The following is a 116,220-nucleotide window of genomic DNA, read 5'->3' on the forward strand; positions in this document are numbered from 1 at the left end:
TGACCAACCAGGGACAATTAAAGAACTTTGAGACTAACCGATTTTCAGGATGTGGTTACACTTTCTAATATCTATACCTGCAACCATTGCTTCCTCTCATGATCACATTCATCAGTCATAACCACTGGGCTTGCTACAGCCAAGCTCTTTAGCTGGGATGAAACCAAAAAGCTGTGTAATCAATAGTTTTTCCTAAAATCATTCATGTTTTAAAGTATAAGATATCATATATGTTCTCAGATTTTAGTTCACACTTGTATGACTGTAGCATAACCTTATGGTATTAAGACCTAGTCAATAATTATCGTGATTGAATCTTTTCAGTAGGCAGTATTTGTACCATTGCAATTTGTTTAATGACTCCTTTGACTTTTTTAAGTTAACTTATTAAAATTCATGTTGAAGTTCTCTTCCTCTAGGAAGATAAATTGTATATGACAAAGTCACCAAGTAAACTCCCTAGGCATGCTTCAGACAGGAAAAAATATAAGGAGAAGATGCTGAGACTCAAGAAACTATTGTCTAGCTAATTCAGAACTGTTCACAAACAAGGGTCAAATTTTAATAATATTGACAATGTTAGGCTTTTGTTATCTGGTCATATACATAAAGAACTTGGAAGCCAACATTTCTTTTCTTCATAATGAGAAAAAATATAAGCAAACTAAGAATCAACAACTCCCCTTAGACACATCAGAAAATTGAGGTCACAGAGCAAATTGCAGACTCCAACACTGGAGAGCCACTTAGATGCAAAGAATCATGACTCATTGGAAGCAGGAGAACAACTAAGTTAGCAGACTGACATTATTCAATTTCAAGGCTTGCTAGAAAGCTGCAGCAGTAAAGGCAGTGTGGTATAGGTGAAAGCAAGACAAATCAATCAATGGAATGGAATAGGGAGCCTGGAAATAAACCCACAAAAGTAAAGTTAACTGATCTTTTACAGAAGAGCAATGGCTACCCAAAGGAGAAAGAATAGTCTTTTCAACAAACGGTGCTGGGGGAACTAGACATCCACACGCAAGAAGTGAATCTAGACTCAGACCTTACACATTTCACGAAAGTTAACTCAGAATGAAACATAGACGTAATGTAAAATGCAAAACTGTAAAATTCTACAAGATAATATAAGGGAAAATCTAGAGGACCTTGGGAATGCTGATGACTTTTTAGACAGAACACTAAATGCACAATATATGTAAGAAAAAAACTGTTAGACTTCATTAAAATGAAAAAATATCTGCTCTGTGAAAGACACTCTAAAGAGAATGAAAATACAAGCCACAGACTATGAGAAAATACTTGCAAACTTCTATCTAATGAATTATCAGTATCCAAAATATACAAATAACAAAGCTCCATAGTAATAAAACAAAAAATCAATATCAGCAAAAGATCTGAAGAGACACTTCACCAAAGAAGATATATAGATGACAAGTAAGCATATGAAACATTGCTCAACATTATTTGTCCTTCAGGGATAGCAAACCAAAAAAAAAACCAAACAAATAAGATGCCATTACACATCTATTAGAAAGGCCAAAATCTGAAACAGTGACAACACTAAAGTGAAGTAAGCCACTCTTAAAAGACTACTTACTTTATAAGTTCCACAATATAGCATTGTGGAAATAGTAAAACTATGGAGAAAATAAAAATAATGAAGTTTCCAGGAATTTAGAGGAAGAGACAAAATGAAGGATAAATAAAACCAGCACAGAGGACTTTTAGAATGATGAAACTATTCTGCAGGTAGACAGTAATGATGGATGCACGTCTTTTGTATTTTTCAATATTCATAGAGATGTACAACAAAGAGGAACCCTAATGTAAACCTTAGTTAATTACAATATGTCAATATTGGTTCCTCAGTTGTCACAAATGTCCCACAGTAAGAAATGATGCTGGCAAAAGTGAAAATAGTGGATGGGAGGTGGGAAGAGGATGTATGGGAACTCTGTGTACTTTATGTGCAATTTTCCTGTAAATCCTCAACTATTCTAAAAAGAAAAGCCTGTTAATATAAATGAAAAATGTACGGTACAATTTTTATTCCTTCTAACAGATTATTCCCGTTAATTGAAAAAAATTTTGAGCATGTGCTAAGAGTCAGATTTTGTAATGACACAGCTGTTAAAGGATCTGATACTCAGGTAGTCAAGACATTGGTGTTTCTGATAATTCTGATATCTGTGAAGGTGAACTGGAACAGGAAATGCTCTCATTCTCTGGTAACCACCTACATTTTAGTGAACTAGGTCAGCGGTTTCCTCAAAAGTACTCCACATGATCTCGTGTGATTAAGCCTGGCAACCTTGTTGATGCAAGAACAGCCTGGTAGTTGTAGAAATGAGCTTACTGGGAAAAACCCACAACTGGTCATTAATTTCTGCAGTGTATTCGGTGGAATTGAAGCTTTCAAATAGTCTTTGGCAGTAAGAGCCCATGGAAACTGCAGACCCAAACACAAAGGTATTGAGAAATTATGAATCTCATGTGGAGATTCAGCTAAGATGCTCCAAGTAAGAGTCCAAAGAGTTGTACCAATATTGGTGTATTTGGAATCAATGTTGAGAAACTTGGGATTTAAAAGGAAGAATACAATCATCCTGAATCCTTGTCTAAGACCTAGAACCATGAGAGTTACACAAATCCCCAAGACATGCAGGAAAACGATTGTTTCTAGAACCAAAAATAATGAAGAACACAAGGAAACCTACCACTGTGAAAAAGAACCAACAGACCTAACAAGTGGGAAAAAAAACAACACAAGAAGAAATAACAATAGTAGAGTAATTTGAGCATTACATGAAAATAATTTGGTATAGCGCATTCAAAGAAATTAAGAACGGAGAAACATTTATGAAAAGAGAAGAAAACTAAGCAAAAAAGAAATGGCAGATAGGAGAAAGAACTAGTTCAAAATATTAATTTATGAAAAATAAATTATTTGAGAAAAAAGAAAACCTCAATCAACGCGAGAAACAAGAGACAGGAAACAACAGATGTGAATTTTTATTTAAATTAGTGATTACTTTTAGAACCTACTTGGTTTATCTTTGTCTAACAAAGCCAATGATGACAATATATTCTGATGACTTCCAGGTAATACAGATTAATCAGTGTTATTTTCCCAGTAAAAATAATTTTGCCTCTAAAGGTTTTTGGTATTTGCATTCAATTGTTAAGCTTAATTACAAATATTTAGACCTCACACCTTATAACTGCTTTGAAGCTTCAGTTCCATGCCTTTTACCCATAGCTTCCAATTTTGGATCCTTCTTCCTGGCCCTTCTTCATGAGTCTCCCCTTGTGCTCCATAGTAGAAAGCCAAATCAGGCCAATTCACATTTACTCAGCACACTCAGGGATTCAGTCACCTCAGGCGTAAAATTTGTCTCTTTCAAGAACTTTCCTATCTGCAGAAATATGTGGGAAGGCAACTGCATGCTTCCTCACTCCTTCCTTTGCTGGCTTTCTTCTTCTGACCGGAAGATAATGGCTGTCTACAGACTCTGTTTCTTTTTCACAGGTCACTTTTGTGTTCCCCTCAGAACCAATGGAAACTTTCAAATGTTCTCACCTGGAATGAGATCAAATTACTGACTTTTCTTTGGGGACACACACAATGGTAGCCTGTGGGATTGAGTCTGCCAGGAGAAATTGTTAAATCTGTCCAATCACATCTGAGACAAGGTTTGAATGAACTATGTCCCATTATTAAAGATCTTTTGGTTGGAAATATTATAATTCAAACAATAATTCTCCATTTAATAGCCTCCTATGACCAGTTCTAAAGGCAGACAAAATTGAGTGATGATTCTCAGCTGACTATTGTAAGTTAAATATAGTTGCCCTGGCAGTTATAATTGATGTCATCAAGGACATACAAAGGACTCCAGGTGACTACCTTGCTGGCATTGACTTGGCTACAATGTTTTACTCGATACCTGTATCTGGTTTGCTGTTACGTATGACAACACTCATTCAATGTTCTCTCAGCCTCCTGTAGGCACCTCAGCAGCCTGCTGTCACACAACCTTTGCTCTAGGACTGAAACAGTTAAATAATACCTCATTTTCTTATTATGTAGACAATAATTTTTTGTGGGGACTTGCTTTAGAACAGGTTACCCAACATCTTAAGCCTCTAACAAGCTGTTTAAAAAACAGAGGCTGAGCCATTGCCCATCACAAGATTGAAGGACTTGCCAAATATGTCAGATTCCTTGGTTAATTTTATGTGGTCATCTGGATACAGGTTCGGCGAGCCAAGGAGTTGAAAGAAAGATTTTGTGGACTCTCAAGGTCTAGCAGTGGTGCTCTATTATTCAGAGAACAGCATGGAGTAGCATGAGGACAGGACCCATGGGCAGTAAAGAGCTGCAGCATGGGAACAGGACCCATGGACAGTGAAGAGGTGCAATGAGTTGAGGGTAGGGTTAAATTTATAAAGCATAGGTATGTGAGTTATTTCTTTACAAGACAAAGGAAAGATCATGAACAAAATCATTAAAATGGTATCAGTGCAGGCATAGTCTAGTTATTGGGTGGTCCTATAACTTTGGATAGGAATCAGGTCATATCAGGTCAGGATGTCCTATTCTTCCCAGAGAATGATATAAATTGGTATGTGGGGCAGGACACCTTGGATTTCTCTCCCTGGGGCAGACTTGACCCTCATCATAAAATGCCCCTGAACCATTTGGTCTGTAATCTTTTGGGGATGCGGACAATGGCCAATCTTCTGTAACTACTTCTGGCTGTACAAGGTCATAAAGTTGTCCATAATTGGGACTAAAGGGGAACAGGCAGGAAGTTCAGTGGACCAGAAGGCTGCACATGTGGAGTCCAAGACCGGCAAGGTATACAGATCCTCTGGAGATGAGAGAATCATTTGATGAGAAGTGGCCCAGGAGGTGAAACTTTATTGACATGTGTAAGACAAACAATGAAATAGATAACAAATTATAAGAAATACAAGCACTATGATTACCCAATCAATAAAGTTTCGATAGTCATCCAGAGACCTGGGCTTGACCAGGAGTCCAACCAATCATTTAGGAATGGGGTAGGGTCAGACATGGATTTAATTTGGTAACTCATATCACATAGGAAATTTGTTTAGGGCTTCCATGTGCCAGATGACACTTTTGATTCCTAATTGGAGAAGTAAAATTGAGGCAAGATGATCATACCAGTGGAAGACAGAATGGGTCCCGGGTAGTTTCAGTAAAACTTGGTCCAATTGTTTACATAAGTGCAGCAAGAATAGCAATTGATCATATAGACTCTTAAGTCTGCTTTGCTGTAATTTCTTATGAGGAATCTCAGATTGAACTTTAAAGACCTCTCAATGCCAGAAGAACCAAGCCAAAGACTTGCCATCAGATTTTGCCTGCAGTACCTACAGATTTGGGTGGACTCCTCTCTTCTCAAGATTCCCCCAAAATATTTTGAGGTTCCTCGCACCTGCCAGATAAGCGACTTCCTTACTTACCAGGTAAGATTGCTGGAATCTCTGTAAACAAGGTACCAGGCCAATATTTCCAAGTGGCTTTATTCAAGTCCTATCTTTGTTCCTGAAAAGCTGTTTTATCATATCTGAGCCTGCATGTTTCTCTCAAATATGATAATCCAGTCAAAGCCTTGGTAATATAACCAATGTGTCCTGTTAGAAGGAAAACAAATTCTTATTGAACTTATGCAAATAACTATATTGCCACAAAATAACCATACTCACTTAGAAAGAGTTTCCAAATTCTGGAGGGATTAGGTAGGGAGAAAAAGATAAATGTTTCGGTTCTGTTCATAAAGGTATAATTTCACTAAATTGCTGTAAGTCATAGATAGCATAAGAGAAAAGAGAAAAAGACTTCCTTGATATGAGAAAACAAAACAATACACCAAAAATCAGCAATATTTCAAACAAAAGTCATAAAAAATTATAATCATCCACATCAGTTGACACAGTTCTGTATAATTGATTCTTGAGCTTAATCTTCTGTTGGCAGATTTATGAGCTTATCTGTTTCTCTGTTAGAATTCTGTAATTTCTTACCCAGTTCAGATTTACAATCTGAAAGTTTATCAGAAACCTGTAGTTTAGAATCCTGTTAGAAATTTTTCATGAGTTTCTCTGAAGATGAAACATATTTGCAAAATCAAAAAGCATCAGAGTGAAACAGCAGCTATCTGCAAATGACAAGACTCCAAAGGGCAATTGACAAAGAAACTTGGCTACTTCTGTGACATACAACCTTCAAGATAATAGCAAAAATGATGGCTGATAACCAGGACAGATCAGAATTTTAGGAATGTTATATAATTTTTAAACATTTATATCAACAGCATTCACCCACGTAACACCACCTAAGAAAGTTTATCATCATTTATTTGACAATACTTCCCATGTAATTTAATAGACCAAATAAGCCTAATTAGTTTTGTATTTTCCACCTCATAGGAACAGAGAACAAATTTCTTTGAGAAGTCTCAGGAGCCCTCTGAAAATCCTCTGAGAAATTTTTCTTCCTTCTGCCAGGTTAAAAGAAAGCCTTCATTCTGGATTCAAATACTATTTTGAGGGAGAAGCTTGTCAAAACAGCAAAAGATTTTAAAACACTTCTTTAAAAAGGCGACAACTCTCACTGCGAAACAATACTCAAGTATATATTCAAAATGACAACAGAAACAGTCAAGAGCAGTGGAAACAGTCAAAAAATCTTAAGAGAGACCTCTTTCTTTCTGAACATAGGAAATTATTTTAGCAAGACGTAGATTTTCTGTCTTTTGGGTAGAGTTAGAGCAGGCCAAAAGTTCAAGAAAATTATCCTTTGAGAGAAAAATCAAATTTTAATTTCTGCACCAGCTTATTCTTTTTCATTAAAACTCATGTACTTAATTGGATTTACTTTAATCTTAGCCAACTTGACCAGGCATAAAACTCCTTTCAAAATTTTTCCTTCACAAACTTCTACAACTTTCTTTTTACATTCAGAATTTGTCCCATGCTTTCTTTCTTCCCTTCTAGTACTTTAGGATAAATTTATCTTTCTTAACCCAACAAACAAAAACACTTCCATTCTTTATACCCTCTTTACTGAAAACATACATTTTAACTTCCTTGTATATAGAGCTGTTTCCTTATTAATTTCCAGTAGCTTTCATTACATATACTGATTAGAATTCTTAACTCTTAACAGACCCTAGTAAACACTAAAAAGGTAAGCAATTACGAATTGTCTTTTATATCAGCATTCTAAACACCTTTCATAATTTCTAGAAACACACCATTTTACAGTAATGGGCCCAAACATCTTTAGCTTCTCTGCAATAATAAGCCCAAAGTAGGTAATTTAGATACATTTAGAAATAATGTTTCAGTGTTCTATCCTATCCAAAAATGACCCAGATACTCAACAGATTTTTTTATCATTTAACTTAACTTGGCAAAACTCAAGATTGTTACCAAAAAGAACTTGGAAGCTGTTTTTTCCCAAGTATACAGACCATGAAACAATTATTCTATGAAAAAACTCTTACCCATTTTCATCTATCTAAAGCATTTGTTTCCAACCATTATGTTCAGATTACCCACGAAAACTTCATGAGACCTATTAGACAAAATTAGCCATCATTTAAAGCTATTATTTTGCTGATGAATTTCTAACAAACAATGTGAGCTTATTTGACTAGTAAACCCAGGCTGCATGCCTGAATCATATCCAAATACCGACAGCTCTGACAACATGCCTATTTCAATCAAACCAACAAACTTAAACAAGGTTTCATTTACCAAAGGTTAATTCAGATCATGGTAACTTGAAAGACATTGGGTTAATTTCTACTTCATTTAGAATTTATGTAAGCACTTAATTTAAGCCAATTAAACAGAGCTCTTGACTTTGGCCATACCATCCAGAGGTAAAATACTACACACATAGAGCATACATATAGACACACATACACCGACTCTCCATAGCTATTGTTTTAAAATTACTGCCATGAATCAGGTACAGTAATACAAAGCTCACCAGTTATGAACACAAATTTTGTTTTGAACCTTTTACTAATATCTGTGGAGAAGATACTCAAGTTGCTAGATTTTTTGCCAAGGGCATGCTTATGGCCATTTTTTTTTTCATTTTTCTCTCTTTTTTCCCCTCAGTCTTAGGAATTAGCAATGGACTAGATAGTCCCCAGAGGACTTGCAAGCTCTTTGAGATGAGGGAAAGGGGTGGAACCTGAACCATCTCTAGAGCTGCTTTTCCAGGCTTACAAAGATTTTCCAAGGACAGTTGCTCTTGATTTCTCAGAAACCGGGTTCTAACTCAGATGACATCATAGGTTGATTCACCTGTCCAACTGCATCATAAAGGCACAGAGAAACTCCTTAAGTTTTCTCCCAGATGGAGTTTCCAGGTCATAACCCATCCAATTGAAAGCAATTCCAATTAGTTAAAATGCACCTAAGCAGTGAGTCTTTGGGGATGCTTGGGGTGTTCCCCATGCTGATAAAGCTGGTGTCCAACTGATAGCAAGCCAGAGAAAGGGTTTAGTGCCTGACTACAGGCATCAATATAGTTATAAGATCTAGTCAAGTCCCACTCAGCCTGGGCACTTAGTCCCTGAGTGAGCAAGGGAAGCAGGAAGCAAAGGCCTAGAGCTGGCTGGGGGCAGGGGCTCCCAGTGCCATGGTTGAGAGTGAAGTCCTTGGCAAAAGGTTTTCAAGCTTTCAATTTTACAGAAGGTCCAGGTTCTGCTCAGGTTCAGCCTGAACTTAACCTCGACTTGGTGACAACAAAGGCGGTGATGAACAAAGCAGACAAGAAAGGAAAAGAAAAGATCAGGTCTCACCCTCAGGGTCTCTTCCTGAGGGTTATCAAAATAAGGGTTACACCACAGTTCTTGTACCGGAGCACACAACTCCAGCAGGACAGTTCACAGAATAAATCACAGGTCTCCTATCCTCATAACTGACTCAGTAGGTGCGTAGGTGCCTAAAATATTCAATGTCAACCACCAAGAGAGGGCACCCCACTTAGGGTTGCCTGGGTGATCAGGCCCAGGACCCAAAGTGGGGGCTCCCAGGGGTGGAGCCATTGACTCTTTAAAGATATCTTTGTTTCCCAGTTGCAAAGCTCAAAAGGAGACCAAAATGGCCACTGTAACTCTAAGAGAGATGAAAGAAAAGGCTTCATTACCTTGAAAATCTCTCCTGAGCCTAGGACAGCTTCCTACCCATCATTCCACCTGTGGGGTTCCTCTAGCAAGGAGTGATGGGGGCATCCCCCTGCATTACATTCCTTGTATATCTTCCCTATTATGCCTGGTAGTAATAGGTGACTGATGAACGGTCCCAGAGATAAAAGAATAGAGAAAAACTGTGAAGAATTTTCCACTGGTCTGGGGGACATTCTACCCAATTGCATCCTGGAGCAATTCTCCCAAGAAGGGGTTCCCATACTCAACCAAAGGTTAGAGTTTGGTACTTTCCTTGAACCAGAATCCTGATTGGGACTTTCCTATGGTTCAGAATGTAGTCAGGATCCATACGGAGAGATCTCAATCCAACCTTAGGAAAAGAAACCTGCCATGGAGTCTTGGAGATTGGCGACCATCCCAATGACATAAGTGGTCAATTTCTGCACATGTAAAATTTATATATCAGAGATAGGATTAAGAAGGAGTGGATTAATTCATTCTTCATCACCCTCTGGCTTAAGGTACTGATTCTCTTTGGGCTGAATGCCGTGATTTGCCCCATAGAGTAACCATGGGCAGCAAACATGGATTCACACAGCTGTCTAGGAAGGTTTCTGATGGAGAAGTGAATTTAGATCCATCCTTGAAAAAGAGGAAGGCACAAGGAAGAAAAGGACACTTACTAGAACTTAAGCTCACAAGTGGATGAACCATGACTCCCTTCCGGGCCACCAGAAAAAATGATGAAGGCTCAGCGAGCCGAGGAGTCAAAAGAAAGATTTCTTGCATTCTCAAGGTCCGGCAGTAGTGCTCTTTTATTCAGAGAATAGCATGGAGTAGCATGGGGACAGGACCCATGGGCAGTAAGGAGCTGCAGAATGGGGACAGGATCCATGGGCAGTGAAGTATTGCAATGGTTTGAGGGAAGGGCTAAATTTATAAAGCATAGTTATGTGAGTTATTTCTTTACAAGACAAAGGAAATATCATGAAAAACATAGTTAAAATGGTATCAGTGCAGGTGGGGTCTTGTTATTGGGTGGTCCTATACCTTTGGATAGGAATCAGGTCAGTCAGGCCAGGACGTCCTACCCTTCCAAGGATATGATATAGATTGGTATGTAGGGCAGGGGACTTGATCCTCATCAATCTGACATTTGAACAATTCCTGAGACCACCAAGCAACTTTTGTTGCTTAGAACATCTTGACTATATAACATGTACAGCATCTCCTGGGCTGCTTCATTTTTGGATAAAACACATATCCTTCTTGTTGATTCTGCCACAAAAATTTCACAAATTACTAGAGTGTCCACTTCCTTCCTGTGGGGGGACTGAAACAGCAGGCTTTGTGATTGACACACATGCTGCCCAGCTGGACTCCTCCCTCATCCCAGGTTCTGAATGTTCAGTGAGGTCCTGTCTACCAAGCACTAGGCCTCCTGGAGTTTATGGACAAAGGATGGCAATAAGGGCCACCCAGGGATTTTCAGGCCAAATGGCTGTCACGAGGTGCACATGGGAGACACTTCAGAAAAACATATATTTAAGCCTACCTGACTATGTTGCAGACTGAGGTCCTAGGCCCTAGTTAGTGGCCTGAGGACTCAGATTCCTCCCTGCCACGTATAAGAGACATTCCGCATGGACAGCTGGGTCCAGACACAGAGCCTCCTGGGTTAAACGGAAATAACTCCTTCAGACAGGGCCACAGTCCAGGAGGAGGACTTTCGCATGCTCGGCCACCCACCCTGACCATGTGAGAGGTGGATGTTCCCCCTCTTTCTGCTCCCTTGGTGAAATGAGGAGCCCCTTGGGACAATGGGCGTGACACCCTTGAAACTGAGAACAAAGGAGGAAAAAGCTTCCCTTGAGCCAAAACTTTGAGAAAAACTTTGCTAATCGCAGCTGTTCATTCTCAGCATCATCAACTGTCATTTAAAAGTAATGAGGTCTTCCTGTTCCTCTTTAGTATATGAGTGAGCTGTTTTTCCCAGGAAGTCAATGTCTGCACATCAGGATTCAGGCTCTCAAGGCCAAACGCAGGCTGAAGATGAAAACCAACCCAAAAAGTGCAGGCAGTTAAGGGAAAAGAAATTCAGCAGAAAGCCCTGATGACCTAGGGGTTGCAGTTTGGCATGCTCCACAATGGTGGCCTGAGTTCAGCACCCAAGCTCAGAACCAGACCACTCGTCTGTCAGGAGCAATGCTGTGGCAGCAGCTCACATAGAAGAATCAGAGGAACGTACATCTGACAGCCATGCAGAATTATGTATGGGGGATGTGAGGGTAAAAAAGAGGAAAAACGGGAGAAGATTGCGACAGATGTTAGCTTCGCCTGGATCTTCCCCTGCAACTTGAATTCAGAAGACGGTCTCCTAAAGACAAAAAAGGAATGGATCCAAGGTTCTTTCCTTACTTGTTGGATTAGAAGATGGCGGCTACTTGATTCTATCAGATTTCACCTGTGGTTCTAGGCACTAACTGATTCACTTACAGGCCTCTTCTCCTGGGTTCTCCAAGGACTGAGATCCTGTATGAAGGGGATACTAAAATTTGGGCTGCCTCTTTTGCTAATTTTTGTCTGGAGCTCAGGAAATCTGTCTTTGTGAAAGGTACAGATTTTGAAGTTTTTCCTCCATGGATGGTAATTAAACTCACAGAAGTGGATTTGTTCTCCTGGGAAAGTTAATAGAATGAATAGGAAGAGGATAAGAAAGTCAGCATTTAAGGATCAGGGAAAGAGGCACTGAGTAGGAGATTGAAGAGGAGATGCCAGACAGAGAGAGAGAAAATGAGGACAGAGTGGTGTCATGAAAGCTGAAGAAGAGGGATGAAATGATTCTGTGAGCTGCAGGGTGGGTCCTGCAGAGGAACAATCCATCCAAATAGGGAAGACTTCTTGGGTTTAATGACATGGACTTCGCGGAAACCTTTCACGAGCAGTTACAGAGAAGTGAGAGAAGAAGTCAGAGAGAAAAGCAAAGGAGTGATAAGTGAGGCAATGGAGAAATCATAAATAAAAGAAAAAAAATTAAATAACACCCAATCCTGCTAATTTTCAAACAATGTGATATTGTAACAATGTATAGCTATTTTGCAATACAGTTTGAAAATTACAAAAGAAACTATTCAAATATTTTTAATCTGTGTCTTATTTATTTGTGTTCTGGAAACCTATTTGTAGAAAATATTTCAAAATAGGTTAGAGTATGTCACTCCCTTTTTCCCTCCCCCTCCTCCTTCTTTCTCTCTCTCTTTCAACTGATTTGTGAAAGAAGCTAAGCTATTTTTCCTTTAATTTTTCCCAAACAATTGATGTTACTCATTGATCCCTGTGATACAGTTTGACATGATACTCTGTCTTTGTTCCCCTGTAAATTAGAGGTTACAGCTAGGACCTGATCATATATACATGTCATTGCAAAATTCATGAATTATAACAAATATGATGTTTTCCTATGCAGTGTAGTAACTATTCTTATTGATTATCAAATTGCCACTATGTATTGTCTCTTCCATTGAACTCTGGGTCCTTTGGCATGACTCATCATCTTTCCTGTCTTCTTCAATTTCTAGAGTGCAAGATCTTCTAGGCTCAGTTTGAAGCTTTTTTGACCAGAAATGGAATCAGTCATTGTTCTATGGAATCTTGATTTCTTTCAGTAGGAAATGGCATTTAGAGGCCACAACCTGGGTGTGTGAGTCTTTAGTCATTTTAAACACTAATTAAAAAATAAAAATAAAATTATTTTATCATTTCTGAAAACCAACACCATTTGACGGTGTTTCAGAACTTGCATGGGAAAAAGTACCAACCTGAAAAATATAGAATATAAATTTCATTTTCGTCTCAGTAACTTACAGGTGGAATGTCACCCTTACCTCAACCAGAGCAAACTGCTGGAGTTCTGCAAGTCCAACGACATTGTTGTAGTTGCCTACAGTGTCCTGGGTCCCATAAGGACCCAAACTGGCAGTAAGAAAATCAGAGTGAATCTCTGTCAGCAACCCTATTGATGAAGAATACCTTTTGTTATGTTAAGTTTTAAATTTTATCAGGGAAATGTTCAAGCTTAAAAATGTGAGCAGAACACTATAATGATCAATGGATGAATGGATAAAGAAGATGTGGTATAAATACACAGTGGAGTACCATTCAGCCATAAAGAGATGAAATCTTGCCATCTGTGACATAGATGGGCCCTGAGGGTATTATGCTAAGCAAAATAAGTCAGATTAAGAAAGGTAACTACCGTACAATTTCATTCATAACTAAAGATAAAAATGATAACCACAACAGAAAAGAAACACATAGATATAGAGATTGTGGGTTCCCAGAGGGGAAAGGGAAGGGTACAAGCCAAAAGGGGTAAAACGGCACATGTAGATGGTGACAGGTGGTAATTAGTCTTTGGGTGGTGAACATGATGTAGTTTACACAGAAATGGAAATATAATGATGAATGTCTGAAACTTACCTAATGTTATAAACTGCTAGCTCAATAAAATAAGAACATGCCAGTGTTTGCATCATAGAGAATTCTCTACTTCTTTACCCTTAGTCTCTGTGTTTGATGAGCTTCCACACAGGGCAGACTTACCCATTCGACACATAAGGTACAATGACTAGGACTCATTATACTTTCAGAAGCCTGTAAAATGTTTCATCTAAATTCTTTTTAAAATCAGGAGAAACATGATTTTATTCATAATGACTGTGTAAGAATTTATCCATCCTGAGTTATATTCATTTTTATCCTACCACAAGAGTAAATTGTAATATTTACTGGAGGTGAGGGCCCAGGAAGTCAAATGTGCATAGCTTCTGTGAAAGTCATACACTGGCCCTGCTTCCACTTACTTTCCTAAGTATCCAGTGGCAATTCTTCTTAATGTTTTCCTGTCCCAAGATGCCATCCATTTCTTCCAAATTTATCTCTAGATTGTCCATTTTTCCCATCACAACTTCCATATCCTCAGCCTTGTGATCTCACCAAACAGAATTATAAAGGATCACTAACTTAATTGACACAAAAGTTACTGACTGATGTGTGCCCAGTGCCACACACCAAGATGAGATCCTCTGAATTTCCCAAGTCTTCCTCCAAGGTGTCCTTTGTCCATCAGGAGACTATCCCCTGGAAGCCTCCACCTCTTTTCACTTTGACTTCTACACTAACATACTATGCCAGTTGTTCAGTTCCTTCAGGAGCAACTCAGGATGAAGAAAGAGAAGACTCATTGAACTGAGAAGTTTAAAAGGGAGTTTAGAGATAAGGCAAATAAAATTTGAGGTATAGAATAAATGTTTAGTTCCAACAGAAAGATCTCAAAATTCTCCTTCTTGTTTGTAAAACTGTATAATCATTTTGAGAAAGAAGTTTTTTATTCTCTAAGGTTTTTAAGTGTAAATCTATGATCTCCTTCCTTAGGCTGTGAATGCCTAGTCTCCCTCATCTCTATGGCCCTGTGCCAACCTCAGAGCTCCTAGCTTACAGAACTGCTCAGAATGCACTTGAATGGAACTGAAATGAAAAAAGAGGAATTTAAAAAGGAAAAGAAGAAGATGAAGATAAAGGAAAACAAGAGTAAATGCTATTTATTGAATACCAAGTATTCTCAAAAGTTATAAAGTCGAATAACAGTGATCACGTTTTGTTTGTATGGTTATGTAGATATACATGTTGTCTCCTCAATACATTACAAGTTCCTTAATGGAGGGCCCTGGACTGTTGAGGGAGCTCTGTACAGGCTTGTTGAATGGATGCATTAAAAAGAGCCGCAAAATCCTTACTGTGATCATTCTCATTGGCTAGGAACAAAAGTTACACCTGGGGTGAAATGTTTACAACAATTTAACCATAGTTCTTACTTCTAAATAAACATAAATTGTAATCTAAATCAAACTACATGTCACTTTGGCTTTTATATTACATGGTAATGTTGGGGAATTGGGCATGCAGGTGGAATTTGCACACAGACAGGGAGCCTGCACTTATGTGTGTAGGAATAGAAAGAGGGATGAGATTTCAAAATTAATTTTCAGCCGTCCTGAAAACATGCTCAGAGAAACTGTCCCTTTGACAATGTGAAGGCACAAGTAATACGTTAATATGCCTCCCCTCCTTCTCTTTCAGCATAGCTGATCATCTTTATTATTCATATTCTGAAGAATATTGACCACAAGCTATCCACCATGAACTTTTCAGAATTTCCTGCTTCTAACAGTGTGGAGAGGAATTCTGTTCTTCATGGTAGTGATTCAAAGCAGAGAGTCTAATTCAGGCTGTTGGCCTTTCTTTTTTGCCTCTTCATTTTTTTTTTCATTTTGTGAAGTCATAAGAACTTCAAAATGAGGATGTTTGCTTTTCCTGGTTATTAAAATAATACATACAAAATACAGAAAACTTGAAAAATAAAAAGGAAAAGAAAGAGAATAAAAATAACTTGTAATTAGCTCATTTAAAAATTCTGGAGAGGAGTGATATCAGCATCAGAGTGAATTTTTCCCTGTGGCTCTTGTCTCTAAATACAACTAAATGGACATTCATTAGCCATAAAGGGACTCCCTACACAGCACAACAGGACGCTTGGCAGTTCCATGCAGAAACACATCAGAAGGTGGGTGGACAGGACCCCTGGAAAGCAGTGGAACTAGGTGAGCACACACCTCTCCCTCACTGGTGGCAGTGATGCTGGTCACACTTCCTCACACAGTGGCTGATGTGACTGTATGAAGAGGGAGGGCAGCCTGGCCAGTGTGTGAATGCTTTCAGAGTGGTAGCCTTGCCCACAGGAGTGCCCATCATGTGTGGCAGTTCCCTGATTAGAATGTCCCCCACTGAGTGGTGGCAGCTCAGCCCACAAGATTGAGCTCTATCCCTCCAGCACAGTACCTAAGCTGAATGACCCATGAGAGCAGTGCTGGCACTCACATGAAAGAAAGTAGCTCTCCTGCCTAGCAAAACATCTCAGCTGACCTGCTGCCTGCATGAGAGTGATTCACTGGAAAGCTGTGGTCAGCACACACAAACACAGAGAAGCTCTATGGGCTCAACTTTCAGCAGAAAGGGCAGGGCAAGAAAAAAGAAAAAAACCATGCTCCCTCCAGCTGCAGAAGGTGGAATCTGTGACCTGATATTATCACAAATGTTCCAGCAAAGGATCAATTCATCATACACCACAAAGATCTACAGTAACACTTGAGAGAAGAAGGAAAATGACAAGTCTCCAGACACCAATCCTCAAGTCACAGAAATTTACAATTTAAATGACAGAGAATTTAAAATAATTATCACAACAAAACTCAATGAGTTACAAGAAAACTCAGAAAGACAGTTCAATGCGCTCATGAATAAAACTAATGAGCAGAAGGAATACTTCACTGAATAAATTGAAACCCTTAAAAAAGTATTCATAAATTCTGGTTGTGAAGAACACAAATAAGGAAATAAAAAATAATTTAGAAAACATAAAAAATAGAGCTGCCCTTAAGGAGAAGAGAATAAGTGACCGATAAAATAGAAGTCTCTAAATGCTTCAGATGGAGGAAGAAAGAGAACTAAGATTTTAAGACAATGAAGACATTCTTTGATAAATATCAGACTCAGTTAGGAAAAGCAACATACTGACTATAGGTATTCCAGAGAAAAAAGAGCAGAGAGTGTGTTCAAAGAAATAATGGCTGAGAACTTCCCAAGACAGGGGAAGAAATTGGACTTACAAGTACATGAAGCCAATAGAACTCCTAATTATGTCAATGGAAAAAGACCATTTCCAAATCATAAAATATTAAAATTGGCAAAAGTTAATGACAAGGAAAAGATATTAAATGTGGGAAGGCAAAAGAAAATAATCTACAAAGGAACCCCTATCAGACTTTCAGTGGATTTCTTGGCGGAAACCTTAAAGGCTAGGAGACAAAGGAATGATATATTCCAAATACTGAAAGGCAAAAACTTTCACCCAAGAATACTCTATCCAGCAAGCTATCCCTCAGACAGGACAGAGAAATTAAAGCTTTCCCATATAAATAAACACTGAGGGAGTTCATCACCACCAGACTTGCTTACAAGAAATGGTGAAGGAAGCCCTACTCCTAAAACATGAAAGCAAAGGTTTACAAAGCTTTGAGCAAGAAGATAAAGAGGCAGACAAAATCAGAGCATTGCAGGTCTCTATCAGAACAGATTAACAAAGAGTTACTTACAACATAGAAGATAAAAGGAAGGAAAGCATCAAAAGTAACTGTAAATACTTCAACTTAGTCACAAACTCACAACACAAAACAGAAAAACTTGTCACAACGATAATTCAATAGAGGAAGAGGGAAGGGATGGAATCTACTTAGGCTAATGGAGGTAAGAGTCTATCAAAAAAGGGACTACCTCATACAAGAGATCTTTAATTCAAACTTCATGATAACCACTAAACAAAAATTCAGAGCAAATCCATAAATAGTAAATAAAGACAAAACTGGGAAAACTATCACAAAAAAAATCTAACTGAAATGGCAGTCAGATATGCCAGGGAAAAGAAACAATAGAAATGTAGAAAACCTGTAAAACAACAGACAGAATGGCAGTATTAAGCTCTCATATATCAATACTCACTCTAAAAGTAAATGGGTTGAATTCTCCAATCAAAAGACACAGAGTGGCTGGATGTATTAAAAAAGAAGACCCAACAATATGTTGCCTCCAGGAAACACATCTCAGCTCTAAAGACAAACATAGGCTCATAAGGAAAGGATGGAAGACAGCACTGCAAGCAAATGACAAGAAAAGAAAGCAGGTTTTGCACCTCACACAGAAGCACCAAAGTATACAAAGTCCCTTTAATAGACCTTAAAGGAGATATTAACAGCAACACAATAATAGTAGGGGACCTCAACATTCCACTTACTTTAATGCATGGATCATCCAGACAGAAATTCAATGAAGAAATAATGGATTTCAATGAAACACTCGATCATGTGGACTTAATAGATATATAGAGAGAATGTTCCATCCAAAAATGGCAGAATGTAATTTTTTCTCAAGTGCACATGGAACATTCTCAAAGATAGACCATATGTTTGGAAAAAAGGCAAGCTTCCATAATTTAAGAAGGTTGAAATAATATCAAGCATCTTTTCTGACCTCTCTGCTGTGAAACTAGAAATCAACTACAAGAAAAAAGATGGCAAAGTCGCAAATACGTGGAGACTAAACAACATGCTACTGAACAACCATTGGATCAACGAAGAAATCAAAGGAGAATTTTAAAAATACCTGAATACAAATGACAGCAAAAACACAATATACCAACTCACGGGATGCAGCAAAAGCAATTCTAGGTGGGAAATTTACAGTAATATAGCCTTGTCTCAACAAACAAGAAAATTCTCAAATAAGTAATCTTAAACTACACTTAACAGAACTAGAAATAGAAGAACAAATAAGGCCCAGAGTCAGCATTAGGAGGGAAATGATAAAAATTAGAGCAGAAATAAATGAAATAGAGACTGAAAAAAACAATAGAAAGGATCAGTGAAACCAAGAGCTCGTTCTTGGAGAAGATAAACAAAACTGACAACTCCTAACCCAGATTCACTAAGAAAAGAAGAGAAGCCTCAAATACATAAAATTTGAAGTGGAAAAGGAGAAATCAGAATGGATACCACGGAAATATAAAGGATTATAAGAGAATACTGTGAAAAATTGTATGGCCAAAAACTGGATAACCTAGAAGAAATGGATACATCCTTAGACTCATACCACGGCTATAAACCTTTATGATCTCAATAAAATAATTTAAACAAAAATAAACACACAGACACACACAACATACAAAAAAGATGAGTAATCACAATCCATTAAAAAGAGGAAAATAAACTCACAGAAACTGTTCCTAAACAAGCACAGGCTTTGGACTTAGTAGACAGTTTTAAAACAACTGTCATATGTATGATGAAATTGCTAAAAGAAAACATTGACAAAGAACTAAAGGAAATAAAGTAAATCATATAAGAATAAAACAATAATATCAAAAATATATAGAAATTATGGAGCCTAAGGAACAGAAAGAAAAAATTAAAAAGTAGTTAATTTCATAGTGAGCATGATGTAGTCTACACAGAAAATGATATATAAAAATGTACACCTGAAATTACACAATGTTGTAAACCAGTATGACCTCAATAAAATAATAAAAAAAAAAGAATGTTAAACTTTTGGTGCATTTTCCATAATACCTTTCCTGGGAAATGTAGGGTGTATGTTTATTTAAAAATTGAAATAATCTTCAACATACAGTTTGTATACTTACTTTTTGCTTAAAATAAGTATTCTCACAAGCTATCAAATATCATTAAAAATTCCAATATTATATTCTGCTTGTCATAAAGCAGTGAATGTGCTAATTTATTTAACCTCTTAATCATCTGCCTATGTATTGTCGTGTTGAAAAATTCTTCTATATTTTGAAATTGATTCATTCGGCAGCAAACTTTACTGAACATCCTTCGTGTGCCAGAGATTGTTTTACAATAAATAAAGGAGACAAGAATTAAATAAAGTGTCTTGAGTTTAAAGTCCAGTGGAGGAAGAAGAAGATGCAGGAGATGAGGAGTACTCAGCTGTTGTGAAAGGTAAGCTCCCGTCGGGAGATAATTCCACATAGTCTCTCATTTCTTTGTTTTTTCCTTTCAAAAACGTTATTATTTTCTTCAGGTCATAATGGTGTGTAAAACTGTGTAATTTCAGGTGTACGTTATTACTTAGTTTCTGTATAGACTATATTGTGCTCAAAACCAATAGTCTAATGAAAATATTTGCAAATCATGTATCTGACAAGTGTTTAATTTCCAAAATATGTAAAGAACTCTTACAACTGAACAACGAAAAACAAACCACTTGATCAAAAAATAGGTAGACGAAATGAACTCTTTTCCAAAGAAGGGATACACATGACCAACAGACACATGAAAAAATGTTCAAAATCACTAATTATCAGGGAAATGCAAATCAAAACGACAATGAGATATCACCTTACACTAGTCGGAATGGTTATAATTAACAAGACAAAAAAATGACAAAAGTGGGAGAGGTTGTGGAGAAAAAGGAACCCTCATACACTGCCATTGGGAAGGCCCACTGGTGCAGCCACTATGGAAAACAGTATGGCGATTCCTCAAGAAGTTAAAAATAGAGATAACATATGATCCAGGCTCACATTTCTGTACCATGAGAAGCAGAGGCACTGACTACCATGCAGTCCACACTATTTTTTCTAGAAGTTTGTCCAGCAAACATCCTTGGAATGTAGAGATAGTAGCTCCCTCTGAAGAAATGGAAGGCACAGATTTTATACTTTTTTTTCTTAGCATACGAATATTTTCCCAAGCTATCAAATATTATTAAAAATTCCCATGTTACATTTTGCTTGTTGTAAATCAGTGGATCTTATTAATTTATTTAATTTCTTAATCATCTGCTTCTGTTTTTGCATTTTGATTAGCTCCTGTATATTTGGCCATGCATTCACTAATTCAGCAAAAACTTTATTGTGCACGATTTTTATGCCTGACACTGTTTTATCAATAAAGAAATTAGACAAGAATTAAATTAAAATAAGAAGTGTTTTGAGTTTACAGGCTAGTGGAGGAGGAAGACCAAAAAGGAAATAAGGAGTACTGAGCTATTAGAAATGGGTAAATGCCCATTGGGAGATAATTCTGCAGTCTCACATTTCTGTATGCCTGATAAGCAGAGGCACTGTCTATCCTGCATTGCACACTACTTTTTCAAGAAGTATGTCCAGCAAACAGCCTTAGAATGCTCCCTCCATAGATATGGAAGACATGCCCACTTTCTGGCAATATAAAGAAAATATGTCCCTCCAGAGAAAGGGCAGGGATGCTCAGTGCCTGCTGTAGTCCATCCAAGTTCCCTGCACCCAGGTTTTCCTCCTCTAAGTCAACATGTAATTTTGGGCATCCTGTGGGCCCCTTCACTTCACACTGTAGAAACGTGGGGTCAAGGACCAAGCATAGCAAACCTTATTGTGGGAAATACTTTCACAACATATCCTTGTATGAAACCATCACATTGTAACTCTTAAAATTACACAATGTTTCATGCTAACTATATTTCAATAAAGCTGGAACAAATGCTGTCACTTTGGCTACAGATATTGTTGCGAGTCATAAACAGCCCTTTTTCTGTGACCCACAATTTTCCTGACTTCTACCAGCACTCATGAAACTGTGGCAAAGTAATTGGCTAGTTTGTAAGTCAGATTAAAATCTTAGATCCTTCATGATGATTGACATGGATATGGAGAAAAATTAAGCAGGCAGGAAAAGAAGTAGTCATTGGCAATAGGAGTGTTAGGTGCTATTTTAAATAGGATGGTTGAAAACACTTCACAGAGAAGGTGATATGAGACAAGAGAGTGAGTTTTGTGGATGTGTGGGAGAGTATTCCTGGACATGGAACAGAAAATTCTAAGGCCAAGAAGAAAGTGTGCTCCTATAATATCTAAGTGACAGAAAGTAGGCACATGCAGGTGACATTTCGAGAGCGAGGGAGGTCGTAGTAGAAGATAAGGTCATATCCACAATGAGGGACTATGTCATGCAGGCTTTTGACATGGCTTCAACTTTTGTCCAGGGAGAAATGGAGAATGATTGAAGAGTAACTACATGACCTGGCATGTTTTAAATGGAATCACTCTGGATGTTACATTGAGAAGATAAAAGGTAAAAGACTCCTCTGCTAGATTTCCCTACAAAAGTGAGCGATGATGTTGGATTGACCATGGTCTGAGCAGACAAGGTGGTCAGAAGTTGTTAGAATATGGATCTGTTTTAAAAGGAGATTCAAGAAGGCTTTATAACATATTGGATATATGGGCAAAGGAAAAAAAATGGAGTCAAAGTTGACACCAGATATTCTGAGATGAGGAATTGGAAGGAAGGAGTTGCCATGTGCTGAGATGGAGACGATGGGGAGGAGCAAATTTCTGTGGAAAGATGATGAGTTTGATTTTAGACATGTGCGTTTGAGATGCCTGTTAGGTATCACGATGAAGATGCTGTGTAGACAGAGGGGTAGACATGTCTAGAGGGAGAGGAGAGGTCCAGGCCAAAGATACATATTTGGGATTTGTCAGAATACACTTGTCATTTTAAAGGCACAGAGGTGGATGATCAGACAGATTAGATGGGCGAGTGTGGACAGAGAAGAGTCATAATGGGCCCCTTCAATAATAAACTGTTAAAAAAAAAGTAGAGGATCGAGCAAAGGAGGCTGAGAAGGAGGGCTGGAAGGATAAAAGGGAAAGTGGGAGATTGTCATTTTGTAAAGCAAATGTAGGAACCATTTGAAAGAAAAGAGTCAGATGCTACTACGAGGACAAGTAAACTGAAGACTGAAAAGTCACGATTAGATTGGAATCTAGTACTCAGAATGCAGTGTGACCAGAGCAAAGGTTAGAATAGACAATGGTTAGATAATGTCCCATTGCAGTGAGGATATTAAATTCCTTAGATAGAGAGAAATAGATAACTGTCCTTTTAAGGCTGATGTCTTCTGACCCTATTATCTTACCCACTTCTCAGTTCATACTCTTCAAGGTCATTGCTGTAATTCCTTTCCAGGATATCTTGACATGATCCTTGTTCACACAGACAACTCAAGCTTCTCAGTGTTTCAACATCCCTCAACTCTGGAGTGTTTCTACTTCAACCTATACTACCAAAAGTAATTACTCCATTTTGTTTACTCCTTAGAATCTCTTCATCTGTGAAATGTGGTTTAACACATTCCACTCCAATCAGCTCTCTTTCTCTGTGGTTTCTACTACACCTCAATCCATAAGTTTCTTGATTCATCCTGAATTGCAATCACTGAGTCTCTTTTTCCCCTTTTCATCCTTTCAGTTCCCATTGAAGTTTACATATTCAAATTAGGTTAGGTAATAAATTAAATTGAAATTAAATCAGACTCCACTCATTCTCTGAATTTCTTCTTTAAACAGATTTGTTGCTGGGTGAGGTCTCCTGGCTATTTCAGGTCTTAGTCTGTCATTGTACCAATCATACAGGGCAAATGTTTCTAGAAAGAAGAGAAGGCTCTGCTTTTATTAATGTGGAAGTTTTTGTTTGAATCTGATCCCCTATGTTTTAAAAGCTCATCAAGTGGTTCTAAGTGTGACCAAGATTTGAAACATCTAATCTAAAGTCCATCAGATTCTCACTATGATTTCAGTGGTCAAGGTATTTGCTTTCCAAGCACCCATTGTACTACAAATGGTTTGTTTAGGTCACTCTTGTTAACTCCATTGCCCTGGACATGTAATCACCTTGGGAAGAGGACTGTGTCCCATTCCTAGCCAGTGACACATGAGAGGAACTGTGCAGGGGGCTTCTAAGACAGTTTCCCTCACTTCTTAAAGCAAGCGGCCCCTCTCCTTTAAGTGGATATGCCCTATTGATATGTGTTGTGAAATTGCTGCCCTGTCTTCATGCAGCCCTAGGAGGATGCCAATACACAGAAGAAGGAAAAGCCAAGAGAACATCAGAGAAGATCTGGACCTCCCGTGATAGAACCATGGCTAGCCCTTCCTCTGGAATTCTTGTTATGGGGGTAACACATTTCTGTGGGGCTTAAGCCAATTAGAGGTAGGCTTTCTTGACGTGGTTGTATTCTATCTGAAAAGGCCATACAAGTTAACCACTAACTCTACACCTCCCTGCACTATGCATCTAGGCAGGAGTTTCACAATCTGTGGAAATTGCTGAGTCATCCCCTGAGAGCAGGAGCCGTGTGGATTCTAAAGGTTTCATGATAGTATTGGGAGATGTTATAATAAAAATGACACTGTAGAGGTAGTGATCCCCAAAAGAGCCTCAGGTTCTCCTTCACTCATCTTGAGGCCACATTCAAGAGACACTTTGTTCTTCAGACAGAACCTAATTCATAACACAATAGTGAGTGAAGTGTATTTTACTTCAAATTCATAGGGTGTGAATTTCATCAAACATCATAATTCAAACTCCATGAGTATCCTTTTAAACATCACTGTTTTTCCCCAACGTTCCTCCCAGGGCAATGACAGTGCCTCACATGCTATCATCTCCACCCTCCCTCCCTTCCATCCCTCCTCTCACACAGCCTCTATCATTGCCTGCCTTTTCCAAACCAATGCAGTCTTACATTTGGCCCGCAGAGCCCCTCAGCCCCACGTTCCACAGCTATAATCCTCTGTCAAGAGAAACGGCACTCCTTTTGTTTCCACAGAACACCACATGACCCCAGCCTCCCCCGAGAAAATTCATTAAACAAAATAGGTCATTTCCGAGGGACAAGGGCTGCTAGGAAATGATTTTATTTATTTTTTAAGCCATGTCAATATTTTCTCTTCTGAGAAAATATTTGCTGTTCTCTGTGCACTGAGAATTCTCTGGTAGGGAATGAGTGAGGAGAAAATAAAGCAATTATTGACTGGGAACATGACCATTCTTTATTTATAGTTCCAACCTGCTCTCAAGGGGCTTATGACTGATAAATCCTTAGTTCTCTTGACATACAGTTTTCTTGTTCACCCTGATTGTATAAACTGGGGAAAGTTTGAATCCCCAACAACTCCATTAACCCAGAATGGTCAAGCACGAGCCCTCATGGAGTAGCCAGTTTCTCCAGGGCACCTTGGGAAGCTAGGGGATTCTAACTGGTCATTGAATTAATAGCGGAATGTCTAGCCTGGGCCCTTTTATAAAAGATTCAGAGGTGGGCTGACTGTGGCTATTTTGTAAACTGGTATTTGAGAAGTCTTTTTTAAAGACTGAGTAATGTATGGTTTTTCTTTGGAAAAATCCAATAATGCCTACCAGGCATGTTTTATAATGCATTCCATGTTTTTCCTTTTTGAGCAATTTAACATCCCTGATGCAATGGACTATTTTCTGACCATTCCAGGTTCTAACCACTGTCTAGGTCACGCTGCATTCTGAGTATTAGTTTCTGAATAACCACAGAAGAAGCACTGATTGGGATGAGTCCAAAACTCTACCAATTCAGAACAAGATTTCATAGCACTGAGATGTAGGAGGGGGGTGGGTGTGATTGCTTAGTTGGTGTAAGCTGTCTGTCTCTGACCTTGGCGCTGACAATGAGAATGACAGAGAAGCTCACCAGTAGTCCCCCCAAAGCCACATCTGTTGTCTTTAAGAAGCTGTAGTTCAGGAAACGGAACTTATTTCTTCATCTTCATTAAAGCTGTAATCAGAAATTCTACCTATTCTATTCTATTAGAAATTATCACTAATATTTTTCTGCTCTAAGTCTTGCACGTAGTTAACTGACATTCATTATTTATAAGGCGGTCCTGAAATATCTTCTTGTCTATGTTTAATATTGGAAACTCACTTGTCAATATTGCAAGCTAGGAGGAATTCTGCTCTACCCACACTATAATTCCACATAAAATAAAGAGATTAGAAACTTTGATCTTTGTTTCTTTTCAGAAATTAACTAAAAGAACAATGACCATTGCTTCCCAAATCATGGAAAACTGACTATGACTCAGATCTGTGAAGGAGTAGAGAAAAGCAGAAATAATTTTAATATTAATCCAGACACATCCAATATATATATTTCAACACTATAATGAGTACAGTGTTCACCACACTAGGACCTCATGCCAACCAGTGCTTCCTTCCTACTTTTATTCAGAAACTCATACTCAGAATGCAATGTGACTGGAACAAAGGTTAGAAGAGGATTATGGTTAAACATTAGTTGATTGCATTGGAGGATACTGAACTCCTTAAAAAGGAGAAACAAGTAACCCCAAACTGCTGCTTGAATGTATAATAATTCCCCTTGAATGTGTCTGGATATTAAAATTTAACAACATTCTGAGAGAATTCATGCCATTTGAATGAGTAGCTTCAGTGGGACAGATGGCAGCTGAGTTGAAAAATCAGAAGGCTGACTAAGGAAGAAAATTCAGAAGGTGAAATTCAAATAACATCCAAAATCAGAGGGGCTCAAGGGAAGGTGAGGCTGTGGAATGGCAACTACCGTATTCTTCTTCTTTTTATTTAAGATTTTATTTTTTTCCTTTTTCTCCCCAAAGCCCCCCAGTACATAGTTGTGTATTTTTAGTTGTGAGTCCTTCTAGTTGTGGCATGTGGGATGCCGCCTCAGCATGGCCTGATTAGTGGTGCCATGTTGATGCCCAGGATTTGAACTGGCGAAACACTGGACTGCCGAAACGGAGCTTGCAAACTTAACCACTCAGCCACGGGGATGGCCTCCCTTTTTTATTTTGAGTGTTCAAATTTTTAATTGTTTCATAAATGTTATAATGTTTTTTGTTATATTTTATTTTATTATTTCAGAGATGATTTGAATCAGGGTTTTAAAATATGCATACATTGCATCTGGTTGAAATCCTCTTTTTTCCTTTTTTTTTATTGAGTTCATAATACTTTATATCACTGTGAATGCAATCCCAATTACAATCGCAACAAAAAGAATAAAATATCTGGGAATAAATTTAACCAAGGAGCTAAAGGACTTATACAATGAAAACTATAAGACATTATTGAAATAAATAGATGATGACATAAAGAAATAGAAAGAGATTCCATGCACATGGATCAGAAGAATAAATATAGTTAAAATGTCTATACTACCCAAAGCAGTCTACAGATTCAATGCAATCCCAACCAGAATCCTAATGACATCCCTCACAGAAATAGAACAGAGAATCTTAAAATTCATAAGGGGCAACCAAAGACCCCAAATAGCTAAAGTAAGCCTGAGAAAAAAGAACAAAGCTTGAGGTATCACAATCCCTGACTTCAAAATGTACTACAAAGCCATAGTAATCAAAACAGCATGGTACTGATACAAAAAAGGCACACAGATCAATGGAACAGAACTGAGAGCCCAGCAATAAAACTGCACATTCATGAACAGCTAATCTTCAACAAAGGTGCCAAGAACATACAATGCAGCAAAGATTATCTCTTCATGGGGCTGGCCCAGTGGTGCAGCGGTAAAGTTCGCACGGTCCGCTTCTCGGCTGCCCGGGGTTCGCTGGTTTGCATCCCAGGTGCAGACATGGCACTGCTTGGCACTCCATGCTGTGACAGGTGTCCCACATATAAAGTAGAGGAAGATGGGCACGGATGTTAGCTCAGGACCAGGCTTCCTCAGCAAAAAGAGGAGGACTAGCAGTAGTTAGCTCAGGGCTAATCTTCCTCTGGAAAAAAAAAAAAAAGAGATTATCTCTTCAACAAATTGTTTTGGAAAATGTGAACAACCACTTGCAAAAGAATGAAAATAGACCATTACCTCACACCATACACAAAAACAAACTCAAAATATATCAAAGACTTGAAGATAAGTCCTGAAACCATAAAGCTCCTGGAAGATAATACAGGTAATATACTCTTTGACTTCGAAATGCCATGTCTTCTCAGACAAGGGAAACAAAAGAAAAAATAAACAAGTGGGACTTCATCAGACTAAAGAGCTTCTGCAACACAAAGAAAACTAGGATCAAAACAAAAAGGCAACTCACCAATTTGGAGAAAATATTTGCAAATCATATATCCAACAGGGGGTTAATCTCCGTAATACATAAACTCACACAACTGAACAACAAAAAAACAAACAGCCTGATCAAAAAATGGGCAGTGGATATGAGTTGACATTTTTCCAACTACTACATTCTTGATCTCAGTGTCAACAATTTGTGATCTCTATTATTGAGACCATGGGGCAAGTCCTGAACATCCCCAATTTGAGCTAAGTACTGGGTTCACCAAAATCTAGACAACCTGCTCACTGAATGTGAATAATCCTTGGAATTTCTAACCTGGTGGCTTTCAGTAGGGTCATCATATGTGCTTACAGGAGATCTACTGTGAGAAGAGAGGGCCTACACCAGGCTGTTGGGGTATGTAAAGAATCCCTTAGATGTGTAAATCGCTTTGGTTAGTATTGCCATCTTAATATCAAGTCTTTCATTTATGAAAGTGATTTTCTTTCTGTATATCTGGTCTTCTTTAATTTCTTTAAACAACTTTTAGTATTTTTATTGTACATATCTTTTGCCCCATTAGTTGTTATTCCAAAGTATTTTATTCATTTTCATGCTGTTATAAAGGTAATTGTTTTTATAAATTGCATTTTCAGATTGCTCTTTGTTGGTGTATAGAAATGTAATTGATTTTTCTGCATTGCTTTTGTATTGTGCACCTTTGCTGAGATTATCTATTAGTTCCAACAGTTTCTCATTTGATCTTTAGGGTTTTCTACATATAAGATCATGCATCTTGGAACAGAGATGATTTTACATTTTAATTTCCATTTTGGATGCATATAATTTCTTTTTCTTGTCTTATTACTATAATAGGAACTTGCAACACTATGCAGACTATGAGTGGCAAAAGAGGCTAAATTTTTCATATTACTCATCTTAAGGGGAAATATTTTTTTCCCTGTGTGATGTTACTTGTGGCTTTTTCATGTGTGCTTCATTGAGGAAGATTCTCTTTCTAGTTTGTTGATTTTTTTTCTCATGAAACGGTATTGTTTTGTGAAATGCTTTTTCCACATCAACTGAGATGATCATGTCATTTTCTTAAATCCTATTAATGAGGTATATTGCATTTAACAATTTTTATATGTTAAACAATCGTTACATTCCAGGAATGAATCCCACTTGGTCATGGTGTAAAATTTTTAGTATGCTGCTGAGTTCAGTTTCTAATTTTTTTTTTTTTGAGAATTTTTAGTTCTCAAATCATAGGGAATATTTGTCTTTAGTTCATTTTCTCATAGTATCTTTGTTTGGCTTTGTATCAAGGTAATGCTGGCCTCATATAATGAACTAGAAAGTATTCCATGCTCTTCAATTTTTTGCAAGAGTTAAGAATGATTGTTGTTAATTCTACCTTAAATGCTTGGTGGAATTCATTAGCAAAGCAATCCATCCCTGGGCTTTTCTTTGTTGGGAGGTTTGTTATTACTGATTCAGTCTCCTTAATAGCTATAGGTCTACTCAGGTTTTCCATTCCTTCATGACTCAGTGTTTGTAAATTATGTGTTTCTAGGAATTTTCCATTTCATCAGAATTTCTCAATTTATTAGCATACAGTTGGTCATAGTACTCTTTTTTTCTATTTTCTTATTGATCTTCTGTCTAGTTGTATTTTCCATGATTGAAAGTGGGGTATTGAAGTTTCCAACTAATTTTATAGGGTGTCTATTTCTCCCTTCAATTCTGTCAATGTGGTTTTTACATATTTTGGAGCTCTGATGTTTGGTACATATGTGTTTATAATTCTTCTATATTCTTGGTGGATTGACACTTTTATCAATATATAATATCCATTTTTTTGTCTCATATCACAATTTTTATCTTAATTTTTTTTGTCTGTAACTGATATAGCCACACCAGCTCTCTTTTTTGTTACTATATGCATGGAATATGCTTTACCATTTTTCCCTTTCAAACTGTTTGTGTCCTTAAACCTGAAGTGAGTATCTTATAGAGAACATATACTTGATTCTGCTATTTTAAACACGCTCTGCCAATCTGTACCTTTTGATGGGTGGAGTTTATTTACATGTAAATTATTTACTAATAGGGAAACACTTCGATTTTATTTTTTTCCATGTGACTTAAGTTGCTTATTTCCTCCAGTAATACCTTCCTTTGGGTTTAGAGGGTTTTTGGTAGTGACATATTTTCATCCCTTCTCACGTTCAATTGAATATATTCTATTGTTACTTTCTTTCTGGTTACCATGGGGATTATGGATAATATTGTAAAGTTATAATAATCTATTTTTAATTGATACTCGTTGAACTGCAGTGCCATGGAAAACTCTGTTCCCATACAGCTCTTTCTCTTCTCCTAATTATGCTACTGATATCACCAATTTCATCTTTATGCATTGTGTACATATCAATGTAGATGCATAACTAGTTTTATGCATTCATCTTTTAAATTTTATAGAAATGAAAAAATAGTTACAATCCGAGATTATGAAAGTACATGACTTTATGTTTGCACATATATTTACCTATACTGGAGGCCTTTTTATCTTTATATGAATTTGATTTTCTTTTAATGTCCTTTTATTGAATCTTAATGACTCCCTTTACATTTCTTGTAAGGCGGTTCTAGTAGTAATGAGGTCTTTCAGCCTTTGTTCATTTGACATTGTCTTAATTACTCCCTTATTTATAACAGATATTTTTGCCTAATATGGAATTCTTGGTTTTCAGGGTTTTTTCTTTCTTTTAGAACTTGAAATATGTAATCTCAATACCTTATATCACCCAAGGTCTCTGATGAGAAATCTGTTGATAATCTTATCCAGGATCTCTTGTACCTGATGAGTCACGTTTCTTTTGCTCCTTCAAGAAAGTCCCTGGACTTTGTTTTCAACAGTTTGAATATCATGTATGTAGGTGTGGATATCTTTGAGTTATCCTACCTGTAATTCTTTGAATTTCTTGGATTTGTTGATGATAAGTGTTTTACATCCAGTTTCGGGAGTTTTTGTTCATTATTTCTTCTCCAGATAATCTCTCTGTCCCATCCTCTCTCTCTTCTCGCTCTGGCACTCTGATAATGTGTATATTAGTCCTCATGATGGTTATCTATAAGTCAGTTTAGGGTCAGTTCATGTTTCTTCATTTTGTTTTTTCTCTTCCTTGGGCTCCACAATTTCTATATCTATTTCATATTATCATTTTATTTGTATATGATTTATCTGAATTCCTTTAGTTTTACATCAATTTTTGCTTTAGCAATTTGAGCATACATAAGACAGTTGTATTAAAACTCTTTCTCTACTAAGTCCAATGCGTATGCTTGTTCAGGAACATTTTCTGCCAGTTTTTTTTCTTTTTAATCGATAATGGTTTTGGGTTTTTTGGTACGTTTATGTGTATGTTTAATGGGGCATTAGAAAAAACACTCACCTCTCCCAGTAATTGCAGATTTGTTCTGTGAACTGACAGTGTTTCACTTCTTAGCTTGGCATACTCCTAGTCTTGAGATCAGCCCAACATGAAATGTGAAAGTCTATTCTGTTCTTTTGGGATCATGTATCTTGCCTGGCCTGTGTGTGGATTTTTTAACTCCCCTGAATACATGGGTGATTTATGAACGTCTGAATATCCCAAAAATACATACTCCAGATCATCCTCAGTGCTTTATGTGGTCTATTCTATGTCTTCACTCTTAATCTCTTGCCTCTGGCAAGAAACTATAGATCTGTGAATCTACAGTCCCCCTGCAGCCAAATGAGCCATTCCAGCTACCTTTCAGCTCAATCTTAGAGTCCGGCAAAACAGAAAGCAGTCTTTCAGGCAGCCCCCAAATAGCTTAGAACATTGCAAATCAGATCTCTGATCACTCTGGTTTGAGGGAGGTAACTGGGCAGTGGGGTAATGGCTCTTACAGACCAATTCAGCGCTGTGCCAGGAAGGAGGAGGGGCAAGGGTGAGTCAAAACATGGTGAAATTTCCTATCACTTTTAATAATGGCTTTTTCCTGAGTGCTCATTTTATTCCTGTAGATCTTTGACAATTTTCCACAGCTCCTATAAGGTTATTTCAGCTAGTTTGTGGTTGTTTCCTTATGTTCCCATGGGAGAACTCAGAGTTTCTAGTCCACCATTTTGCTGACATCACCTTGTGTGTTCAATTTTCAATGACTTAATAATATTTCATAGTATCAATGCATCATGATTTCCCTAACTGTTCCCAAGTTGATTGTAATGTAAGTTGTTTATAGATTTTTCTTTCATGAATCCTGTTGAGCAAGGTAATAAATTATGTAAAATATTTCTCAGTTCTTCTGGTACTTACATCATGATAGTTTTCTAAAAGTGATATAACTGGGTGAAATTTATAAACACTCTGAAATCCTGTTTTCATACTGCAACTAATATCCAAAAATTGTTAATAATTAAGAATCCCCTTGCCAAAAGATCTTTCAAAATTACACCCTTGTTAGGACAGTATATTCTTTTTATAAAGCAAGGAAGAAAGAAACAAAAAGAATTCTGCTGATGGCAAAGGTAAAAAGGCAAATATTCTTTCAATTTGAAGTTTTAATTCTTTATTAAGGGTCAGAATTTTGAAAAATGCTGATTAATCATTCCTCTAAATTGGGTGTGTGTGTGTGTGTGTGTGTGTGTGTAAATGGAGTAAGATAGTTAATTGTCTCAAATAATTTCTGATCAAGAAGGGGCTTATTGGGGCTAGCCCTGTGGCTGAGTGGTTAAATTCATGTGATCCACTTTGGGGGGACAGGGTTTCACTGGTTTGGATCCTGGGCATGGATTTGGCACTGCACATCAAGCCATGCTGAGGCAGTGTCCCGCATAGCACAACCAGAAGGAGCTACAACTAGAATATACAACTATATGCTGAGGGCTTTGGGGAGAAGAAGAAAAAGAAGAAGAAGGAGGAGGAGGAGGGGGAGGAGCAGGAGAAAAAGGAAGATTGGTAACAGATATTAGTTCAGGTGCTAGTCTTTAAAAAGAAAAGATGGGCTTAATCATGGCAAATAGAAAGAGATTGACATCTGGAGGTTTCTAGTCTAAAATACAGTCAATATTATTGTTCAGCAAGTCTCTTGTAATAATTACAGTGTACGTGGATCCTGAATGAAAAATTTACTGTGTAAGAAATTAAAGATTTCTTTACTTCTATATAATAGTTCATTAAGTTTCCTCTTTGACAACAAACAAACACATTAACTGGCTCCAATTTTCTACTCATTCCATGGCTTAATCTTTTGTCCATGCTTCTCCCACAATCCTTTTGCTAATAGCTGGACTATGGACTTGGGTGTTACCTTCCTGTTATTCATATAACTTGTGAGGGCAGAAGAATAAAACAGTCTGTTTTGATAGAGGAACAACAGGCAATGGATCCCAAAGGTTGGCGTGTGGAGCTAAACGATGGTCACTTCATTCCTGTCCTAGGATTTGGCACCTTTGAAGGTGAAAAGGTAAGAATAGTGGTCATGTATTTAAGGATTCAAAAGAAAAAAGACCTATCATGAGTGGAAGCTGACTGGGGTTGTCAAGTCATGGAAATCCTGTGTGGCTTTACCAGGCTTATTTGGTTCTTCTAACCAGGCTGGAACCATCGTTTATACAAAGAGACTATGTAGCCAGGGTTCAATATGCATTGGAGTCTAATCATGTGGTCACCTACAGATTATTGTGGATTCTCCTCCAGGTCCTATCTATTTCCCAGCTTGGCAAGAGAGATGAAACTCAGAAGTCAAGAATACTGATTATCATGTGCATTGCTTTGAGTATGATTACATGGGAGTGGTTTCTCTGCATATTTCTGGAATTCAAAAAATCTTTCCCCCCAACAAGAAGACATGATCCAGAGAAAGATTTGTAGTTAGAGTTCCTGGAGATGAGGTGAATGACAAATGATGGGAGAGAGTTGCTGTTCTGCTCTGGGGTAGGCTGCTGAGTGCCAGGCAAAACATACTGTGCCTGTAGTTTCCTTCATACTCCTCCTTTTGCTTGGGAATTTATCCAGAATAGAAAATATGGTATCATTTGAAAGAATAATCTTCAGTCTTCCAGGAAAAGTTTCAAGATTTGGTCCCTTGTTACTGTACATTTGGTTGAAGCAAATAGGTTGAGTTGGACCTTAGAAATAAGAGTAAACAAGTGGACAAGTCACTAGACTGTAAACCAGAATGTTTCCATCCAATTCTGTCTTTAGACAAGCTGTATGACAAGGGACGAGTGCTTAAACTTTGAGTCTCACTTTCTCATCTATAAAACAGAAGGAAATATTCAAAGAGATGTTTTGGAAACAGATGACAGGGCTTGTTTACTTTGTAGTGAAAAGTGAGATGAAGGGGAGGCAAGGGTCAGGGGTACCACTAAAGCTTCAGCTTCCATAAACTTCTCAAGGCCTTTACATGTCAGGAAAGAGCATGAACAGCAGAGGGAAGTTAGACCATATACCTAGTTCCTAGCAACATCATTGAATAAAGAAAACTTCTGAAATACTTAAAAAGAAATGGAATACTATTCAGCCTTAAAATAGAAGGAAATTCTGCCATTTGCAAGCTCATGGATGAAGCTGAAGGACATTATGCTAACTGAAATAAGACCTACACAGAAAGAAAAATACTGCATGATGTCACTTGTATATATATGGAATCTAAAAATGGGAAACACATAGAAGCAGAGAGCAGAGGAGTGGTGACCAGGGGCTGGGGAAGGGGCAGTAGGAGAAATGGGGAGAGGTTGGTCATAGGATACAAATGTCAGTTATAAGATGAATCAGTTCTGGAGAACTAATGTATAACGTGGTGGCTATACTTAACGATAATGTATTATATTCTTGAGATTTGCTAAGAGAGGAGATCTTAAGTGTTCTCACTCCACATGTAAAGAAGTTATCTGTATGATGTGATGGGTATGTAATTTAGCTTAATCGTGGTAATCATTTAACAATGTATACATATATGAAAACATCAAATTGTGCAACTTAAATATGTACTTCTTAATACAATTATACTTATATACAATTTTTATTTAGCATGTTCTGTGTGACTACACTAGTATCCTTAGAAGCTATCATCTTGTTTCTTGAGACTTCATTCCATGTATCTTTTCCCTGTGTTGATTTTGCTTATAACCTCTTGAAATATAAATCATATCCATGACTACAACTATATGCTGAGTCCTTAGTCTTCTTTCTGCAAATCGCTGAACCAGGGGATGGTCTTAGGAACCTTGATTGCTAGTGATGAAGCAGTAAATGCCCAGGATTGAAGGGGTTTCCTGGGAAGTCCAGCTTTTATTACTTACAAGGAACGACCCAGGCAGATTGCATTGTGTTCCTCACCACACATGCAGAAGTGACCTAAGACGTGAGGTAAAGGACAAAGTTTGTTCCTTATCTCTCTCTCAATTGAATGAATATCCAACTACTACCTTTGTTTGCTCACCTAGGTTCCTAAAAGCAAACCTACGGAGGACATTAAATTAGGTATAGATGCTGGGTTCAGACATATCGATTGTGCGCATTCATACAGTAATGAAAAGGAGATTGGACTGGGTATCCGAAGCAAAATTGAAGATGGCACTGTGAAGAGAGAAGATTTATTCTGCAGTACAAAGGTGCTGTGTATGTGGTGTGTGTGCACAGGTGTGAACATGATTGTGTGGAGAAGATAATTATGTGACAGAATCAGTAGTTGTTTGGTGAATTGGGCTTATTGGCACAACCTCTTACACATATTCATGTATTAAATTTACTGTCAAAATAGATGATGGCAAGGGCTGGCCTAGTGGTGCAGCAGTTAAGTGCGCATGCTCCGCTTCAGCGGCCTGGGGTTCGAGGGTTCGGATCCCAGGTGCAGACCCAGCACCACTTGGCAAGCCATGCTGTGGCAGGTGTACCACATATAAAGTAGAGGAAGATGGGCACGGATGTTAGCTCAAGGCCAGTCTTCCTCAGCAAAAAGAGGAAGATTGGCAGCAGATGCTATCTCAGGGCTAATCTTCCTCAAAAAAAAAAAAAAAAGAAAGAAAAAGATGATGACTTTCTCCTCCTTGCTTTGTCCACATCTTTTGATTTTAAGGTAAAGTCAATTTACTTTTCTGAGGCTCAGGCCATATCAGTGTGATTTTGCATTGAATAAGGCAGAACTGTGATGAAATTATAGCCCTTCTTATTATCTGGGTGACTTACTAAAATTTCTTAGTATTCTGAACCTCAATTCTAAACTCCACCAGTAAGACAGGTAAATACAAGAGGCACTTTGTGTATTAAACAAGATATAGCTAAAGTGTCTCGAATTGTGTCCAGCCCCTATTAATGTTTTCAAAGCACTTTTTCCCTACAGTTATCGAAACAAAAGAGATACCGCTTATTCCCCACATGACTGGACATTTGGTAGAATTAGGCTATGTTTGTGAACTGCTTTGTAAACTCCATCAAGCGGAATTCAGATAATGGGCATGGTTATTATTTGGTAGCACATTTTGTCTCTTGGTTCATTTCACTCCATTGTTAGTAGATGTACTGATGATAAACCCAAACAAATAATGGAATTTCTGTGGGTAATTCAGATCAAAAAGGAACCCAAGAAGGAAAAAAAGCATTTTTCCTCTGTGGTCATCAGCTTCCAACCAGTAGAAAAATGTCTAATTATTATGTGAAACAAGAAAACAAAACTGACTGAAGTATTAATCAAACACAACTTCCATTCTTTTAACTTCTGCAGCTTTGGTCCACTTTCCTTCGACCAGAGTTGGTCCAACCAGCCTTGGAAAACTCTCTGAAAAATCTTCAACTGGACTATGTTGATCAGTATATTATTCATTATCCAGTGGCTCTGAAGGTTGGCAATTTGGGTGATCACACCTATTTTACTACTTGGGTCACAATGTGTATTTACTTGCATGGATGATTGAATTAAGATTTTACTTATAAGGATGTAGGCATTATTACACTAGAGAAGAATTTCCAGAACAGTCATTCCTCATTAGCTGTTTATGTCCTTTTTTTGAATCCTCAATTTCCTTACCATGCCTCCCAGAGAAAAGGGTTGAACAAGCTCAAGTCCTCTGCCTCAAAAACTTGAGGAAATAAAAATAGGCATCTTCAATATGCAGTCCTATTCATGACTCCTGAGCTTCTTGGGGATGTCACAAACACAGTTTCATGCAGCTGTGTTGAGCAGTGAAACTGCTGTATCCTTGGGCATAATGAGTTGATCTCCTCTTTTGCCATTTCAAGTGGGAAGCAGATATGATGGTGACACCTCTGGGTGGCTCTAAAACTAGCCGCCTTCATGGCATTTGTGACACCTTGACTACACCATTGGCTATCTTCGCAATGGAATTTTGTAGACTGCACTTAACCATTAATTAGTGTGTTATGTATAATTCTTCATTGTAAGTTATAGAGAGCTACTCAAGCTCTCCTATGCAGAAGTTTATTGGTCTATGTCAATGGGAAGTCCATGACATGGATAGATTTAAGAATTTGGAATAGTCTTCAGAAATATCTCCTCTCCCCTATCTCTTAACTTTGCATTGCTATTGGTTTGCTTTATTTTTGTTACAACATTTTCCACTGATGGCAAATATGGCCATGGGACATTGCAAGGCAAGTGTTCATTTATACTTGAGAGTGTCTCTGAATCTTTCAGCATCCATAATAATCCTTAAGAGAATTTTCAATCAATGTTTGGTTCATGTGCCTGCCCTTGGACCATTGAAAACTGGGAGGGTTAAGGAACTCTGATTGTCTAGTCTGGGCCAAGATTGCAATAGTTATTCTGGAAATAAGGCCATGTATCTTACTGTCATCCCAGTGCTATGGAAGCTTTATGTAAGAAGAAAGTATAGGGAGCAGTAACATAAGTCACAATGAGTCCACAAGAGGACCTTGGGAAGTAGTATTTATTAAAACATATAATAAATGTAAGAGATTGGAGGAAGCCTGCTTCCTAAAGACATTCCTTACAGCTCCATAAACAAATAACATCAGAAATATTAATATCTAGAATGTTACACACCCACCTCATGTAGGTTTAGTTTCTGGCTCTAGATGGACCTGACAGCCTAGCTAAGTGTGGGGAAATTATCTTATGACATCACTAACATAGCTACTTCTATTCCAGCCAGGGGAGGAACTTTTTCCAGAAGATGAACATGGAAAACTGATATTTGACACAGTGGATCTCTGTGCCACATGGGAGGTGAGTGCTTGAGGAGAGAGCACAGAGGAGAAAGACAGAAGGGAATCTAGTTAATTTCTTCCACTTGTGAGAATGGGCTATGCACTTTCAGATTTAGAAGTTAATTAAAATAATGGGTATGCTGTAGTAATGTGTAGGAAATAATTACTGAAATGTTTATAGAGAGGAACAGAGGAGGAGAATTTGGGACAATGAGGATAGGCATCTCTTTTCTTCAATGTGTAATACTCTTTCACATTTTTCTAAGTAGAAGACTGTAATTCTTACTCTTGCTGTCACTGCATTCTTTCCCTATTTAATTTACTAGATTTTCTCTTCTTGATAATCATGCCAATTGGGTTCATTGTGGTGTCTCGATAGTTGTTCCTTGTAACAGATTTTTTTTCTTCCATATTTTCTTGGTTTATAGCTATTTTAACAAATGATTCTTCATCATCGCTTCCTCCACAGGCCATGGAGAAGTGTAAGGATGCAGGATTGACCAAGTCCATTGGCGTGTCCAACTTTAATCGCAGGCAGCTGGAGATGATCCTGAACAAGCCAGGGCTCAAGTATAAGCCTGTCTGCAATCAGGTGAGCACCCTTGGTCTCATCTTCTTTCTGCACTTCACCTCCTTCTTCTTACACTATTGTCAGATGTCTATTCTCCCTACCTTTTTGGAAGAGAATATGGTAAAGAGCAGAGCCTCTGTCTAGATTGGCATGAATAGAACTCATAATTGTATCTCTGTTTTGTAAAGTCTTTGTGAACAAACTGGTGAGACTTTAGTTCTAAATTGCACATGAGAATTTAGGGAAGGTATAGGAGGTAATGGAGGGCTAAAATAGTTACCAGACCTTAGAGGGCAGGTGACGTTTCCCTCAGCTGTCAAGTAAAGCCAGAAATTGGATGGGTGAGTGATTTGGAGGGTATTAGGTACATCATGATGATCATGAAAACATGGAATGGGCAGTAAATAAGGAAAGAGAGAATATAAGATGAAGGCGATGCCAGGGATTTTTGTGCCATTTGAATACCTGGATTCTTCATCTTGGTATCTCTGTTTTCAGGGGTCTTCTAGTGGGATGCATGGATATAAGAAAAATTAGCTGTAGATTATGAAAGTCGTCTAGGCTAGAGGGATGGTTTATAGTGATACTAGTGTTGGACAAAATCAACATTCAGGAACATTTAGCGGGAACATAGAGCAGACCTTGTGATTTACTCAGTCTTTGTCTGGTTCTCATCATTGACTTATACCCTTAAATGAATTGTTTAGATACATTATTCTGTGTCTGGTTCTGTGCTTCTACTTTTTTTTTGTTCTATTATTTTTAATTATGAAAAGAATGCTTAGCAGATTGTTCATTTTAGACAGATAATTTTAGATTCCTCATATACCTGGTATCATGTCGTAGTTGTCCTGTTGTGCATGTCTCATTTCATTTGCCGTATGTCCCCAGGGTATAACTTGGAGTCAAGGAGTAAGAGTCTTTGATTGCAAAATCTGGCCTATAAAATTCAAGAAATTGACATAGTGTTATAACATTATTGATTTTCAATTATAAATGTTAAAATACTCATGTAATTCTAATATTAGTTTTACTCCCAATTAATATTATAAAAATTTTCAGATATTCAGAGAAGTGAAGAGTATGATACACAACATACAGCTTTTCCCTCCTATATCCAAAATTGTTCACATTTTGCCACATTGGCAAATATATGTATATATATGTGTATATATCTGCATACATATATGTAACATTTTGGCAACCTTCTTCAAAGTAAGCTATAGACATGATAATTCACCCCTACAGACCTCAGAAAGATTATCATCTAGTAGCCAATCCAAATGTGTCTTTCAATGTCATTTATTGATCTTCTTTTCTAATGAGGAGCCAATTGTGGTCCACATATTACTTTCAGTCATGTGTCACTCTCAATCTAAAATAGTCACTCAACCCTTTTTATACCGTGACATCCAGACAGGTTTCTGTGAAATGTTCTGGATTTATCTGATTGTTATCTGGAGATGTTAATTAACTTGTTTCTTTATCCCCAGTTTCTGTAAATCAGAAGTTATATCTGAATGCCTTATAACATTAAGGTTAAATATTTATGGCAAAAAAAAAAAAATCCTTTGCATGCTGTGTTCCTCACCTCACACTCCATTGGGAAACCCATCATGACAAGTTGTCCCACTAGGAGAGATCTTAGTTTTATTCTCTTGGTTAAGCTAGTGGTAGCCAGGTCTTTTCTTTGTAAATGTGTATTTTCCCCTTTGAATTTACCTAGTATTCTGGTGGGTGGTGATTGTCATCAGGGGAAGTCATATTGCCCCAAAGTTTTCACAGAATGGTTGAGTAGCCAGCAATGATTTTACCATCAAATAGTTATTTCATTGAGATTTATAAATAATCGTTTTAAATTTTTTCTCCTTTTTAGTTAATTAATTTTCATTTTTTTATTGAGTTCATAATAGTTTATATAAATGTGAGATTTCAGTTGCACATTATTTTTTGACTATCACCACATAAATTCTCCCCCTCACCTCCTGTGCCCACCCTCCATCCCTTCCCCTGGTAACCACTGAACTGTTTTCTTTGCCCATGTATTTGTTTATATTCCACATAGGAGTGAAATCATCTGGTGTTTGTCTTTCTTAGACTGGCTTATTTCACTTAGCATAATTCTCTCCAGGTCCTTCCATGTTATTGCAAATTGGATGAATTCGTCTTTTTTTCTGGCTGAGTAGTATTCCTTTGTATATACATACCACATCTTCTTTATCCAATCAGTCGATGGGCACTTGGATTGTTTCCATATCTTAGCTATTGTGAATAGTGCTGCAATGAACATACGGGTGCATATGTTACTTTGGACTGTTGATTTCAAATTGTTTAGGTAGCTACATAGTGGTGAGATAGCTGGGTCGTATGGTAGTTCTATTTTTAGCTTTTTGAGGACTCTCCATACTGTTTTCCATAGTGGTGGCACCAGTTTGCATTCCCACTAGTAGTGTATGAGGGTTACCTTTTCCCCACACCCTCTTCAACATTTGTTATTTTTAGTCTTAGTTATTATACTCATTTTAACAGGTGTAAGGTGGTATCTTAGTGTAGTTTTGATTCGCATTTCCCTGATGATTAGTGATGTTGAAGATCTTTTCATGTGTTTGTTGGCCATCTGTATATCTTCTTTGGAGAAATGTCTGTTCATATCCTCTACCCATTTTTTGATCGGGTTGTTTGTCTTTTAATTGCTCAGTTGTGTGAGTTCCTTATATATTATGGAGATTAAGCCCATGTCAGATATATGACTTGCAAATATTTTCTCCCAGTCAATGGGTTGTCTTTTTGTTTTGATTCTAGTTCGTTTGACTTCCAGAAGCTCTTTGGTCTGATGAGCTCCCACTTGTTTATTTTTTCTTTTGTTTCCCTTGTCTGAGAAGACATGGTATTTGAAAAGATCCTTTTTTGTTCAATGTCAAACAGTGTACTACTTACATTATCTACCAGGAGTTTTACAGTTTCAGGACGTATCTTCAAGTCTTTGATCCATTTTGAGTGTATTTTTTTGTATGGCATGAGGTAGTGGTCTACCTTCATTCTTTTGCATGTGGCTGTCCAGTTTTCCCAACACCATTTATTGAAGAGACTGTCTTTTCTCCATTGTATGTTCTTGGCACCTTTGTCAGAGATTAGCTGTCTGTAGATATGCTGTTTTATTTCTGAGCTCTCAGTTCTGTTCCATTGATTTGTGTGCCTGTTTGGGGACCAGTATCACACCATTTTGTCACTATGGCTTTGTAGTACATTTTGAAGTCAGGGGTTGTGATACCTCCAGCTTTGTTCATTTTTCTCAAGATTGCCTTAACAATCTGGGGTCTTTGATTGCCCCATACGAATTTTAGGATTCTTTGTTCTACTTCTGTGCAGAATATCATGGGGATACTGATTTGGATCGCATTAAATCTGTAGATTGCTTTGGGTAGTATGGACATTTTAACTATGTTTATTCTTCCAATCCATGAGCAAGGAATCCCTTTCCATCTCTTACAGTTATCATTGTATAAGTCCTTCACTTCCTTGGTTAAATTTATTCCTAGGTACTTGATTCTTTTAGTTTTGATTGCAAATGGAATTGTATTCTTGAGTTCTCTTTCTGTAAGTTTGTTATTGGAGTATAGAAAAGCAAGTGATTTTTGTAAGTTGATTCTGTACCTTGCAAGTTTACTGTAGTTGTTAATTATTACTATTAATTTACTGATTGGTTTTTTGGAGATTTCTAATATGTAAGATCATGTCGTCTGCAAACAGTGAGAGTTTCACTCCTTCACTCCCTATTTGGAATCCTTTTTTTGCTTTCTCTTGCCTAATTGCTCTGGCCAAAACTTCCAGTACTATGTTAAATAAGACTGATGATAGTGGGCATCCTTGTCTTGTTTCTGTTCTCAGGGGAATGGCTTTCAGTTTTTGCCCATTGAGTATGATAATGGCTCTGGGTTTGTCATATATGGCCATTATTATGTTGAGGTAATTTCCTTCTATCCCAACTTTTTAAGAGTTTGTTGTTTTTTTTTTTATTAATGTTATGATAGATTACAACCTTGTGAGATTTCAGTTGTACATTTTTGTTAGTCATGTTGTGGGTACACCACTTCCCCCTCTGTGCCCTCCCCCCACCCCCCCTTTTCCCTGGTAACCACCGATCAGATCTCCTTATCAATATACTAACTTCCACCTATGAGTGGAGTCATATAGAGTTCGTCTTTCTCTGACTGGCTTATTTCGCTTAACATAATACCCTCGAGGTCCATCCACGTTGTTGTGAATGGGCCAATTTTGTCTTTTTTTATGGCTGAGTAGTATTCCATTGTGTATATATACCACATCTTCTTTATCCAATCATCAGTTTCTGGGCATGTAGGCTGGTTCCACATCTTGGATATTGTAAATAATGCTGCGATGAACATAGGGGTGCAACGGACTCTTGAGATTTCTGATATCAGGTTCTTAGGATAGATACCCAGTAATGGGATGGCTGGGTCATAGGATATTTCTATTTTTAACTTTTTGAGAAATCTCCATACTGTTTTCCATAGTGGCTGTACCAGTTTGCATTCCCACCAACAGTGTATGAGGGTTCCTTTTTCTCCACAACCTCTCCAACATTTGTCACTCTTGGTTTTGGATGTTTTTGCCAATCTAACGGGTGTAAGGTGATATCTTAGTGTAGTTTTGATTTGCATTTCCCTGATGATTAGCGATGATGAACATCTTTTCATGTGTCTATTGGCCATATTCATATCTTCTTTTGAGAAATGTCTGTTCATGTCCTCTGCCCATTTTTTGATCGGGTTGTTTGTTTTTTTGTTGTTGAGCTGTGTGAGTTCTTTGTATATTATGGAGATTAACCCTTTGTCAGATAAGTGGCTTGTAAATATTTTTTCCCAATTAGTGAGCTGTTTTTTTGTTTCAATCCTGTTTTCCCTTGCCTTGAAGAAGCTCTTTAGTCTGATGAAGTCCCATTTGTTTATTCTTTCTATTGTTTCCCTCAACTGAGGAGTTATAGTGTCTGAAAAGATTCTTTTGAAACTGATGTCAAAGAGTGTACTGCCTATATTCTCTTCCAAAAGACTTATTGTCTCAGGCCTAATCTTTAGGTCTTTGATCCATTTTGAGTTTATTTTTGTGAATGGTGAAAAAGAATGGTCAATTTTCAATCTTTTGCATGTGGCTGTCCAGTTTTCCCAGCACCATTTGTTGAAGAGACTTTCTTTTCTCCATTGTAGGCCCTCTGCTCCTTTGTCGAAGATTAGCTGTCCATAGATGTGTGGTTTTATCTCTGGGCTTTCAATTCTGTTCCATTGATCTGTGGACCTGTTTTTGTACCAGTACCATGCTGTTTTGATCACTGTAGCTTTGTAGTATGTTTTGAAATCGGGGATTGTGATTCCGCTGGCTTTGTTTTTCTTGCTCAGGATTGCTTTAGCAATTCGCAGTCTTTTGTTGCCCCATATGAATTTTAGGATTGTTTGTTCAATTTCTGTGAAGAATGTTCTTGGGATTCTGATTGGGATGGCATTGAATCTGTATATTGCTTTAGGTAGTATGGACATTTTAACTATGTTTATTCTTCCAATCCATGTGCATGGTATGTCTTTCCATCTCTTTATGTCATCGTCAATTTCTTTCAAGAAAGTCTTGTAGTTTTCATTGTATAGATCCTTCACTTCCTTGGTTAAGTTTATCCCAAGGTATTTTATTCTTTTCATTGCAATTGTGAATGGGATTGAGTTCTTGATTTCTTTTTCTGTTAGTTCATTGTTAGTGTATAGAAATGCAACTGATTTATGCACGTTAATTTTATACCCTGCTACTTTGCTGTAGTTGTTGATTATTTCTAATAGTTTTTCTATGGATTCTTTGGGGTTTTCTAAATATAAGATCATGTCGTCTGCAAACAACAAGAGTTTTACTTCTTCGTTACCTATTTGGATTCCTTTTATTTCTTTTTCCTGCCGAATTGCTCTGGCCAGCACCTCCAGTACTATGTTGAATAGGAGTGGTGAAAGTGGGCACCCTTGTCTTGTTCCTGTCCTCAGAGGGATGGCTTTCAGCTTTTGTCCATTGAGTATGATGTTGGCTGTGGGTCTGTCATATATGGCCTTTATTATGTTGAGGTACTTTCCTTCTATACCCATTTTACTGAGGGTTTTTATCATAAATGGGTGTTGGATCTTGTCGAATGCTTTCTCTGCATCTATTGAGATGATCATGTGGTTTTTGTTTTTCATTTTGTTGATGTAGTGTATCACGTTGATTGACTTGCGGATGTTGAACCATCCCTGTGTCCCTGGTATAAATCCCACTTGATCATGGTGTATAATCTTTTTGATGTATTGCTGTATTCGGTTTGCCAAAATTTTGTTGAGGATTTTTGCATCTATGTTCATCAGTGATATCGGCCTGTAGTTCTCCTTCTTTGTGTTGTCCTTGTCAGGTTGGGGATCAGAGTGATGTTGGCTTCACAGAATGTGTTAGGGAGTTCTCCATCTTTCTCAATTTTCTGGAACAGTTTGAGGAGAATAGGTATTAAGTCTTCTTTGAATGTTTGGTAGAATTCTCCAGAGAAGCCGTCTGGTCCTGGACTCTTATTTTTGGGGAGGTTTTTGATTACCGTTTCTATTTCCTTACTTGTGATTGGCCTATTCAGATTCTCCATTTCTTCCTGATTCAGTTTGGGGAGATTGTAGGAGTCTAGGAATTTGTCCATTTCTTCCAGGTTGTTCAATTTGTTGGCATATAGTTTTTCATAGTATTCTCTTATGATCTTTTGTATTTCATTGGTATCTGTTGTGATTTCTCCTCTGTCATTCCTAATTTTATTAATTTGCGATTTCTCTCTTCTTTTCTTGGTGAGTCTGGCTAGGGGTTTGTCAATTTTGTTAATTCTTTCGAAGAACCAACTCTTTGTTTCATTGATCCTTTCTATTGTCTTTTTTGTTTCAATATCGTTTATTTCTGCTCTTATTTTTATTATTTCCTTCCTTCTACTGACTCTGGGCTTTGTTTGTTCTTCTTTTTCTAGTTCTGTTAGGTGTCGTTTGAGGTTGCTTATGTGAGCTTTTTCTTGTTTAGTGAGGTGAGCCTGTATTGCAATGAATTTCCCTCTTAGGACTGCTTTTGCTGCATCCCAAATGATTTGGTATGTCGTGTTCTCATTTTCATTAGTCTCCAGATAAAATTTGATTTCTTCTTTAATTTCTTCAATGATCCATTGTTTGTTGAGAAGCGTGTTGTTTTGTCTCCACATTTTTGCACCTTTCTCTGCTTTTTTCTTGTAGTTGATTTCTAGTTTAATAGCATTATGATCAGAAAAGATGCTTGATATTATTTCAACTCTCTTGTATTTATTGATGTTTGCTTTGGTTCCCAAAATATGGTCAATCCTTGAGAATGTTCCATGTGCACTTGAGAAGAATGTGTAACCTGCTGTTTTTGAATGAAGTGTTCTATATATATCTATTAAGTCCATCTGGTCTAATTTTTCATTTAATTCTATTATTTCCTTGTTGATTTTCTGTCTGGATGTTCTGTCCATTGGTGTTAATGGTGTGTTGAGGTCCCCTACTATTATTGTATTGTTGTTGATGTCTTCTTTTAGTTCTATTAAGAGTTGCTTTACAAATTTTGGTGCTCCTGTGTTGAGTGCGTATATATTTATAAGTGTTATGTCTTCTTGGTGGAGAGTCCCTTTTATCATTATATACTGTCCCTCTTTATCTTTCTTTATCAGTTTTGCTTTGAAATCTACCTTGTCTGATATTAGTATAGCGACACCTGCTTTCTTTTGTTCATTATTAGCTTGGAGTATTGTTCTCCATCCCTTCACTCTGAGTCTGTGTTTGTCTTTGGGGCTGAGGTGTGTTTCCTGGAGGCAGCATATTGTTGGATCTTGTTCTTTGATCCATCCTGCCACTCTGTGTCTTTTGATTGGGGAGTTCAATCCGTTTACATTTAGAGTGATTATTGAGACGTGGGGGCCTACCACTACCATTTTGTGTCTTGTTTTCCGGTTTTCTTCAGTTTCCTTTGTTTCTCGTCCCATGGTTTAATCTGTTCTGATGTAGAGCTGCTACTCTCTGTTGTCCTTCTACTTATCTCCTCAGCTCTTGGTTTTGTAGCCCCTTTCCTTTTTTGGATTTTTCAGGAATGAGGGTTTTCCTGAGGATTTCCTGAAGAGGAGGTTTTGTGGCAATGAACTCCCTTAATTTTTGTTTATCTGGGAAAGTTTTTATTTCTCCATCGTATTTGAAGGATATTTTCGCTGGGTAGTGAATTCTCGGCTGTAGGTTTTTGTCCTTCAGATTTTTGAATATATCATTCCACTCTCTTCTAGCCTGTAAAGTTTCTGCTGAGAAATCTGCTGATAGCCTGACGGGGGTTCCTTTGTAGGTTAGTTTCTTTTGCCTGGCTGTCCTTAGTATTTTCTCCTTGTCGATGACTTTTGCTAGCTTCACTACTATATGCCGTGGGTTTGGTCTTCTTGCATTGATAAAGTTTGGAGATCTATTGGCTTCTGTCACCTGAAGATCCATCTCTCTCACCAGGTTTGGGAAGTCCTCAGCCATTATTTCTTTGAATAGGCTTTCTGCCCCTTTCTCCTTCTCTTCTCCCTCTGGTATACCTATAATCCTTACGTTGCATCTCCTAATTGTGTCTGATAATTCTCAGAGAGTTTCTTCATTTCTTTTTAGTCTGGCTTCTCTCTCCTCCTCTGCCTGCAGCAATTCTATATTGCCATCTTCCAAATTGCTAATTCTTTCCTCCATATTATCGGCCCTACTGTTCAGAGCATCTAGATTTTTCTTAATCTCCTCTATTGTGTTCTTCATTTCCAATATTTCTGTTTGGTTCTTCTTTATTGTATCAAACTCTTTTGTGACATAGCTCCTGAACTCGTTGAGTTGTCGGTCAGAATTCTCTCTTAACTCATTGAGTATTTTAATGATGGCTGTTTTGAAGTCATCATCATTTAGATTATATATCTCATTTTCTTTGGGATTGTTTTCTGTGTATTTGTTACTTTCTTTCTGTTCTGGAGATTTAATGTATTTTTTCATATTGCTTGATGTTGTTGATTTGTGCCTCCGCATGGAGATAGAGTTTAGTTGCTCCTTTCACTTGTTTCAGCTGCTGCGGTGGGGGAGCAGCTGTTTATACTGCACCAACCAGGAACCCTGTCCGCAGTTGCTAACTGGGCCTGGGCCCCTCCTCGTAGTCACAGTGGTCCTTTGGATTCCCTCCTCTGCCGTGGGGGCCGTCACAGGGGAGCTTCAGGCTGCTGGTGCCTACTGTTGCAGCCCACCTAGATGTGCTCCCTCCTTGGGGTCTGCAACGGTGTTATGGGCTTTTCCAGTGGCCAGGGGTGGGATCACTTATATTTGTCACTCTGTTGCTGTCGGCACCCACAAAATCTCACTTGTCCTCTATGGGTCGCAGGAGAGCTATTGGCATCTTCTACAGTCTGTGGTTAGTTCACCTAGCTATGCTGCTTTTGCCCTGGGGTCTTCCAGCCTTGTGGCTGCCAGCTGGGTGCTTTCTACTGGTGCTGTGCAGAGGCTTTCCCTAAGGCTGCTGTGAGCCTGTAGGGTTTCCCCCTACGCTACGGAGCTGGGTCTCTGGAACTCCCCCCAGCCCCAGTCCTCTCCGAGATCCCCGGCAATCCCTAGTCCCACAGGGCGGGCAATGGCAGCCGGGGGTCACCCCGCCCTCTGGGATTCTCTCCAGGACTTTCCCGGAGCCGAGTGCTGGGTGTGGCCCCTCCGCCAATGGCAGACAGAGAGCTCTGTCTGCTGCCCGGGCAGAATTCTGTAACTTCCCCTCTGGGGCGCAGAGCGGGCCTCTGGAGCTTCCCCCAGCCCCAGTCCTCTCCAAGATCTCCGGCAATCCCTAGCCCCACGGGGCGGGCAATGGCAGCTGGAGGTCGTCCCATCCTCTAGGATTCTCTCCGGGACTTTCCTGGAGTTGAGTGCTGGACGTGGCCCCTCCGCTAATGGCAGACAGAGAGTTTTGTCTGCTGCCTGGGCAGAATTCTGTAACTTCCCCTCCGGGGCGTGGAGTTGGCCTTTGGAGCTTCACCCAGTCCCAGTCCGCTCGGAGATCTCCGGCAATCCCTAGCCCCACTGTGCTGGCAGTGGCAGCCGGGAGACCTCCGTACCCTCAGCGACTCTCTCTGGGACCCTCCAGGTGCCGCGAACATCAGGTGGGATCTCCCCGCCAATGGCGGGGAGAGACTCTCCCCCGCGGGCCCAGGTGTGCAACTCCAAAGTTTCCCTCTGCGTTTAGGAGTAATTGCGGGGGGGTTAGGTAGGGTTCTGGTCACCTGTTTCCACCGTCGCTCCTCTGTTGTGTGCTCGCTCCTGCCCTAGATGTGTGTAGATCCTCTGGGGGCGTCCATTGGAAGAAAGCCGCTTGTGGGTACTAGGCTGCTTGGTCGGGGTCAGAGAGTTTTCACCTATTTCCACATCCTCCCGGAGGAAAGTCCGTCCGCCTTCCGATGTATAGTCGTGTGGGTATCTCAGACGTCCTGAGATGCTGTCTGGATATCCTTTGTTAAGCGATAAGTGTCCAAATAATTGTAGACTCGAAGGGGGAGAGACAAAGAGGACTACTCACGGCACCATCTTGGGCATTAGTCCCCCAACTTTTTAAGAGTTTTTATCATAAACGGCTGTTCAATTTTGTCCAATGCTTTCTCTGCATCTATTGTGATTATTGTGTGGTTTTTATTCCTCAATTTGTTGATGTGGTGTATCACATTAACTGATTTGCAGATGTTGAACCATCCCTGGTATGAATCTCATGATGTATGATCCTTTTGATGTATTGCTGAATTTGGGTTGCCAAAATTTTGATGAGTATTTTTGCATCTATGTCCATCAGCTGTATTGGCCTGTAGTTTTCCCTTTTTATGCTTTCTTTCTCAGGCTGTGGTATCAGAGTGATGCTGGCCTCATAGAATGTGTTAGCAAGTATGCCATCTTCCCAAATTTTTTGGAATAGCTTGAGAAGGGTAGGTATTAAATGCTCTCTGAAAGTTTGGTAAAATTCCCCAGAGAAGCTGTCTGGTCCTGGGGTTTTCTTCTTTGGGATGCTTTTGATTACAATTTCGATCTCTTTCCTTGTGATTGGTTTATTCAGATTGTCTGTTTCTTCTTGACTCAACTTTGGGAGGTTGTAAGAGTCTAAGAATTTATCCATTTCCTCTACATTATCCATTTTGTTGGCATATATTTTTTCATAATATTCTCTTATTATCCATTGTATTTCTGTGGAGTCAGTTATTATTTCTCCTCTTTCATTTCTGATTTTGTTTATCTGATTCTCTCCTTTGTCTTTGTAAGTCTGGCTAAGGGTTTGTCAATTTTACTGATCTTCTCAAAGAACCAGCTCTTTGTTTCATTGATCCTTTCTACTGCCTTTTTTGTTTCAATAGCATTTATTTCTGCTCTGATTTTTATTATTTCTCTCCTTCTGCTGACTTTGGGCTTTGTTTCTTCTTCTTTTTCTAATTCAGTTAGGTGTAATTTGAGATGGCTTATTTGAAATTTTTCTTGTTTGTGAAGGTGTGCCTGTATTGCAATGAATTTGCTTCTTAATACAGCTTTTGCTGCATCCCATATGAGTTGGTATGGCATGTTATCATTTTCATTTGTCTCCAGATATTTTTTGATTTATCCTTTAGTTTCTTCAATCATTCATTGCTTGTTCCACAACATGTTGTTTAGTCTCCACATCTTTCTCCCTTTCTCAGCTTTTTTCTTGAAATTAATTTCTATCGTTATAGCATTATTATCAGAAAAGATACTTATTATTTCAATTGTCTTAAATTTATTGAGGCTTTCCTTGTCTACTAATACAAGGTCTATCCTTGAGAATGTTCTGTATGCACTTGAGAAGAATGTATATCCTGCTGTTTTTGAATGGAGGGTTCTATATATGTCTATTAAGTCCAACTGGTTTAGCTTTGCATTTAATTCCACTGTTTCCTTGTTGATTTCCTGTCTGTATGATCTATCCATTGATGTGAGTGGGCTGTTGTGGTCCCCTTCTATTATTGTTATTATGTTATTATTAATATCTTCTTTTCAGTTTGTTAGTAGTTGCTTTATGATCTTTGGTGTTCCTGTGTTGAGTACATAGATATTTGTAAGCATTATTTCTTCTTGATGGAGTCTCCCTTTGATCATCATATACTGCCCCTCTTTGTCTCTCTTTACCTGTCTTATCTTGAAGTCTACTTTGTCTGATATAAGTATTGCAAGACTTGATCTCTTTTGTTTGCCCTTAGCTTGGAGTATCATTTTCCACCCCTTCACTCTGAGCTTGTGTTTGTCATTGGAGCTGAGATGTGTTTCCTGGAGGCAGCAAATTGTTGGTTCTTGTTCTTTAATCCATCTTGCCACTCTGTGTCTTTTTATTGAAGATTCAATCCATTTACATTTAGGGTGATTATTGATGTATGAGAGCTTAATGTTGTCATTATATCACTCATTTTCCAGTTTTCCTGCATTTCCTTTGTTTCTTGTCCTGTGTGTTTTGGTCTACCCATTGAATTATGTAAGATGTGTTTCTTTTCTTTGTTCTTTCTTTATTTTTTGTGTTTCTGTTCTGCTTTTTTGTTTAGTGGTTACCCTGATGTTTGTATTCAGAATCTCACGTATAAGATAGTCCATTTTCTGATGGCCTCTTGTTTCTTTAGTCCAAACCGATTCAGTCCCTTTCTTCCTCCACTCCTAGGTTGTTTTTCTCATATCTTATTAAACTCGTGTTGTCAGTTTTTGATTAAAGTGACAAGACTGTCTTTGTTTTTGCTGTCTTCCTTCCCTTTAGCCTAATGTTACAGTTGAATATTTGCTCTCCTATTGTGATTCTGTCTACCTGTTTATCTTCTTACTCTGTGTTTTGTGACCCTTTTCTCCCTTTTATTCTTTTTGAGGTATGAGGGCATTCTTGAGGATTTCTTGTAGGAGAGGGGTCTCATGGCTATGAAGCGCCTTAGCTTTTGTTTGTCTGGGAAAGATTTAATTTTTCCTGCATATCTGAAGGATATTTTTGCTGGATAGAGTATTCTTGGGTGAAGATTCTTGTCTTTTAAAGTTTTTAATATGCTAGTCCATTCTCTCCTAACTTGCAAGGTTTCTGCAGAGAAATCTGCTGAAAGCCTGATGGGGTTCCTTTGTAAGCTATTTTCTTCTGCCTTGCTGCCCTGAGTATTCTTTCCTTGTCATTCATTTTTGCCAGTTTTATTACTATATGCCTTTCAATAGTTCTTTTTACATTGACATGTCTAGGAGATTTGGAAGCCTCTTCTACACATATTTCCCTCTCCTTCCCCAGATTTGGGAAGTTCTCCGCTATTATTTCTTTGAACACACTTTCAGCTCCATTCTCCTTCTCTTCACCTTCTTGAATACCTATAATTCTTATGTCCCATTCCTCATTGAGTCTGATATTTCTCAGATAGTTTCTTCATTTATTTTTAGTCTTCGTTCTCTCTCCTCCTCTGTCTGGAGCATTTCAACATGTCTATCTTCAATTATGATGAAACACTCCTCCATGATGTCCACTTGAGCATTCAGGGAATCCATATTTTGTTTTATCTCTTTCATTGTGTCTTTCATCTCTAAAAATTCTGATTGATTCTTCTTTATAGTTTCAATCTCTTTTGTGAAGTAGCTCCTGAATTCATTGAATAATTTCTCTACAGTCTCCTTTACTTTGTTGAGTTTTGTGAATGATAACTAATTTGAATTCATTGTCATTTAGCTTACGTATTTCTGTGTCCTCAGGATTGAGTTCTGAGTGCTTGTTTTCTTTCTGGGTCTGGAGATTTTGATGTAGTGTCTGATGTTGGAAGGTCAGGTCTTTCTCACTCTGGTATTATTCAGCTGCCATTACCACCAATCAGCACTGGGTGAGTGTTGACAGCTGCATATTCTGAGCCCTGTGACTTCAGCCAAGATCACAGACAGTGGAGCGGTGTGGTACAGGGTTGGGGGGAGGGACACTTTCTCCTGCATGCACTCCAAGATTTCTCAATCAGCTCTCACTATCTGGTCTCCTGGGGTCTAGGATTGAGGAGATCACACCCCACGATAACTTTCACTCCATTAAAGGGTTTCTTTCTAGGCTAAAAGGACCCTAGGGAGTCCTTGGTGATCCTGTGATGAGTGACCCCTCCCCCACTCTTTCCCTCAGGGATCCTCCCATGGATATTATCACAGTATTTAGGGGAGGGAGCAAAGTTCTCTCTTACCCATTCCAGCTCCTCCAAGGGGGGCTCCAGCTTCTATGTACTCTGTTGTGTGGCTGCCTGTCTCTCTGATGTTTTTGTGTTGTTTAGATATCTTATGTTGGAGTATGTATGCCCCTTTTTGTCGCATGTTGGAGGGGAGAGAGTCATGTGCAAGTTCACTCTGCCATGATGCTGACATCACTCTATAATCATATTAAATTTTATACACACTTTTATAAGTCTTTTTACATGAAATTTTAATGTAAACATAAAATTCACTCATGAAGTAAGGATAAAATATAATTATTCCTATAAGGCAAGAGAAAAGGTTAATTCCTTCCCATTGAATATCAATGTTCTGAGAGAGAAGTTATGCAATCCTCACCATCAGTGGCAACAAGGATTTTTGTTCTCTCTCTCTCATCACTATGGACTCATGGATTTTTATTTACTCTATGTGTTATAATTGCTCTTAGTCATTATTCCCTTTGCTGCTCAAATCTACTCAAATTTCACCAGTGGGATCCCCATCAAATTGTTGGACCTTTTTGTTTTCCTTTAGACATTCCTTCATGAGTCTTTGATTGATTTCTTGTTTTCTGGCACAATTTGATGTTCAAGGTTCAAACAAGTTATATTCCTGTTCCACATCTGGATTTAGCTATGGATCCTTGTAACATACAATGGTATTGTATAAACAAGATCTGATCCATAGATTTGCCTGTTCTCAGAAATATATTTCTTTTTCTTTTTTTACCCTTTTAGGAAATCCGTAAAATATTTTAGGGAACATATATATGATATTTACTTTTTAAAAAATAATTACTTGATGTTGATGTTTCTAGTATAAATTGAATATTAAACAGTTTTTTGTTCAGCCTTTTTTCCTTTTAAACTTTCTGTTTCATATTAATATTCCCGTATCATGCAGTGTGACATTTTTCTATCTTGGCATTCTACAGGTGGAATGTCATCCTTATCTCAACCAGAGGAAACTGTTGGATTTCTGCAAATCCAAAGATATTGTCCTAGTTGCCTATTGTGCTTTGGGAAGCCAACGTCCAAAACAATGGTAATGAAGGCAAAAGGGAGTATGCCTAAAACACACTTTTGATGAAATATTTTAAATCATACTATACTCAGTTTTCTGGAATTAACTCTCAACTGGCTTGGGGAGAGAGGGGAGGGACAGAAGAAATCCTTCCCCTTTGTCACCCCATGACCTAGTCAATGCTATTGCATTATATGTGTTGGTTGTAGATTAATCAATAACAAATGTCTGCATGAAAATCTATATATAATCCAAAAAATTGAGACAAAAGTCATAAGCTTAAGTCATGATGTAGATGTTTTTGAACTAATTAATGCATTTCTAGTAATAGACTCTCTGAGTTTACTTATGTCTAAAATCAGGATGGTAATATGTAACTCCTAGATTTATTATGATAGAACAAATTGTGATCAGAAACACTTTTGTAAACTTCTATGGAAATATTGCATACTATAAGTAATGATAAAATGAATAGTTCACCTTTTGTGACTACTCAACTTTTATCAATATCATACAAAATTTAAAATAAAGACTATCTCATTCATTTCCTTTCTCTTTCTCCTTTCATACTCTTATTCTTACTGTGAGGGCTATAATCAGAGAAGATAAACAGCCCCTGAGAAGTAAAAGGGAAAAAATCTATGATTTGAAAGCAATGGTCTGGACTCAAACATGCATCAAAATGACCTAGAGGGCTTCCTAAATAAAGAGTTTCTGAATCAGGTGGTCTTCAGTAAAGTCAGGGAATTTACCCTTCCCAACAAGTTACCAGATGATACTGTTGCTGCTTGTCCAGGGACCATCTGTTGAGAAGAACTGGTCTAGAGTGGACCACCTGGGTCTTTTTCAGAAGGCTCAGAACAAACTGAAAAATTCAGTTTAAGGTCTTCAGCATTTCTGCATTTTCTTCCAGGGTGGACCAGAGCAGCCCGGTTCTCTTGGAAGATCCCGTCCTTTGTGCCATGGCAAAAAAGTACGAACGATCTCCAGCACTGATTGCCCTTCGCTACCAGCTACAGCGTGGGGTTGTGGTTCTGGCCAAGTGTATCAATGAGAAGCAGATGAAAGAGAACATGCAGGTGATTGTTGAAGCTCTGGGCATGGGGCTCCTAAAGAGTATCCATCACATGAGTTCTTCTTTGTAAGGATCTTAAGACATCTTTGGGCCCTGATGAATTACCTATTATTTCCCATGCGTTTATTACTTATGTGTATTCTCACTGGTTTTCTCCTCTTTGCATGAGGCCAAGGCAGTGATTGTATACTTGCAAAGCCTTTTCATTCTAGGATAAGAATTGACTCACCCCTGCTTCTGGAAAATTTTCTTGTCCAGTGCAAGATACAGGCCAGGCCAGGTTCAAAGGGTAGAGAAACTTCCAAAAGTGACTGTGTCTTTTCATTCAAATTTTGGTCTCTAATATACCTGTAATTGATTGTTTAATACAATGACAAAATGAACCTAAATATGTATATGTTTAAAGGGAAATCCAAATGTCCATCATTTCCCACAGCTTTTCACTGTCGTCTCCGTCATGTGTCAAATGTCCCTCAGTTCATTTCTGGCCTCTCTCTTCTATTCAACTACTTACTTTTCTATACTGTCTATTTATAGTGGAAATGCTTTGCTTTCCAGAATGGTAAGTTTTTTCTTCATTTCTTTTTCTTCTTTAAGAACATCTTGTGTATTCTTCACTAGTTGTTCTTTTATGTAAAATATAGTATCATTTGTCAACTTTCACAAAAAATAATAGTGTAAGTCTTTGTTTCATATTGCATCAAAACTATAGCTTAATTTGGAGAAAACTGACTTCTTTACAATATTAAGACTTCCAATCAATGATTATGATATGTTTTTAAATGCTTTGATGTTATTTATATATTTTTAATAAATTTCAAAACTTCCTCCACAAGGTATTTACTTAATACTGCTATTGGATTTATTCATAGATGACTAGTAAATTAGATATGCTTTTGATAGCTTTTACTAACTTTTTACTTTACAGATATTCAAATGTTTGGAAAAGTTGAAAGACTATTGCAATAAGTGTGTAACTCGGATCAATTTTTATATTTTTGAAATTTTGCCTGCTACCTATCAACCTGTCTATTGATTTATCTACCCTCCAACTTCTCCATCTAATCACTCTCTTGGAATATTATTATGGATTGATGGATTTATTTGGTTCAACATATTAGCCATTACTCACCTTCATTTTGATGCTTAAAATGTCCCACATTTAGACAGTAACGTTCTCATCAGGCTGGGTACTGTGTCCTTTGAACATGACATTGTTAGTATTTGGACAATTATTGTTTTAAATTACCTTGAATAAAATTTATTGACTTTCTAACTGTTCATTGATGGGATATAGACATCCACTTGTATTAGTGAGAATTACTACATTATGTTTTGTATTTTTTAAATCTATTTCTAGAGTCTTCTGGATCTGCTAAGTACATGACCCTATCTCTTTGAATAATGTGGGCTTTGTTCCCTCACTTTTTTAAAGATCTCTTTTTTGTCTGTAGTCTTGTGCAGTTTCAATCTACCATATCTACTTATGGATTTTTATTTAATTTTTCTTGATACTTATTAATACTTGAGATTTTTCTTGATGTCTTTGAAAACTCTTGGAAATTCCTAAGATATTTTGAATATTGCCTCTGCATGATTCAGTCTGATGTGCCTAGATTTTCCAAATTGGCAATATGCAATCTGGAAATCAAAAAAAATCTTTCTACTTCTGTGGTAGGTTTTTGAATTCCAGTTGACTTCAGAGGACATGAAAGTCCTAGATGGCCTAAACCAAAATCTTCGATATGCTTCTATTAAAATGTAAGTAACTTTGGTAAATACGTTTGCTTCAGTTTATATTTTGATAATGAGAGTATGATCATTGTTAAAATTGATGTCAATACTAGGGATTCAGAGGCTAATTTGAGTCAGGGACGAGACAGGAACTTCCTGGAATCTCATGCCAGGCTCACTCCAGAGCTTTGTTCACTGACACAATGGCAGGACGAGTGGAGCAGGGTCGGCTTGGAATTATACACATGTGTCCTGCCCTCATCACTCCATGTAACTTTCCAAGACGCTTGATGTCATTGCTGAATCTGTATATTCCACATAGGATTCTCATTTCCACAACAATCCAGTGGACATAAACTGTGAATATCACCAGTGTAGCCTAATTGAATGTTTCCAAAACTATATTTATCTTCTTTTTCCTCCAACTTCTCAATTCTTTATCAGATTAAAGGATTCTCCATCAAGCTTGTGTTCATAGCAGAAATGCTCATTGCTCCCATAAGAATCTTCATGAGATTCTGCCAAGTTTATGTCCCTCATAAGTCTCCATATCTCTCCCTTCCTTTTCATTGTATGTTTGTTCAGGACCCAAATACTGCATTTCCCTCCACAAAGGCTGTCATTGTGGAGTCCACAGGAATTCTTGGTTAAGATTTTCTGAAATATGGAGATCTCGACACAGAGGACAAAGTTTTCAAGAAGAGAAATATAAACCAAAGGAAGAATGTGGAGGCAAATCACAATTTGTGGAGATAATTTATAGCCAACAAAAAATCTTTAATATTCCTTCATGGCCTACTGTTTTGTAATTTTAAGAAAAAAATTTTCATTATAAATGAGGGAAAGGGAGGAATGCACATTCCCTCTCCCTGTGAGAATTTTAACTCGTAATAGCAATAAATGTGATAATGTATGGAAAGCAATTAGCATAGTGGAAAATTGTGAATACTCAAAAGCTGGTAGATAATTTTTGTCCTTACCAATATACTTATTAATATAGAGACAAACGACGAACAAGGTATGTAAGTAATGATGAGAGAAAAAGAGAGTAGTAATGAATCAGCCATTCTTCAAATAAATTAGATGTTTTAATAAGAAGCCATTATTTTCTATCAATTTACATTTTGTGTTATTACTGAATAGAGATCATCCTACCTCACAGTAAGCTCCTTGGAGATGGAACCCAATGTTTACATGACATTCTTTCCATTTCTGGATCTAAGTGGATGTGTTGTATGTGGTGGAAAATTAGTAAATAATTAATAAATTTAAAAAATAGAAGTGAATGGACAGTTAATCTTCGACAAAGGAGCTGAGGGCCTACAATGGAGAAAAGAAAGTCTCTTCAACAAATGGTGCTGGGAAAACTGGACAGCCACATGTAAAAGAATGAAAATTGACCATTCTTTTTCACCATTCACAAAAATAAACTCAAAATGGATCAAAGACCTAAAGATTAGGCCTGAAACAATGAGTCTTCTAGAAGAGAATATAGGCAGTACACTCTTTGACATCAGTTTCAAAAGAATCTTTTTGGACACCATAACCCCTCAGATGAGGGAAACAATAGAAAGAATGAACAAATGGGACTTCATCAGACTAAAGAGCTTCTTCAAGACAAGGGAAAACAGGATTGAAACCAAAAAGAGCCCACTAATTGGGAAAAAAAATATTTAGAAGTTATTTATCCAACAAAGGGTTAATCTCCATAATATATAAAGAACTCACACAGCTCAACAACAAAAAAATCAAACAACTCAATCAAAAAATGGGCAGGGGACATGGACATTTCTCCAAAGAAGATATACAGATGGCCAATAGACACATGAAAAGATGCTCATCATCACTAATCATCAGGGAAATGCAAATCAAAACTACACTAAGATATCACTTTACACCTTTTAGAATGGCAAAAATATCCAAAACCAAGAGTGACAAATGTTGGAGAGGCTGTGGAGAAAAAGGAACCCTCATACACTATTGGTGGGAATGCAAACTGGTGCAGCCACTATGGAAAACAGTATGGAGATTTCTAAAAAAGTTAAAAATAGAAATACCTTATGACCCAGCCATCCCACTACTGGATATATATCCTAAGAACCTGAAATCAGTAATTCCAAAAGTCCCATGCACCCCTATGTTCATTGCAGCATTATTCACAATAGCCAAGACATGGAACCAACCTAAGTGCCCAGCAACTGATGATTGGATAAAGAAGATATGGTATATATATACAATGGAATACTACTCAGCCATAAAAAAGGACAAAGTCATCCCATTCACAACAACATGGATAGACCTTGAGGGTATTATGTTGAGTGAAATAAGCCAGACAGAGAAAGACGAACTCTGTATGACTCCACTCATAGGTGGTAGTTAACGTATAGACAAAGAGAACTGATCGGTGCTTACCAGGGGAAAGGGAGGGTTGGGGGAGGGCACTAAGGGTGAAGTGGTGTACCTACAACATGACTAATAATAATGTACAACTGTAATTTCACAAGGTTGTTAACTATCATAATCTTAATAAAAAAAAATCTCTGAAAAAAAAATCGAAGTGAAATTGCATTCAGTAAACTGTATCACCATAAAGTATTAGTGCTGAGCAAGTGGCTGGACATGTCTTTTTCTTCCACTGAAGATTTGAAATGAGAAAGGAGAGACTATCTTGTTGCTTTATTGACATATGTAGCTAAGGAGAGGAAAATATTTGATTATTTGACTTTGCGTATTCTGTGTACTAAGTACAGGGCAAGGAATATTATTTGAAACATTTAATTATTATTATTTAAATATTATTATAAAGTCATGTTTGTGAAAGAAAGAAAGGCAGACTCTACACCTGGTCAGGAAATAAAATGTTTGACTTTACCTCAATGACAGCTTCATAGAAATCACTTCTCTACCACCATTGGAACAGAGTCATTGACCCCATATATGCCTTGTTTTTCTCATTTTAGTTTTGCTGACCACCCTGAGTATCCATTTTCTGATGAATATTAATATGGAGGCCTTTGTCCTGACTTCTACCAGAAGCTCTGCATGTGGATATTGAGGTGGGAACTGTCTCGGATGTTGGTGATCACACACATCTGCATGGGTTCCATCCATGCTGCTTAGCAGCTCATACTCAGCTAGACTTAAGTGCTTAGGTCAGTAAGGAAAGGCACTCCATTTTTGTCACTTTCTGTAAAAATTAAAGATTTTTACCCCTAAATTGTTTTACCTACTCCTGTCTCTGTTGAATATTTTATTTCCTTCTGACTCTTAGAGCCAAAAACTGGTTTGCCTGGATCTTCTGGTGTAAGAAGTGGGAGGGGATACAATAAAGACAATTTTATAGATATTTCTGGAACAAGAGGGATGAGTTTTCAGTCTCTAGGGAAGTAGTAGTTAGCAGGTATTTATCAGTCAGTGTTCCTCTAGCCTTTGAGGAATGAGAGGACGTATTCCATGTGGTCTGTATGGTTAGGCATCTGTTGCAAGGATGATCAGCAATACGCAGGCTGTCTTTCAGCAGCGCGGGGGATAAATGCTCCAGAAAATCCCAGAATTAAGTATTCCTGGGGCAGAGTTGGCCCAGGATGTTGGAGGGGAACCAGCCTGGAAGGTCATTAGGACTCAGACGTACATAATTTTTAGGAGAAGAGATTCGAGCACATACCTTTTTGGGAAAATTTGGAAAATGCCTCTCTGCTACTTTTCTCCTGTACATGAAAAGGAATTTTCCACAGTATTCTGTGGAATGGCCAGACCTGAAAGTCAGGACTAGGCTGCCATGTGTGCCCAGGAAACAGTAATGAGCTTGCTGGGGTGTTCTCAGATTGTAGTTCACATTTGTATGACTACAGCATACCCTTATATTATTAAGACATAGTGCATAATTATCAGGATTGAATCTTCTAAGATTTAAATTTTTTATAAGGGATCCTTGACATTTTTTTCAGTTAATTTATTAAAATGCGTCTTAAAGAGTTGCTCCCCTGGGAGGATCAATGTAGATGGCAAAGGTAGCCAAGTAAACTCCCTAGGCCTGATTCAGGCAGGAAAAATGTAAGGAGAAGATGCTAAGGCCAAAGAAAATATATTGCCTAACTAATTCAGAACTGTTCAAAAAATAGGGCCAAACTTTAATAATATTGAAAAAGCTAGACTTCTGGGTTTTAGTCACATAGATAAAGACCTTGGAAATCAACACTTCCTTCCTCATAAGGCAAAAAACGACAAACTAAGAATCAACAACTCTCCTTAGATCTACCAGAAAATCGAAGTCACAAAGAAAATTGCAGACCCCAAAATTATACAGACAGTTGGATACAGAGAATCGTGGCTTAATGGAAGCTGGAGAACAAGAAAGTTAGTGGACTGACATTACTCAACTTCAAGGCTTACTGGAAACGTACAGCAATCAAGACAGTGTTGTATAGGTGAAAGTACAGACACATTGATCAATGGACTGAATAGGGAGCCCACATATAGACCCACTAAAATATAGTTAACTGATCTTTGATAGAAAAGAATGACAACTCAAAGGAGAAAGATTAGTCTTTTCAACAAATGGTGTTGGAACAACTAGACATCCACATACAAAAACTGAATCGAGACTCAGACCTTACACCTTTCACAAAACTTAAGTCAAAATGAATGATAGATCTAAATGTAGAACACAAAACTATAACACTCTACAAGATAATGTAGGGGGTAATCTAGAGTACCTTGGGAATGGTCTTGACTTTTTAGATACAACACGAAAAGTCCAATCCATGTGGGAAATAAATTGCCAGACTTCATTAAAATAACTTAACAATTCTGCTCTGTGAAAGACACCATAAAGAGAATTAAAAGACCATACACTGTCTATGAGAAAATACTTCCAAAACTCTAACTGATAAAGTATCAGTACCCAAAATATACAAAGAACACTTAAAATTCTGTAGTAATAAAACAAAAACTCAATTTATCAACGAGCAAAAGATCTGAACTGACAGTTCACCAAAGACAATACATAGATGACAAGTAAACATATGAAAAATTTCTCAACATCATATGTCGTTAGTGAATTGAAAATTTTTAAAAATGAGATACTGCTACACATCTGTGAGAATTGCCAAAATCCAAAACAGTGACAACACCAAATACCGGAAAGGATGTGAATCTACAGCACCAGTCTTTCCTTGCTGGTGGGAAAGCAAAATGGGACAGCCATTTTGGAAGATAGTTTGGCAGTTTCTTTCAATGTCAAACATACTTCTACCATATACTCCAGCAACTGTGCTCCTTGACATTTAACCAAAAGACTTACAATCTTGTGTCCACACAAAAAATTTTACACAGATGTTCATAGCAATTTTTAATAATTGTCAAATTTTGTATAGCAGTTCATTGGATATAGACACATAATTGTATCAATACAGTAGAATTTTATTCAGTGATAAGCATAAAGGAACTAACAAGACATGAAAAGACATGGAGGAAACTTAAATGTGTATTACTAAGAGAAATAAGCAAATCTTAAAAGGTTACATACCATAAGATTTCAACTGTATGCCATTTTGCAACTAGCAAAACTATAAAGACAATACAATGATCAAGGTTGCCAAGAGTTTAGAGGAAGAGGGAAAGGAAAGGATAGTTAAGAGGAGCATAGAGGTTTTTAAGATGATAAACCCATTCAGTATGTAGACACTAAGGGTAGATACATGTCAGTTTGCATTTTTCAGTATTCACAGAGCTGTACAAAACAGAGAAACCCTAATGTAAACCATAGACCTTAGCTAATAATACTGTGTAAGTCTTATCTCATTAGTTATCATAAATGTCCCACAGTAACACAAGATACTAATAATAGGGGAAATGGGGGCATGAGTGGGGAGGAGAACAGAGACTGAACGGCAGCTCTCTGGACTTTAAAAACATTTTTTCTGTAAATACAAGTGTATTCTAAAAAGTAAAGTCTATTAATAAAAATAAAAAATGTGTAGTCCAATTTTTATTGTAACAGTGTATTCCTGTTAATCGAAAAAGTTTTTGAGCACCTGCTAAGAGTCAGATTTTGAGACTGTCTTAAGACACAACTGTGAAAGGATCTGATATTCATGTAGTCAAGATGATGGTGTTTCTGATAATTCTGAGGTCTGTGAAGATGAACTGGAACAGGAGGTGAGGTCATTCTCTGGTAATCAGCGACGTCTTAGTGAACTAGGTTAGCAGCCTTAATCACATGAGATCGTATGGAGTCATTTCGTAGAAACTTGTTTCCAAAGGAGCACTTTCTTCATAAGGAAAGTGGAATCAGACCTCAAGGAACCATCCACCTCTGTGAGTTGACCTGGTTATCTCTGCAGACTTGTGGAAGCTCTCCTAGGCTAGACATTTTCTGCCTGCACAGCATTTATAGATGCCAAAATTCTTTCATAGCCTGCCCAGAATAATAAGGTGCAGTGGCACCAAGGTAAAGAGCAGCTATTCCCTCGTCCTATGGGAAGGTTCAGAGATGAAGCCTGAGATGGCATGGTCTGTGAATGGCCCCTATGTCCAGGGTAGACTTCAAGAACAGCCTTGCAGTTGTAGAACTGAGCCACCTAGGAAAAATCCCCAGCTGGTCATTAATTTCTGCACTGCATTCTGTGGAATTGAAGCTGTCAAAAATAGTCCTTGCCAGAAGAAGTCATGGCAATTGCAGGCCCAAACACAAAGGAATTGAGAAATCATGGAATCTCTTACAGAGATTCAGCCAAGATGCTCCAAGTAAAAGGCCAAAGAGTTATACAAATATTGGTCGGTTTCAAATCAATGTCAGGAAACTTGATTTTCAGAAGGAAGAGTGCAATCACCCTGAATCCTAACCCAAGACCTGGGACCACGAGAGTTACCACACAACTCCAGGACAAGCAGGAACAAGACTGCTTCTCAAATCAAGTGTAATGAATCAGAGAAGGAAATCTACAACCATGAAAAAGAACCAAGAGAACCAAAAAATAGGAAAAAAATCACACAAGAAGAAAAAACAAATGAGTAATTTAAGCATGACCATAAAATAATTTGCTTAGCACTCTCAAAGGAATTAAGCAGGGACAAGTATTTATGAAAAGCCAAGGAAACTAAGTAAATAAGAAAAGGCAGATGGGAGAAATAAGTAATTAAAATATTAGTTATAAAAAATGAATTATTTGAATAAAAAGAGGAAAGCCTCAATAGACACAACAGACAGGAGACTACACACAGCAGCTATGAATTTTTATTTAAGTTAGTCATTGTTTTTAGAACCTACTTGATTTCTCTTCATCTAGCAAAGCCATTGACAATGTTATCTTTTGATGACTTCCACGTACAACAGATTGCTCAGTGTTTTTTACCCAGTTAAAATTATTTTGACTATAAACATTTTTGATATTTGCATTCAGTTGTTAAGCCACATTTACAAGTATTTAGGCTGCACTCTTCATATAACTGCTTACAAACTTTAATTCCATGCCTTTTATTCATGGCTACCACTTTTGACTCCTTCTTCTTGGCTTTCTTTCATGAGCCTCCACTTCTGCTCCATAGTGGGAAGCTGAATCAGGCCAATTCAGATTTAACGAGGAAATTCAGTGATTCAGTCACTTCAGGCTTAGAATTTGTCTTCTTTCGAGAACTTTCAAATCAATAAAAATACGTGGGAAGGCAACTGCATGCTCCCTCACTCCTTCCTTTGCTGGCTGTCTTGTTCTAACCAGAAGATAATGGCAGTCCACAAGCTTTGTTTTCCTCTCACGGGTCACTTTTGTGTTCCCCTCAGAACTCATGGACACTTTCAGATGTTGTGTACTCACCTGTAATAAGATCGAATCTCTGGCATTGCCACTGGAACACACAAAATGGGGGACTTTGGAATTATGTCCACAAGGAAAATTCATTAATATTCTCCAGTGACATCTGAGAGAAGGTGAAGAGAAAAATACTCCTTTATTAAAGGTGACTTTGCTGGAAATCTTATAATTCAAACATTAATTCTCCATTTAATAACCTCCTGTGGCCATTTTTAAAGGCAGATACAATGGTTTGGTGACTCACAGCTGACTTTGTAACTTAAATGTGGCTGTCTTGCCAATTACTGTTGAAGTCATCAAGACATCCAAAGGACTCCAGGTGACCACCTTGCTGGCATCGATTTGACTACCATGTTTTCTCCATATCTGTATCTAGTTTGCCCTCATTTATGAAGGCATTCAATGGACATTTTCACATCCTGCTGTGGGTACTTCAGTAGCCTGTCATGTCACACAACCTCTGGCCCTAGGGCTGAAACAGTTAAATCACCACATTTGGTCATTATGTGATCCACATTATCTGGTCACATTATGTGACCACATTTGGTCATTTTTATGGGCCCTGCTTTAGAACAGGTGACCCAAGATCTTAAATCTCTCACAAGTCATTTGCAAAACAGAGGCTGTGCCATTGCCACTCACAAGATTCAAGGGTCTTGGTTAATGTAATGTGGTCCTCTGAAGGGTGAACAATTCCTGAGACCACCAAGCAAATTTTGTTGCTTAGGCCACCTTGAACATGAAAACAGTCACCTGTTTTGTTCAGATGACACTTCCTTGGCTTGTTTCCCTTCAGAGACAACACACATCCTTCTTGTCGATTTTACCACACTTATTTCTCAAATTACTGGGGAGACTGCATCGTTCCTGGGACAATAAGAGGACGCCTTTGTAATAACATATGAGCTGTATGCAGGCCTGGCTCTGGTCTCAGGTTGTGACTTTCCAGTGATGCCCTGGTTGCCATGTATTACCTGGAGTTTATAGACCAAGCTGGACCTTAAGGGGCGCCCATGGGTTTTGTGACTAAAGAGCTGCCACAAGGTGCCTTGTAGGAGACAGCTTAGAAAAACAGATACTTGAGCCTACTGGGCTCCTGAAGACTGAGGTCCTGAGCCCCATTCAATGGTCTGAGGACTCAGATTCCTCTCGTCCATTAGTAAGAGACACTTCACATAGGCCACTGCATCCAGACTAGGAGCCTCCTTGTTTAAATGACAACAGCTCTTTCAGGACAGTCCCAATCTCATGGAGGATGCCTACACTCACGCTCAGCTGCTCACCTGTGACCATGGGGAACATGGAGGCACCCCGTCTGCTAGCCCCCTTGTCAAAATGAGGAGCCCTTTTGGACAGTGGCAGTGACACCATAACATAGAATGGAGCTCACAGGCAAGTGGCATCATTCCACCTGCCTCTAGCACATTGCTGACCAGCATGGGACAGAGGGCTCTGCAGGATTGAAAGGTCTCCATTTGGCCCTCCTAAGATACCTCAAAGAGAAGCCTGAGTTTCCTGTTTTCATTTATTCATGGGAAGCTGCTAATGGTCTTGTGACATGGCCTGGAATGGAAAAAGCATAATTTGATTTTTTATTACAAGGACAATCACTTTCAGCAGCCCACATTTGGCAGGCATTTGTGTATTTTCTCCTCCCATTAGGGTTACCCATGTCTTGGCTCTCTCCCATGCCTGTACACAAGAGGCTTCATTTACTGTCATAGCACACAACCTATCAAAAACTCAAAGAGCTGCACTGGGTAGCCCCGAGTCTTAGGGTCACAAATAGGCCACCCCAACACATCTACTCTGCCCTAAAGCTGGTCATCTGGGTTCATAACAGGCCAACAAGTAGCCTGAGGGGTTGCTGTTGGCCGAGGCTAGTCCCTAGAGCAGGCTGCCTGCCCTGGCTGAACTGGATTAAGGGCCTGTATCAGCCTACCTGGACTAGGTCACAACAAGGGTCAACACCAATGTCTCAGTCTCCAAAGAGGTCTCTCCTCTCACCGAGGTGCACCCAGAGCCCACCAGGTGAGTATCTTTTCACCAAAGGACTGTCAGCCTTCTCTCTGGTGATTTTAGTTTGCTGAGAAAGATGACTTTATGCATGACCCCTTTAAGACCAAGGTCTTTATAGCTTTCCTCCGATAGCTTTTAAGGGGGTAAGCCTGCAGCAGTTATTAGCTATTGAAGCCAGCTAGTAAGACATTCGTCTCAGTTGTGGTGAGTCTGAAGGATGCTTATAGCAGTATTGGCCCCCACTCCAGACCTCACTCCTCCGGGGGGGGTGGGCTGCCTACCTCAGGGTGGCTCCCACCTGACTGGCTGAGAAACTCTGCTGCTCCTGAAGATGGCTTTTTTTCTTTGCAGAAGGAATTTATGCCTCTTCCACCCTAGTCAGGAATATCCCTTGTTGTGGGCGTTCTCTTCATTCAGTTTTCAGTTTTCTATCCAGGGTAATTTTTCCAAAAATAGTCATAACCTGGTTGTGTTCATGGGAGGAGATGAGTTCAGAGTGCCTATGCTGCCATCTTGAGATCTCTACCACGTCAATTTCTTAAAGTACTAGAGAGCCGGCTTTCTTCCAGTGGGCAAACAGCAATAGAGGGCCTTAGGATTAACACACAAGCTGTCTGGTAAGCCTGGTCGCTGGTCCCAGGTTCCAAATTTCCACTGAGGCCCTGGCTGCCACACACTATGCCTGTGGGATTATAGAGACCAGGCATGGCCCTAGGGCCACCCATGGGTTTTGGAATCAAACGGCAGTCACCTTGCACTTTGCAGGAGACAGCTTAGAAAAATAAATACTTGAGCCTCCTGGGCTGTCTTGAAGACTGAAGTCCTGGGCCCCAGCTAGTCACCTCAAGATTCAGATTCCTCTTTGCTATGCATAACAGACCTTTCATGTGGGCAGCTGTGCCCAGACACAGAGTCTCCATGGTTACATAGCAACAACTCCTTCAGAACAGGGCCAAACTCCAGGAAGATGACTTCCCCCATGCTCATCCTTCATCTGAGACCGTAAAGGAGAGGGAGATGGATCCTCTGCCTCCCACCTTGGCAAAATAAGGAGCTCCTTGGGACAATGGCGCAGACACCACTGAAACGAAGAACATAGAAGTTAAAATCTCCCCCAGAGTCAAAAATTTTAGATTAGCTTTACTAACTGCAGCTGTGCATGCCCAGTATAATAAATTGTTTAGAAATAACCAGGTCTTTCTGTTCCTCCTTAGCATATGAGTGAGCTGTCTTTCTTAGGAAATCACTGTCCAGATGACAAGATTCAGTCTCACAAGAGTAAATGCAGGCTGAAAATGAAAATTAACCAGAAAAGTGCAGAAAGTCACAGGAAAAGAAATTCAGTCTTCAAGGCCAAATGTAAGCTGGAGGGAAGGCGTTAACCAGCAAGGCGTCCTGCTCCCCCACCTCTATGTAAAGCCCCAAATAAACACCTTTACCTTTTTTCCCTTCAAAGAGGCAGTTTTGAGTTTTAACTCCCTTCTCATTTGCCTACCTTTTGATAATAAACCTCTTTCCTTACCATAAGCCTAGCATTGCAGGTATTGTCCCTCCTGTGTGATGGTTACACAGACCTGTGTTTTTCTTCAGTAACAATTTGGTGATCCAGTCTGGAGGCTGTTTGCCTGTGGCTCCCTGGCCCTGGTTAACTCTGATTTCCTGGGAAGAAGTCTCACAGCTGCCTAGGGGATTCACCTTCCAGATTATGCTGGATACTTTCCATCTGTCCTGACATCACGGGATCTAAGACTAATTTTCTTCTGGCAAGGAAACAAGCATTAGATTTTCTTTATTTGTTTCTTTGTTTTTGCTTGTGATCTGGAATGGGCATCCTGTTGTTGAGTGTCTTTGTTAAAACTGACTGGGTGTTATTTTTCCTTTCATTTGTTTCCCTCTGCTTCAGGAGTTTTGTTCCAAGTTGTTGGAGTTTTGTCAGAGGGGGGCTCCAATTTTGTTGAAAGGACTAGGTACCTTGCTCAGAGAGAAAACTCTGTGCCCCATTTGTTTTGATTGAGTCACGTCCTTAAGAATGACTGAGTCTTCCTTTTCTTTTCATTTGTTTGCCTCTGTTTCAGGGGTTTTGTCCCAGGTTACTGGAGTTTGTTGGGGGGACCTGATTTCTTGAAAGTACTAATTTGTAGCTCCATTTGTCCTGATACTTGTGTGGAAATGTGAACATGTATAATATGTGTGGGGTGATGACATGATAGGAAACTCAGATGCCATTCCCAGTGGTAGCTTTCTGGGTTATCCTATTACAAAATTGGAATGTTTTCAGTTAAAAACTTGTGAAAAAGGAAAAGACCATATGATCAATTTTAGGGTCCCAGTTTACTCTCGTGCTCTTACAGATCCTAATGAAAATATTAAGTTACCAAAAACTAAAAAGAAGCTGAGAAAAAAAAAAAGGGACTCTTCTAAACAATGTGAAAAATTTTAAAGGGGTTTTTAAGAAATAAGACAGTGGCATGAATATAATAAACACTGAAAGGAGGAAAAGCAAAGAGGAATCAGAAAGGGAAGAGTCACAGGACACATCCCAGTAGGAAAGAAATCTTTAGCTTGTTGTTAAAAAGAAAACTGCGATACATAAAACAGGTATTAATGAGGTAAAACAAAGGTTTTAATAAATGACTGCCCAAGGTTGGGAAGACTCATCAGAAACCTCACTGGTCTCCCAAAGATAAAGGACCTCAAAGAAGTCTATTCTATTCACCCCACTTTGAAAAAACTATTTTTAAAATACCAGAAAGCAGAAATCACAATAAGAAAGATGACCATCAGTTTCTTGGGGCAACAGCTAGGTTCCTCAGCTTGCTAAGATTATAAAGATCAACGTATTTGACCTAATATTATATGAAGGGGTCATGTCAACTTTGCCTGAACACTTTTGGTGAATGCATGTTATGTCTGGCTGAGAATGTTCCCCCAGACAGTATTGTGAAACTAAGACTCGTTAATGGAACCATAATGGAAACTATGATTAGAGGGATAAGAGTTGATAAAATCAAGATAAAATTTTGGAAGAAAAATTTAGTATATTTAAATGAACTTTGTGTGAAATGATGGCCATGCCTTTGCCTGATTGTGTTATAGATTATGTTGTAGGGATAAACATTTTTTCTCACTGTAGAACATTTCCTTTGTCTGATACTGTAACAGCATATAAATCCACTCTTCAGACAATGTTAGTTAAACATGCTAAAGGAGATCTCACATTAAAATGACCAAAATGGGGCAATTTCAGTGTGTTTGTATATGCAATTGGAATAAGCAGGCTAGAAATTAAACAACCAATGGGAAGCCTATTTTATTCTCTTGAGGCTTCCAAATGAAATCAGGAATACCTTACAACCTCTTTAAAAGAAAATACTTAAATAGAAAACACTCCAGATTGGAGGATGTCAGCTGCACCAGCTGCCTTAAAGCTAACAAAACACAGCCAAATCTGCTGCTCCTCTGTCCTCTCTCCCTGAGCTCCCCTACGTTAACACTCCCAAAATTCGTGACCTAAATGTAAGCAACTGAAAATAAGTAAACTTTGGAAATAATTTGCAATAATAACGTCCATTCTGGGGAAGCTTTGTTTCAGATGAGTCCACCTTATGGATCACCCTCAAAAGAGAGGATTCGAAACCTCTCAGACACAATGGATTGCAGTATTTGATTAATATGCAAAAGCTTTTAAAAGGCAAAATTATTTCAAAAACAGCTCTAAAAGGGATCCTTATAGCAAAAACAACAGAATCTTGAATAAAAATCTTTGGCCGTCTGAATAAGTCTATCTCCTAGAAAAACAGTTTGGAGCCAACTATTCTTGAGTTTTGTGTCTGAGATCTGGTTAAAATTTCAAAGATCTCTATTTGTGTCCATCTGTCTCTACATGTATTTGCCTGCCTCAGGTGGTATAATTTATAAAGGAACTCTACTTAATTGGCTCAAAGCAAGTGCTTATATAAATTAATTTTAGATGTAATAAAACCCAACCCAAATGTTTTTCAAGTTGACATGATATAAAATGATCTTTGGTAAATGGAAGCTTGTTTAAGATTTTTGGTTTGGTTATAATAATATGTTTTCATAGTTAGAAACTTTGGATATGATGCAGACATGTTATCTCTTTTACAAAACTTGTCAGTAAAAAGAATAACATAGCAGGGGTCAGCCCAATCGCCTAGTGGCTAAGTTCAGTGCCCTCCATTTCAATGGCCCAGGTTTGGTTCCCAGGTGTGGACCTACACCCCTTGTCAGTGGCCATGATGGGGTGGCAACCCAAATACCAAAAACTGGAAGATTGACACAGATGTTAGCTCAGGGAAAATCTCCCACAGCAAAAATAATACTAATAATAGAAATAATAATAATGCTTTTGAATAATAGCTGATTTTCTTTGATGTCTTATGAAATTTTTGTAGTAAATCTAAATATAATGGTTGGGAACAGTTAAACTAAATAGATGGGGAAATGATAAAAGCTTCTGGGAGAACTTTTTAGAAATAATTGTGTGTTACTGGCTGCGTACTTAAAACAACTTAAGATGATGGCTAATTGCTTCAATGTCACATGAAGTTTTTGTCAGTAATCAAAATGTAATTGTTGGAAACAAATAATTTAGATAGATAAAAATGGGCTAATTTTTTTAAGTATAACATTTATGTTTTATGGTATATTTGCTTAAAAATAGCTTCCAAAATTCTTTTGGTAAATTAAAACTTTAGAGTTTTGCTAAGCTAAATTAAATGATGACATTTCATTGAATATCTGGATCATTCTCCAAATAAGATATTAAATATTGATTACTGAGAATAGATTTCTCTATTTTGGCTTCTTTTTTCAGAGTAACTGAAAAATGCTTGGGTTTCTTGATAAAGGTTTTGTATATGCTGAGAAATTTTCTTTGAGAAAGCATGTATTTCAAGAAAGTCGGTATACATGGAAAGGAAAATGTATATTTTCAGTAAAGTAGATATAAAACAAAGAGATACTTTCATTGTTTTGTTAAGAAACATAAATTTTTCCTAAATTTCTAGGAAAGAAAGCATGTGATAAATTCTGAATATAAAAATTGACAGAAGGCTTGTGGAAGTAAAACCCTGAGGAGTTATAAGCATGATCAAGTTAGCTAAGATTTAAATGAATTTAATTAAGTAAGTTTCAATTTCAAAAGTAAGCTGGTGTAAAATTAGAATTTGTCTTTCTCTGTCTTGAAAGATTCATTTTCTTTAATTATTGGTGTGCTCTTGATAAGGAGGTTATAAAACGTTTTTATTTTTGAGTAAGTCTATGGAAAAGACAGAAATCTATCTTTAGTTAAAATAACTTCCTATGGTCAAAAAGACTGAGGTCACTCTACTAAGTTTTTTTTTACTATTTTCATTGTCACTTTGATTGAATGGATAACTAAGGATTGTCTCCTATTTGATCAAGTGTTTTGAAACTTTTTGATATTTTTGACAAACTTCCCGCAGAATTAGTCTTTCTTTTGACTTAAAAGGAACTTTGAGAATTATGAATTGGCCCTGGGACTTCTCAAATAATTTGTTCTGTCATTCTATGAAGAGAAAAATATTAAATTAATTAGGTTTATTTGGTATATTAAATTACATGGGAAGCATTGTCCAACAGATGATGATAAACCTTATGTTATATTGTGTGAGTAAATGTTATTAGTAATTTTTTTTTAGGAAGATTAGCACTGAGCTAACATCTGCTGCCAATCCTCCTCTTTTTTCTGAAGAAGACTGGCCCTGAGCTAACATCTGTGCCCATCTTCCTCTCCTTTATATGTGGGACGCCTGCCACAGCATGGCTTGACAAGTGCTGCCATGTCTGCACCCAGGATCCAAACTGGCGAACACTGGGCCACCAAAGAGGAACATAACTTAATCACTTTGCCACCCAGACAGCCCCTAATAAATGTTTTTTAAATTCTATAACATCCCAAAATTTCTAATCAGTCCAAGTTTTTACTCACAATTCTAATTATTTTCTCATTGTGCTGCATATCACAGAAATAGGCATGTATCTTTGCCAATTGCCATTTTTAAGTGTTTGTTATTTACAAACAGTTATTCACTTGGTGGTTTTGCAAACACATTTCATCTTCAGAGAGACTCGTGGAAATCACTGTAATACTTGTCTTTAAAATACAGGTTTCTGATAAACTTTCAGATTACAAAACTGAGTAAGGTAAGAAATTATAGAACTGTAATGGAGAAACTGATGGCTTTATAAAACTACTAACAAAATATGACACATTGATTACATAGGATTAATTAAATCGATGAGGTTGATTTTAATTTTTATTACATTTCATTTAAAATATTTCTGAATTTTTAATATTGTGTTTTTCCAGGTTTAAGGAAACTTTTTCTGTTTTATCTTAAGCTACTACAACTTATGGCAATTTGTAAGCAGAATTGAAGCATTTTTGTTCTTCTCCCTACTGCATCCCTCTATAATTTGGAAATTCTAGATGAGTGTTCTTATTACCATGGCAATATAGTTATTTGTGTGAGTTCAATAATAAACTTTTCAACTTATAGCAGGACACCATTGGAAACACTACTTGTATTGCCAAGGCTTTGACTGGGATGTCATATGAGAGAACCATACTTAGGTTAGGATATGACCATACGGCTTTAAGGAACAAGGATTGACTTTATGGAACAAATGAAACCACCTGAAAATATTGGCCTCATACCTTGCTTACAGAGTTCACAGCAACCAAATCGGGTGAATAAAGAAGATCATTTCGCTGGCAGGAGCAAGAGCCTCAGGATAAGGTGAAGACCTCGAAAAGAGAGGAATTCTCCCAAATCTGTAGGTATTGCAGACAGAGTCTGATGACAAGTCCTTGGCTTGTCTTCCCTGGCCTCCAGAAGCCTTTAAAGTTGAATCCGAGATTCCTTTAAAAAGTTCTAGCAATGCAGATTTAAAAGAACATGTAGGATCAATTGCTAATCTTGCTATAAATATGTAAATAATAGGGGCTGGCCCCGTGGCCGAGTGGTTAAGTTTGCGCACTCTGCTGCAGGCGGCCCAGTGTTTCGTTGGTTCGAATCCTGGGTGCGGACATGGCACTGCTCATCAAACCACGCTGAGGCAGAGTCCCGCATGCCACAACTAGAAGAACCCACAACGAAGAATACACAACTATGTACCGGGGGGCTTTGGGGAGAAAAAGGAAAAAATAAAATCTTTAAAAAAATAAATAAATAAATATGTAAATAATTGAGACAACTTTATTGAAACTAGACTTATTTGATAAACCAATGAGTCTTAATTTGGCTATTTTTGGCAAAAATGAGAGTAATTTTAGAGAGAAAAATTTTGTCTCAATAGAAAGTACAATTCACATTTGTTAATGTTGGATTCTGATTGCGTTAATTGTCTGTCAGGTTATGTTTTCTATCTAAACTAGAACAAATTCTGAATTCCTATAGTTTCCTCAAATAACCGGTCCAAATGTATGTTTTCAATTTTTTCCATTCTTTGCACTTGGAATCCTTGAGAACTGGGACAATTCTTTTCACTGAAGCCCTACAAACTGAAGCTGGACAGCTAGGTGTAAACTGAATAGACAGCACCATGATAGCCCACATTTGGACAAGCTTCATGCCTGTTGCTGTAAATTCTCCTGTTTAAATTCATAGTTTCATGCTTACTCAAAGTAGGCCTAACTTTGGGAGACCCTTCTTACGTTTTAAAGGTGATCAACAGAAGACCTGGAGTAAATTCTGAATGGACAAATAAAACCCTGATAGATTGGAAGTTACATTCAGAAGATGGTCTCCTAAAGATAAAGAATGAATCACTCCCAGGTTCTTACCTTAGTTGTTGGACTATTAGCAAGCTACTTGGCTCCATCTTATTTCACTTGAGGTTCACGGATGGCAGGGGAGCTGAATAATTAGAGGGCTGACTTCAGAAGAAAATTCAACAGGTGAAATTCAAATAACATGTCAAATCAGATAGGGAGCAGGGAAGGCCAGGCTGTGGAATACCAACCAGTATATCCTTGATCTCAGTGTCATCAATTTGTGGTCGCTAAAATTCAGATCATTAGGCAAATCCCAATTTGAGGTAGTCACTGGGGTCACCCCATTCTGGACAACCTCCTCAGGGATTGTGAATGATCCTTGGAACTTCTATCCTTGTGGCTCTCAGTAGGGTCACTACATGTGGGTGCAGGAGATCCACCGTGAGAAGAGAGGGGCTACACCTGGATGTTGGGATATATATATAACGAATCCACTGGATGTGTAAATCTCTTTGTTTAGTATTGTCAGCCTGATATTAAATCTTTCATTTATGCACGTGATTGTATTTTCATAAATTTTCATCCATAATTTAAGTTTGAAATTTTGATTACACGAGCCTTTTGCCTCCTTGGTTGAGTTATCCCTAAGTATCTTATTCCTTTTCATGCTGTAGTAAATGGAATTTTCTTTTTTAATTTCCCTCTAATATTGTTCATTGTTAGTGTATAGAAATGTCATTGAAGGGCTGGTCCAGTGGCCAAGTCGTTAAGTTCGTATGCTCCTCTTTGGTGTCCTGGGGTTTCGCTGGTTCATATCCTGGGAGTGAACATTGCACCGCTCGTCAGGCCATGTTGAGGTGGCATCTGAAATGCCACAACTAGAAAGACCCACAACTGAAATATACAACTATATACTGGAGGAATTTGGGAAGAAAAAGCAATAAAAAAAAAGGATTGGCAACAGTTGTTAGCTCAGGTGCCAATCTTTAAAAAAAAAAGTCCTGGCTCTTTCCCCACCCATGAATATCCTAAATAAATAAATAAATAAATAAATAAAAGAAATGTCATTGATTGTGTTGATTTTGTAATTTGCACCTTTGTTGAAATTCTTTGTTAGTTCCAAATTTTGTTGTTTGATCTTTAGGGTTTTCTATATATAAGATGATATCATTTTAGAACAGAGATAATTTTATTTCTTCCTTCCCATTTTAGGTGACATTATTTCTTGTTGTTGTCTTATTTCTATAACTACAACTTCTAATACAATGTTGATTTTGAGTGTCAAAAGCAGGCAAGTGTTTCCCATTATTAATATTAAGGGGAAATGTTTTCAGTCTTTCAACTTCAACTTACTGTTAGTTGTAGGTTTTATATATATGGGCATTGTTATGTTGAGGAAGAATTTTCTCTGTCTAGATGTTTTTGTGTTTTTGATCACAAAAGGGTGTTGAGTTTTGTCAACTGCTGTTTCCGCATAAACTGAGATAATCATGTGGTTTTGCCTTCATCCTGTTAAGATGGTGTATTACATATACTAATTTTTTCATGTTGAACAATCCTTGCATTTCAGGAGTGAATCCTACTGGGTCATGGTGTAAAATCTTAGCATGCTCTTGAATTCAGTTTTCTAGTTTTCTTTTTTTTTGAGAATTTCTGTTCTCAAACTATATGGAAGACCTGTCTTCAGTTGATTTCTCATAGCATCTTTGTCTGGCTTAGTACCAAGGTAATGTGAAACTCATGGAATGAGTTAGGAAGTGTTCTCTCCTCTTCGGTTTTTTGCAAGAGTCAAGGATGACTGTTGTTAATTCTGCCTTAAAGTCTTAGTAGAATTCGCTAGTGAAGTAATCTGATCCTGGGATTGTCTTTATTTTATTTTTTAATTACTGATTCAACGTCCTTAATAGTTATAGGTCTACTCAGTTTTCATATTCCTTCAGGATTCATTCTTTTATTTATGTGTTTCTTGGAATTTAGAATTTCTTCAGAATTTCTCAATTTGTTGGCATACAATTGTCCCAGTAGTCTCCTTTCTATTTCCTTATTGATCTTCTGTCTTTTTCTAATCCATGATTGAAAGCAGGGTATTCAAGTTCCAAACTAGTTTTGTGGTGTTGTCTATTTCTCCCATTTAATTCTGTCAAGGTGAATTTCAATATTGTGGAATTCTGATGTTTGGTACTTACATGTTTACAGTTATTCTATATTCTTGGTGGATTGACTCTTTTATCTAAATATAATACCCTTTTTTATTGCTTGTCACAGTTTTTGTCTTCATTTTTCTTATCTGTTACTGGGTCAGCACACAAGCTCTCTTTTGGTTACTATATATATAGAATATCTTTTAGCATCTTATGCTTTCAAACTATTTGTATCCTTAGATGCACAGCAAGACTCTCATAGACAGCATAGACTTGATCCTGTTTTTTTAATCCGTTCTACCAATCTGTATCTTTTGTTTGGTGGAGTTTATTCACATTTAAAGGAATTAGTAATCAGGAAATATATATGTATTTTTGTATACAACTTAGCACCTTTATTTACTCTATACTTCCTTCATTTGTGTTTAGATATTTTTTGGTAGACACATATATTGATGTCCTTTACATTCTCAATTGTGCATATGTTATTGTAATTTTTTATGGTGAAGATGGGGATTACAGATAATATTGTAAAGTTATAATAATCTATTTTTTTTTAAAGATTGGCACCTGAGCTACCAACTGTTGCCAATCTACTTCGCTTTTTTCTGCTTTTTCTCCCCAAATCCCCCCAGTGCATAGTTGTATATTTTAGTTATGGGTCTTTCTAGATGTGGCATGTGGGACAACACCTCAGAATGGCCTAATTAGCAGTGCCATGTCCGGGCCCAGGATACAAACTGGTGAAACCCTGGGCCGCTAAAGCAGAGCATGTGAACTTAATCACTCAGCCACAGGGCTGGTCCCTAATAATCTATTTTGAATTGATATCAATTTAACTGCAGTGCCATAAAAAAACTTTATTCCTATAAAGCTCTGTTCCCTTCTCCCTGTTAATGTTACTGATGTCACCAATTTCATCTTTATACATTGTGTACATATTAATATAGAGAAATTATTTTCGTGTATTCATCTTTTAAATATTATACAAATGAAGAAATAGAATTATAAACCAAAATTACAAAAGTACATGATTTTATATCTGCCCATATATTTACCTTTACTGGAGGTCTTTCTATGTCTTCAGATGGCTTTGAACTGTCTAGTGTCCTTTCATTTGAATCTGAAAGACTCCTTTTACATTTCCTGTATGGCAGTTCTAATGGTAATCAATTCTTTCAGCCTTTGTTTGTCTAAGACTATCTAATTACTCCCTCATTTTTGAAGGACATTTTTACCGGATATAGATTTCTTAATATACAGTTATTTTTTCTTTCAGCACTTTAGACATATCATCCCACTGGCTTATGTCCTCCGTGGTTTCTGATGAGAAAGGTGTTGATAGTTTTATCCAGGATCACTTGTACCTGATGGCTCATGTTTCCTTTGCTGCTTCAAGATAGTCTGCTGTCTTTGTTTTTCAACAGTTTGAATATAGTGCATGTTTGTGTTACATGAGGTAACTACTCCCATGTTTACTTCTTAGAATTGCTTCATGTCTGAAACCTTAACTTTAACACATCCCACTCCAGTCAATTCTCTTACTCTGCAGGTTCTAATACACCGCAATCCATCAGGTTCTTGATCCATCATGAATTGTAGTTATGGAGTCTGCTTTTCTCCATTTTCATCCTTTCAGCTCCCATAGAAGTTTACACATTCAAACTAGTTTAAATAATAAATTAAACTGAAATTAAATCAGACTCCACTCATTCTTTCCACATCTCTGCTTTAAACAGATTTGCTGCTAGGTGAGGCCTCGGCTTTTCTACCTCTTAGTGTGTCCTTGTACCAGTCATACAGAATAAATGTTTCTACAAGAAAGACAATGACTCTGCTTTTATTAATATGGACCCTTTTATCTGAAGCTAAGTCCCCACACCCACTGGAGATTCTTATGTGTTTGACTGTAGCAAATCAGAAGTATCTTTATGTTTTAATGGCTAACCAAGCAGTTCTAAGTCTGGTCAAGGTCTGAAATGTCTAATCTAAAGAACATCAGGATCTGCCTGTTATTGCAGTAGTCAATGTTTTTGCCTTCCCAACACCCACTGTACTCAAAATGGTTTGTTTAGGTAACTCATGTTAAATCCATTGCCCTTGACATGTGCACATGTAGTCACCTTGGGAAGAGGACTGTGACCCAATCCTGACCAATAGCAAATGACACGAACTGTGCTGGGGTGGGGTTGTAAGAGAGCTTACCTCACTTCTTAAAACAAGTGGCCCCTCTCCTTTGAATGGATATGTCCTGTTGAGATGTGATGACTGAAATTGCTACACCGTCTTCACTCAACCCAAGGATGATGCCAACGCACAGAATAAGGAAGAACCAAGACAATATCAGAGAAGATATCTACCTCCCCCACTGACCCAGACCTGGCCCTTCCTCTTGACTTCTTGTTATGGGTGTAACACATTCGTGGGGGAGCTTAAAGCAATTTTAGATACAGGTTTTTAACTTGGTTATATATTAACCATATCAGCCAAATAAGTTAATAATTTTCTCTTTATAACTCTGTGGACTAGGCCAGGAGTTTCTAGCCAGGAGTTTCACAATCTGTGGAAATTGCTGATTCATCCTCTGAGAGCAGGATCCCCACAGTTTTCTAAGGGTTTCACAATAGTACTGGTTGATTTTAAAATTAAAAAATGATGCAGTGGAAGGAGTGATTTCTAAAAGAGCCTCAGTTTTTCCTTCAATTGTCTTTAAGGCACATTGAGGACACATTTTGTTCTTCAGACAGAGCCCTCCTGACAACATACTGATTGAGGTGGATTTTATTTCAAATTCCATGAGTTATGAATTTCAACAAACACCATGCTTCAAACTTCATAAATATCTCCTTAGACATCTCTGTTTTTCCCCAAATTCCTCCATATCAACAGAACATCTTATCCTATCTCCACCCTCCCTCCTTCCATCCCTCCTCCCATCTCCTGCCTTTTCTGGATTTGGCTTATACAGTCCCTCAAGTCCCCACTCCACACCAATAACCCTAATTAATTTCATATTTTCTCTTTATAGAATGAAAGAACAAATTTCTTACAAGTTCTAGTGCAGACTGGAAATTCTCAAAGTTCCTTTTTAAGTCAAAAGAAATACTTTAATTTGGGGGTAAGTGTGTCAAAAATATCAAACGCTTTTAAAACACTTGGTCAAATAGGAAACAAGGCTTAATTATCCATTGAATCAAAGTAGGAACAGAAACAGCCAAATAAAAATCTTACTGGAGAGACCTCAGTCTTTTTGAACACAGGAAACTATTTTACTAAACACAGATTTTCTGTCTTTTAGATAGACTTTCTCAAAAAGAGGGGAAAAAAACTTTTATAACATCTTTATCAAGAGCAGACCAAAGGTTCAAGAAAATAATCTATTTAATTGAGAGAAAGGCAAATTCTAATTTTACATCAGATAACATTTGATATTGAAACATTTATTTAGCTAAATTCGCTTCAATATTATCCAACTAGATCATGCATAAAACTCCTCAGGGTTTTACTTCTACAAAACTTTTGTCATTTAATTTTTACATTAAGAATTTGTCTCATGCTTTCTTTCCTTTTTTATTTCCTAGTGCTTTAGGACAAATTTATATTTCTTAACAAAACAAACAAAATTAACTCTATTTTTTATACCTTCTTTATTTAAAACATGTATTTTGCTATCTTGTATACACACATTCTGGATGCAATTAAAAACTCTGCTTATATTACCAAGGCCTTGATTTGAATGTCATGTGAGAGAAACATGCATAGACTCAGATATTACCATACAGCTTTGTGGTACAACAATTTATGTTATGGAACAAGTAAAGGCACTTGGAAATAGTGGTCTGGTGCCTTGCTTATAGGATTCCCAGAAGCCTTACCAGGTGAATAAAGAAGGTCACTTTCAGGGCAGCTTCAAAAACCTCAGAGTATTTTGGGGACCTTGAAAAGAGAAGAATTGACCCAAATTGATAGTAGTTTCCAGCAGAGTCTGATGACAAGTCCTTGGCTTGGCTTTCCTGACCATGAGAGGCCTTTAAAGTTCAGTCTGAGATTCCTTATAAAAAGTTCCATCAAAGCAAATTTAAAAGAGCCTATATGATCAATTCTTATTCTTGTTGTGCTTATGTAAATAATTGGCCCAAGTTTATTGAAATTAGACATTTTGCAAACCCATTCCTCTTAATTTTGCTATTTCTGGAAAAAATGAGGGTGATTTTAGAGAGAAAAAATATGTTTCATTAGAAAGTATACTACACAGTTGTGGATGTTGGATGCAGGTTCTGTTAATTGTGTCTGAGTTTTTTGTTTTCTATATGTAAACTGGACTGGACACTGACATCTTCAGGCATCCTCAAATACCTGCTCCAACTTAATGTTTTCAATTTGTTCCATCCTTTTCATTTGGAATCATTGAGAACTGGGACCACCTTTTTCCCTGAAGGCTTGCAAAGTGAAGCTGGACAGCTTGCTGTAAACTGAAGACAGAACATCTTGACAGCCCATGTTTGGACACTCTTCATGCCTGTTTCTGTAAATGCTGCTTATTAAATACCTGGTTTCTTGCTTACACACTATAGGCCTAATTTTGGTAGACACTTCCTACATTCTAAAGATGTCCAAAAGACCTGGAGGGAATTCTGAATGGACAAATGAACCTCTATTAGACCACAAGTTGCTGTTCATAAGTCTCCTAAAGATAAGTAACAAGTGGCTCCTTGGTTCTTACCTTACTTGTTGGACTATTAGACAGCAGGCTACTTGGCTACGTCCTATTTCAGCTGAGGTTCTAGGTAATAACCTTGATTGGTTCACAGGCCTCTTGTCCTCGATTCCCCAAAGATTAAGGTCTATTATGGAGAAGATACTCAAATTTTGGCTGTGCATTTTGTTAATCTTTGTTGTCACCTGTATAATCATAATATGTGGGCATAAGTGTTGTTCCAAAGCCATCATCAGAGGAGTAAAATTTTAGTCATGCAAAGCATATCTCACTCTCCCAAACGGAACCCAAAAGTATTTAAAAATAAATGTGAAAGAATTTCATTACTCTTACCCTGATCTTCACCCTTTTAGAGCAGGAAGTAGTTAGCATGGTCTTCATCCAGATTCCCTGAAATTGACGAATGAGTATAAGACAGTGGGGATTTAAACTGAGAAGGAAGGAACTAAAATCTTCCCTAGAGTGAAACCTTTGAGATGAGCTTTGTTAACAGCGGCTGAGAATACTCAGTATAATCAACTGTTGTTTAGAACTAACCAGGTATTTCTGTCTCTCCTTAGTATACGATCCAGCTGTTTTTTCTCATGAATTCAAGCTGCAGACATCAAGATTCAGCCTCACAAGGCAAAACACACACTGAAGATGAAAACAAACCAGGAAAGTTCCAGATAGTCAAGAGAAGAGTAATTCCATTTTCAAGGTCAAATACAGGCTGGTGAGAAGGCATCGACCAGCAAGGACATATGCTCCTCCACCCCTTCTCAAAACTTCAGCACACACTCCCCCTCTCAAAACTCAAACCCCAGATAAAACCCCTGCTTTTTTCCCTTCAAGGAAGTGGTTTTGAGTTTTAACTTCCATGACCTCATCGGGTGTCCTTTCAATAGTACACCTGTTTCAATACCACAATCCTGGCATTCCAGTAATTGGACCTCCTGTGAATCAGGTAAAGGAAACTCTATGTTCAGTGAAACATTACATGGAATGGAGCTTACAGGCTACTGGTGGCATTCCACTGGCCTCAAGCACATCCCTGACCAGGATTGGACAGAGGGCGCTGCTCAGTTGGCAGGGTTGAAACCTCTCCACTTGGGCCTCCTAAAATGCCCTGAAGACAGACATACTTGAAGTTCATGTTTTTAGTTATTCATGGGCAACTGCTAATGCTCTTGCAACATGGCCTGGGAAATGTAAAAAGGATAATTTTTTAACACAAGGGAAACCTCTTTGAGCAGTCCACATTTGGCAGGCTATGGTGGATTTTCTCCTCTCATTTGGATTACCCGTGTCTTGATTGTCACCCTGTAGGACTGCTACAAGGATAGACCAAGATGAGAAAGAAAAAGGAGGCCTCATGCAGAAGTAAATCTGTTTAAAGGAGAAATGTAGGAAGAATGAGTGGAGTCTGATTTGACTTCAGTTCAGTTTCTTACTTAACCTAATCTGATACGTAAACTTCTATGGGAACTGAAAGGATGAAAAGGAGAAAAAAAAGACTTAGTGATTAAGACTGTCCATGAATCAATGACTTGTTGGATTGAGGTGTAGTAGAAGCTGCAGAGTAAGAGAAGTGATCAGAGTGGAATGTGTTAAAATTAAGATTTCAGAGATGAAGCAGTTCTAAGAAGTAAATGTGGTAGTAGTTACCTTGTGCAGTGTAGGTACAAGTAGAAACTCTCAGGCTGAGGACACCAAAACACTGAGAAGTTTGAGTTGCGTACATGAACAGGGATGATGTCAACGTAGCCTGGAAGGAATTATAAACTTTATAAATTTATAAACATTATACAGATAATGAAGGGAGTGTATGGAGAAGTGGGTTAGTAGAGTCACATTGATGTCAGCCATAGAAGAACAGTCACATGCTTCTCTCTTTACAGGTAATTTAATATGCCCAATGCAATGGGCTCTTGTATGAAGATTTCCTGTTCTAAGCTTTGCCCCAGATATATTACATTCTGAGTATTACATTCTGAATAACCATAGGAAGGAGGCACTTGTTGGGATGAGGTCCAAGTCTTACCAATTCAGAACACAACAAAGCACCTTATCTCTGGTGTTTAGGGGTTGGGTAGGGGGGCTTTGCTTAATTGGTTGAAGTTGTGTGTCTCCGACCTTGGAACTGGCAAGAATGGCAAACCAGCTTACCACTAGTCCCTGCAAAGCCATATCTTTTCTCTTTCACAGGTTGTAGTTCAAGGAACTGACCTTATTTCGTCATCTTCAACAAAGCTCTAATCAGAAATTCCACCTCTTCTATTCAATTAGAAATTATATCTAATACTATTCTACTCTAATTCTTGCATACAGTCAACTAATATTCATTATTTTTAAGGCAGTCCTAAAATATGCTCTTGTCTATATTTAATATTGGAAACACTTATCAATATTGCTAAGGAGGAACAAATCTGTTCTACCCACACTATAATTTCTCAAAAAATAAAGAGAACAGAAACTTTGATCTTTCCTTCTTTTCAGAAATTAAAAGAACAGCCACCAACTCTTCCAAACACATGGAAAATGCACCAAGATTTATGTCTGTGAAAGCATAGAGAATGATAGCAACAATTTTAATATTAATCCAGACATATTTAATATGTTTATCAAAATGATAATAAGTATAGTGTTCCTCATCCCAACCAGTGCTTCCTTCCTACGTGTATTCAGAAGCTAATGCTCAGAATGCAGTGTGACTGGAGCAAAGTTTTGAAAAGGGAATTGTTAGAAAAAACGCCATTGCATAGGGGGATGTTGAGTTATTTAAAACGGAGAAACAGGAAACCTAAAATTGCTACTAGCAACACTATAATTACCCTTGAGTTTGTCTGGAGATTCAGATTTAACAGCATTCTATAGGAAACCTGCCACTTGAATGAATGGCTTAAATGGGACCGATGGCAGGGGATGTGAATAATGAGGGGTGAATGATGGAGAAAATTCCGCAGGTGAAATTCAAATAACATCCACAACGAGAGGGTACAGGGAGGTCAGGCTGTGGAATATCCACCAGTATATTCTTGATCTCCATGTCCTCAATTGGTGGTCTATATAGTTGCGATCATTCTCATGATCCCAAATTTGAGGTAGTCACTGGGGCCACCCTATTCTGGACACCTCCTAACTGATTGTGGAAGATCCTTGGGACTTCTAACCTCATGGCTCTTTATAGGGTCATTACATGTAGTGCAGAAGATCAACTGTGAGAAGAAAGGAGCTATACCTCGCTGTTTGGATACATATAAAGAATCTTTTGAATGTATACATCACTTTGATTTGTGTTCCCATCCTAATATTGTCTTTCATTTATGAACATGATTTTATTTTCATATATTTGTCAATTTTTAATTCTCAAACAATATGGAATATTTGTCTTTAGTTGGTTTCTTATAGTATCTTTGTCTGTCTTTGTATCAAGGTCATGCTGGCCTCATAGAATGAATTAGGAAGTAGTCTTTGCTCTTCAGTTTTCTGCAGAAGTTAAGAACGGTTGTTCATTCTTCCCTAAATGCTTGGTGGAATTCACTACTGAAGCAATCTGGTCCTGGGCATTTATTTGTTGAGACATTTTGGTTACTGATTCAACCTCCTTAAAAGTTATAGTCTACTCATGTTTAATATTCCTTCATGATTCAGTCTTTGTAGGTTACGTGTGTCTAGGAATTTTCCATTTCACTAGGATTCCTCCTTTTTTCTGGTTCACAATTATTCTTAGTACTTTACTTTTCATTTCCTTATTGATTTTCTGTCTAGATGTTTTATCCATTATTGAAAGTGTGATAATAAAGGTTCCAACTAGTTTTGTGTTGGCATCTGTTTCTCCCTTCAATTCGGTCAATGTGGGTTTCATGTATTTTGGAGGTTAGATGTTTGGTACATTTACATTTATAATTGTTCTATATTCTTGGTGGACAGGCCCTTTTATCCATACATAATATCCTTTTTGTTTCTTGTCACCATTTGTCTTAATTTTTTTTTTTATCTGTTACTGGTATAGCCATGCCAGCTCTCTTTGGTTACCATAAATGTAGACTATGTTTCACCATCTTTCCCTTTAAAACTAGTTGTGTCCGTAGATCCAAAGTGAGTCAATTATAGAAACCATATACTTGATTCTGTTTTTTGAAATCCATTCTGCCATCTCTTCCTTTTGATTGGGGGAGTTTATTACATTAAAGGATTATTGATAGGGAAGACTTAGATTTTTATTTTTTTATATATGACTTAAGTCTCTTATTTCCTCCATTACTACCTTCCTTGGCATTTAGAGCATTTTTGTTTGGATGACATGTTTTGATGTCCTTCTTATTTTCAGTTGTGTATATTTTATTGGTATTTCCTTTGTTGTTACCATGGGGATTACAGATAACTTTGTAAAGCTATACCAATCTATTTTGAATTGAGGCCAAATTAACTGCAATGCCATACAAAATCTCTACTCCTAAAGCTCCATTTACCTCTCTCAATTTATGTTATTGATGTCTCTAATTTCATCTTCATACATTGTGTACATTTTAACATAGATGCATAATTAGTTTTATGCATTCGTCTTCTAAATCTTGTGGAAATGAAAAAGTAGAGGTACAAACCGAAAGTCCGAAAGTAGATGGTTTTATGTTTGCCCACATGTTTACCTTTGACTGAGGTATTTATATCTCCATACAGCTTTGAGATATTGTGTAGTTTCCTTTCATTTGAACATGAATGACTCCCTTTACATTTCTTGTCAGTTCCAAGGGTAATAAATTCTATCAGCTTTTGTTTATCTGAGATCGTCTTCATTAACCTCTCATTTTTTAAAGACGTTTATACCTGATATAGAATTGTTGGTTGACAGGTAGGTTATTTCTGTTATAGCACTTTTAATACATCATCTCACTAACTTATGTCCTTATGGTTTCTGATGAGAAATCTGTTGATAATGTTATCCAGGATCCCTTGTACTTACTGAGTCCTACTTCCTTTGCTGCTTCAAGATAGTCTCTTGTCTTTGTTTTTCAATGGTTTGAATATAACATTTGTGGGGGTGGATATCTTTGAGTTTATTCTACTGATAATTCTTTGAATTTCTTGGATTTGTTGATTACTCATGTCTTACATCCAGTTTAGGGAGTGTTTGTTCATTATTTCTTCAAATAATCTCCGTGCCATTCTCTCTCTCTTCTTTTGGGGCTCTGATAATGCATATATTAGTCCTCTAGATGGTGTCCTACAACTCCTTTAGGGTCTGTTCACATTTCCCTATTTTTTTCTTTCTGTTCCTTAGGCTCCATAATTTCCATATATTTTTTGATATTATCATTTTATTAATATATGCTTTACCTGATTTCCGTTGGTTTATTTTCAAATGTTTGCTTTAGCAATTTTGGCATGTATAAGACAGTTGTCTTCAAACACTTTTGTCTATTAAAGCCCAAGGCCTATGTTTTTTCAGGAACAGTTTCAGCAAATTTATTTTCCTTTGTGGTTGATAATGGTTTTGTTTTTTGTGTGTGTTTAATTGTGCATTTGAAAAAACTGCCACTACTCCTACTCCTCTCAGATTTTTTCTCTGTCCTGACAATCTTTCACTTATTAGCTTGGCATGCTTCTAGACTTGGGATAAACCAAACATGAAAGCTGAAGGTGTATTCACCACTTTCATGAGCATGCATCGTGCCTGGCCGGTATGTGGATTTTTTAATTCCTCTGAATACATGGCTGGTTTTTGAACGTACTAATATCCCAAGCTTCTCCTCAGAGCTTTATATGGTCTATTCTGCATCTTCAATCTTAATCTCTTGCCCGTGGCACCTATGTTCTTATAGTCTCCCTGCAGTTGTAATGAGCCCATCCAGCTGCTTTTCAGTTCAAGCTTAGAGCTAGGCAATACATACAGCAGTCTTTCAGACAGCCTCCACATAGCTTAGAACATTGCAAGTAAGATCTTTTATGATCACCCAATTTGAGAGAGGTAACTGGGAAAGGCAGGTCCCTCTTACAGATCAAACCTACAGTGTGCCAGGCAAGAGGAGGGCAAAGGTGAGTAAAAATATGATGAAATTTTCTACCACTTTGAATCTGTCTTTCTCCTAACTGAGTGTTCAGTTTGTTGCTGTAGACCTTTGTTTGACTGTTTTCATGAGCTCTTATAAGGTTATTTTGGCCGGTTTATGGTTGTTTCCTTCTGTTTCCACGGGAGAACTCAGAGCTTCCTAGTCCATCATTTGGCTGAAATCACTCTATTTGTTCAATTTTCAATGGCTTCATAAAGTTCCATTGTACCAATGCATCATAATTTCCCTAACTCTTCCAAAGTTTATTGTAATTTAAGTTGTTTAAATTTTTTTCTTTCGTGAATGTGATTAGATAATAAATTTTATAAAATATTCATCAGGTTTTTTTTGGCAGTGAATCATGATAGTTTCCTAAGTGTTATGTAACAGGATAAACGACGTAATAAACACCCTAAGATTCTGTTTTCTTGCTGCAAATCGTATCCAAAAACTCTGGTAATCATAATTCCATAATGTTTTTGGCACACTTTTCAGGATTGCATCCTTCTTAGGACTGGATATTCTTCTTATAAAGCAAATAAAAGAAAGAAATATTTTGATGAGAAAACAAAAAGGCAGTTTCTTTCAATTTAAATTTTTGATCCTTTCTCGAAGGTCATCTTTTTGAAAAATGCTCATTAATCATTCCTCTAAATTGTGTGTGTGTGTACGTGTGTTTGTGTGTGTGTATGGTGTAAAATACTTAATTGTTTCAAATGATGTATGATCAACAAGTGGCTTCATCATGGCCAAAACAAAAAACGGAGTGGTATCTGGGGATTTCTAGTCTAACACATGGTCAATAATTGTTCAGCAAATCACTTGTAATAATTTACTAATGTATATGGATCTTGATAAAAATATATACTTGTACTGAGTAAAAAATTAATGATTTCTTTATCACTATATAATAATTCATTAAGTTTACACTTTAATAAAAACCAGAGAAACAAGTTAACTGTTTTCACTTCTATTTCACTCCATGGACAACTGCTTTAACCTTGCTCCTCCTACCATACATTGACTAACAATTGGACTGTGGACTTGCGTGTTACCTTCCTGTTATACATATGATCTGCGAAGGCAGAAGAATAGAAGAGAGTCTGCTTAGACAGAGGAGCAACAGGCAATGGATCCCAAGGGTTGGTGTGAGAAACTAAATGATGGCCACGTGATTCCCGTACTGGGATTTGGCACCTATGCACCAGAAGAGGTAAAAATAGTTGTTTGGGGTTGAGGGTTCCAAACAAAATAGACTTGGCATAAGTGGAAGCCAACCTTGGTTGTCAAGTCATTGAGTTCTTGTGTGACTCCTGGAGGCTCACTTGGTTTTGTAACCAGGCTAGAACCATTCCTTATGAAAAGAGATAACATAGTCAGTGTTCGCTCTGCATCAGGGCCTGAACGTGTGGTCACCTACAGATTATTCTGGGTTTTCCTCCAGTTTCTATCTATCTCCCAGATTGGCAAAAGAGGTGAAACTCAGCAGTCAAGAACACTGACTGTTGGCTGCTTTGCTTTGAAGGTGATTGCAAGTGAGTGGTTTCTCTGTGTATTTCTGCAACTCAAGAAATCTTCCCTCCCACCAGGAATACATTATCCAGAGACATATTGTGATAAAAATTCCTGAAGAAGAGGTGAATGACAAATTATGTGGCAGAGTTGCTGTTCTGCTGTGGGGTAGCCTGCCAAGTGCTGAGCAACAAATAATCCACCTAGAGTTTCCCTCACACTTCTGCTACTTTTGGGAATTTATCACAAATGGAAAATATAATATCATTTGAGGGAATATGCTACAGTCTTCCAAGGCAAGGTTTCAATTCTTTGTTCTAGTTAACGTAATTTTGATTGAAGCAATAGTTAGAGTTGGGCCTTGTACATAAGGGGCACAAAGTAGACAAAACTCGAGACTGAAAGCCAGAAGCTTACCTTCCAATTTTGTCTTTAGACTATTTAGTTGTATGACAAGCGACTAGATCTTAAACTTTAAGTCTCAGTTTCTCATCTATAAAATGGAAGATAATATTCAAAGGAACATTTTGGAGACAGATTGCAGGACTTCTTTACTTTGTAGTACAAAGTGGAATGAAGGGGAGAGAAGGGTCAAGGCTATCCCAGAAGCTCCAGCTTCAGTAAACTTCTGAATGCCTGTGCACCTAAGGAAGGAGCATGACACGCAGAGGACAGTTAGACCAACTATCTAGTTTCTTGCAATGTCATTGAAAAGAGAAAGCTTCTGAAATACTTAAAGAGAAATGGAATATTTTTCAGCCTAAAAATGGGGATATGTTGGTCAAAGGGTACAAACTTTCAGTTATAAGACGAATAAATTCTGGGGAACTAATATACAGCATGGTGACTATAGTTAATAATAATATACTATATTCTTGAGATTTTCTAAGAGATGAGATCTTAAGTGTTCTCACCAGACACAAAAAAGTTAACTAGGAGGTGTGATGGATATGTTAATTAGCTTAATTGTGGTAATCATTTCACAATGTGTATGCGTATGAGAACATCACGATGTATACCTTTTTATTTTCATACAATTTTTATTTACCATGTTCTGTCTGACTATACTGATAGAGGACTCTTCGAATCTATCACATTGTTTCTTGAGACTTTGTTTCATATGCCTTTTCCTTTTGTTGACTGAGCTTAACAACCAAGCATAATTTAAATCATATCCATGACTGCAACTCTGTGCTGAGTCCTGTGAGTCCTTTCCATAAATCACTGAAACTGTGGGAGTTCATGGAAACCATCGGGCTAGTGACCAACCAGTGATTACCTTGGATTTTAGAAGTTCCTAAGATGCCCAACTTTTATTACTTACCGGGAAAGACCAAGGCAAACTGCAATGTGTTCATCACCACACGTGCAGAAGTAACCTAAGACACTAGGAAATGTTTACTCTTAGGAAGTCCAAACTTTATGCCTTAGCTTTCTCTCAATCATGTGGATATACAACTACTACCTTTGGTTGTTCCTCTAGGTTCCTAAGAGCAGAACTGTTGAGGTCACCAAACTAGCTATAGATGCTGGGTTCCGCCATATTGATTCTGCTTATTCATACAATAATGAAAAGGAGGTTGGACAGGCCATCCGAAGCAAAATTGAAGATGGCACTGTGAAGAGAGAAGACATATTCTACACTTCAAAGGTGCTGTGTTTGTGGTTTTTGTTGAATGCTCATGTGTGAAGGTGATTGTGTTGAGGTGACAAATATGTTACTGGACCAGTAGTTGTTTGGCGAATTGTGCCTATTCATACAACTTTTTTCGCATATATTCATGTGTTAGCTCTAATGTCGAAAAAAGATGATGGCTTTCTCATGATTGTTCTGTTCAAATTTTATGATTTTAAAGTCACTGTACTTTTCAGAGCCCTAGATCATATCATTGTGATTTAACATGGACTACTGAATGAGACAGAACAGTGATCAGCCTATGGCTTTCCTCATCATCTGATGACTTAATAAAATTTCTTAACATTCCGTATTATCAGTTCTCACCTTCATCTGTAAGAGAAAGCATTATAAGAGGAGCTCACTGTATTAAACAAGATATAGCTAAAGTAATTTGAACTGTATCCAGCCCCTATTAATATGTTCATAGCCCTTTTCCCCTACAGTTATCTAAACAAAATGGATACTAAGAATTTCCCATTGGATTGAATGTTTGATAGAATGAGGCAGTGTTTGTCAATGGCTTTGTAAACTCCATCAAACAGAATTCAGAAAATGGGCACGGTTATTATTTGATAACACTTCTTATCTGAGTCATTTCATTTTGTTGTCAGTGGGTGTGCTGATGATAAATGCAAACAAATAATAGAGTTTCTATGGGTAAGTAAGGTCAAAAGTGAACCCAAGGGGGCTGGCCCCGGGGTCAAGTGGTTAAGTTTGTGTGCTCCACTTCGGCGGCCCAGGGTTTCACCGGTTTGGATCTTGGGAGCAGACATGGAATGGCCATGCTGAGTCAGCGTCCTAGATAGCACAATCAGAGGCACTCACAACAAGAACACACAACTATGTAGCGGGGGGGCTTTGGGAAAGAAAAAGAAAAGAAGATTGGCAACAGTTGTTAGCTCAGGTGGCAATCTTTAAAAAAAAAAGTTAAAAAAATAAAACAGCATGCATTAATTAAAAAAAAATGAAAGGGAACCAAGAAAGAAAAAAGTATTTGTCCTCTGTTATCATCAGTTTCCAAAGTAGAAAAATGTCTAACTTTTAGGTGAAACAATAAAAACAAAACTGACTAAAATATTAACCCAACACAACTTCCATTCTTTAACCTCTGCAGCTTTGGCTGACTTTCCTTCAACCCGAGTTGGTCCGGCCAGCATTGGAAAAATCTCTGACAAATCTTCAACTGGACTATGTTGACCTCTATATCATTCATTTTCCAATAGCGCTGAAGGTGGGCAATTCGTGCAGTGACACCTATTCCACTTCTTCTGTCAGAATGTTGATCAGTTTGCATGGATGGTTAAGATATCTCTTGGAAGAATGCAGGAATTATTACACTAGAGAAGAATCCTCAAAATAATAATTCCTGGTTAGCATTTTACTGACCTTTTTTGAATCCCTAAATTCTTTTCCATGCCTCAAAGAGAAAACAGTTCAATAATCTCAAATTGTTTGTCTCAAAAACTTGAGGAAATAAAAATAGGCATGTTCAAATGCAGTCCTGATTAGAGTGGCGATGTCACAAACACAGTTTCATGCAGCTGTGATGAGCGATGAAACTATGTTACACTTGGGCATAATGAGTTGATCTCCTCTCTCACCATTTAAAGTTGAAAGCAAATTTGATGGTACTCCCTCTGGGTGAGTCTAAAACTAGCAGCCTTCATAGGGACTTGCAATACCTTACCTACACCATTGGCTATTTCCCCAGTGGAATTTTGGTAAATAGACTTCACTTAGCCATCAAGGACTACATTATGTAGAATTCTTGATGTTAAATTATAGAAAGATACTCAAGCTATCCTATGCAAAAGAATTTATTAGACTATGTAAATTGGATGTCAAAGCCATGGATAAATTTAAGGACTTGGAATAGCCTTCAGAAATATCTCCTCTTCTCTATCTCGTAACTTTGCCTTACTATTGGTTAGCTTTATTTATCTCAACATTTTCCACTGGTGACAAATATAGACTTGGGGCAATTCAAGCATGATGGTCATTAACACTTGAGAGCATCTGTGGATCCTCTGGCATCCATATTATTCCTGAAGAGAAACTTGAATGACTCTATTTGGTTCATGTGTCTTCCCTTAGACTATCAGATGTTCAGAAGGATAAGGAAAACTCATTATAGCCTGGATGAAGAGTGGGAGTTATTCCGGAAATGTCGTGTGTAACTTACTGTTATCCAAGTGCAAGGGAGGCCTTTTGCAAGATTAAAATATAGGGGACTGACAAAGGTAACATAAGTCCTTGTGAGTTCTCATTAGGGCCTATGAACATAGTATTTGTTCAAACACGTGACAGTGTAAGAGAATAGAGGAAGCCTGTCTCCTAAAGACATTCCTTACAACTCCATATGCAAGTCATTTTGCAAGTATTAGTATCTAGAATGTTGCACCACCTAACTGAAGGAGGTTTAGTGTCCTGGCCCTAGATGTACCTGGCAGTGTGCTAAATGTGAAAAAATTATTGTGTGATATCACTAAAATGACTGCTTCTATTCAGCCAGGGGAAGAACTTTTTCCAGAAGATGAACATGGAAAATTAATATTTGACACAGTGGATCTCTGTGCCACATGGGAGGTGAGTGCTTGGAGGAGGGAAAACGGAGGAGGAGGCCAGGAGAGGGGGAATCTGGTTCATTTCTTCCACTTATGAGAATTGGCTCTGCGTCTTCACATTCAGCCATTCATAAACTTTAAAAGAGCTGGTATGCTGTGGTAGTGTGCAGGAAATCATTACTGAAATGATTATAGTGAGGAGTAGGGCAGAATAATTTGGGTCAATGAGGATAAGCATCTCTTCAACATGTAATAGTCTGTCACATTTTTCCAAGAAGACAATAATTCTTATTCTTGCTGTCACTACCTTCCTCCTTATTTAGTTTACTATCTTGCCTTTTCTTGGTAATCATGCCTATTTGCTTCATTGTCATTTCTTGACAGTTGTTCCTTTTAACAAATTCTCCTTGCATTTATTCTTGATCTATAGCTCTTTGAACAAATGACCCGTCACCATCTCTTCTTCCCCAGGCCATGGAGAAGTGTAAGGATGCAGGATTGGCCAAGTCCATTGGGGTGTCCAACTTTAACCGTAGGCAGCTGGAGATGATCCTGAACAAGCCAGGGCTCAAGTACAAGCCTGTCTGCAACCAGGTGAGTACACTTGGCCTCCTCACCTTTCTGTTCTTCATCTCCTTCTTGCACTATTGCCAGATGTCTATTTGGCTTCCCCTGCTATTATTCATCTTATCCCTACTGAACAGAAGATTCTAGAGAGTAGTAGAGTTTCTATCTACTAGGGTGTGAATAGAACCCATAACTGTATCTCTGTTTTCTAAAGTCTTAGTGAAAAAAGTGACCAGACCTTAATGATAAATTGCGCATACAAATTTACAGAAGGTAAAGGAGGTGACAGATGGCTGGAATATCTACCAGACCTCACATGGAAGGTGACATTTCCCTGGGCTGTAAGGGATGTCCAGAGATGGGATTGGTGAAAGTGATTTGGAGAGAACTGTTTACAGGAAGGAAGGCCATGCAAACATGGAATGGACAGTAAGTAAGGAAAGAGTGAAAATAAGATGAGGTAGGTGTTAGGGGTTTTTGTGGGATTTCAAGGCCTGAATGCGTCCTCTTGGAGTCTTTTAATAGGAAGCATGGATACAAAAAAAATTAACTGGAGAGTATGAAAGTCATCCAGGCTAGAGGGATGAAGTTACTGGTTTACTGGATGCTAATGGTGGACAAAATCAACACTCAGGAACATTTAGAAGGAACATAGAGCCAACTCATTGATTTACTCATTCTTAGTTTGGTTCTCCTCAACAATTTCTACCCTCAAATTAACTGTTTAGACACAGTGTTCTGTGTCTGACTCTGTGCTCTTACTTTGTTTAAATCTGTTCCTATTTTATTGTGGAAAGAACTCTTAACATGAGATCCACCTACTTAACAAATCTTTATGTATACAATGCAATAAAAGTTAGTTAACTGTTGGGACAATGTTGTACAGCAGATCTCGAGAACTTAGTCGTCTTGCATAGAGACTTCATGCCCACAGTTAGCAACTCCCGATTTCTCCCTCCTCCCAGGTCATGGCAACCACCATTCTGATCTCTGACTCTAAAAGTTTGACTATTTTAGATTCCTCATGTAACTGGTATCATGTAGTACTTTTACATCTATGAGTGTCTTATTTACCATTAAGTACTCAACGTGCAACTTGGAGTTAAGGAGGAAAAGTCTTCGACTAGAAATTGTAGTTTAAAAAGTTGTAAGTGATCACTTATATAGTGATACAGCCCCATGATTTTGATTTACAAATCTCAAAAATTTTCATGTGATTCTAGCATTAGTTTTACTCTCAATTTTTATTATGAAAATTTTCAGATATTCAGAAAAGTTAAGAGTATGGTAGAGGATATCCATGTTTTCCTTTCTATATCAGCAATTTTTCACGTTTTGCCACTTTACCAAATATATATATATATGTGGATATATCTGCCTAAGTATGTGCAATATTTTTGAGACCTTCAAAGTAAGCTGTAGACATGACAGTTCACCCCTAGAGACCTCGGAAAGCATATGATCTAATATCCAATCTATATTCAAGCGTCCCTCTGGTTTTCCCAATGTCTTTTATAGATCTTCTTTTTAATCAGGAGCCAACTGTGGGCCACGTATTACTTTGACCCATGTTTCCTAAGCTCTCTTACCTTCAAATGGTCACTCAATCCTTTTTATTTACATTGATGTCTAGATAGCTTTTCATCAAATATTCTGTATTTAACTCATTGTTATCTTGTGATATTGCATAACTTGTTTCTCTCTTCCCAGTTTCTGTAAATTAGAAGTTAGATGTGAATGCCTTATTACATTAAGATTAAATTTTTTTTGGCAAGAAAATGTCATCTGCATGCTGTGTCCCTCAAATCGCACTCTAGGAGAAGCCCATCATGACAAGTTGTTATCTCACCACTGAGAGAGGTGTTAGTTTTGTTCTCTTGGTTAAACTAGTGGTAGCCAGGTCTTTTCTTGGTAGATGTATATTTTCCCCTTTGAAATTACCCAGCAGTCTGTTGGGTGATGATTTTAGTCAGGAAGTCACATGGCCCCCAAATTTTCACATAAAGGTTGAGTATCCATCAATGATTTTACCCTGATTTAGTTATTTAATTGGCATTTGCAAATAATTATTTCCAATTTTAAACATTCTACTTAATTTTCCCACCTGGCAATTTATTGTAAAAAGAAAATTCCCTCCTCACGTCAGGATAAAATACAATTATTCCTATAAGGCAGGGTAAAAGCTTTTAATTTCTTCCTTTTAATTATCAATGTTCCCAAAAAGCAGTTATGTAACAATCACCTACAGTGAGAACAAAGATTTTTGTTCTCACTCTCATCACTATGACTCGTGGAGTTTTATTTACTCCATGAGTTATAATTTCTTTTACTCCTTAATCTCTTTGATTCTCAAATCTATACAACTGTCACCAGTGGGATCCCCAGCAAACTGGTTCCTTTGTCCATTAGACATCCCATCATGAATCTCTGAGTAGTTTCTTCTTTTCTGGCACAATTTGGTGTCCAAGGCTCAAATAGTACTTTTTTTGTCCCAGATCTGAAATTGACCATGTCTCCTTACAGAGTATGATGGTATTGAATAACCAAGATATGCTCCATTCAGTACCCTGTCCTCAAAAACTTAATTTTCTTTTTTTTCCACCCTTTTATAGAACAGAGGTATAATTTTTTAAATAAATCATTACTTGATGTTCATATTTCCAGTTTAAATTGAATATTACACAGCTGTTTATTCAGCTCTTTTTTTCTTTTGAAGCTTTCTCTTTCATAGTAATACTACCATTTCATATAATCTGACACTTTTCTCTCTTGGCATTCTACAGGTGGAATGTCATCCTTATCTCAACCAGAGCAAACTGCTGGATTTCTGCAAGTCAAAAGATATTGTCCTAGTTGCCTACGGTGCTTTGGGGACTCAACGTCTAAAAAGATGGTAAAGAAGGCAATGAGGAGTTTACCTAAAATGACATTTTTGATGCAATATTTTTGATCATACCATACTCAGTTTTCTGGAATTAACTCTCAACAAGTTTGTGGGAGAGAGGGGAGGAACAAAAGAAATGCTTCTCCTTTATCATCCCATCACCCAACCAATGGTTTTACAGTATATGTGTCTTATTGTAGATTAATCAATAATAAATGTCTGCATTACAATGTATAATAATCCAAAAATTGAGACAAAAGACATAAGCTTAAGTCATGATTTAGATATGTTTTAACTAATTAACACCTTTCTAGTAATATACTCTCTAAGCCTCACTTACCTTATGTCTGAAATCAGGATAAAATGTCTTAATTCCCAGGTTTATCATAACAACAAAAACTACAATCTGAAACATTTTTGTAAACTTCTATAGAAATATTGCACACTATAAGTAATGATAAAATCAGTAGTTCTCATTTTGGGTCTACTCAATTTTTATCAACATCTTAGAAAGTTAAAAAATATCCCAGTATTTTCCTTCTTTTTTTCCTTTCGTACTCTTTTCCTTTCTTTGGGGCTATACTCAGAGAAGAAAAACAGTCACTGAGAAGGAGAAGAGAAAAAGACCCATGAGTTTGGAAGTATTAGTCTCAACTCAAGCATGGATCAGAAAGTCCTGGAGGGCTTTGTAAACACAGATTGCTAGGTGCCACACCTGAGTTTCTGAACCAGGTGGTCTTTGGTGAAGCCATGGAATTTGCCTTCCTAACAGGATCCCAGATGATACTGATACTACTGGTCTAGGGACCACCTTTTGAGAAGCACTGGTCTAGAGAGGGCCTACTTCGTCTGCGTGGGAAGCCTCCTAACAAACTGAATACTCAGCCTCAGGTCTTCAGCATCTCTGCATTTTCTTCCAGGCTTGCCCCAAACTCCCCAGTCCTCTTGGAGGATCCAGTCCTTTGTGCCATGGCAAAAAAGTACAAGCGAACTCCAGCACTGATTGCCCTTCGCTACCTGCTACAGCGTGGGGTGGTGGTCCTGGCCAAGAGTTACAATGAGAAGCGGATCAAAGAGAACATGCAGGTGATGAGTGATGCTGTGGGCATAGGCCTCCTAAATTATATCCTTCATATGTGTTCTTCTTTGTAAGGCTCTCAAGACATATTCGATCCCAGTTGAGTTACCTGTTATTTCCCACTCATGTGTGCCTTATGTGTATTCCGACCAGTTTTCTCCTGCTGTGGCAACATGAGAGGCAGCATGGCTGGATGGAATCCAGATTGGACAGAAAACAGATTTTAGTTCCAGTATGAATTCTGAAATGTGCTCTGTAGCCCTGTGCAAGTAAATTTCATTTCCTTCATTTTAAAATTAGGGAATTGAGAGAAAGATGGGCACAGATGTTAACTCAGGACCAGTCTTCCTCAGCACAAAAGAGGAGGATTGGCAGCAGATGTTAGCTCAGGGCTAATCTTCCTCAAAAAGTAAATAAATAAAATAAAATAAAATGAAGAGATTGTATTACATGGTTTTCTTAGTCCATTTGGGTTGCTATAGAGAAATATCAGTCTAGGTGGCTGATGAACAGCAGAAATTTATTTCTCACAGTTCTAGAGGCTGGAAGTCTGAGATCTAGGTGCCAACATGGTCATATGAGGCCTCTTTTCTGGGTTGCAGAATTCACATTGTATCCTAGCATGATAGGAGAGGCAAGGGAGCTCTCTCAAGTCTCTTTTATGAGGGCATGAATCTCAGGGTTCTACTATAATGACCTGATCACCACTCAAGGGCCCCACTGTCTAATACCATCACAGTGAAGGTAATGTTTCCAATATATGAATTTGGGGGGGCATGCAAACATCCAAAGTTTAGCAACGATCTGTCTCCAAATTACTGTGGTTTTAGTTTGCACTTCCTTGAATACTAACGTAGTTTCCTTTTCATGTATTTAATACCCTTGTTTCCAATTTTATGAAGTGTTGAATTCTTTGTACATTTTTATTAAGTTATCTGTTTTTTTATTTACTTTAGAGAGACCATTAGTAAACCATTAGCTGTAGCTGTATAACAAGCTATCTCCAGTGTAGAGGTTTACTACAGAAGCCATTTATTTAGCTCATGATTCCGTGGTTTGACATTTAATCTGGGATCAGCTAAGCAGTGCTATTCTTGGCTGTGCTGTCTCATGTATCTTCGGTTAAATGCAGAAGAAACAAGCAGCTCTGCTTTAGGTGGTTGATTTGACTGTTGTCAGAGGTGCATAAACCCTGTTCCATATAATTTTTCAAATAGTTGACTAGACCATAGCCAACTAGCCTGTTCTTAATCTCATCACAGTGGCATGATCCCAAGGCAGTGGGTTGATACTTGCAAAGCCTTTTCATGTCTAGGCTCAGAATGAGCTCACTGCTGCTTCTAGCAAATTTTCTTACCAGTGCAAGTTACAAGCTAGGCAGGACTCAAGGGGTAGAGAATCTTGCAAAAGTGTTTTTGTCTTTCCATTCAAATTTGGGTCTCTAAAACACCTGAATTGATTTTTAATATGATGTGAAAATAGACCCAATTATGTATATGATTAAATGGAAATCCAAATGGCCATATTCTCCCACAGATTTTCACTATCCTATCTGTCATATATCAAATGTCCCTCAGTCCATTTCTGGACTCTCTCTTCTATTAAACTACTTACTTTTTGGTACTAATTATAGTGGAAAATAATTCTTGCTTTCCAGAATGGTAAATTTTTTTTTCATTCCTTTTTCTTTTGTAATCATGTCCTGGCTATTCTTGACTAGTTGTTCTTTTATGTAAAATTAAAATGTGCTATTACTTATCAACTTCCACAAAAAGTAAAAGTGTAAATCTTTGGTTCATATTGCATTGAAACTGTAGAAGAATTCAGAGAAAACAGACTTCTTTATAATATTGAGATTTCCCATCTATGATTACGATATGAATTTTTAATCATTTCGGTATTCTTTATACATTTTTAATAAATTTTTGTGCCTTTATCCACAAAGGCATTTACATAATCCTTCTATTAGATATTTTCATAGATTACTAGTAATTTTAATATCCTTTTGATAACCTTTTATTAACTTTTTATTTTGAGGATTTTCAAATGAGAAGAAAAGTTGAAAGAATAATGCAATTAATGTGTAACTTAGATTCATCACTTGTGAAATTGTTGACATTGTGCCAGCTATCTATCTATATCTATTTATATATCTTCTTTATCTATCTCTATCTTGGAATGTTACTTTGGGTTTATGGATTTATTTGGTTCAACATTTTAGCCATTACTGACATACTTTATGATGCTTAAAGTGTCCACATTTAGACAGTAACATCCTCTTCAAGCCAGTTACTGTCTTTTGAACATGACATCATTAATATTTGGACAATTATTGGTTTAAATTATCCTGAAAAATTTTTTCCACATTCTAACTGTTCATTGATTAGATATAGAACTCCACCTGTATTCCCAAATTACTATATTATGTTGTGTATTTTTACAGTTTACCTCTGAATTCTTTTGGATCTTCCAAGTACATGACCTTATATCTTTGGGTAATGTCAGCTTTGTTCCCTCAGGTCCTTTAAAGATCTCCTTTTTGTCTGTAGCTTTGTGCAGGTTCAATATATTATATCTAGCGAAGAACTTATATTTAATTTTCCTGATATTTTTTACCACTTGAGTATTTTGCTTGATGTCTTTAAAAACTTTTGGAAACTTCTAAGACATTTTGATAATTGCCTCTGCACCATTCAGTCTTATTTGCTTGGGTTTTCCAGATTGGCAACTATGCAATCTAAAAGTTTTAAAAATTCTTCTACTTTTGTGATAGGTTTTTGAATTCCAGTTGACATCAGAGGACATGAAAGACCTAGATGGCTTAAACCGAAATCATCGATTTCTTCCTTTACAAATGTAAGTGACTTTGGTAAATGTGCTTGCCTCAATTTATTTTCTGATAATGAGTGTACAATGATGGTTAAAAGTTACCTCCATACCAGGAAGAAAGAGACCAGTTTAAGTCAAGGATGAGACAGGAGTTTTCTAGAATCTCATCCCAGACTCACTCCAGAGCTTTGTTTACTGACACAACCACAGGGTGAGTGGGCCAGGGCCAGCTTGGACTTACACACATACGTCCTGCTCTCATCACTCCATGGAACTTTCCAAGAATCTTAATATCATTGCTGAATCCACATCTTCCACATAGGCCACCCATTTCTACAAGAATCCGATGGGCATACACTGTAGATATCACTAGTGCAGCTTAATTCAATGTTTCCAAAGAGTGTTTATCATCTTCTTCTCCCAGCTTCTCAGTTCTTTATCAGATTAAAGTCTTCTCCATCAAACTTGTGATCAACAGCAGAAATGCCCGTGCCCTCCCCCCCCCCCCCCCCCCGCCCACCATGGAATCTTCATGAGATCCTGCCAAGTGTATGGCCTTCATAAGTTTCCAAATCTCTCTCTTCCTTTGCATTGCATGTTTGTCCAGGACCCAAGTACTGCATTTCCTTCCAAAAAGGCTGTCATTCTTGGGTCCATAGGAGTTCTTGGTTTAGATTTTCTGAAATATGGTGATGTTAAGACAGAGGACAAAGTTTTCAAGAAGAGAAATATAAACCAAAAGAAGAATGTGGAGTCAAAAGCACCATTGTTGGAGAGATTATAGCCTCTAAAAGATCTTTACTATTCCTTCATGCTCTAAGGTTCTGGAATTTTGAGAATAAAGCTTCGTTGTAATTGAGGGAAAAGGAGGGATACACATTCCTGCTGCATGGGAGAATTTTAATTCATAATAGTGACAAATGTGATAAAGTGTGGAACAAGATAGCATGATAGCAAGTTGTGAATACTCAAATGTTTATAGATATAGTATTCTCCTTGCTAATATAGAGACAAGTGAAGAATAAGGTAGGGAAATAATGCAGAGAGAAAGAGACGGATAATCATTCCGTAATTTTTACAGGTAATTATATATTTTATTAATAAGCAATCATTTCTCTATCACTTTCTACTTTGAGTATTTACTGAAACGAGATCTCCTTATTGTACAATAAGATCCTTGGGGATGGGACCCAATTTTTACATGACATTCTTTCCATTTCTAAATCTAACTAGATATGCTGTATGGGGTGGACAGTTCATAAATAATTAATAAATTTTAAAAATATAGGTGAAATTTCATTCAGTAACCTGTATCACCCAAAGTATTGATTTGTGCTGAGCATGTAGCTGAACATCTCCTGTTCAAAACAAGGCAGAATCAGTCTCTTCTTCCCCTGAGGATTCGAGATGAGAAAGGGTGGTCTATCTCATTGCTTTTTTGACAGATGTAGGTAGGGAGAGAAATATATGTGAATATTTGACTTTGTGTTCTGTATATTCAGTTCTGGGAAGAGAATATGATTTCAATGATTTAATTTTTCTCACTATTTTTTTATTGTTATCAAGTTATGTTTGTGAAAGAAAGAAAGGCAAGCTTCACAACCAGTCAGGAAATAAAATGTTTGACTTAACCCTAATGACAGTTCCGTAGAAATCACTTCTCTACCACCCTATAAACAGAGTCATTGACCCCATGTATGCATTGTTCTTTCTCATTTTAGTGCTGTTGACCACCCGGAGTATCCATTTGCTGATGAATATTAACATGGAAGCCTTTGTCCTGAATTCTACCAAAAACCCTGATTGCAGATAATGACACAAGAAAGGTCTCAGATGTTGGTGATCAGACACATCTGCATGGGTTCCATCCATGCTGCTTAGCAACTCATACTCAGCTAGACTTAAGTCTATAGGTTAGGAAGGAAAGGTACTGCATTTTTGTCATCTTCTGCAAAAAATTAAAGACTTTTTTTACCTAAAGACTCTTACGCACTCCAGTCTCTGTTTTTTATATTTTCTGACTCATTAGAACCAAAAACCGATTTGCCTAGATATGGGGTAGGAGGGAGATGAAATACAATAGCAGAAATTTTATAGACATTTGTGGAGTGAGGTGGGTAGAGTTTTTAGCCTCTAGAGAAGTAATAATTGGCAGGTATTTGTCAATCAGTGTTCCTTTAGTCCTTTGGGGAACAAGAGGACACACTGCATGTGGTCTGGAAGATGAGGCACATATAAAAGGATGACCAACAATGCATAGGCTCTCTTCCAGCATCACAGGGCATCAGAACTCCAGGAAATCCAAGAATGAGGTTTCCCTGCAGCAGGGTTGTCCAGGAGGTGGGAGGGGAACCAGCCTGGAAGGATGGTTAGGACTCAGATATACAGAAGATTTGGGAGGAGAAAGTTTAACACATAACTATTTGGAAAACTTTGGAAAATGCATCTTTGCTACTTCTCTCCTGAAGATAAAAAGAAACTTTCCACAGTATTTTACCAAAGGGCCAGAGCTGAGAGTCAGGACTAGACTGCCACATGTGCCTAAGGAACAGTGATGAGCTTGCTGAGGTGTAGTTAGACAGGAATTCAAAGACATAACTGACAGATCAAATTACCCTGAACATAAACTCCATGTTTATCAAATTTTATCAGGTTCCAAAAAATATTAATTTGATATATTGATAGTGAACCTGAAGCAAATTTGCTCACCTGTTGTGCAGCAAGCCAATCTCTGACACCGGGTGCAATGGAAGAAAATAGGAATTTTATTATTTCACAGCACTGAGCAAGGAGAAAGGGCAGCTAACCCTGAAATCCCAAACTCCCTGAAAAGCTAAAAGGGAGGGTTTTTATTTGGGGTTTTAGGTTGGGGAGGGGGAGCATATGACCTTGCTGGTCAGAGCTTTCCCACCAGCCTATCTTTGGCCTTGAGACCACTTGCAGAGAGGAGGAAGCCAGTGACCTTGCTGGTCAGCAGCTTTCCCACCAGCGTGTATCTCCTTGGCAGGGAGGAGATAAAGAATCCAGGCGCTTGTCCTTGGCAGTGTTTGTCTCCATGGAGGATAGTGGATTCTGGAGCCAGGAAGCCAGGGAGTAAGCAGGGAATAAGTATTTGGGTTTTAACCCCATATATGCTGGGTTTAATGTAGGGAAACTGATATCAGGGTTGGTATCAATATTTGATCCTTGTAAATGAGTCATACACAAAGTAAGGCACACAACACAAAATACTCCTAAGCATTACATATTTTCTGTAAAGCCTATATAAAGAAGCAAATACATTTAGTAATTCCAATTCCTTGAAGTTTTCCAATGCCATTTGAAAATGTATGGATGCAAAATAGCACAATGCTTACAACATTTATTAACTTTTAGGAACATCTTTTATAAAAATATATACCTTTATTTTCTATATTTTTTTTTTTAAGGAAGGTTATCCTTGAGCTAACATCTGCGGTCAATCCTTCTCTTTTTACTGAGGAAGACTGGTCCTGAGAAACATCTATGTCCGTCTTCCTCTATTTTGTGTGGGATGCCTGCCACAGCCTGGCTTGCCAAGTGGTATGGAGGTCTGCACCTGGGATCCAGGCTGGTGAACCCCTGGCTGCCAAAGCAGAATGTGAGAACTTAACCCTTGCTCCACAGGGCCAGCCTCTATTTTCTATATTTTTTAATGGTACAAACTTGGTCATGTAATCATAGAGAACTAAATTTTTATCAGATCACTTTGTTAAAATATGGGACAATCATGGACCAAACAGGGACAATCAAAGAACCTTGAGAGTAAGAGTTGTTCAGAACCTGGTACACTTTCTAACACCTATAGCTGCAAATATTGCTTGCTCTCATGACCACATCCATCTGTCATAACCAACGCACCTTCTACAGCCATGTTCTTCAGCTGGGACCTAACCAACAAGCTGTGCAACCCACAGTCTTTCCTAAAATGATTCTTCCTTCTAATTAGAGAAGACCATCTATGTTCTCAGATTTTAGTTCACATTTGAATGACTGTAGTATAACTTTCTGTTGTTCGTTCTGTTGTTAAAGAACGAATCTATAATTATTGGGAGTGAATCCTTTCGATAGGCTGCAATTATACCTCTTTTATTCTTCATAATTTCTCCTTGGACTTTTTTTTAGTCAACATATTCAAATTCTTCGTAGAGACTCACTCCTCTGGAAAGATTAGTGTATATGACAAAGGTAGCCAAGTAAACACCCTTGACATGCTTCAGGCAGGAAAATGATAAGGAGAAGATGCAAATGCTGAAGAATCTATATTGTCTAATTCAGAACTGTTCACAAATGAGGGCCAAATTTTAATAATATTGAAAAGCTAGCAGTGATGCTACCACACAGAATGGAGCTCACAGGTGAGCAATGCCGTCCTACCCCTGTCTAGCTCATCCATGACCAGAATGGAGTTGAATCGACAGCTGTCCATTTCGCCCTCCCAAGATGCCCCTGAAGAGATGCCCCTACCTGTGTTTTCACTTATTTATAGGCAGCTGCTAATGGTCTTGCAACATGGCCTGAAATATAGAAAAGGTTTAATTTTTTATTACAAAGGAAACTGTTTTGAACAGCACACATTTGGCAGGCATTGCTAGGTTTTCTCTGCCCTTTTGAGTGACCCAGGTCTCAGCTGTCACCTAGGCCTGCACAACAGAGGCTCCATTGATGCCACAGGAGACAACCTATAAAAATCTCAAGCAGCTGCACTGGCTAGCCTCAAGTCTCAGAGTCAAAAATGCACCACCTCAGTACATCAATTCTGGCCATCTGGGCTCATAGTGTCACTGACTAATTGCCCCAGGAACTCAAGGGTGGATTGGGAAGCATTTAACTGTTTAAGAAATGCAATCACCACCCACCCTCAACCAGACCAAGCCTCACTACAAGAGTGATGCCTGTGACCTTTGCCTCATTATTAATGCTAAGATTGCCTCTCTAGAAGGACCCTAGGCCTTATTTCCATAAACTACTTTGTACATGGAAGCATGTTTTCCAATTGAGTCTGGGCAAGGGAATATACACCTCTCCCTCTTGACTATTAATGCCTCAATTGAAATAAAAGGGCCCTACGTTCTGGTGTTCTAGGATTTCCATGACTTTGAAAATGATTCTGCATGGCTACCTATGTGTTGCAAATATACCTTACTATGTGTGACAACTACTTCTGCTGGAGAGTCTGATTTTAACTCACAAGGAGGTGAACCCACTTTTGTTCAGTAAGAATACGACTCACGGCCATACTGGTATCCAGGCTCTGCCTTGGGAGTGTCTCTGGACAAAACAGCCATCCATAACTGTGTCCCTTGTAACCAAAGTAAGCCCTGGAAACTTGCTCAGTAGGGAGATCTTCCCTGTGGCCAATTACTTCCCTCCAGATGGCAAATCTATCATATTGCTCCACCACCCTTCTCTGGTGCCACGTGAGCATATCACGTGGCGATATGCTCTTACATGGTAGATATGCCCTTACATAGTAGACACACAGAAGGGTAATGCTCAACTAATGAACAGGGCCAGTGTGGACTCCGCAATACAGGCATTAGTCTAAGTTGGTACATTTAATCACAGACTCTGGTCAAGGCTCCCACCTGACTTCCCAGCCTGTGCAACCATGGGTATTTGAACAAAGCATACAATGGAATTTTCACTCTCCTATTGCCCTCAGCAGCCCATTTAACTAAAAGACATAATGGCCTCTTTAATGAATTGCTATGTAAGTTACAATCTGGCAATGGTCCCCTTAAATGGGTCTCTGTCCTACCTTCGGATTTGATCCTATTACGTTCGAGATTGGTGGGCCTTAAAAAACCCCATAACAACTTTCATAAGCTGTCACATCTCCTCTTATGAATTTTCAAGAGGAGGTAAAAGGATTCAGTGTGCACTAAGAGTCTACTTTTATATTTACTTCCTCAGCCACTTCCCCCTTCTTGTTTGATTTCCTAACCATCTGTCCTCCCATGAGTGCTGAGGGCAGGGCACATCTTATGACACAGTGACAATAGAATGCGCTGAGGGAGCCCTGATGGCCCTGCTATGAAAAAGCCCTCAAGAAAAGCCTATCTCTTCTCCATGCTCCAAAAGTTTTGCCAGAGTTTGCAGGATGTAAAGGCTAGTTAACAAATGCTAATGTCCTCTCTGCTCCCTTGCAGGAAATAGAAATAATTGCCCCAGGGCTGACTTCAGGACCACTGAGGACCACTAAAAGAGAAGATGACAAACTCCACTTAGTGAACACCAGCCATACTTGAAAATGACGAGGGAAGAAATTCCTGTGATTTTGGTGGAGGCCCAGAACCACACACAGATAGTCAGGGGGCCACACTTCTATAAGCACAGAGAGAAAAGACCCATACATCCACAACCATACCACTCTCCCCTGGTAAGGGTACAGCTCTCTGAGAGAACAGTGACAAAATGAACAAGAAACAAATCTATCAAAGGCAACTTGAGCCCTCATGCTGGCTGGTTGTGTCTGTCTAGATACTTGGCTAGTTCATGACACAGGCCCAAATACTTCGGCCAGTCAATTGTTACAAGCTGCTGGACAATCAAACATGCCCCTAGAACAATTGGACATTTTCAAATTGGAAATATATTGAGTCTCTCCTAAACTTCTCAGACTTGCTTGCCACTGCGTATGGTTTGTCCAAGGCCCAAGTGAGCACAAAGTTCACACGCCAGATGAACAACCTGGAGACCCCTCAGGTAGAATGATTCACAAGGCTGTTATTAGAGCAGACCACATTTTACCTGAGGTGAGTCCACCTGCACTCTTATTGACCCATACCCAGATTGCCCAAGGCACCTGTCGTAACTTACCTGGGGAAAGCTGGGTTATTTGCCAACCGTTCTGCTGTCCCAGTTACACTGGCTTTCCAATGTGCTTCCAGTAAATGAGCTGTGTGGTCAGGCTCAGAAAACATTGCACAAGAAGGTCAGGCCTTTGCCAACCTTTGATATCTCACTGATATTTGCAAGTCCAGTTCCTGAGCCCAACAATGCCAGCAGGTCCCCCAGATTGTCGAGGCCAATTTTAATCTTAGAGAGCCTAAACTTAGGAACCCCACACCACCTGAGAAGATAGCCACTTGGGAAGGCTATCCCAGGCCCAAACACACAATGTCGCCCCAGCCAAAGGACTTGACACTGGATCTGATGGCCTCTCAGACCCTTCCATTCCCTGGGGAACCCACACAGGGTCTCCGTGAGACTACAACCAAACACCTCTGAGTGACCAACTTTACACAGAGTGCTACTTTAAACCCTGGACTCTGCTGACATGACTGACTTTCCGACATCGCTGCTTGTTGGCCCTGGGACAATGCTTGCTCAAGGACACCTGCACCACTGTGAGTCCTGCCCCTCGTGACTGGGACTCTGACAAAACTCACGCCTACCTTCTTTGGGTTAAAGTGCAGTGATTACATAGTACTCTTAAAACAAAGTTGCCCACCAACATTACCACTCTTTCTAGCCTCCACGGCTCCCTACAGAAGTACTCTCCCTCTTTATACTCCCAAGAATTATGGGAGACTTTCTTTGGCGACAAACCATACCACCAGGAGGCTTCCACAAATACCCCCTTTCTCTCTAGCACTAGAGAATAGCAGTCCAAACCAAGGCCTCCGCAGGCACTTTTTGTGTCTCTTACATCAGAGAATATCTTTCCTTTCATGTGTCCTCTACTAACACCCAAATCATGTCTTAGATGATAAATTATCCATTGTCGCATGCAGCCTCCACCAATACCCTCTCTTTTATACTAGAGAATAATTATCCCTACACGAGGCCTTCCCCATAACCCACACTCCCTTTTACACTCTAGAATACCCATCCAAGAACCAGGCCTTGTCTAACACCCACTATGTCACTTACACTAGAGATTCATTGTCCAGACATGAGACCTCCAATAATACGCACTCTCTCTAGTACAGAAGATAGTATCTATCACAACACGAGGCTTCCACTGACATCCACCCTCTCAATTACACTAGAGGATACCCACGCCAGATGTAGGCCCCACTAATAACCACTCTATTACCAGAGAATGCCTATGTCATCACATGGACACCAGTGACACCCTGTCTCTCTCCTACGCATCCCTAATCTTCCATGCCACATTGTACTGCTCGAGCTCCTACCTTATCCTTACCAATGTGTTCTTCCCTAAAGTCACATCAACGCTACCAACATACATGTCCATCTTGCTCAGATCACAACTAGGCCTTTAAACAAATTCATCTGTTGGACTTGCCCTGATCACTGTCTTTACCAAACCACCACACATTCACCTACCCAGCTGATGTCTAGATCAGCGATTACATATGTGAATATCAACACCACAGTCAATGCCCATCTGCCCTCCACCATGCATTCCTCTCACCCCATGCAGGCTTCCACTAATTGCTTACAGCAATCCTCCCTAGGGGTGAAGTGCAAGGTTCCTCCAGAGGACAAGACCAATTATGCACAGTCTGTGTCTGTGCTACCCCATCTACTGTTCTCCCCCTCAACTCTTGACTAACATATTACCTACTTCACTTTATGTCACCCTCTCTTACAGATCATTCCAGTGATAGGTCTATCGAGTATGCAGTGGAACTGATACCTCTGCTTCTCCCGCTTCATAGCACATCTATTTTGTGATCTCCTTCCCCATAGATCAGCTATCAATCACTTGCTTCCCTATCACTGTGGGATGTCCTGTTCTCATTAAGGACACTTCTACTCTGCCTGCATCCTGCTGTTAATATCACTTGTGAGCCCTTTCTATCCCAGGTATACTCCTTGGTGTGGAAGCATTGCCCATTCCCAAGAGGACTGACAGAGCAGGCAAACTTATAGAGGCCAAATGGCAATGTCTCAGGGTTTAATCTCTCAAATGACACAGACACCACAAGACCTCGGCCTCTTAAATCAGGTAACTTCTCTCTCAGAACCTGTACATATAGGAATTATCTTGTTCTGTGAACACATTTCATTTTACTTTTCTCCCCAAAGCCCCACTACATAGCTGTATATCCTAGTTGTAGGTCCTTCTAGTTCTTCTATGTGGAATGTCACCAGAGTATGGCTGGATGAGCGATGTGTATGTCCACACTCAGGATTGGAACCAGCAAACCCCAGGCCACAAAAGTGGAGCACACGAACTTAACCACTTGGCCACAGCGCTGGCCCCTGAACACATTCCTTCACAATAGGAAAACAGGAAGGATGGGAGAAGGAGTAGCTGAAAGATAGGGAACCAAAATGCTGAAAGGGAAGGTGGGGTGACATTCAAGGAAGTTTTGACAAAGTCACAAGATACAGAGCACTAGGTCCTATCTTGTGAAAGAATCACTTAATAAAGGCTTTGACAGTGGTTTTAGTGTGTCTAATGCATTGTTATGTCTGGAAAGGAATGGTATTTGCAATTGGTTATCCTAAGTTTCATATCTATCAGATTAATCTTACTCCACCAATCAAAACATGGAAATTAATTTTTGTTGAATAGCTAAAAATTGGCTAATTTTTTAATAATTCATGTCTCTGAAAAAGTTTGTGCTGAAATTACAAATTTAACATCACCAATGAAACAAACTGTAAGGAAACATGAGAAAGCAATGATTGTAAAGTACATTACTATACCGACACTTAAACTTGTTTCCAAAGACATTATTTCTTCAATATTTCTAGTTCAGTTTTAACTATATAGGTATATGGCTACCTATTTTAATGTTTTCCTGGGATTTCAATACTCTTATCAGATCTGAAAGTAAAATTATACTTTCAAAGATAAGCCCAAATATTGTACAGTGTGATCTCAGGGAAATAGCAGACTAGGAAGTGCCAGGAATCCATCTCTCCTCCTAGATACAAGTGTGTGGGTAGAATCTGTCTGAAGTAATGATTTTTGAACTGTGGAGTCTCTGAAAGCTTGCCACATCCAGGGAAAAGCTTGTCTGGTAAAGCACAGTTATTATGAGTATGGAAATCAGAGATTTTGGTGCGGCTTGCTGGAGCCAGGGTGGGCAATAAAGAACTTCTCTTCCACATATCAGTGTTCCGTGTTTTGATTATGGGTTGTTTCTTCTGATTGCTGGGTCAAGCAGAGGCTACTGCCATTGGCTCATACCCCACTGGCTAAAGTGGCTTTCAACGGTTTAAAGGAGCCATCCTTGCTTTTGGGCGTATTCAAACACACTGTTATCGGGGACATGAACTTGCAGTAAGGGCTCGTGTCAGTTTAGGGCCCTTGAAGCCCACTTAGCCACACAAAATGGATGATGAGGCAGCAATATTGTGGGGTAATTTAGCTAAACTCTCAACAAAGTCATATATCAAAAACCCAGATACAATATCATACTCAATGTTAAAAGACTGAAAGCATTCCCCCTAAAAACACAAGACAGAGTGCTCTTTTTTCACCACTGCTATTCAAACTGTACTAGACATTCTAGCCATAGCCGTTAGACAAGAAAAAGAAATAAAAGGCATCCAAATTGGAAAGGAAGAGTTAAAACTGTCTCTCATCACAGGTGATGATGACCCTATATGTAACAAATCCCAAAGAATCCACAATACTAGGGCGAATAGACCATTCAGCAGAGTCGCAGGGTGCAAGATGAACACACACAGATCAGTTGTGTCTCTGTGCACCAACACTGAACAATCCAAAAGGAAATTTTTTAACAGAGCTTTTGTTAGTGATGACAAAAAATGTTTTGGGTATGGATAGTGGTGATGGTTCTGCAACATTGTGAATATATTTAATGCCACTGGATTGTACACTTATGGATGGTCAAAATGATAAATATTATGTTATGTATATTTTACCACAATTTAAAATGTAATAACATTTTGAAGATAATCATAGGTATTATAGTAACAACTACGAATAATAGAGAGCAGACTTCCACAAACAGCGGCCTGCAGGCACAGCTCACTGCCTGTTTTTGTATAGCTTGTGAGCTAAAACTGATTTATACTTTTTCCTTTTCTTTTTTCGCTGAGGAAGACTCGGCCTGAGCTAACATCCATGCCAATCTTCCTCTATTTTTTAGTATGTGGGATAGCAGCCCTGTATGGCCACTAACAGAGTGGTGTAGGTCTGCGACTGGGAGCCAAACCCCAAGTAGACAAAGTGAAGCATGCTGAGCTTAACCACTACGCCACTAGGACTGGACCTACCCATTTTTTTTTTTTAACGGTGGGAAAATTTGAAAGATGAATAATATTTCATGACATATGGAAATTACGTGAATTTCAACTTTCAGTATTCATAAAGAAAAATTTTTGGAAGAAAAATGTTAGCCCAAATTGCAGAGTTTGGATGAATGATTTATTTTTGGTAGGACCCCAGGATGGTTGACTGTCTGAGAATCATTCCAATCTACCCAACTGATTAGCAAACTGACTTCTGTTTTTATAGTAAAACTTTGCTTTCTACACACTTTTTAAAATGCCCATGCCTTTTGCCTTTCTCTTAGGTTTTAGTATTTTCACAACCTGCTATCCCCTGAGTTGACACAACTTTGAGAGTTTCCATTTATCAGTGTTACATAACCCATCATATTTAATTAGCTTTCTTCCACACTGTTGAACTCTGCTTGAACTTGGGGAATGTGACTGACCAACGGGTGGTTAATGTTCCTTTGCTGTGGCTGCAGATGGGATCAATAGTCGCTCTTGTACTTGGCACACTTTCAGAACTGCTTGGCTTGCTCTTAATTTCCTGCTTACAAAACCAGAGAAGTGCATGGCTCTATTTTAGAACCTGACATTAATATAGGAGAAAAATCCCTCATATACATTTACCTCCCCTAACTTATTAAAATTAGTGAGAAATTAATCATATTTTAATTTTGTTCATCCTTCTTTTACATTTCAACTGCCTTTTCCTAAACTTCATCTTAGTTTTCTGTTTTTCAGTATGTTTAGAAACTCATGGCTTTTTATAGACTCAAATTTTTCAAATAACTATGCTACCATTATTTTCATTTTCGAATTGTCACAACTGGTCCAGTAGGATCCCCTCATTCGACACCTTCATCTTTTTCAGAGTTGTTGTGGCAGCCGTTGTAACCAACCTGGAATTCTTACAACAACACAATGTTCAGCTATGTCCTGATTTTTCCTGGTGTAAGATAAAAATAGCTACTCGCCAAGAAGTCAGCTTTCTTTTAGAGGTAAATAGAGTTTGGGACCAAACTGTGATCATTAGCGTTGCACATGAAATGGTGCTGAGCAAATGTGCTACTGCATACTCTTTGCCTCCTTTAGGAGAAACAGAGCTGGAAACAATACTTTAAAGATATGCATCCACATAATTTTCCCAATTTAATATATTAATATTTCTCACAGTGTGGGGTATCATCAACCATAATATTTTCTACTGTGTTGACAGTTACTTTATTAAAGAAGTTGTTTAAAGGAAACTAAAATAGCATTGAGGAATCAATAGGCAACTAGAAACTCAGGTTTGAAGAATGTGACAATAAATACTGAGAGGGAACTGCAGAGAAGCTGGCTGAGCCAAGGAGGTGGTCTGCATCAAAGACCACAAGATACTAACATGTATTTCGTAATCATAATCCGTGGTGTGGCCTGGGGAACAAAGGGATTTGCCAGTAGCTGAGCTGGGTTTGCAAGCTCAAAGGTCTCAGAAGAATTTCTAAACTCAGCAAGACAAAGATAGAAGCAAGTCTAGGCAGTAGGGCCAACATCGGAAATTAAAGTATAGGAACAGGGAAAGGTCTGAACAGAGGTCAAGCAGGTTGAGAAGGACGCATTCCAGGACCCTGAATAAGCTGAGGTGCATGCTGGGAAGTTCATTACGATGAAGGGAACAGAATATGCCATCTCAAAATATGCTGTTTTGGCATATTGATTATTAGGAATTAAAGTTACGTAAGAAATAGCAAGGGCAAGAAGGACACTCAGACCCTCATTTGACCCTCTGACAGCAGGAAATAAATCTCCCATGTGAAATTACCCCCCCTATAGGAGGAAGGAGAAGGCATGCTTATCTTCAGAGATAAGGAATTCAGAGCTAAGAAGGCTGAGTGAGCAAGCCTTGTTACTTCCTCACTAATTTGCTAACCCAAGTCCAAATCCCCTTGTCTTGTCAATTTTTCACAATTTCATTGTTTCCAGTCCAAAAAGTATAAAAGCTGCCTCCTTCGGTTACTTCTTTGAGTCTCACATCGTTATAGGCTCCCGTATGTATGAAATTAAATTTGTTTTTTGGTTGTTAATGTATCTTATGTCAAATTACTTATTAGACCAGCCAAAGAACCTAGAAGCAAAGAAGGGAAAAGTTATCCACCCATATAGTGGCCAATTGTGCAATAAAATCAGCAAATCCATGGAATTTAAAAATAAATTTTAATCTGTTTCTTCAAAAATAATACATTTTCATTTAGAAATCTGAAAAATTGGCTACTATAGATAAAAGAACAAAATCACAATAAAATAACAAATCACTTCCAAAGTCATAGCTCCAGAGCAAGGGAAAACACGTGCCTTTATTTCAGAAGGGGAATGAATATTAAAGGGAAGTTTCATCATCATGTGTAGAGGTGGGCATTCACTCTCACGGGTGCAGTTTGAAAACCTGCTTCCACATCTACATATGCTGTGGTAATAAGGCCTAAGCTCCCCCTGGGGCAGAGATCACAACACTAACGTGAAACAAAGGTAAACCTTGGGTACTTCTTGGCCCATTTGCACAGGTGTCACTCTTGTGGGGTTTGCATTGCTTCAGAGCAGCTGTGATTGCATCTCTTAACATAACTGAAGAAGCACATCTTCAGACACCTTTGAGTTGCTGGGAGAAATTAGTCCATGGAACTTGGTTAAATAGCAACGGCTTCTTAAAGACAGGGCCAAACTCAAGGAGGATGACTTCCTGTCTGCTCATCCTCTCACCTGCCACCATGGGGGAGGTCGAAGTGCCCTGTCTAACTGCCCCCTTGGCAAACTGAGAGCCACTTGAGATGATGGTGGTGACAACACCGTACAGAATGGAGCTCACAGGCTAGTGGCAGCATTCCACCTGCCTCTAGCACATCCCTGATCAGGATGGGACAGAAAGTTCTGCTCAGATGGTAGGGTTGAATGCTGTCCATTGGGCCCTTCCAAGATGCCCTGAAGAGAGACCTACCTGAGGTCTGTGGTTTTACTTATTCTTCGGTGACTGATAATAGTCTTTCAATATGGCCTGGAATACAAAAAGCATAACTTTTTATTACAAGGAAAACCACTTTGAGCAGTCCACACTGGACAGGCATTGGTCCATTTTCTCCTCCATTTGTGTTAACTCTGTCTTGGCTCCAACCCTGTAGGATGGGTACAAGGACAGGCTAAGTTCAAAAAGAGCCAGGAGGCCTCATCCAACAGCCTATCTGTTTAAAGAAGAAATGTAGAGAGAATGAGTGGAGTCTGATTTAACTTCAACTTAATTTTTTACTTAACCTGATTTGAATATGTAAATTTCTGTGGGAACTGATAGGATAAAAAAAACCTCAGTGATTACAATTCTTGATGAATCAATAATTTGATGGATTGAGCTGTGGTAGAAACCACAGAGTAAGAGAATTGATCAAGAGAGTAGAATGTGTTAAGGTTGAGATTTCGGAGATAAAGTAATTCTAAGTAGTAAACACGAGAGTACTTACCTCACATAGTGTAGGAGTAAGTAGAAACACTCAAGAGTTGAGGACATCAAAACATGGAGAAGCTGGAGTTGTCTGCATGAACAAGGGTGATGTCTATATATTGGGAAACAATTATAAACTTTATAAACACTATGAGTACCATGAGGTGATGTACTAAGTGTGTAAAGGAGTAAGGTCAAGATGTCAGCCTTAAAAGAACAGTAAGTGCTTCTCTCTTTCTAAAGAATTTAACAGATGCAATGGGCTACTGTTTGACCATCTCCTGTTCTAACCTTTACTCCAGTCACATTGCATTCCGAGTATTAGGTTCTGAATAAACATAGGAAGGAAGCACTGGTTGGGATGAGGTCCTAATCTTACCAATTAAGAACAGGGCACCAAGGTGCAGGGCATGAATGCTAGTGCCTTGCTTAGTTACTGTACCCTGTGTATCTCTAATCTCAGCACTGACAATGAAAAGGGTGCAGTATCATCCAACTAGACCCCCAAAGCCACATCTGTTCTCTTTAAGAGGTTGTAGTTCAGGAAAATGAACTTATTCTTTCATCTTCATTAAAGCTGTAATCATAAATTATAACTATTCTATCCCATTATAAATTACAACAAATAGTAATAAAAAATAGTTATAATAAATTATAAAAATAGTAACAAATAGTAAGAGTTAGTAAAAAACTAACTCTTGCACATAGTTAACTGATATCTGTTATTTATAAGGCAGTCCTCAAATATCCTGTCTATATTTAATGTTGGAAACCCATTTATTAATATTTCTAAGTAGGAGCAAATCAACTCTAGGCACACTATATTTCCACAGAAGATAAAGAGAATAAAAACTTTGATCTTTCTTTCTTTTCATAAATTAATTAAAAGAACAACAATCACCCCTTTGAAAGCATGGGAAATTGACCTTTACTTAGGTCTGTGAAGCAGTAGAAAAAAACAGAAGTAATTTTAATATTAATCCAGATACATTCAATATATGTATTTCAGCACGTAATCAGTATAGTTTTTGTCACATTAAGACTTCATCCCAACCATTGCTTCCTTCCTATATCTATTCAGAAGTGCTTACTCACAATGCAGTGTGACCTGAGAAAAACGTAGAACAGGGTTCTGTTCAGACAATAGCCTTCACACCAGGGGGTGTTGAATTCCTTAAAAAGGAAAAACATCTAACCCCAAACTGCTACAAGCTATACTGTAATTCCACTGAGTGCGTCTGGATATTAAAGTTGAACAACATTCTAACAGGATACCTGCCATTTGAATGAGTGAATTCAGTGGGAGAGAAGTCAGGGAAGTTGCATA

General features: G+C 38.1%; 2 protein-coding genes across 8 annotated transcripts; both read left to right on the plus strand.

Annotated features, from left to right (window-relative positions):
• The first annotated feature begins 31,536 nt into the window (after window positions 1–31,536).
• On the plus strand, window positions 31,537–84,893 carry LOC139073271 (aldo-keto reductase family 1 member C23-like). 5 transcript variants are annotated; one of them, XR_011535166.1, is made up of 12 exons: window positions 31,561–31,731; window positions 33,070–33,249; window positions 35,234–35,401; window positions 36,511–36,627; window positions 37,915–37,992; window positions 38,443–38,565; window positions 53,743–53,852; window positions 54,745–54,910; window positions 56,585–56,667; window positions 59,601–59,696; window positions 64,421–64,596; window positions 80,948–81,766. XR_011535166.1 is itself a non-coding variant. In XM_008528149.2 (10 exons), the coding sequence occupies exons 1-10, from the start codon at window positions 31,680–31,682 to the stop codon at window positions 59,641–59,643; spliced, it is 1,038 nt and encodes a 345-aa protein (XP_008526371.1). In that variant the 5' UTR covers window positions 31,537–31,679; the 3' UTR covers window positions 59,644–59,869. The 5 variants fall into 5 exon arrangements, 3 of the variants coding, with proteins under 3 accessions (XP_008526371.1, XP_008526293.1, XP_008526733.1); XR_011535167.1 differs by lacking the exon at window positions 64,421–64,596 and having other exon boundaries at window positions 31,589–31,731; window positions 81,651–84,893; XM_008528149.2 differs by lacking the exons at window positions 64,421–64,596; window positions 80,948–81,766 and having other exon boundaries at window positions 31,537–31,731; window positions 33,152–33,249; window positions 59,601–59,869.
• A 1,354-nt stretch (window positions 84,894–86,247) lies between these two features.
• On the plus strand, window positions 86,248–102,214 carry LOC103556096 (aldo-keto reductase family 1 member C23-like protein). 3 transcript variants are annotated; one of them, XM_008528226.2, is made up of 10 exons: window positions 86,248–87,108; window positions 88,206–88,335; window positions 90,118–90,285; window positions 91,427–91,543; window positions 92,821–92,898; window positions 93,348–93,470; window positions 96,227–96,336; window positions 97,248–97,413; window positions 100,179–100,261; window positions 101,956–102,214. In XM_008528226.2, the coding sequence occupies exons 2-10, from the start codon at window positions 88,252–88,254 to the stop codon at window positions 101,996–101,998; spliced, it is 972 nt and encodes a 323-aa protein (XP_008526448.1). In that variant the 5' UTR covers window positions 86,248–87,108; window positions 88,206–88,251; the 3' UTR covers window positions 101,999–102,214. The 3 variants fall into 3 exon arrangements, with proteins under 3 accessions (XP_008526448.1, XP_070458060.1, XP_008526591.1); XM_070601959.1 differs by having other exon boundaries at window positions 86,671–86,753; XM_008528369.2 differs by having other exon boundaries at window positions 86,721–87,108; window positions 88,210–88,335.
• The last annotated feature ends 14,006 nt before the right edge of the window (window positions 102,215–116,220 follow it).

This window comes from Equus przewalskii, chromosome 30 (genome assembly GCF_037783145.1).
Source record: "Equus przewalskii isolate Varuska chromosome 30, EquPr2, whole genome shotgun sequence".
NCBI classification, from domain to species: domain Eukaryota; kingdom Metazoa; phylum Chordata; class Mammalia; order Perissodactyla; family Equidae; genus Equus; species Equus przewalskii.

What these genes read in the sequence shown, in the direction of transcription:
- LOC103556096 (XM_008528226.2), top strand. Translation starts at nt 88,252, where the DNA reads ATGGATCCCAAGGGTTGGTGTGAGAAACTAAATGATGGCCACGTGATT. An exon ending in GCACCTATGCACCAGAAGAG is followed by an intron (nt 88,336 to 90,117) that starts GTAAAAATAGTT and finishes TTGTTCCTCTAG; the next exon opens with GTTCCTAAGAGCAGAACTGT. An exon ending in ATCTCTGTGCCACATGGGAG is followed by an intron (nt 92,899 to 93,347) that starts GTGAGTGCTTGG and finishes CTTCTTCCCCAG; the next exon opens with GCCATGGAGAAGTGTAAGGA.
- LOC139073271 (XM_008528071.2), top strand. An exon ending in AGCCAACGTCCAAAACAATG is followed by an intron (nt 53,853 to 54,744) that starts GTAATGAAGGCA and finishes ATTTTCTTCCAG; the next exon opens with GGTGGACCAGAGCAGCCCGG. An exon ending in AGATGAAAGAGAACATGCAG is followed by an intron (nt 54,911 to 56,584) that starts GTGATTGTTGAA and finishes CTTCTGTGGTAG; the next exon opens with GTTTTTGAATTCCAGTTGAC.